This window comes from Chionomys nivalis, chromosome 1 (genome assembly GCF_950005125.1).
Source record: "Chionomys nivalis chromosome 1, mChiNiv1.1, whole genome shotgun sequence".
NCBI lineage: Eukaryota > Metazoa > Chordata > Mammalia > Rodentia > Cricetidae > Chionomys > Chionomys nivalis.
This window is the reverse complement of record NC_080086.1, coordinates 167,902,328-168,046,506: the sequence shown is the minus strand read 5'-3', so window position 1 is coordinate 168,046,506 and position 144,179 is coordinate 167,902,328. Positions and strand designations below refer to the sequence as shown.

The following is a 144,179-nucleotide window of genomic DNA, read 5'->3' as shown; positions in this document are numbered from 1 at the left end:
ACCAAGAACAGTTAGGAACATTGTGAATCCAGAGCCAAGTTACCTTGAGCACGCTTTAGTCCTCCTAGCAGCTATCAATGTATTTGAAAAATCTTGATTTTTTTTTCTACTTTCTTTGTTCTGTTAATATAAAAACCTCATCGGAGTGGTACCACATTGGAATGTGGAGTTTGATGCAGCCTAAATCTGTGTTCCTGGGCTGTGAAACACAGCCACTCATATCTGGCTCCAGGATAAACTATTTCTTATCACCTTTGAGGTGAGAGCTGTGTTTTGCACTGGCTACAGCAGCACCCACATGCCTTCTGTCTTAGATGTGCCTTTATAGAAAGAACCCAACTCAGGGGGAGCCCTGGCCACTTTGCCACTTGGATGCAAAATCCAGTTATATGTTATTATTTATTTATTGCATATTTATTTATTGTTTTATTTTTGGTTTTTTGAAACAGGGGTACTCTATGTAGCAACTCTGGCTGTCCTGGAACTAATTTTGTAGAGGCTAGTCTCGAACTCCCAAAGATCTGCCTGGCTCTGCCTCCTGAGTGCTAGGATTAAAGGCATGTACCACCACTGCCTGGCAGCCCATTTATATTTTTAATTTGTCTTTTATTTATATTTTGAGACTGAACTTGTATTGCCCAGGATAGTCTGACTCATTTTGTAGCCAAGACTGACCCTGAACCATGATCCTCTTGCCTCTACTTCCCAAATACTGGTGTTACAAGTATGCACCATCACACCCTAGTTTTGTAGTACTGGGGCTTGAACCCAGGGCTCCATGCATGTTAGGAAAGCACTTTTTCAGCTTAGCTACATCCCCAGCCTCCTAAGTCAGTCTAAATGTATCAGAACACCTTGTTCTGGACACTAAAACGTAAATAGCCTGCTGTTTAACACCATCACACAAACCCAGTAATTAGCTTAACCCTCGCTTCCAGACAAGTGACTTTGAGAAAAGCACAGCTAGAAAGCCAGCTGTGCCCACAAGAAATTAAAGCAGACAAGCAGAAAATTTAAAAAAAAAATGTTTTCAGGGGCTGGGGACATCTGGCTTAGCAGGTAAGAGTACTCACTGCTCTTCAAAGGGCATGCAGAGCTGAAGGAAGGTCATTGGCTAATAAAGAAACTGCTTTGGCCCATTTGATAGGCCAGCCTTTAGGTGGGTGGAATAAACAGAACAGAATGCTGGGAGGAAGAGGAAGTGAGCTCAGATGCAGGGCAGCTCCTCTCAGAGACAGACACGATGCAGCCAGCCGCCAGGTCAGACATGCTGAATCTTTCCCGGTAAGACTAGTGTTACACAGATTATTAGAAATGGGCTAAATTAATACGTGAGAATTAGCCAGTAGGGCTAGAGCTAGTGGGCCAAGCAGTGTTTAAAAGAATACAGTTTGTGTGTCATTATTTTGGGGCATAAGCTAGCCAGGAGGACCAGGAGCTGGGGCGGCAGGAACATAGCCCGCAGCTCCCCACTACAGAACTCAGTTCTCAGCACCCACATCAGGCAGCCACAACCACCTCAACTGCAGCTCCAGGGGTTCTGACGCCTACTGTGAGCACCAGCAGATACTCACAGACAGGTACACATAAATAAAAATAAGTCATTTTAAAAAGGTGTTGGACCCCTCCAAAAGCAATGGTGTGTGTTTCTGCGTGGCTCTTGTTGGGAGTGTGGGAATGAAGGATGGAGGGCAGCCGGAGGCTCCCAGAGAGGCCGTGTCCCCAAGTCCGCACAGAAGCGGCTTATTTTGCAACTCAGAAGCAGGTTCTGTCGCTGGCGGTGAGGCCTTGGGGCAGGTGTTCCCGGGTTTTTGGCCTCTCAATCCAAAGAACTGAAAATAAGAGTCACACAGATTCACGAAAGAAGCAGAATAACTTTATTCAGAGCAAACCGACAGCACAGATCACAGAAGGACACATCGTCAAGGCTGAAGGAGAGAGCACACTCGAGGTCCCTGATGGTTCAGGCACTCTTCCGTGGGGCTCAAGAGGAGGGGGAGCTTGGATGCTAAGGGATGTGAAACAGACAGTTCTCTAGTTTGATTGGTAGGTTGAGAACACATTTACTCTTCCCACTGTGTGTGTCCCTTCCCATAACGCATCTGACTGTATGATATGCACAGCAATTGTGCACAAACGGTAAGTGTGAGAGTCTTTTCTAGAGAACCACAAAATTCTCCTGGGGTGTACCTGACAGGATAACCATCATTGAGGCAAAGGTCTAGGTCACAGGAAGCTTGACTGTCTTCACTGTTTGTGAGGTCCCAGAACACTTCTGCGAGGACTAAGGTCATGGATATACTATACTTTCATATATCCATTCGGACGCTAACCCTGATTTATTGCTATTTTAAACTTCTGATTTGAAAGCATTTCTATATAAAAGCAATACTGTCTCCGTGTCAGCAATTTGGCAAGCTCAGTTCTAGTTTGCTCCCAGGAAGACAGTGCTGAGACGTCGAGTCCCCTGTGGGGAACTCACACCAACACACTGCGAGGCCTGGCTCCCAGAAGTCTGCCTCAATAATTCCTGAACCCTCCATGGACGGCTCCCCCAGAGCGCCAAGAGTCTCCTGCCACCATCCTGGCAGTATCGGTCTCTATCTTATGCATCACACGCTTGCATCAGGAGAAGATGCCATGGAGCAGCTTGGAGGCTGCTTGGTCTGGGCACAGTGAGCTCCCAGTCAGTGCTGAGCCTCTGGGTGCAGGGGCTCTGGAAAAGGCAGCGGAATTGAGCTCCACCCGGGCGCAGGGACTCAGGAGAAAGCAGGAGAACTGAGTTCCACCCGTGATTGATTCTCACACTCGACTGCTCAGAACCATCCCTCAGCGTGGGCATCAGCAGAAACAATATGGGAGCTGAGGTGTTTGGCTTGTAGGACACAGCGGCAGGCGGTGCGCTCTCTCAAGGTTCTCTCCCTTGCGCCTTACTGCTAAAGTTAAGAGGGCTTACTGCCTGCCCTGTGGCATGCCGAGACTATAACCTATGACTGCACTCTCTAGATTGAACCAAGTAATTCTTTCCCTGTTCTCAAGTTTGGAGTGATCAGCGGGCGGATGGAAACACAACTTTGGACCTATATAGCCTGTAAGCGCCTCATGGAATAGGGAACAGGGCCACAGTGCCACCCAGTGGAAAAATAAAAGCCAGCGTCCTTCCAGCTGGAGGCAGAATCCTGAACACACCCTACCTTTCAGAACTGGGGCTGGGCCCTGTCTGTGGTGCTGACGGTCTAGGACTGACGCTCTCTGGACTGAATGGGAAACCGAGTGGGAGGAAGGGAGGGAGGGAGGGAGGGAGGGAGGGAGGGAGGGAGGGAGGGAGGGAGGGAGGGAGGAACTGGCAAGGGACATTTGGTCTCAGCACTGCGTTCCTGAGCCAAGGCCTATGTCCTGGCCTTTATTAAAGGCTCTCCTCTTCAATCTACTGAGATGATAGGAGAGAAATGATATGGTCCTCCATCTACAAGGCCATATCAACTGGTTTAAAATGAGTCTCCCGGACTGAGGAGATGGCTCGGTGAGAAAAGCATTGCCATGCAGATGTGAAGGTCAGAATTTGGATCCCTAGCGCCTACAAAAATTCTGGGTGAACTTGGAAGCCTGTCTGTCATCCCAGAGCTTGGGATGGGGAAAGGGGATCCCTAGAGCGAGTTGGGTAGCTATACTAGCTAAAGCAGCAAGTTTAGGATCAAGTGTGAATAAAATGCAGAGTAGCTGAAGAAAGGAGACACGAACCTCTGACTCCGCAAGCATGCACACATACGCATGCACAGCCACACACAAGTGAATGCACACCACACACATGGAAAATACCTTATGATTATTCCTTCCTCTTTCTCTTCCTTCCCGCCACCCACCTGTCAACCGCACGACACATTTTACAACACTCAACCATGTATGGTGTGTTTCGAACATCATGCCAGGTAGACCAAAGTCAGCAAGATCAGACACACGCATCCCCGCCCTTACAGAAGCCAGCATCTGGTGGACGAGGAAGGCATTAATCCAGTAAATATAGGGACCGATGTATGACCTTGATGGGTGTTAGAGTTCACCTTCTTGAACTGGTTCGTGACCTAAAGTCGCACCCCTGAGGATGGGGATACAATAGGAAAAGGTCTCTAGACATTCAGTGACCAAAACTTAAGTCAAAATTAAAACCACAATGAGTCAGAGGCATTTCTGTCAGCTTTCACCTGTGACAGTGCATGGCTTCACTGCAGCCTTGATTCCAAGCACACAAGAGGTCACTCTGCCCTGCATCTGCCCTGCATCGCACCATGCGGTGCCAGGGGACACTGCCTGAAATGCCTGATGGAGATTCAAGACTATTTCGCAAGCAGAGCTTTTTTTTTTTTTCTGTGCACACAGAGTTCTCTGCTCTTACAGAAATATAATAGATTAATTATGGAAAGTAATTCAGTATTTTCCTACCGTTATTTCTCAGCATACAAGTATCAGATTTGTATTTTTTTGGATGGCACTGTGTTAGAATTTTGATTTTAAAAATTGCTATTTGATAGGGCTGGCAAGATGGCTCAGTGCATCAAGGCCCCTGTCCCCAAGTTTGGCAACCTGAGTTCAATACCCAGGCCCCATACTGTGGAAAGTGAGAACTGGCTCTTGCGAGTTGTCCTGCCCTCCACCTGTGGGCTTGTGGCACGTGTGTCCCCATGACTGCACACACATATACACCCACAGAAATAAAGTGTAATTTATAGTTTGTTTATTACTTGAGTTGCTGAGTTGAGTTTCACTTTTAAAATGTTAGCTGAAATTTGGCTTGGGATTAAGATAGAATTTCCAAAATTCTCTGAAATGTACTAAAACATACTTCTGCCATTTTTGTACCATCTCGCTAAGCAAGGAGCTGTTCTCATCGGCGACAGTTGCGGAATCAAAGCACCAAACAATTCCGGAAAATGCTGTAGACGCTGTGTTCTGCAGTAGCAGATACTCAGCCAAGATTTTGATCCTTTATCTAAAAAATAAACAGGCACCCATCCCACCAGTATCCAAGTTTGGTTTTGTGTTTAATAAACAGTGATTATACACGTGTGTGTTTGTGCATAAATATATATGAATTGTTTTAAATAAGTGTATAATTTGCTATCTGTAAACATTTGATTCCTATGCTTAGTTTACACACTTATGTTCCCAGGGTTACGTGAAAAGAGGGCTCCCGAGGGGCAATGATCCAAGCGACCGTGCTGCAGACACGAGCCGTGAGTGGTGCCGCCGGACTCCATCGTGGGAATTCAGAAAAGCTGGATTGACATATGTTGGCGAGACGAAAGTGTTTGGAGGAAGCAGCTAGTGCAGAGGCTCTGGGGCAGGGGAGAGAGGAACCGAGGACCTGAAAGAAGACTGAAGTGGAGGGAGCAGAGGGGGGCTGCAGACACGCGAGCTTGCTAGCCTTGTGAGAATCCGCCATTTCATCTGAGGAGCGAGGGGAGGTCGTCCATATGTTTGTATTGGTTGGGTAGAGAGTGTGTGAGAGAGTATATGGGACTTCTGGGATGCTGAATACGGTGCAAGATGTGGTGTTTTATGGGGTTAGGGCAAAATAGAAAGGGGGCAGGTTTGGTATGGGGGAGACACGAAGGCAATATTCAAGTGGATAGCGAGGTGTGTACACCTCCAGAGGACCTCCTTCTAGACAGCTGTACACGTCAGGCTTGAGACTCAACTTGGTATAAATGACACCTTCAGCCACCATGTGACATAATTTTATCACTTAGGATGTATTAGGCGTGTAGAAGCAGGAGGTTCAGAAGTTCAAGGCCATTCCTCAGCAAATTCCCTCAGTGAATTTCAGGTCTGTCTGGAATACGCGAATCTCTATCCACGGGCTGAGATTCAGTGTAGGGCGCAGCACAGTGGAGACTCATGGGGGCCCTGAGGTACCAGTCCGCTGTGCCAGCATGTGTGGCTCCCAGTCACCTCTCCTAGGATGCTGTCCTCTAGCAACCACCCTGGGTACAGCACCACACAGGAACCACTGAAGTGGGCTCCTCAACTGGGGGCTTATGCATGAGGATTCAGAGGACATGGAACCTCCTTCTGCACTGTGGAGCCCATCACCCTCTGAGTGGCAGCTGGGCTCTCCATGTAACAACTTCCAGATAATTAGTAGCCGAGTGTGGCAGGGCATGCCTGTCATCCCAACACTTGCAAGGCAGAGACAAGAGGATGGCAAGCTCAAGACACTGCCTCAAAAACAAACAAACAAACAGAAAACCAGTACAAAACACAAAAACCGCCGGGCGGTGGTGGCGCACGCCTTTAATCCCAGCACTTGGGAAGCGGAGGCAAGCGAATCTTTGGGAGTTCGAGACCAGCCTGGTCTACAAGAGCTAGTTCTAGGACAGACTCCAAAGCTACAGAGAAACCCTGTCTCGAAAAAAATCAAAAAAAAAAAAAAAAGCCACAAAACCCAGGAGCCTCTCCTGACACCCTCAGCCCCACAAGCAAGAACACGGGCTAAAGGGCAGTGCACATCATGTTATAGCCAAGTGACTGGCTGGATGGTGACTTCAAGTCTAAACAGCAGCAAGGTGGGGATGCTAGATTTGGGACAGTTTCTTCTACCCATTTTTGTTGGTGCCCTCCAGCCCTGCGTGGAGATCCGTTTTTGAGAGGCCATCCTCACATAGCCCCACAGAGGTGCCCTTGCTTCCTGGAGCATCATCCTTGTTTCCCAGAAGGGCTAGCAGGGGCTACATCTGGGCTTCTGCCATATCCTGTGAGGGTAGCCAAGGAGGCCTGGACCATCCCCTCTGGGGATGAGTAGGGTATGGCAGGAGGGGAGCTGTCACTCGCCCGCCCACCCACCCAGCCTGCATTCTCTAGCCTTCACAGAGCCCAATCCAAGTCTTTTCTAGTTTGAGAGAAAAAAAAAAAATACAGGCTTGGCCTCTGTCAACAGCCTTCGTTCTGGCATCAGAAAGATGTCTCTCCGTTGCCATATGCTGTGTCTTAAGGAAGCTGAACTCGCTAGGGGGATCTCAGAAAGAAGCTGGGTTCGCTCACTGAGAGCATGAATGAGGGCTCCGGATGACTCTTTCCCTGTGAGTCTTTGGAAGGAGACAGGCTGATTGCCACAGAACAGGAGCAATCGGCAACAATGCAGCGCCCAAGACCGCACACCCAGGGTATCTGCAGGGCCTGAGTCAAAAGCGCCCATGCAGGCTAGCCACGCCACACATAGACCTACTGAAGTTACAAATCAAGCTAGCAAACTGTGATCAGTATGCTATCACCCCGCCCGGACAAACACACCTTTAAAACAACCTGACAGCCAACTTCCACTTTGCCCTTGGAAGTCTGATTCCTTAAATTCTGTGTTCAAATGGGGGAACCCAGGGAGGACAAACCTTGGCCCGTAACCACCCTCACCTGGTTTCCTCACCTCTGTCCCTGCCCCAGAGGCCTGAGGTGCGTGCAAGCAGATGCTCTCATCCGAACATCTAAGAGCTGCCCACTCTCCACCTCCCTGGCAGGGGGTTGAGACGTAGATGTGGGAGATTGATCAGAACATATCCAGCACGGCCACTAAATAACGACCCATATAAAATTATTCATGGCGATTAATGAAAGGCAGGCGGCTACAACAGAGTTGGCATCATGATCAACAAAGCATAAGTCTTGATAGTAGTGTGTGTTCAATACTGCACCACTTGGTGGCTGGGAATAACGGGAAGGCAGCTCCCAAAGGGGGCAGAATCTCCCCAGTGATGCTAAGTTTAGCATTGACAATGAGATCAGAGCCCAAGTCCCCCGGAGCCCATAGTTTCCCTCATATCTAATCCTTTCCCTTTATTCAAACAATGAACAAAAACAATGAGCAAAATAGAAGACTGTTTCCTGCATTTTGTGTGAGAAGGGACTGTGGAAGCTGCTGGACATGCAAGCTTAACAAGTGGAAAAAGAAAAAAAAAATGCCCCCCATGATCCTCCTCTCTCAATATCAAACATGAGACAGGCTAACATTCCCTCTCATCAGGAGCTAGCTTAGGCACAGTTACTCACATGAAGACCAGAACCACACCCCAGTAAGGTACTTAGCACTGTCTTCTGTCCCCTCTTCTCTCTCCCTCCCTCTCTCCAAAAAAGATATAGTCCAGGCTGGTCTTGAACTCTTGATCCTTCTGAGCCTTGAGTATTAGGATTACAGGTAAGTAATCATGGCCAGCTCATCTTAGGTTTTTGTTTTGTTTTCTATTTTATTCCCTTTTCCACCCCACTTGCTCAGTCATCAGACTATTGTTCCACAAGCCATTTGATGTGGGGGAGCAGCAACAATATGTCATAACCCAGAGCTGGTAATTATTTTATCCCTTGGGCAGGAACTCAAACTAGGAACCTGAAAGCAGGAACTTGGAGCATAAACCATAGGGAAATGCTGCCTACCTGCCTGCAAAAAAGCCTGCGGGGGCATTTTCTTGATTGCTAATGAATGTAAGAGGGCCCAGCTCAACGTGGATGGTCCTATCCCTAGGCAGATGGACTGGATAGATAAGGTTAGTAGCTATGGTTGGAGAGATAGCTCAGTGGTTAAAAGCACGTACTACTCATTCAGAGGACCTGAGCCTGGTTCCCAGGACCCATATGAAGCAGTTCACAAACACCTGTAAGTCCAGCATCCTGGCCTCCTAGGGCACCTACATACATATGCATACACACACATGCGTATAATTAAAATTTAAAAGGTTAGTGGAGCATAGGCTGGGGAGCCAATCAGGGAGCAAGCTCTGCTCTCCGGAAGCCACTGTACTTTCTTCCGTTCATCTAAAGCTGGACAGCGCCCATCTAATGAGGGCCAGACTCCAAAGTAAGCATCATGACAGACACTGAAATAGACAAATTGAGAGAAAAATGAAAAGGAACTGTAGGGACTGGCCCAGAACTGGGTACTCAGATGGAAACCCTGCACAGCTTTCCCTTGAAATGTCATCTGATCTCAGAACATATGCACCAGAGACGTGGGCTTTTCCGGATCTCTGACACGAAGGAGCCAGCTCCAGGGAGCTGCTCTCTCAGTCTGTGGCTTCCTTCAGCAGGCTCCGCTCACCCTGACAGTGTTGATGGGAATGGGAAACATGCCAGCTTCTCGTCATTCCCCGCAGATTTCTTAATTAACTTGCTGAGCCTGTCGATGTTTTGAAGCGGAAACTTCCTCTGCTATTTTTAGGGGCTTGGACTAGGAACCCACCTGTCATTTAGCTAGCCCGTCTCCATGAGTGACACACATACGGCACTGCTACGAACTGAATGGGGAAGGGGCACTGGCGAGGCATCCAGAAGGGCATCACAGACTTAGGGCTCTGGCCCCGCATCCTCACCACCAGGGGTTTCAGAACAGCTCCTGGTCTTGAAGAGAACCCCAGGGAAGAGGACAAACCAACATTCTGTGCCAAAGAGGACCAAACTGCAGTGTGGACCGGCTAATTTCGCTGTCTTCCCAGGTCCTACACAGCATCCATGTCCCCGGCAAGTCAGTTGGCGAACGGATTCCGTTGTCACAAGATATCAGGATGGGAACGTATGAGAACAGGGAGGATTTCCGAAAACACTTATTCTGAAGTCACTTACTCCAGCACCTCATGTTAGAGGCACAGAAATACCAGCCAGAAGAACATGGAGACTTCTGACTTACGGTGTAGTCACACGATGGTGAGAGGCCAGAAGGCTAAGAGAGCAGGATCCAGGTTTACCAACGCCCACTGGGTCACATGTCAGCAAAGAAGTGGGGAGATGGGGAATCTCATATATTTGAGAAATGAGTCTCCACCAACTGTCTCTAATGTTGTCATTCGGTTCTTTTAAACTTTCAAGGATATTTGGTTACACTATTACTCGTGATGTCAAAGCTATACGAAACAAAGAGAACGCTTATTGTTGTAGCCAGTTATCATCAGGGTGCCACAGCCTAGAAAGAGGGAACCTCACCGAGGAACTGCCTTAATCAGACCCAACTGTGGCATGACTGTGTGGGACATTTAATTGTAGATTAATGTAGGAAGGTTCAGCCCACTGTGGGCAGAACTGCCCCTAGGTAGATGTAAGGAAGTTTGCAGAGCACTGTTCGGGGAGCCAGCCAAAGAGTAAACCAGTGTCCTCCATAGTTTCTGCCCTGATTCCTGCCTCGAGTTCCTGCCCTGGCTACTTTCAGTGGTGGACTGTGACTTGGAAGCCTAAGAGAAAACGAACCCTTTTCTCTCCTAAGTTGTTTTCTGTAAGAGTGTTTTACCCCAGCAGCAGAAGTAACTAAGGTATGCAAACACTATCGCAATAGGAGGAGGTGTTTTGTTCTTAATTATAAAGAAAGTAGCAAGAATATAAAAGCACTGGATAGCACAGTAGTAGTGTATATGCCCCTCATACTGAGGTCCTGCCTCAATCCCCAGGACTAAAAGAGGAAAACACTACCGTCCACTGATTCTTGATCCTAAAAATAGAGGTATTTCCCAGTAAATACGCTAACTATATTAACATGCTTTACTATACATGGGCTTATGATTATTACCCCAAATGAATTAATACATAAATATCCCAATAATAATTTTATTTAATGATAGTCATAGAAAATTATACATTGAATTAGGAAAAAAAATTTAGGCAGCCCAAGAGAAAAATGGCCAATAATCTAAACAATGTGATTACATAAGTTGTTAACGTTTACAGAAAGTTGGATGGGAATTCTCTGTACTATTTTCAAAAGTTTCTAGAACATGCCGGGCGGTGGTGGCGCATGCCTTTAATCCCAGCACTTGGGAGGCAGAGGCAGGCGGATCTCTGTGAGTTCGAGACCAGCCTGGTCTACAAGAGCTAGTTCCAGGACAGGCTCCAAAACCACAGAGAAACCCTGTCTCGAAAAACCAAAAAAAAAAAAAATTTCTAGAACATAAAAATTGTTAGTTTCAGATGGGTGTGGTGGCATATGTCTTTAATCACAGCACTTGGGAGGGAAAGGCAGGTAGATCTCTGTGAGTTCTCTGTGAGACTATGTTGGCATAGTCTCCAGAATGAATTCCTGTACAGTCAAAGCTGTTATACAGAGAAACCCTGCCTTGAAAAACAAAACAAAACAAAAAGTTATTAGGTCCATACTATCTTAGTTTCTTGTCCTGTTTTTTTGGCAGATAGGTCAAGTTAAAGTCCATTATGGTATGAGGGTCAAGGTAGGAGAGTCAGTCACATCACACCCAAGTTCAGGAACAGACAGAAGGAATATATTCTCTTGCTCAGCTCCTTTTCTTCCAGTCCAAGATCTCAGGCAGGGAAAGAGTGGTGGCAACCACAGGGAGGAGCTTCCCACCATGGTGGTTTGGATGGGAGTGGCCCCCATAGGCTCATATGATTAAATGCTTGCTCCCTGCTTAGTGAAACTCTTTGGGAAGGATTGGAGGTTTGCTCTTGTTGGAGGTGTGTCACAGGAAGTGGGCTTTGACATTTTAAAAGCACAGATCATTCCTAGATCTATCTCTCTTCTCCTCCCCCTTTCTGTTTGTGGATCAGGATGTGAGCTCTCAGCTGCTGCTGCTATAGCGCCCTGCCTGCTTGCCTGCTGCTATGCTTCCTACCATGGTAGTCATGAACTCTGAAACTGCAAGCCCCAAATAAACTCTTTCTTCTGTAACTTGCTTTAGTCATGGCATTTTGCCAACAGAGAAGCCACTAAGATGCCACCTCAATTAAAATAAGATAACTACCCATAGGCATGGACGTTCCTCTAGAGGATTCTAGATTTTGTTAGAAGTTTTGCTATAATTAGCACTATCCATAAAACTGTATAGCAGAAGAAAAGTAACCAAATCACATATATTAGTTACATTTTATCATTAGCATGTGGAAGCAATGGCTTCTTAGCATTTTAAAGGCTGTATATGTACACGCACACAAATATACATACATACACACGCACATATATATTTGCCTTCCATACGGCACAGTTCTGACATGAAGTGAACTGCATCGCCACCCAGGTGCCAGGCTTCACCTTTCACTCATAGAAACTTACTCCAGGAAAGAACTGCCTCCTCTTCAGGAAGATTTGGTCAAAGGTAATAATTGTTATGGCAGAACCATGATCATCCTTGAATGATTGAAAAGCTACCATCTGATATGATAAAGAGATATGAGATGCCTTGGACATTTTAATGGAGCCCACTTTACACACAGATGATATGTACATCAGCTTCATTCACACCCACTATTGCAGTCTCCAGGTCAAGCAATGAAACGTATACGACATTTCAGAAACCCAACCACACGACTTCCCCAACAATAACCTCTACCTTCTTCTAGAAGCGACGCTCCACTGCTTCAACATCTCTCCCACTTTGCGACAAGCACTTGCTTTAAGCCTGTCTTTAAGGCTAAATGTTTTTATGTATGAAACACGACTTGATGGATTCCTATAACCTGCTTCTTTGCAGCTGCAGCACCTCTGTTATGACATTAGTTTAATAATATGTAGTGACAGCTCATTTATTCTTGTTGCTTCATCATACTCTTTTTTTTTCCCTGTTGATGTTTCAGACAGGGTTTCTCTGTGTATCCCAGGCTGACCTGGAACTTGATCTGTAGACCAGGCTGGTCTTGAACTCGGAGATCCACCTGCCTCTGCCTCCTGAGTGCTGAAATTAAAGGTGTGTGCTACCGCCTTTGCCTGTGCTACTGCCTTACTACCTGGCCACATTCACTTTTAAAATTAAATGTTATTTCCTTTCAGTCAACAAACAATAATTTATCTATGAGGTTAGTGTAGCATTATGGTATTTGTACACACCATGAGATGATGAAAATCAAGCTAAGTAATATATCCACAATATAGATATTTATTGTTTCTCTTGTATGAGTGTGCATGTGTGTAAGAGTCAGAGGGAGTGGATGTCTGTATGAAACAGTATTTCCTGGACACAACCGTGGCAGTTCATGCCTGAATTCACAGCACCTAGGACTGCACGAACAAGGCATTAACAGGTTGCAGCCAGCCAAACTCCCAACATTCACTGAGGAAGGGCTTGTGAAGTCCTACCTCTATCTGAGGAGTTATTGGTAGATAATGGAGGCTGAAAGAGGAGTCAGTTGTGGGCCTTGAGAGGCTGCCCATGCTCTTAACATACGGGGGGCGGGGGGGACTAAAAGGGAGGTAAGGTAGCTTGAATGTCACAGATCATTTTCTGTTGTCTTCTGATGAAGATGTAGCCAGCACCATCTCTGCCTGCATGCCATCATGCTCCCCACCATGATGATAATGAACTGAACCTCTGAAACTGTAAGCTGACAGCGTGATTAAATGTTTTCCTTTATAAAAGTTGTAATAGTCATGGTGTCAGCAATAGAAACCCTAAGACAGGAGGGAATGGGGACTCGATTGGATCCAGAGACATTATAAAAACGTGTGAATAGTACACATTTAATTTAAAAATGAAGAGGTAAGAGCTGGATCATATACACCAGCCCTGGGTCCAGGGGACCAGAAAGGGCCTTGGTGGAATGCAAGCATCGCAGAAAAGTACCAGGAAGGGGCTTGCAACCTCACCTTCCTTGCTCCAGAACCACCCAGAACTGCAGAGACCAATAGCTCCCATCTTCCCCTCCTCACACAACACAGAGCGAAGCCTGCTAGAGCTGGAAAGATCTGAAAACTTCACTTTCCAACTCAGTGCAGCTGCATCACCAATTCATTCCAAAAGTAAGCTTTTTACTTTTAATTTTCTATTATTTAATCTCCACTCGTGCATATATGCCTCATGGTGGTTTGGTTGTCTGTATGTTGTACGGTTAGGTTTTAGGGTTACTGTGTTTGTTTCTTCACCCAGTCTATCACAAAGCATTTTCTATCCCTTTCACTCATATTTCATATACTTCTCTTCTTCCCTGTCTCGTCCTTTTACTTCTTAACTATAACATTTCATTTCTCTAACAAGCTGTAAAACTTAAGGATCCTAACAGTATCCCAGCTTTCTCCTCCAAGCTACACCTCAATTTCTCTTCTTTGCAAAGTTGATCTTACACCTCAATTTCTCTTCTTTGCAAAGTTGATCTTATACTTAGCTCTTCTCTAGCCTTGCCTACTTCCCTACCAATCCTAATCTTTTGTTTTGTTTTTGAGAAAGGGTCTCACTATGTGACCCTCGCTGTTCTGGAACTTACTGTATAGACCAGGCTGGCCTCAAACCCATAAAGACTGTCCTGCCTCTGCATGAATACTGGGATTGAAGGTGTGAGTCCCATCCCTGCCCTCCAATCTTCGCTTTTCTGAAGTCTGAGGCTGTTCCACACCACCCTTGGTGGCTTATCCTCCAATATTTATTGAAGCTGAAAGGGTGGCTGTTGTTATATCTGTATAGCAGCTGGGTTGTTCTCAGACAGTCCTGAGCAACAAAAGAACTCCAGATGTGTAAAGCATCCCAGTACAGCAACATTAAAACACACACACACACAAACCCAAAAATTCCTCAAAAAATATTAATCCTGTAGTAATTGCATCTAGTGAGAGTGAGTTAGATGGAATCCCAGACAGGGGACTCAAAAGAAATTACAGGAGAATAAGTTCCTAATTGAGAACACAAACAGTTGACTGAAATAAGTGAAGTGATGTAAGATATGAAAGAAGAACTCAACAAAGAGACAGAAATGCTGAAGGAAAGCCAATTTCCAATGCCGGGAATGAGAAACACAAAATCTGTGAAGGTCTCGCCAATAGATCAAGGATAGGACAGAAAGTCTGGGCCGGAAGGCGAGGCTTGGAAATGGAGACGATGAAATAGCAGCAAAGACAGTAAAAAGAGCCAGCAGAATGAAAGATATACACAGTATACAAAAGGCAAACCTATGGTGATGATATAGAAAGAGAAGGCTTTCACGTTTAAAGCATAGAAAACATTTTTAAAGGAATCATGAGGCTGGAGAGATGGCCCAGGGCGAGAGTGGGGATAGGGAGTGAGAACAATTACCACTGTTAGAGAGGGTCCAAGTTCAGTTTCCAAAATTCATGTCAAGAGGCTCACAAAGTCCAGGGGATCTGACACTCTCTTCTGACCTCTGTGGGCATCCACAGGTGTGCGCACGTGCATAAATAAGAATAAATTTTGTTAGAGAGGTCTCACTGTTAAGAGCAATGGCTGCTCTTGCAGAAGACCAGGACCCACACGTTGGCTCACAACCACCTGAAACTCCAGTTCCAGGATCTACACCCCCTTTCTGGCCACTTCCAATGCTGAATGTATGCGGTGCACAGACATATATGGAGACAAAACTCTCAAGTGCATAAAATAAAAGTAAATGAAAATTATTTTTAAAAATCCACAACATAAAAATTTTCAAAGTTAGGGAAAGAGATGCCTTTCCAATATCTGAGGCAGTTGAGACACCAAACAGACAAAACCAGAAAAGAATTCCCCCAGTCACATTATAATTTAAATACTAAATATATATACTAAATATACAGCAGAGAAAGTAGATGAAAAGCAGCAAGAGTGAACACCAAGTCACATATCCAGGCAGGCCCACCAGAATAACAGCAGATAATACAATTGAAATGCAAAGCCGGGAAGGCTCAAAACGATGTATTTTCTGTTCTGAAAGACAGCTGCCAACTGACAACTCCATACCCAGAGAAGCTAACTGCCACAATGGAAGGAAAAATAAAAAAAAACCTTCTGCAGCAGATCCATAGTAAAGAAATCTATGACCACTAGTTCAGCTTTGCAGAAGACACTTAAGGGCATAAAGAGAAATCAAAGTCACCTAGATCATCACAGGAAAGAACAAACCACAGCAGAACAATAGTTAAGAAGAGAGGAACATGAAAGACAAAGACTACAAAATCAACAAAATGATGGGTCTAACGCTGTTTTTGTGGTGGTTAGGTTTTGTCTTCTCGGGTATGGCCACTAGTAGGCTGTCTATGCTCAAGTAGGTAGCACTACTTGGATTCAGGGGGTATTAAAAAAGAAAAGAAGAGGACATGGAAGTGGGAGGAGGGTGGGTGGCCCAGGGGAAGGAAGATGGGAGAGTCAAGGGTAGATATGACCAAGATGCACCATATATATGTATGGAACTGTCAAAGAATAATATATATATATATATATTTTAAAATTTAAAGAAAATACTTGTGCCATTTTCCTGCTTGAGCCTATGATTTTTCTTAGTGATGAAAAACTCGGCTTTCCATTTAGCACCTTCTACACACTGAGCACTCGGTGAATGTATGTTCAGCAGATAAATACACATGAATTGTACTGGACTCAAAGTTAGCCTCCCTGGATATACAAGGGTGCGGTGGAAGGTCCCTAAAGGCCTTGGATTCCATAAAACAATCTGGCTCTCCTGCTACACACATGGAAAGAGGTGCACCATCGACCAAAATAAAGCAAAATAAAGAGCTTTCCTTCCTTCCGTCGTGTGTGTGTGTGTGTGAGAGAGAGAGAGAGAGAGAGAGAGAGAGAGAGAGAGAGAGATTATCGCATCATGTGGTTAAGATTAGCAACTCTTCAATGTCAACTATAATCAAGGTAATGACTCAAGCTGTCAACTTGATTGTCTGAGGCAATCATACCCCAACCATCAACATCCCCCAGGAGGGCTTTTGGGAAAAGTTCAAACCTGGGAGCCACTAAAAGAGAAGACCTTGCAGGGAGCTCGTGGGTCCCCCTCCCAGGCCTGAGGTTCAGAGAACAGTGTGGCTTGTAAGAGCTGCCCAGATGGGTTGGAGGGATGGCTCAGTGGTTAAGAGCATTGCCTGCTCTTCCAAAGGTCCTGAGTTCAATTCCCGACAACCACATGGTGGCTCACAACCATCTGTAAAGAGGTCTGGTGCCCTCTTCTTGCCTGCAGACATGCACACAGACAGAATATTGTATACATAATAAATAAATATTTTTTAAAAAAAAAGAGCTGCCCAGATGCTAATCCGTTAACACTAGAGAAATCCATTCTGTTCAAACCTCCACACAGCAGTATTTCCGAGAGGGAACCCACAAAAGCATTCTGCAGGAAGTTACCACAGCAGTAGATCTCTGCATTTGGGGGCTATTTTGGTTGGTTCTCGGGGTACATTCATTCGCAATACTTCTTTTACGCCTTGCTGCTACAGGAGCAGAGTGGTCACAGTATACAGATGAAGAAACAGAGGCCAAAAATAAGGTCGGTGCGTAAGTGGTGAAGCTTTCTGGGATACTGGCTGTGAATCAGGAGGTTGTTCAGAGCGTCACAGTAAGGCTCCTGCACAGGACTCGAATTCTAGATTAGAAAAGACTTTCCAGGTCATTTACAATTCCCTTTACCTTCTATTCTCATTTTGCTGGATGTCCCCAATGACTCTCGGTCCCCAGCAACACGAGATGTGGAGAGTCCTAGGCCACTGGAGGTGCGTCACTAAATGAGGGTCCAGGAGTCTAAAGGCTTCCCTTTTCTGTCTGGATTCTTGGCTCATGACATAGGCTGCTTGCTCACTGCACACTCCTGACCATCATATGTGGCCCTCCCCAGAGACTCAGCAAATGGAACGCCAGCCAAGGTCAAAAGAAAACTTTTTCTAAGTAAATTATCTCAAGTATTTTGCAAGCACAACACAAAGATGACTTACATACTAATCCTTGGCCTTGCTCCCTTCCTTAACTGGGTTTCTCTTGAATTTTTTCCGTCTTATTGGGACCTTCAAAAATCACCCAATTCCTCTTCTTCCAATAGCCCAGTTTCCTCAATCCACTGATCTTTCTTGTAGTAATGGGACATTTGTTTCTAATACTCACTGAGCAGGTAAAATGCTAAGTACTTGATACAGGTTCTTGTATTTAAGCCTCCCCACCTAACAGATTCTATACACCCTGTTTTACCTTGACAATATCACCACACTGGCAAACAGTGCCACTGGCACACCCAGGCAGCTTGAATCTGTGATTACCTAAAGCATCCACGGGGACTCCATCTGCTCCTTGTCTACCCTTCCTCCTGCCTCCAGTTCAACCACCACGATAACCTTCACTGAATGTAGACAGGATGTGGGCTGGTAACTCTAAGAGCCAAGTTAGCCCTCACCACTCTTTCACAGCGACCAAATCGTCTGGTGATTTGTATTATTGTCATTGTATACACTAGGCCCTCAGAGAACCGCAATTATTGTCCCACAAGCCACCACACTAAGCAGAATTGATTGTGGCTATTAAAGTCATGAACCATTGGGCTCATGGTCAGCCTACATCCCTCTTCTCATTCACTGAGTACCAAGAAAGAAGGGCTCCTCTCAGGTGTGTGTGCCCAGGTCCTTGTGGCAGGAGCTAACAGATTTACTATGAATGAACACTATGGCTGTTTTTAGTTTCTCCTTAAAAATGTTACAAAGCACACTTTAACGTCTACATGTATCAGAGGAGGAAGCATTGGGATAAAGTGAAGGATTCCCATTTTTTAATTGGCAAATCATCCTTCCTCAATGGTTGCACCAATTCATTACCTACAACCTTGCTGACGTTTTATGCTTCTTTAGCGCGAGAGCCAAACATTCTCAGTGACCCTAATCCATATGTTGTACCTGGACAAGTTTTATTGCTCTAGAAAAAAAGATTGGTTTACAGGCATTATTTATACGTTTGGAGTCTGTCTATGGTGGTCTGCAGATGTTTTCCTCCGAGCTATGACCTCATTTTAAGGTGTCTTGTTTAGGAAGAGTCTAGGTGTGGGCTGTGCTGGCCAGTATCTTGTTTAGGAAGAGTCTAGGTGTGGGCTGTGCTGGCCAGTATCTTTTTCTTTTCGGTGATGTGCATCTTTCACATGACATTGCATCCACCGAATTGCTTCATTGCCATCTCTATCACCTGCATATGCCCCGTTGGAGAGTCATGTCTGTCTTCTTGCCAAGTTTTCCTGTAGCATACCACAGGAAGGTAGAGCAAGGACCCTCTCCTTGCTCAATAAATGTTTATTGACTAAGGAGAATAGGTTGATGAGAATATTATGAAGAAAATACAGGCAATCTTGTAAGAAAATCAATATACTGAATTTGTGATCTTTTAATAAAAGAATGCACTGTATACATTTTGTTAAATTCTGAGCCTTTTTTTTTTTAAGTCTAGCTGCTACTAACTTCTGCAACAATTCCAAATTGCCAAAAAATAAACTTTAGGGTCACATACGGTGAACTTGCCTAGTGTGGTCTTCCGTGCATAGTAGGTTGCATTACTTCTGTGTAGCCAGACTGTGGGTATCAATCCCCATCCAAGAAGTAGCATTAAGAGCTTCTCTGTTGGGCTGGAGAAACGGCTCAGCCATTAAAGCAAGGCTCACAACCAAAAATATAAGGGCATCAGTGTGTTCTAGACAGGGTGCACACTGGGACACCCCCAACGGCTCAAGCCCAGCTTCCAGCCATTTCTCTTTGCCAGAAGCTCTATCCCATTTTGCCTTTCTTTTCTCCAAGGCTGAGTTTGTGGACAATGTCTCGTTTTTATGACTGGGCTTTCTTCAGCTCTCCTTGGACCTGGGTGCCTCTTACTATCTGCCTACTTATCAGTCCTCCTACCCTCCCCCTAAGTGTTGCACACTCTTATGCTCTCAAGCTTCTGACCCCATCTTCTACTTCTTCACTATACTGACTTGCTGGGATCTTAATGCTTCCTGCCTTTACCCCAGAACCGTTTATTTCCCTTGCTGCTATCCTGGAAGGAAAATCATCTGTCTTCCTAAGACTGAACCTACACACATGCTTCTGACTCCAATTCAGCCTTCCTGTTCAAATGACTTTGTCCCCTCTAGCTTCTAGCAGGGCTGTGGGCTCCTTGACTTGCACAGGCATTACCACTGTCAGGCAGTTCCCCACTGGAATTTCTTTTTATTATTATTATTTTTTTATTTTATTTATTTTTTATTTTTTTATTTTTTTTATTTTTTGGTTTTTCGAGACAGGGTTTCTCTGTAGCTACGGAGCCTGGCCTGGAACTAGCTCTTGTAGACCAGGCTGGCCTCAAACTCACAAAGATCCGCCTGTCTCTGCCTCCCGAGTGCTGGGATTAAAGGCGTGTGCCACCACCGCCCGGCCCCACTGGAATTTCTTTAACTCCTGGCTGTTCTTCACTCTGTCTCCCACATTTAGCTTCCAGCCCCTCCAACAGCTTAGAAGCAATCCTTCAGAGACCATCACACCACTGCCCACCACTCGGTCATTCAAAGGAGTATTAGGAACTGTGCCAAGCTGAGTATATTCAGCTGTCCCTTGAGACCGGCATTTGCATATTGAGTGTGGAGGTGACTGATACCAGGATCTTCTGGGAATATCAAAGTCTACGGAAATTCATCATGTCCTTTATATAAAATGGCTTACTGCTTGCACATAATTTATGTACATCCTCCCTGATACTTAAATCATTTCTGATTACTTACAACAAATATCTAGTGTTATTTAAATGCTGCAGAGTTGCATTGTATTGTTTAGGGAAGGGCACAAAAGTCTACATATTCAGTTCAGAGAAATGGTTTTTCTTTGCATCTCTGCAGCTGCATCTCCTGATGCAGAACCCACTGATACAGTGGACCAAATTGTAGACACGGAGAACCAAGTTACAGTATGATAAAGGCACATGAAAAGTATAAATGGAAATAGGACCACTAGATCAGTGGACTGTGAGGGCCACTCTCAAGCAGATGGCTAGGAGTGAGAACAGGAAGAGTGTATATACTCCGGGCTGAGAGAACAGATCTACTAGGAACACAGACACAGGTAACATGAAACAGACAATACTCTTTGGGGGAGGAGAACCAGAGTCCTGTACAGTCCCAGGCTCCAGGTTGGTGGATCTGCACTGTGAAGGTATTAGAGGTGAGAAAGTCCACGGGGAGTTTTGATGAGGAAATGGTGACCCAGTGCAGACATACTATAAGCACAGGCACTCGCTCGTCTGTCTCCAGTCAATCATTAGCGTCACTCCGTGATCTGCATCAGTTTTCAGATAGCATCCCAGGGATAGCACCCAGATGAGTCTAGAAGGCGAGTCGGGAGATGCCATCATTCTCCAGGTGGCAGTGGTCAGGCAGGTGGCTTCTGGCAAAGGAGGTAGGTGTCTTGGTAGCTTCTCCTAGAGTCCACCTGGGCATCCTCAACCCACGCTGCAGGAAGCTGAGGGCACTTTGCTGGCGGTTTTCTATATCCATTGCATTTCCAAAGCTGAAAGTCTTTTTTTTTTTTTTTTTTTTTTTTTGGTTTTTCGAGACAGGGTTTCTCTGTGGTTTTGGAGCCTGTCCTGGAACTAGCTCTGTAGACCAGGCTGGTCTCGAACTCACAGAGATCCGCCTGCCTCTGCCTCCCAAGTGCTGGGATTAAAGGCGTGCGCCACCACTGCCCGGCTGAAAGTCTTTCCCACTTGTTCCTTCTCTGGGTTCCTGGTAAAATTTGACACCAATGCAATTGTCAGTAACTCCTGTCCTGAAACCGTCCGCCTTCAGCTTGGTGGTCAGGTCTTTATTTGGAGAACATTCCACCAGCCTCCTGTGTCACCTCTCCCCTTATAGAGTGAACTTCAAAACCTTAATCTACATCAGCCTGTTGGAAACTTAAATCAACCATTCACCAAATAAGAACTGTGTTCTTTTGGAACCACAGTAATTCCTTTTCACAAGACATCATTTCTTTAAGTACAATATAGAAATTATTACAACAGCCTGGCTTCAGAGCCCAGCTATTGTTTATTTTATTATTCCCAAATCAGGGCAAACATTTTGGAAGTCTCCGTGCCAATAAAGTGTAACATTTTCGGGATGATACTGTGTAATGGGCTAGATGTGTTCTCGGCTCTCAGGGAACTGACAGGACCTCGAAGAAACCCCCAGGAGGGCAGTGAAATAGTTTGTCTTCCATCTTTTGTGGCTTAGTAACTTGCATAAGAACTTTAGCCCTTTTGAACTCTCCCGAATTCTTTGTCCTTCTTTCCATTCTCATCTCCGTTAGAGTCTTCACCTGGACTGGCTTTTTAATTGACCACAAGGACAGCTTTGTAACTTGACGCACACATGTAGATGTGCAGTTTCTGTTCCTATGGGCATAGGCAGATCATTAGCCAAACGCAGATTCCCTGGAGCTCTGTCACTGACCCAAAGAAACCCTCTTCCTTATTTGCCATTTCCACGGAGGGCTGTGCACTCAATCACAAAGCACAATCATACCATACTTTCCTCATGCTTAGAAACGTCCGGCAGCTCATCAACAGAAGCAGCACCCGCCTCCTCTCTAACCATTTTCTAATAAACCCCTTCACGAACTCAAGAGTGCTCTCCAAACCAAGACAAAACATCTCAGCATGCTTCAAACATCTCATCTTGTGTCTGCCGCTGTTCAGAGTCCTCTCTAGCTTCCCAACCGCCAAGTATCCCTTTACCCAAAGCTCTCTTCCTTGAAAGACCTTGACCTTTTGCCCTTCTGAAACTCAAGACCTTTTAGAGCTGACTATGCAAAAAATTTCAGTTTGAGAGAAGGGATCGTCTTACGCTGGTAACCTCCTAATTCCCCAGCCTAAAGTAGTGACACTTTAGACTAGATTAAACCCAAACCTCTTTTACACCTTGGTCACAGGGTGTTCTTCATTCTAATATTCTAATTCCAAAACTTAAACAATGATCACCTTTTCACTAATGGCAAATGAGCTCAAACTAAAGGAAAACAGCTATCTTGCTGCTACCCTTATCTTACCTTTTTTTTTTTTTTTTTTTTTTTTTTTTGGATTTTCGAGACAGGGTTTCTCTGTGTAGCTCTGGCTGTCCTGGAACTCGCACTATAGACCAGGCTGGCCTCGAACTCAGAGATCCTCCTGCCTCTGCCTCCCCAGTGCTGTGATTAAAGGCCTGCACTGCCACTGCTGGCCTCTTAGACATTTTTAAGCAAAAAACCCAAAATTGGCCATGTACTTGGTGTGAAGCCCCAAATGGAAGCAGGTGTACTCTGGCACTGCTCGAATCTGGGACCCCCACACAAGTGTTTGGCCTATTTGTCTGCATTTTGCACAATGGAATTCCTGCTACTGAGCTGGTATAAAATGTACTTCTGAAATGTAATAAATCGGCAGCGTTTTACTTTTAGAATGCTCAAGTTATCCAGACCACATACCAAAAGACCTGTTTGCACTATTAATTTCTACAATACTCGCCTGCTTCCTGCAACTGTGAGAAAGCTTAAGAGGCACAATTATCTCCCAACACAGTGTGTGCCCTTGACCAAAATTATTTTCAAAAATCATACACTTGTTTCCTCAGATCACTTTCTTATAAATATATCTTCAAAGGGAGTTCTTCCTGTTAGTAACTGCTGATCGAGTCCTTAACAGAGTTATGCCTTCTGTGACAAAATGAATTGTATTTTCCAAGTAGTTCATGCTAAAATGACTTCCATTTCATTTGAATAGATCCCTGACTTAGGCAGGCGTGATCCATCTCAAAATTGCTTTAAGTTCTGTGTGCTTTCATTTAAAGGCTTACATAGTGCAGGCCTTAACCCAAATGATATAAAAAGCTCACGCACAGTGCACCTATAATCTCTGAGTGCAGGCAAACTACTGAAGGGCACTCACAGAATTTAGATGGCTATTCTAGCAGAATCCCCATGGAAATACACAATCTGCAGCATTACCTGTTCTGAAGATACAATTCCCATACAGTTAGGAGCGGGCTATTTTTCCTCTGCCACAACTTTCAGAATTGCTCTAATTTAGTTAGGTCTAAATGACCCACATCCATCCGATTTGCAGCCCTCCTTAAAAGCACATAAAATGTGACTTTAACATCCATCTTAAAATTTAATAACGCTCTGCATGGTTACCTTTCATAAACTATTGATTGCACATCAAAAGAACTTTATCGGAAAAGGTGTTTAAAAAGGAAATAATTTTAAGTTCGAAAAGAAAAAGTGGCACAGAAGGTAGGCACTATTTAAACAAAGGACCATCAAGACAACTGCTCAATGGCCACTAACGGAAGACAGAGTTCCCTCTTAGCTCTGTACGATAAACTATGCCTACTGGTTTGTAAGATGAGAACACAAACGCTGAGATGACAGATCAAACCCACGGGTCTCATCGCATTTCTGCTCCCGGGGTGGGGCGGGCAGAAAGATCAGTGAAGTCTCACAGCTGATTTGAGAAAGTCCAGCCTTTAACAGCAGGCAGAGCTGTGAGACTCAATCCCACTTACACCATGAAGTCCTCCAAAGCACAGAACCAGGTAAAACCAGGCAGCTCAAGCCACGGAGAAAGAGTATGGGATGAGACTATGGTAAGGATTACCAAAGGGCTGTGATGGGAATTTAGCTATACAGTTATCCCTACTCAGTCCTCAACTCCACATCAGAAGGTAATAAATAACCTATGTTTAGTGAAAACAGAGAGACACCCCCACACACACCACGTAGCTCTGAAATGCTAGCTCTGAATGCTAAATGAAACCCTTCCCATCCCATAAGACTCTTCTCTCCAGATTCAAAGCCGCAAAGACAAGGAAGGGCTACAGACTGGCAACAGCGTAGAAAACGCCAGGCCTTCCACGAGTGAAGCAACCTACTCAGAGTTTCAAATACTTCAGTCACAATTTTTGGTCTTGTTCTTAAACAGACAACCAAGTATTAAAAACGTCTAAGAAGCTACTAACTTGGAAGAGAAGATCAAAGCAGACAGATGAAATCATCTTGGAGAAAGACAGACACAAAAAAGCAATAGAGTGAGACTTTCTAGAAAGCTGAGCACCAGGCAGGGACGGAAAAATAGCAAAAGACAAGCACAGGAAATGTCCCAAGTCCCCTATTTCAGTATTGAGATTTTTTTCTTTCAATAGAACTCAGAAAGTAAGTGCAAGAAAGTCATTAATGATGTAACACCATTTTCCAGAGCTGGCCATGACTGGCCAAATTCTAAATGGTCACTGTGTCCAGAACCAAGAGCTACACTGAAGACAAAGTTTTAGAACACAGCAGACGAGAGGGAGAAAGGCAGATTGCATTTTCGCTGGCTTTCCGACAGTAATGCAGAGAGCAAGATGACAGAGTGATGCCTTCAAACTCGTGAAGGGAAGAATTTCGGCTACTTAGAACCCTGTATTCTTCAGGCCACCCACCCAAACTGGAAAATATTAATTTCAGACATATACATTGTGAGAATGTTTTCTTCCTGTCTTTTCTCAAGAAATTACTAAAATATACCATTCCAGCAAAGTATGAAACTGGAGGAGAAAAGGTTGGAGAATAATAATCGGAACCTAAGAAAAAGAGGACCCAGGAAGAGAAAGGCCTTAGGAATACTCAGATATACCAGACCCACATGACTGAGATAGTCACAGTGAAGTTGCCCACACCACAGTTCCCACTGCCTCTGTAAGCGCAGGCTGCCTGCCACTTTGGTCCAGGTACTTCCTGTATTCCTTAGACTTTGTCCAAGCCGTCCATGCCTTAATCAGTCACACACACCCCACCCCTAAGTCCTGTGCTTTTAATTTACTCAAGGAGATGGCAGGGAAGCGAGTTTAAGCACAGAAACCAGTGAGCCCCACGCATCTAGGGCTGGCCTTACACAGCAGACAGACATATCAGGTACTATGACTGCTGAGTTTGCTCTCCAGAACTCACTGTGACCTGACCCACTCATTGTCTTCCCCAAGCAGGCTTTCAAAACTTACTGGAGAAGCTAACACTAAACTCTAGTTCATCTAGTTGAGCACTGCTCTCCAGCCACTGTTGGGCCTGCTGTTGTTCAGCTTTTAAGAACTAAACAGTTTGTTGTTTAGGGCTGTAACAGTTGGCAGAAGGGAAGAAAGGGAAGTCTGACTGACAGTGTCTGAGGGTTGTGACTAAAGGCCCAGCAGCAGGACAGACAGAGGTGCCCAAAGTGCTACAGTCTTGTAGGCTGATTTTAACCTGTGGGAGGCGCACAGGTCACGGCTATCTTTTCAGCAGTGGCTACCCCTTTATGGAGTAGGTGTGGTCCATTAAACACACAGCTACAGCAGGGAAGAATTTCCTTTCACAGAAAAAGCGCATTTTTACTGATTTACTGATTGCAGGATTCCCCCACTGGCTTCCTGGAAAGGCCTGTGCTTCCTCAGTGTTACACCAAGAAGGTTCTGGAAACCAAAGCAAAGGTCACAGGACAAAGCTCTTTCACATCACTACAACATTTTGGTTATTTTACAAAACGTGTTTTTCCTATTCTCTTTCAGCCTGTACTTGTGGTGATATTTGAGAATATACTGTTCACTATCTACAATACTGTTTTCATTTTACTTTATTTCTTTTGACAGGATATGGGTCTCACTCCATATCCCAGGCTGGCCTGGAACTCATGGCAATCCTGTCTCAGGCTCCTGACTTCTGAGATTATAGGTGTGAATGCATTAAACAAAACAAACCAAAAAACCTGCTTTCTTCAAATGAAGTAAAAGTGAAGATAAGTAGGTTAAGAAAAAACAAATCAGTCACAAAGCACATCATATACACCTTGTCTTCTAGAAGATTCCCTTTGGGCAACACGATTGTCAATCGGTGCAGTCTAAAAAAAGACAAACTGTTCAGATTCCCCGGGTTCTGGGAGGAAACACCGCATCCCATCTCCCCTCCTATAGTGGGTGTCTCTCTCTATCGCCAGGCACTCCTGACTGCCCACTCCAGGGCTTCTGTATCTCCTGTAATTGGTAAGAGGATGCCATTGACACCTGATGCTCCTGCCAGGTCTCCCTAGAGGTGATCCTATCCTCTCTTGGCAAGCAGCCTCTCAGCTGGGATGGTCTGCTCTGCATCTCTAGCAGCCTGGTAGAGGTCTCGGCTAATGACAGCCACTGGAAGAGGAACTGCTGCCAGTAAGAAGGCTGATGATCCTTAAAACTAGCAGTAATTGACAAAAAGAACTGTTATTTGTTTCCTACTTCCTTCAAAACCATCCTCGGTAGTTGAAGATGTAAAATCTAGTGGAAACTCAAAATGGTATTGCATCACAAAATATTTCAAATTCACAAGGAACGAACTGGAAAAACAAAACCAAGAATCACCCAGTAGTCACCATCAAGTTTTCTGTTTTATTTAAGATTTTAGTTTTAATTCTGAAGAAAGAGGTACATTTCCTTGTTTTTAGTTTTAGCATCAGGTTATAACCAGGTTTGTTTTCTTTTCTCCTGTCTTTTCAATACTGCACAAACGTCCAGAAACTACAGGGTTAAGTAAAAGCTGCAGGCAAAGAGGTCAGAGATTTGCTCCTGTTGGTGATCAGATGGCCCCAGAGTGCTGGCTCAGAGTGCCCTGCCAGGTGGACTTACGGTCAAAGAAAAAAAGATTCTGACAGAGGAGAAAGACTGAGGAAATCATTTATAATTCAGCTCTTATGTTATAGATAGATATTAAATCTGTGAATACTTTTTTCCTTTAAAACATCTGAATTTAAATCTAAACCCAAAAATTTTTTTTCTTTAAAAAATTTACTTCTCCCTCTTTATAAACTCTTTAGCAGTAGGTCAGATTCTACAGATAATTCATCTTGCCATCCACTACCAATAAACTTCCCTTTGCTTAATGACACAATTGAGTCCTCCCCATCAATTCAATAAGAATTTAAAATGAAAAGCATTTTTCCTGCAATAGTGAAAAGCTGAATACAAGATGGATTCCAGGACCACTGCTTTCCTCCATGCATTTAGCAATCTCATTCCAATCAGCCTGGTTTTCAGTCTGCAGTTGATAATGCATTTACTTGACCTTTCCTAGAGATTAATCGTCATTTCCTGCTAAGCAGACTATGTCATTATTATGAGCGACAGACACACAGTAATTTTCTAAGTATCGAGACTGCCTTTAGATTTTCTTTTTCCTCTGCTTAAAAAGGCATTTCCTCCCCAGAACCATTCAACAGTGTCACTCACTCAAATGCTGGATCAACTGAAACTTTTACAATCAAACAAAAGATGGTAAAGATGCTGTGAGCGCATCACATCTGGGGTAGGGAGAAAAAAATGACCAGGAACTGGATTCTTCAGAACGTAAGAGATGAGAAGGGAGCTGTGAGTGGGCCGAGAGGGAGAGACAGGGTGGACAGATCCTGCCCTTCTCAACTCCCTCTTTGCTTAGTGGCGGTCCAGTGTTGAACTCTGTAGCAGATCTGTAGGGGTTTTGCTGGGGGGTCTGAAGGCTGTCTGGAAGCCTGGGGGTGGGGAGTGGAAGCTGGAAGGATTTGAAGGAGGTGGGTAAGGATTCCAACTGGCTCTGTGCAGAGGGATCTGTGTGCTGAAGGGGGCGCTGTGGTGAGTCTGTGACGGGGCAGCGCTGGGGCCGTCCATCTCTGTGAGGGCCTGAAGGGATTTTAGCCAGTGTGGAGGATTGTCATCTTGAATAGAGTCTAAACTGTTTCCTGAAGATGCTGGAATACCTACAGAGGAAACAGGAGACAAAAAGAAAACGGTGAGTTTGTAAGGAAGAGCACCAAGGTACTCAGTTAAATTTTAAAGAGTGATTTATTTACCCGAGAAATAAAAGAATTACAATTTTAAATTTCCAACTGAAACTTTTAAAAAAAAAAGTTCTTTTGACCACCTTCCCCCTTTTCCAGCAATGACCAAGATTTACTGTTGCATAAACACTCCTCTTCAACTATGAATTTACTCCCTCACTTTCAGAGGCGGAACAGCGGAAAAACAAAACCAAAAATCCCCCAACAGCCTCCCCCCAAAGAAGCCCAGGATCCCCAGAAGCAAATGGCGTATTTCCCTATCGCACTTGCCTTCTCCAACAGGGATCTGAACAAGGACAGCCTTATATAGGGAGCTTTATAAAGAGTGGAGTATGTTTCTCTTAACATGGCTCAGTTAGACCCTTTTGTACTTTGAGGCCTACAAAATATACGCATGCTGCCAGACTAGTAACACCTTACACCAAAAGGAGCAACCGAGGCACACGACTAGGCTGACTGGTTCACCATGACCCTAAGAATGAATCAGGCTTTGTGAAAGGAACTCGTGACTTATGTCGGAAAGACCCCTGTTCTGATTTAATTTGTGCAAAACCAAAAAGCCCCCACTGACGGCTGTGGGTGGAGCTGAAGGGAGCGAGAAAGTTACCTGTGATGATGGCTGGGTCTGTCCAGCTGCCAGGGCTGTCCCAACTCACGCTGTCGGAGGTGGCAGTGTTGGACGTTGGTGCACTGTGGTTGGCGTTGGAGGGGGAAGAAGAATTGGGCAGTCCACCAAAGTTGATGTTAATGTTGGGTAGAAGTGCCCTTAGCCCGTCCTGCCATTCCTTCATATTTAAACTCTCTACAGAACTGTTGTTGTCTGGGAGATTTACCAACAAAAAAATGAAAGATAAAAAAAATAAAAAGCTGACGTTAGAAACATATGCTGTTCTTTGGTGGTTAAGCGGGAGAGGAATTACTCTTTCTTTACTGAGCGTTAATGGGTCGTCCTACAAACTGGGTTAGGGCTTTGATTGTGAGCTCAGGGCCTTCAAGTTAGGGACAGGAAGCTTTCTCAGGCTGATGGGAGGGGCCTCCTGACTACTACAAGTGTACAAATCAGTAATCCAGCTGCAGGACTCAATCTCCAGTGACAAGCCAGCACCAGCTACATGATAAAGTTTCATGATGTGAGGCTATTTAGCCAGCTCAGTTGATGTACACTATTAGAAAAAAATTTCTATCAGTTCACTTAGGAGCTCATTTCTGGGTCCATTAAAAGGAAGAAAGTCATTTTATGGAGAATAAACATAAGCCAAAAGTAAAAGAAAGCCAAGTTCTCCTGATTATAAACTTGGTATTGCACTGAAGGGGCATGATCAGATAATCAGATAATCAACAAACTTCTGAATCTGGAAAGGACATTTTCCCAAAAGAGCAGCAAGCAGGGGCTGGGCACCTCTTGGTGGAGCTGGTCTCCGGTGTCTCTCAGCTCTGCTCTACACTCCTCTCCAGCTCCTCAGAGTTTAAGCCTATGGTTTTCACTGTCTTTTATGGATATTGTCAAACAGAAGTCGCTACTGATTTAAAATGGGTTTGTATCAACTGTGGTTTAAACTGGGGTTTACTATTGTGCAGAACCCATATGTAATACTTGGGGCTGTGAAGGTAGAGTCTAACAACTCCTTAGAATAACTGTTTTATTGAAAATAAAAATGAATCAAATGACCAACTATAGCTTTTGAAAAGCAAAAACATCTCCATCTAAAGAACTGATCAGCAATCAACATAGAGGATAATATCAACAGTGACAATGATTGATCAGGCAGTCTATGCTCTTTGATAAATTCAGAATTTTCTCTTCAAATTTTGCTTCACCTCATCACTGACCTATGGTCAGATTTTACTAGGTTTCAGCAAATGTAGCATCTCACGGTACTATCATTTATGGAAGACAAACACAACTAAAGGCAATAAAGCTCATCTCTGAACCTGACTGAAATGAAGAACACTCCACACTAGGTAAACGAAACAATGGGGGCTGAGGCGGTATCCTCAAACTTAACTTTACTTCACAACTGGTATTATTTCCTAAGCCTTATCCTTCTTTACACCTGCATATTATTTTCTTTTGCATTGTGTCATACAACTTACAAGGCACTGTACATTTGATTGTCACAACTCTGTGAGGTAAATAGGTAAAAAACAGACAGGGACATTTTCTACTATTAGTCTTAGCAGTGCATGCTTGAATCCTAGCTAGTAATACCCAAGGTGAATGGGGCAGGGGAATCATGGTACATGGCCAGATTGCCCCAAAAGAGAAAAAAGTTGCCCTCATTCATAAAACTCATTTTTGGTAACCTGAGACCAGACAGAGGGATATATTTGAAAAAAAAATATTATTATCAAGATCTCTCTTGGTCTACTTTGTGTGGACTACTAATTGAATTTTTTTTAAGAGTCAAACATTTAAGGGTCCTAAGAGGTCCACAATTAAAAAGAAACAAAGAAAACAGGAGCATCACTAGCCTGTCTATCAGGGATGATGGGCAGGACACAGAAATAACACACCTCAAAGAACAGGCTGGACTTTGTAGCCAAGAGACCACCCCCACCCTGTGTTGTGTTACTGGAGGTTAAATTCAGAACTGTGAGCTAGGAAAGCACTCTGTCACTGAGCTACACCCCCAAGTCCAAAGAACCAGCCTCCCTCCTTGAGACAAGGTCTTAGGCATCTTAGGCTGGCCTTGAACTTCCTATATAAGTAAAGATGACTGATCCTCTTGCCTATGCCTCTGGAGTACTGAAAGTACAAGTGCATGATGCTGGGACCCACACCCAGGGCTTCCCGCATTCTAGGCAAGTGCTCTATCAACTATACTAAATACCCCCCTGAAAATATAATCATCAGTGTTTCCCTCTAGGTCCATAACTTGCACTACACATAAACAAGATTTCCCTGAAAAAACCTGAAATCATAGAATGTGTTCAGTTACAGGAAGGTTTGGTGGGTAAGACACAGTATGGCTTCTAAAGCAGTGAAACTCAGGGGAGAATAAACTTAGAAAGCTGTTCCATGGAGCAAAGCTGAACTCCGAGAAACAAAACCTTCAATGTCTTGGTAGGAAAAAGATGCTGAGTAATTATGGGAAGGACTACAGGACGGTAATTCCTCCTGGATGGTCTGGCTAGTCCGGGTCAACGACTGGCTTCTCTCTTCCTTACCTCACTCATAATATTTTCTTAACTGTTACTTTATATTTGCCAAAAGCAAAACAAAAGAACACTTACCTCCACTTACTGAGTACCACACTCAGGAAATCTTACTATGTATGAGGCTAGTAACAATACTGTCAAAGAGCCCTGCACCCTACATCTCAGCTTTGCCGCCAACCAATAACTATTTAAAAACAAACAAACAAAAACAAAAAAACCCCACTTTTTCTTTCTTTTTAATCAAAGGCTATTTGTTCCCCTGATTGCAAAATAATACAACTCTGCTATAGTGTTACCCAAAGGTAGTCATCTCTGGTACATGGCACACAAACAACGGGAAACTATAAACTCAGGATAGTTTGAATATAAGAGAGCTTGGGAAATAATCTTTACTGAAAAACATCAAACAACATTCCTTCCCCCCCCTCAAAACAAAGCAGGTGCCTAAACATTCTGGAAGCTTCAGAGCATACATAATGTGTGGCTGACAGTGAAGACGTGTAGGGGAGGGGCACTACACAAGACAAGACCCACAGCCTTAGCTTGTGGAATGGAAACATATTCTATAGAGCTTAGGAGAAAGGTTTACTTCAACACCTTCTCTACTGCTGAGTGTTTGTGCAAAGACAACCAACCTCATCAACACAGTTCCATATACCCTACCTCACAGCTTGACCTGGATTCCTTTTGACAGTAGACCTCTAGTAAGTCCATCCCTAGAAAAACAGCCACGTTTGTTTCTATAGTAAGTGCTGTCACTCAGCCCCACCCTGGCTTGGCAGCCATAGGCACTGCACTACAATCCTCGTGTGGCTAGCTGTCCTACACACTGTGGGATGCTTACCAGCACCACACCCTCCAGATGCTAGCTGTGGCAATCCAATGTGTCTGCAGATACTCTAAGTATCATGGGAGGGAGGTGGGGCAGAGTCTCCCATTAGGACCATGGACAAAGAAACGGGACTCCTTTGCTTTGAAGGTTACATTCCCTCTCCAAACAGTATCAGCACTTGGACCACACTGACTCTATGGGGTGTAATTTAATTTTAAGGATGCACACAAAACACGGGGCTGAAAACTGTCACTGGGCTGCAGAAAGCAGCTCTAGGGCTGCCTGTCAATATCACCTTGAACATGTGGCATACTTAGTCTCTTAGCTGAGCTCTACTGCCTTACCCCTATGCGGATAGAATAGAGAAGTCATCAGAAGCACATTCATTTTTAATAAATGACTAACAAGTGTTTCTCTATTGGTCACCAGTAAACTTCCCAATGAAGCAAGGCAGCAGATGTCTAACTTGCCGAAACTGGGCAAGTATACAGGTCTCTTAGGAACCTAGCCATAACAGTCACTGTGCTCACAGAGGTGCTGTGTGGCCAACCTGATTAGCATGTCTGCCCATGGCCAAAACATTGCAAAGGTGAGAAGAACATGGAAAGGAATCACACAAGCAGAACTTGAAAAGACCAAGCAAGGTACAAAGAAGATCAAGCCACTAAATATATTTTATGGTAAAAATGATACTGACTTTTAAAAAGTATGTAATTAGTGCTGGCAGGGCTATCTGTAAACACACAGGCCTTATCAACTAAGATAGTTTGACAAAATTAAATTCACAGATATGCCAAGTCCTCCAGCTCTTTTACACTTGGGTAGGATCAGCTGGTTCATAAAAATTTGAACCCTAATTCTTAGTTTTCATCTACCAGACTGCAGTACTGGGACTAGAGAACTCATATTTCAAGTTAAATTATTCTGAAAGAGTGGCCTGACACCCTGTGTGAGCCCCAGTTAGAAAGCAGTCCTAAAAGTCATCTTATATTTCAGCCTTCAAGTTCTTTCTCACAGTTACTCCAAAAAGCCCCCAAATATGTACACTTCTCTTTCCCTTTGCTCTCATCATGCACAATCAAAGGCTCCTACACGTGCACTTCCGTCAGGACACAGGATACGGCCCCATGCGTCTCCGCACTGCTGCTTTCGTCACACCGCCTCACTAGTCTGGGCTTGACGTCCATCCTCATCAGCATTTACTGTATGAAAGCCCAACTCCCTCAAACTTCAACAACCCATCTTCATGTGATTCAAATATAAATGAACTATGCTAAACCAAACTTTAAGGAACAAAAAGTTATCATATTAGAGGTTTTATATAAAAATATTCTTTAGAATTGCTGCAAAAATTACTGTAATTTATTAATATGGAGCTAAGCTGTCTTTCAGACATAAATACAATCAGTTTTTGAAAAATATTCCACTTAAATGATAGAGTTTATACTCAAATTTCTAGGACTATGTTTATTATAAAGCAAGACCCACCGAATGGCAGAGCCGAGTTGCTTGGGCACAGACAAAAGGGTTTCACCACAGTCCTGAAAGTAGATTTTGATTTAAAAAAAAAAATCTAAGAATGCAAATGACAAGAGTTCTAAAGAGAAAATGTCAGGTGCCTTAACAAAATATCTAGAAGTTAAATTTTGCTTACACCAATATAAGGAAGCAGAAATGACATAAGCGGAAAAACGTGGAGTCAGCTAGACAAGCCTTCTGCTCTGTAAACGGTAGTTCCTGTCAGTCTACTTCACTGGAATGCTTTCTGAATCTCTGAGTTAATTTTTACTCAGTCTCCCAAAAATCTGCCTTTTTTCTCTCTCACCCAAACCCTTCTAGATGACACGCACTGTGGGAACAATACTACTCTTGTCAAGGAGCTTGGTATCTTGCACTTTCCCCTTATTTCAAGATCAGACTTGAAGAACCTATACAAAATTCAATTTTTATGTGTGGAAGCCAGGTGGAGGTTTGGGTACCCAAAAAGCTTCCCTTAATGTAAACAAGAAAGAAACGAGTCACAAAGATGCCTTCAGTACTGTTCGGGTGCCAAAACACTTTAACATATATACATTAAAAAAAAAAATCCAGTACATCTGTATTGTTTAAATAGGAAACGCTACCCCCCGCCCCCTTTTTAGACATGGTCTCATCATGTACCCCTGACTGGTCTGGAATTCACTACGTAGATCAAGCTAGCCTCGTAGAAAGTTGGCCAGTTCTGCCTCCCAAGTGCTGCCACGAAAAGTGTACGTCACCACACATGGCCAGAAGTGCTGCTTTAAAAAAGCAAATATTCTGGTACTAATAAAGGACAGCAACCAAGATTTGTAAAACACAGTTTATCAGTTTTCTACTCCAGACACCTCTCTGTCACTCTGTTCTGGGTCACTATTTCAGGGCTAAGAGTTCAGTGAAGTTAAGTAGCAGCTTCATTTTACAAATGAGAAGCTGAATAGCCTCTAGTCCTTTAAAGAATTTATCCAAGGTTATATAACTAAAAAATGTCAACAACAGTAACCAAGAATCAGTGTAACATGACAGTATTCATTCCTGTGAAATTCACTATCAACCAGTGCTGGTCCTGGCAGCACCCATGAGATACAGTGCAGAGAGACAGGGTGCCTAACCAGAGCACAGAACAGTCAGTACTGTGGTAGAAACAAACAGGCACTATGAGGCAAAAGAAGGAAGCGACCAACCTGACACTCTGCAGATGGGACCCTTGGTGCCCAGGCAAGCATCAGAGGCAGGTGGAGGGAGCCTCTGGGAAGAACAGAGGCTGGTGGGCCACCACAAAGCACGGCATTTTAAAAGATATAAGCAGGTGTGCTTTACATTTTTCTGTTCTAGAACATGCCTGTCAAGAACTATAAGCCTATTTTGGAAGAAACTAAGATCATCTTGAGAATAAGGGATCCAGATGACTGATACATGAAGAATGTCCATGTATAAACCTGAATATAAACGAGGAAAACACTGATGGGGATCATGGGGCGCACTTATCATTTCAGGAGCAAAAGGGCACTACAAATTTGAGGCTGGCCTAGTCTGCAAAGTGAGTTTCAGGCCAGCCAGGGTATCTAGAAGTAACCAACTGGAAAAGGGGGGGGGGGGGCAAACTAGAAATTTAATTCCAAAGATTATTTCCTCTATATAGGAAATAATAACAGAAAGGATCAGAAGGAACCTGAACCAGGGGATATAAACATTAAGCTCAATAAAGGAGACAGAGAAGGGGAGGGAAGGAGAAAAAGAGAGGAACAGGGAGAGACAGACAGACATACAGACAGATCTGTCTAGGAAATCTACAGAGGCTGTAGACTACAAGAAGTCCACACATACATGCGTATACAAGAGCAAAATGTACACTCTTGAGCAGGCTAGGGTTAGGTTGAGTTAGGGAAAACCCTGGGTGAAAACACAAAGACCACATGACACACACCTAAGATGACATAGAGACCACCTGCCAGACTATGATTTCCCCAAAACAGATTACAAAATTCCAGGCACGGGGTCATGCTAGACCTTGAGAGTCAACCACTCTAGCATCTCGAGGTCCACATCTGCTCTAAGGTGAGTGGTGGTGGCACATCCCTTTAACTCCAGCACTTAGGAGGCAAAGGCAGATGATGGATCTCTGTGAATTCAGGGTCAGCCTGGCCTACCAGTTACAGGATAGCCAGGGCTACACAGCACAGAGAAACCCCATCTTGAAAAAACAGAAAAAGAGAAAAGAAACCTGATAAAGCATCTTCCTACATGTCTTTCCCAAAACAGTAAAGGAGGAAGAGAACTTCATTCTGCCCAACAATAGGACTAGTTACTCATTGTAAAATCCACCCCTCAGGATTTACATTTTAGTAAAGAATGATGAAACTCCATTCTTAGAAGGCAAGCATCCTGGCTATTTCAGCACTGCCACGGCGAGCTTCAACCATCCACTTACATTTATTCTTTCCTACCAGACTCTGAGCTCCTCCTTGGTTTGGCAAGTAGTATCAACCCTTACTAGGCAATGGAATGAAGGATGCTGAACAATACCTTTTCCAAAACAGGTCAGAAAAAGAATGGGTGAAGGTGGTCCCCATGTGGGAGCAATGATTCACTGACTACAGAAGTTGCTAAAATGTCATTCTAGCTATGCCCCATAAATATTAATAATAATAAGGAAGTGGAAATGAGATGGCATATAAAAAAGTCAGTTGCATAAATATCTGATAATATTTGAAAAGATCTACAAGATAAAATAGGCATATATGATCTATCTGTAATGCAAGATATTTTAATTCTTATAGATTAAAATTAGAATCCATAATGATCTAATGCATGCTAATGGCAAGGAAAAGCCAAGTGTAGAATCATGGAAAAAAGAGGAAAAGCCTCTGCTGAGTCTTAGGTCACTAACATTGAGCCACAGGAAAAGGCAGAGATCACATTTCAGTGGCCATTTCATTCCTGCCCACCCTCTTTGGAAAGAATAGGCTCCCCTAACCAAAAGGACAGACTAAGTAACATGACGAAGGGAGATATAGAGGCAGTTAAAAGGCTCTCTAGGTGCCAAGTGCACCCTAGGATGTCAGCCCTCACAGATGAGACTGCAGAGCCATTTTTGACAGACAAGTCACAGAGCAGCAAGAGGCCAACTGCAGACACTGCGCACTTCCATTCTTCAACAACTGATACTAACACCCGTTTGTTCTGCTTTTGTTTCAAGACATTTCTCTGGGAAATAAGCAAGATTTTGTCAAGAACTATAGTGCCCTTCCAACTAAAGTATTCAAGATGTTAAACTTATTTTGAAATTGAACAGGTAGTCATGAAGGTATCTTCTACTGACAACTATTTTTCAAACAGAAGTATTTCCTTCCTATATTCCGTGACTTACTTCCTCTTACATTGCCTGCTCACATCACGGGCCTTCCAGTTAGCTCTTTCTTCCCCTCTGACACACCAACCCCCAAACAGAGTAGAATACAGTGGCCAATAAAAGCCAAAAAGATTTACCATAATGAACCAATCAAATCAAAGTAATTCACTTGGAATAGGTTCCTTAGGTTGTTGGAGTATAGTATATCTTGAATTCAATAGTCCATGTTGTTTTGAATGATTACCCTTTGGAATAAAGATGGTTAAAAACAGCATGGCTACCAACAGTCCAGGTAAATTTATTCAGCACTTTAGATACTACGTTAGTCTCTGCCATACTGCTTGGATTGTTTAACTCTGCATTTTTCTATATATTTAACAAAATGTACAGAAGTTCAAAACATGGAAACAAAGAGGTAGTTGTACAAGTGACAAAATCAAGAGTGAAAACCATATCTTAAAATTACTACATTCTTTACACAAATTAAAATAGTCACTAACACATAGCTGTCATTTTATAATTCTATAGTCATTTCATAAGGCAAACTTCTAAGATGGGGACATAGAAACAAGAATTCACTCTAGAACAAATTCAATCACACAAATTTATCATGTACACATTCCTATTTTTTTTCTTTTTTAAATGCATCAGGAGAGTACAGGAGAGAAAAAAGAAAACCTAAGTACCCAGTAACGTGCACAGGAAAAGGCATAATGGGTTTACTTATCAGGCTTATGGTATCTGAATTTTTAAAAAAAAAAAAAAAAACTGGTACAGCTGGGTATGGTGGCGTACATCTTTAATCCCAGCACCCAGGAAGCAGAGGCAGGTGGATCTCTGTGAATTCCAGGCCACCCTGGTCTACAGAGCGAGTTCTAGGACAGTCAGGGTTACATGGAGAAACCTTGCCTCAAAAAACAAAAATCAACAAACCAAACTGGTACAGAGTGTCTAAACACCATATAAACAGATGTGCACATCTAAATCAGAAATAGTACAACCTTGATCGAACCACAAATGTTAATGTCTGAGCCTCACCTCCCCCTTTTTTAGATGCTTATATAAACACAAATGTAAGGACAAGTATTGTCAGTAAGAATGGTTTTCATGGCAAAGCAGGTCTGACCACCTGGAATTACTATCATCAGATGTAAGCTCACTCTGAGAAAGGCACTGTCAAGTAACATATCAACAGAGAGCTACAAAGAAAACTGGGTATCAAGTTACAAGTGAATGGCTGAACTGAGAATCGGATTGACATCCAAAAAACAGAAAACAAGCAGCAACCTCCTTTGTGGATTTGCAAAACAGCACTGAAACGGTATAAATGGGAAAAGATGGAAAGATTTTGAGTTAACTATGAGAAAAAAATTGCAATGACAAGTTGCCATAAAGAACTCCTAATTATTAAAACAAAGTTCTTTAACAGCTTACCAGCATAAAGAATTCTGAAAATTCCAATATTTTATAGCTTTTGGAATTGTGTCTAAGTTAAGAAAGACCAACACTATTTATCTACTTATATCTATATATACATATAGATAGTATATACAGAATTTTTTCCTGTGCACATCAAATAAGCAGTAAGATGGAAAGCAGTAACATTGTAAAAAGCTGTGTGGTGGTGGTGGTAGGGTGCTGGGAAAGGAATTAAAGGGTAACATGCAGTTGGAATTACAGGGGATATCTTAACAATGTAAGGAAGAGGTAGGTTACAATTCAAGTTCATTCAGACTACATGATTCTACAGCCAAACTCTCACACAGAGTATGTCCAAGCTTTGCAGGCTCCAGGAGCACATGGCCCCCAAACATGCAGTGAATGTCAACTGGGTCCACCCTGTTCCCACTCTCTTATAATAGCCACACTGTTCTGCTTGCTTCTCATGTCCCTGCTGAATGACAGAAGGGTGTCTATTCCCAATAAAGTCAGCAACAGCTTTTGATTGTTCAGTGTTGAAAAAACATTTTTTTATTGGGGTACAAGATTCTTTCCAGTTTTGCATTCAGATTAGATACTTGTGCTGACTTTACAGCAATTCCCAATAGTTTCTATTGAAATTTCTAAGATTTCTGATATTCATAATTTTTATAAATAAGAGATTTTCCAATCATCTAGAAGTTAAATCACTAAAGCTGTATCTACTGCATTTTGATTATACAGTTCACTTTTATTTTAACAGTGAGATCAGTCAGCCTCATCTGATTCTAATGGACACCTCTTACAAGCATAGAATTATCTTAAGGGCTTATGAACTCACAAAAATTGCAAATGAAACTAAAATTATTCATTTTTCCAAAATATTATTTTAACTGGCAAATTCATAACTTGGTTATGAGCTGCATGCTTAAGTATTTCTGGGCACCAGAATGGTTTACTTTGCTGTAATTTCATTTAAAAAAATTCAGAACCCGACACTCTTTTATATTAAGACAGAATATAATGAGTATAGTTACAGTATAACAGATGACTCATACACTTCCAGATGCAGCTCAGCTGACCATTCATACACCTTCACGAATTTCTTGATGCAAAACTTTTGCAAACCAAGAGGCATTTGTTAAGGTTTGAGATTGGCTGAGATACAAACACTCATTTTCTGAAACAAACACGTACATATTGAAATTTCACCTTTAATCCCAGCACTTGGGAGGCAGAGGCAGGTGGATCTCTGTGAGTTCGAGACCAGCCTGATCTACAGAGCTAGTTCCAGGACAGGCTCCAAAGCCACAGAGAAACCCTGTCTCGAAAAACCAAAAAAAAAAAAAAAAAAAAAAAAAAAAAAGAAATTTCAGTAATTATGTGTCGTGTGTGCTATACGGGGAAAAAACACTAGAAATGTAATATTAATAAGTGAAAAGAGACAAGCTGAAAAGGGTAATGTTATTCCAAAGAAGACAGAAATAGAACAGGGATAACTACAGGGAAAGTAAACAAACCAGTGGCTTAGTGGGAGTGGGTGCATGAACAGACAGAATAGAGAGGAATGTCAGGACAGTACAGTGATGGACATGTCATTTTCAGTTGTTTAATTCTGTACAATGTACAACAGCATGGTGAGTAGCCCTCTTACAAACTGTGGAATCTGGGTGATAGTGTTGTATCAATGTAGGCTCATCAACTGGAAGATGCAGGTGATGGAGGAAGCTACGCATTGTGGGGGAAAGGAGAGCAGGGGAAATTTAACTTCTAATTTTGCAGTGAACAAAAAGCAACTCTAAGCACATAGGTTTTCTGATGCTTTTAAAGGTTATTTTGATTTTCCTTCCTCTTATTTAAAATGAATAGGGTAAAATTAAACCTTTTCTGCTTCCAGTTTTCAAGTGATTATTTCAATATAAAGAACAGAGAAATTCAACAACACAATCACCTGGTATTGACTACTATGTTTGTGACACGTAATTTAATTATTAAACTTTTTATTGCACACACACACACACACGAGAGTCTGTCTTAATAAGACCGCATCCTCTCCAGTCCACGAGAGCCAGTCCTCCTGTGCAGGATAGCATTTCAAAAGACTCTGATGAATTCAAAGACTTTTATGCTTACCACCAGTCCACTAAAAAGACTTTATTTTAAAATCACTTAAGATTATGTATTTATGTAAGTGTTCATCCTTAGTTATGATTTATTATAGTTGAATTTGGAACAGATTGCCAGAGATGGTCTTGACAGAACCAATTCTCAGTCAATATTCAAGCTCACTGCAAAAGAAGGCAGGAAGGGAAGAGGGAAGGAAGATTAGATGAATACATTTTAAATATAAGTCAGAAACTGTAATTCTTATTTCAGATATTCTGGAGCTTCACAGTGAATTAGAACTAATGTTTTAGTGAAAGAAAATAATTAGAAGTATTACATGATTTTTAAAGAATCTTAAAAACTTGCCTGAACTGAATCTCAAAACCTTCCAATGTCAAAAATCTGTTGGTTCAACATTTAACAATGCAGTGGTTGCTCTTCAGTCAGTTCCCAAACCCAGACTATGCCTTCTGTTCAATGTGTTGTTTTAATTCAAAAGAGAAAGGAAGAAAAGACTATGGTCATTTAAAAGATCCAAATTCATTTTGGTAGTAAATGGACAGGGGAGTAGAGTGCCTCCAGTTAGCAGAATATACTAGCATTTCTGATAGACACCATTTTCTCTTCTGATAGAGAAAAATCTAGGACATTTGGGTCCAGTAGGAAAAGCACACAAATAGCAAACATTAAGGTCTAGTTATCAGATTGGGGATGTAGCTCAGCTGACAAGTGCCTGCCTAACTTATATAAGGCCCTGGGTTTGATTCCCAGCACTACATAAAAGCAGACATGTTAGCACATGCCTGTAACCCAACACTCAGAAGATGGTGAAGTTCAGGGTCATCTTGTTACAAAGTGAATTTAAAGCAAGCCTGGACTACATGAGACCCTGTTTCAAAATAAAATATAAATAAATTTAGAAGATCTAGTTGTGACTTCCCCACTAATTGTGGTAAATTACATGAATCAAGAATGATTCCTTGTCCAAAGAAAGAAAAAGGTAAAGATGTGAGCACAAACTGTCAGAATGGCACATAAGATGTTCAAAAATTAAAATCTGAAATTGTTGTAACATAACTTGTATATTTGAGGATTATTTAAACCCATATTTATTTTAGCAATATATTTAAGTAAATTTAAAAATACACTGAGAGATTGGGTGAGGTGGCTCATGCCTTTAGTCTCTGTACTTAGGAGGCAGAAGCAAGCAGATCTCTGTGAGTTCAGTGACAGTTTTGCCTACAAAACAAGCTCCAGGGGAGCCAGGATTAAAAAGTGTGAACCTGTCTCAAAACAAAACAGTAACAAAAGAACAAAGACCAATATACCAGGTTTTACGAGTTTATATCTAGCAGGACTGACTGGGACCATGTGAAGATCACAGTAAGGTTTACTAGCAAACAAATTTAGAAGGGGTAAGGAAATGAACCTGATAGACATTCTTTCCTTAATGGGCATTAAGAAGTAAACAGAGGGTTGGAGAGATGGCTCTTCCAGAGGTCCGGAGTTCAATTCCCAGCAGCCACATGGTGACTCACAAGCACCCATAATGAGATCTTGTGCCCTCTTCTGGCCTGCAGGCAGAATACTACATAATACATAAATAAATAAATAAATAAATAAATAAATAAATAAATAAATAAATAAATAAATAAATTCTTTTTAAAAAGTAGATAGAGCCTTAATTCATAATGATGGTAGGTTTTTCTTTGTGGGGGGGCAGGGAAGGGGAACTGGATATCAAACACAGGGCCTTACACAAGTGCTACAATTATGAATTTTAATAAAATGTATTATTTTAATAGCAAAAACATAGATGGAACAATAACATGCAACCTAACAGTTTTAGGTGAATGCAAAATGTTCCTACTTGGCTGATGACTTCATAACACAGGGCCTGGTTTACCTTCATTTAGTTGGGTTGTCAACTTATAGATGTAAAAGGAAAAAAAAAACCAACCACACAGCTTCAGGGAGTCAGACTTCTGGCAAAAGAACACATGTAATGTGCCAAGGTTTGAAGGAATCCCAGTGAAGCTCCAGACCATTTTGCTCAGCGTAAATATGGAGTTGAGTCACTGGAATTACATTTTGCCGTATCAGGAAATACACAGCAGCAGGCTGTAACAGTTGACTGGAGGGAACTTTCTTGACCTTCTCTTGGAGATGCTGATGTTACCATCTTTAAGTTCTTGTACAGTCTTTCCTGTTTCGGTATGCTAAAGCATAATGTCCTTGATTGAAAAAGCCAGCAAAGCAGCTAAGGGTCTAAAAAGTGTAGCACAGAGTACCTCTTCTTCAAACTTCAACTCGAGAGAGAACACACCTTTAGTGTTGTTGTAATACACCTTAGAGTCATCACTACACAGTTGTTGGATTATTTGTTTCATAGTATTAGAGATATCAGCAGTGTGTGTTGGTCCTAAGTGCATACATTAAATCTCACCACTTTTTAATCTTTTAATTCTGACATTGACAATAACATAATGAAGTCTACACGAAGAATACTTGAAAAGCCAAACTTCTCCCCTCTTCTTAAAGTTCCTCCTGGATTACTGGGCCACAGTTGACTTGACAGCTTATAGGCCATGTGATAACTGCAGGTCCATGGATATTTTGAAAGCCTTCATTTTCACTGATTCTGAGCAGAAAAACCCTTGAGAAAACCTCTAGAATAGTTAAACTGTAAGACACAACATTTAGCGAAGAAACACATCCAGAATCTTTAAGTTCATTGTTCCAGTGAGTTGTATGCATGAAAGAAAATTCAGAATCTTAACGTTCTTTTCACCAGTGAGTTGTGCGTATTAAAAAAAAAAAAAAAAAAAAACCAAAAAACCAGACAGGACGAAAAAGATCTAAATTTTTGTCTGAATGTGACAACCAAAACAAAACAGAAAAACAAAAACCAAAACAAAAAACACCTCACAATCCTTCTCAGATTGGATTATTATTTGATTCTTACAAGGAGAATTGCTAAAGACTGTGCTATCTACCAGTGCTCATTTGTACTATAAATCTTCAAAAATTATTTTTTCATAGATTTTTCTAAAGAGTAACATGGGATGGTCTTATTTAGTAGTAAAATTTTGCACTAAAGATTTTAATACAAAAGTTTATTTGGGAGAAACAAAATTAGTCAGAAAATATTTTAAAAAGACAGCATTAATCCCAAATATATGAGTGAGATGAAACACACCAAGATACGAGAAGTCACAGAAAACTAGCATGAGACTATTTTCTCTGTTATAATTATCAGGGGGAGGATTTACTTGAAAATAATATACAGCCTACAAGTGCAGACAGGCACTACACTCAAAGCCTCACCCACACACACAGAACAAATGTTATACTTCACACCTTGGCTAAGTAAAACCTTTCTTGCATGATGCTAATTAAGCCTCCTGAAGACAGCAAGGTGTTCCTAGAAGAAATCAAGGGTCCAAACTTTGGTTCCTTGTTCTTTTTGGGTTTGTTTTGTTGCAGAAGGGGGCTTGCAGGGTGGGAATGAAAACTGTCAAACAAAGCTTAAGTTGAAGCGGTGAAGAGATGTACTTTAAAGTTTGATATTTATTTACCTTTCAGCTTACTGGGTAAATGTGGATTTAGCCACTGTCACACTGCCCCAACAATAAAGGGCCAAAATTCTCACTAAAAACGAAATAATTAAAGGGCAGTACTAAGCCCGTGTCCTGCACATATTTAAATAGTTAATCCTACTTTACATGAACTTGACTCTATGACAAAGAAAGGCCTGGGTACTTTAAAGGTTTTATAGATTATATGATGGGAGGAGTTTCAGGAGTAATGCTTTTGGATTTACCAGTACAATGATGGGTGTGAGGACTAAAGCAGGTGTGGCAACACTGTTCTAAAGTCGACCGGTTTGGAGCTTCTGGGAATCCTTAGGATAATCCAAACAGTGTGAAATGGCTACAAGTGAAATCAACAACTTTCTAGGAATTGTGGGCAAGACGAAGCTAAGAAGAATGGACTGGCTTGTTAAGATCAACATTCTATGCTATTTTACAGAACCTCAGGGCACTTTAGCCAACTCTTCACATAGATTAAATTGTTTAGGCTTACCTCAATTCTGGGTAGAGAGTGGATCCCCACCCCAAGACTAGCAATGCAACATGGTGTAATGGTTAGTTTTATCAACTTGAGAAAATTTAGAATTGCTCAGGGAAGAGTGATTTTTTTCAGTGAAGGTATGTCTAGATCAGTTTGATCAATGGACACATCTATAGGGGAGTATTTAGATTACATTAACTGATGCAGGAAGACCCAGCCTAAAAGTGGGTAGCACCACTCCCTGAGTTTGTATGCTGAGGTGTGTAAAACTGGATAAAGATAGCTGGGCATAACATGCATGATTAATTCCTTCCCCTCTGCTTCCTGACTATGATGAAATATTGACAGCTGTCACAAGCATTGTAACTCCTCCAAATGATGGATGGGCTGTAACTTGGAACCATGAGCAAAAATAAACCTTTTTTTTTAAAAATATTTATTTATTTATTATTTATACAGTATTCTGTCTGCTTGTATGCCTGCAGGCCAGAAGAGGGCACCAGACCTCATTACAGATGGTTGTGAGCCACCATGTGGTTGCTGGGAATTGAACTCAGGATCTTTGGAAGAGCAGGCAGTGCTCTTAACCGCTGAGCCATCTCTCCAGCCCCTAAACCCTTTTTCCTAGGTTGTTTTTGTCAAGTTATTTTAACTAGGTAGTAGTAACATTAATTCTCCTAGAAGCAAATCACAGACTAGTCAAGAGGTCCAAGAACAGTGGCTTCTCAATCAGCTTGGTTTCACAGATGTAGTATTGCTTCACAGCTGACATCTCATCCTACATATATGGAAGCAAATCTAGTTAACTTAAAAAATACTCATGTGCCAGAAAACTAAGGCTGCTTCCAAATGAGACATTTGCTACTAATCAGATGAAGAAACATACACATGCACACCTTCATTCCTGCTCTATTATACTTCAATAACTTTTAGTAAGATTACCCAAATTTGTAGATTTTATTTGTTCATAAAATATCTCATTGGGGAAAATTAGCAAAATATTTTGTCCTTTATGGTGAGACTGATAAATTTTCTCTATTCCACTCCAATAAGCAGAATAACATAATCCAGTTGTGTGGAACATTTTGCCTTCTTAAGAGGAAAGCCTATGTTGGGACTTCCTATTTTTTTTCTTTTGGTTTAACAACGGTTCTTTAACAGACTTACCATATCCAGCATCGACCCACCCCAATTCTTTCTGATCCCAACATTACAATCAAGCCTTTGCACACACAGAGACTCCTCAAATCTGCCTGTCTCAACCTCGGCTTTTCTAGGCTCTCCTCACTACTCTCACGTTCTCCTACCATTCTTTCAGAGAAGTTTGCCTTTAGATAATTTCAAATTATAGGAAACCAGGCTTGAGATTCTGCAGGCAACACCAAGCTCTCTCCAGTTCAACTTCCTATTCTCCAAAAAGACAAGAAGAAAACAGGGTAGAGGCCATACAGGGGTAACAAAAGCTAGCTGTCCTTCCAATCTTACAATCCACCACTCTTTCTCTGCTTTTCATCCATTACTTAGCACTGAGGTCATCACACTGACCATAATCTCACTATTTGCCATCCATTGAACACTACCCTGTTCTTTGTCGTGAAATCCCCTTCCACATCACTCACACTACAGGTTGACAGGGAATGCTTTACTGGCCTCCTCTTGACTATAAGATTATGTAGTCCTGACTGTCCTGAAACTGACTATGGAGATCAGACTGGCCTTCTCTAAAGGAAACCTCATCTCACAAATTTTCTTCTTCAGCTTGGGGCACACCTGTAAACCCAACAATCCAGAGGCCAAGATAAAGAGAGGATGGTGAATTTGAGGCCAGCCTGGGATACATCATATAACCCTGTCTTTTAGAAAATGGAGATGGGGAGAGAAGTTGAAGATGTAGACCTCAGTTGGGAAAGCGTGAAACCTTAGGTATGGTGACACATGCCTATAATCCCAGGACTCAGAAATCAGAAGATGGAGGCAGAAGGATCAGAAATACCGAGTTATACTAAGTGACATAGTGACTTTAAGTACATCTGGAATAATAACAATAATCTTATAGTCAAGAGGAGGTTGGTATAGTATTTTCTCTTAGACTATGTTGTGAGTGATGTGGAAGGTGATTCAATAATTTTTAGATTTCACACCAAAAAACAGGATGGTATTCAGTGAATGACAACAACAACAAAAAAATCCTGTGTTTTTGGTTTGGTTTTATTTAAAATCTAGCTTGTCATAAGAAGAGACCCACACCCAAGCATTAGGTGGAGCTTGTGGAACTCCAAGAAAGGTAGAGGAGGAAGATTGTAGGAGCCAGAGCTGTCAAGGACACCAGGAGAACATGGCCCACAGAATCAACTAAGCAGGACCCATAGAGGCTCACAGAGACTGAAGTGGCAATAACAGAACCTGCGTGTTCTGCATACGTGCCATGGTTATTTGGCTTTGAGTGTTTGTGAAACTTCTAACGGTGGGAGTGGGGGTGTCTCTGATGACTCTTTTTGCCTGCTCTTGGGACCCTTTTCCTCTTACTGAGTTCCTCGTCCAGCCTTGATACGAGGGTATGTGCCTATTCTTACTGCATCTTGTTATGCCATGTCCAGATAATATTACTTGGAGGCCTGACTTTTCTGAAGGGAAATGGAGGAACAGTGGATCTGGGGAAGGGTGGTGTTCAGGAACTGAAGGGTAGGGAGGTTGCAGTTGGGATGTCATTGTATGAGAAAATAATTAAAAAAAAAATAGCTCCTATTTTGGACCATTTCATGCAATTTTGGTTTTAATAGGTCACTGAAGACCTAGCCAAACATAGTCTAGTCCAATTTGCACTGGCCAACAATGGCATCCTGAAACTGGATTCTAATTTGTCCTAACTTCAATTTAATCTTTTTAAAATGCTACATGTTGCTATGCCATGCCCAAACTCTACAGCACCCACCCCCACCATAATGAGTTAATTACACTTCTCTTCCCCATTTCCCAGGGTCTAGCTATTTGGATTTAAACCTCAGTCATGTCTATTTCCTGGTCCTTCTGGTCAGTGGCTCAGTCCTTCTCATTTACTGCACCAACTTTTCCTTTTCATTGAAATGTAAGTCCTCTTCAAAAGTAACAACATCCCACTTTTTATAAAACCTTCTTCATCAGCTCAAAAAGATGCTCATTTTCAAGCTCTTGTTGTTTTACTTTGAAATTTGGCACAGTGTTTGGCTTACTCACTAAACATGTTTATGGGAATATCTGCAAACACTACAGCTATTTACCCAATCCAAGGAGGCACAGAGTGAGTGTTCATTAAAAAAGGGAGATGGCATTAACAGCAGATGTACTGGCTTATCACCAGATATGTGACTTTGTCTATTTCAGAGAATATAGATTATTTCTTTTAATTTAAAAAAGGCAACTATATTTTCATCTTTTAAGAAAACTAAACAAAATTGGAAAATTTCATGATCAAAAAAAAAAACTATCCAAAAAAAACACAGAGAAACCCTGTCTCGAAAAAAAAAAAAAAATCTAAAATCTTACAAATCAACACAAGTAAAGTCCCCACCCCCATGTTTACATAAACATAGCAGTGCTCAACTTTGTGGGATTTCAAATGTTTCTACAATTCTTTCCTTTCTCTAGGCTTTTTGCAGAATTTGTGTCTGGCTGTACCTCCCTATGAACTTGTGACAGAGCAGAAGAAAGTTCTGTCAGTTTTGAAGGTACGTGGAATACCATACAAATAAACTATGTCAGTACAAGTATGCAAAGACAAAAATGCATTAAAGTTGCTTAATTCAAAGAAACATAAATACATTAAATTTTCAGGACACTGAAACACGAGTATATAAAATAGAACAATGAATATGTCTTTTCTATTTTTTTAAAATCCTTCCAAATCAATACACATTTTAGAACTTAGGTATCAGTATTAACACTCTGCCATTCTTAGAGCAGTGAATGGAATGAATCTAATAAACTAATAGAATGAGTCTGGAATGTTATGGCTGTTGTGATTAAGAGTATCAAAGGTCAACCTGATAAAAATTATGTGAAATAAATATTCCACTAGATTGGTGTCTGTATGTTTTATTCAACCTTGTATTCCTCAAGATCTAGCTCAGGTCACTTTATAGAACAAAAATAACGCTTTGCTGAAACATGAGGGAGAATGTACCAAAGTACCACCTGAAAAATACAAAATGTTGAATGAAAAGGAAATCATTATTAATCAAAATTTTTCTACTGGAATCTTTGAGAAAATAAAAGCGTACTTCTCATCCCAGAGCTAAAAGACAGCTAGAGCAGGACTCTATTTCCCTCAGGCATTTGAAGGCAGTCATTTCTTAGTATTTGAAACCATTTGGAGAGGGAGAATGTAACCAAACTCTATCAATCTAGTAACTATGGATCTTCTTTAGAAAAACAACAAACGTAAGTTCATGCACATAAACCCACCATTTCACATATACCTTCCAAGAGTTTGGGACTCCGGATTAAAAATCCCTGTGTTAAGGAAAAGACTAATTACTTTATAATGGTCAAAGAAGTGAAATTAATAGTATCCTATCTAGTGTAAAATTCATCACACAAGAATGTATTGACAAACCCAAAAGTCTTAGAACTCCTCATTCTTTCCACCATTTTGTTAAATTTGCTTACCATATTAAAATGGTACTTTTATGTACCACACAATTTCTTCCATGCTTTAGTATAAATCATGATATTAAAGACTTATAAAATACGTATTAAATAAAAATGTGAGGGTTTATAAGGTCTAGAAATTAAAAAAAAAACAGAAAACAACTTAAAGTAAGTTTTTAACATAAGCTATAATGCTGAATTTTAATTGCCCAGGAAGAATTTCCTGATTTCACAGCTATGTCGGAGGAAAATGGGGAGAGGGTAGGCAGGGAGGAGACAGTCTTGGACAGTTATCAGGGACTATGGGCAAGTCTGGGAAAACTTTGGACAAATTTTCTGTACAAATTTCAAATGAAAAAGAACAGAGAAAGCTAAGGAAAGCAGCTCTGCTCAGCAGCACCCCTCACAACACAAAGAAGTGAGTGAAGACAGCCAGTCACCCTCTGTGGCCTTGTAAGGAAACAGAGCCAATGGAAGGCTCACTTCAAAGCTGGAGAAAGCTAAGATCTAGTAAGCATCATTACCAGGAGCCAGATTTCCAACCCCACAGCATACATAGCAAAGTCATAATTGAATTAAGGTATATTTAAAAGCTGATGCTTAATAAGCATACAGTAATATACTGGTATTTTCTAAGACAGTAACTTTCTTATAATGTTGCTATAAATTTACTTTTAAATGCAAGCTAGAGATTAATATTTATGCTTAAAAACACAAATTAGATAAGTAGAGAATTGGTCAATTCTATGACCTCAACCAATTAAAAAAAAACCTAAAAATAAATTTTCACTTTACTCTACTATACCTCAGGATGAAGTAATTTATTTTGTTATATGTAACAGAAAGTCACCATATTTTATATTGAAAAGTAACCCAAAAACTGCCAATGCTATATAACATTAGCAACATCTTCAAATAAGATGTTTTATTATTATTATGTTAAATGTTTAGATTTAACATAATAGTTTGATTTATTTTTGGTATTCACAATACTTTTTCTTTTTAAAAACCAAATTAAGGCATACTTTTTAAACTTTTTCTTTTAACTCTCAAGAGGTTTGACTTTCTTTTTCTCCCCAGAGGCATTTATGGTGATTATTTTTTAAATTAGCTTTTGTCCACTGCACAGAACTAAGTTCAGTTTATTTTTTATTATCATTTTTGAGACTATTTCAAGAAGCTTTGCATTATCAAAAACATCACTTTACATTATGCCTTTATAAAGTACTCAGTCCATTGTTCTTTGATTATCTAAGGTCATCTATCACAACTTATATGGTCTCATTTTATAGGACACCCAACTTCTCTCCTCTACTGTAAGCTTTATTCTGGCCAGGTACTTTCATCACATGTCAGTTATTTAACAATGAAATTTCCAAACAGACCTAGAACTACTGTTTGCTCAATAAAAATGTTACACTGCTATGGCTACTACTTACATACAATGTTTACCCCATGTTCAAGTTTCTAATAAGTCAACTACAAGTTGAAAATCTGTTTTTGAGGCATTTCCTGGTATACTAGGCAGTGCATGAGAAAAGAGATTATATTGCATTTAGGCCATAATAATTACCTTTTAACCATCTATGCAGAATTAACAACCATCCAAAAAGAAAAGTGCAAATGTGCAAATGAAGAAGAACAAAACAGTTTGTATACATGTAATGCATAATATATGATATAAATCTAGGCAACTAAAAACAATGGCTGACAACATCTTTCTGAGCATTGTAGACACCACCAGATTTGCTTTATATGTATTCTTTCTTTTCAAAGACTCAAAGAATGCAATAAACATTATCTTAATGTTTCAAAAATTGCAGGAGTAGATTAGAATATTACCATTTTTTTTTTTCACAAACCAAAAAACAAAGAACTACCATTACTTTTGTATTATTTCCAATAATAGAACAAGAACAGGTCTAGCTAATCTCCTCTGGGATCTTAATTAGTACTGTAAGTTTATTTGTATGAGTTAAAAATAGTATCACTCGTGAGAAACAATGTCAAAATTATTATGCTATTAAATCATGTTAAAGGCCTAATGAAGAAATACTTTAGCAACTATGAGGTACACGCTAGTTGTAGGCATGAGGAACGTTTATATTGGCTCTTTTGGGTGTATACATTAAATGCAAAATCAGAAAGAAATCATGCAAAAATCCAGTTGCCCATGCAAGCACCCCAGAGTCTAATCCTCTCCTTTCAGTTCTGTTGTCAGGCCACAGTAGTGTGGAGACTTGTAGGCTGCTGTCCTTGTTGTAATGAATGGGAAGAGGCTGACAGTGGCATGGTCGAAACCTTCACCTCTTCTTCCCCTGTGGAAAAGTCAGTCATGGTCTAGTTACGGGTGACTAGATTTGTTAACAGTCCCTTTAAAAATGATTTCAATATTTGGAATATTGATACATATATAAAATACATGCTTATTGGTTGGAATCTGGGTGTGAAACAAGACATGAATTTTTAAATATTAACTTAAGTACCTAAAACAAACTAAACACACCCTTATTTTAAGGTAAAATTAAATGTAATATTTGGATTACAAATGCACCACAAAAAGTAAATAAATAAAAAGAAAGAAAAGATTAAAGACCAGGAAAGTCATTCTTTTCCAAGCCAATTGGACCCTTATATAGATATTCCTTATCAGTAAGTACTAGTTTGAAAAAAAAAAAATTAAGCCTTGACTTACAGGAGAAAAAAACTGATTTTAAAAGAAGAGAATTATAAATTCATGTTTCGAAGGCATAAGTCGTATATTAGGGAAAAAAGAAATAATAGATATAAACATTAATTGATAAAATTAACATATAGCATCTGAAATTTACTATGTACTTTTCAAGTAATTAGAAGATAGTAAAACATTAACAGTACAATGATCCAATTGACTGAAAAGTAAGATGACTACATCTAGTCAGAAAACTATACATGAATGAGACCAGTTCTCCTAATTGTAATTGGTAATTATTTCACTACAGGTAACTTACTTTATGCATGACACAAACTCAATAGTCACTGTGAAAATAGTTACTATAAAAAGGAATTTTAAAGAAAAATGCTTTCTGGTAAGTAGAATTTGAATTAACAAAAAACATGAAAAATCCAAAGCCTAAACAATTTCAAAAATTTTTGAGTAATACCGTGAAACAATACAGACTTACACTTACTAATGTTTACTTTTCAAAATAAGTTTCAGTATTATGTAATAAAACATTTTAGCAAAGAATTCTTTGAAAATAAATAAATTCTTTGAAAAATAAATCTGCAAAATTACACTTGGAAAGACAGCTTAACTGACAAACTGTAGAGTCTTTCAATCCATAAAACAGGTTATTTCAATTAGCAAACTCTTATATCCTCAAGTACATAACAGGAGGCTGTGCCAAAGCAAATTTAAAATCCATTTCTTGGTGAGAACATCAGTACTAATAAGGACCTAAGCAAGAGACTGAGTCTCAAGTTAATAAGCACCATTCTACTTTCTTTGTATTTGTTTTTTGTGGAACATACTCCTAACATGGGCCAATTGGTTTCATGAGGAAATACCACGGATTTAAAAAATAAAAAATAAAAAGGATCTGCGAGTATGTGAGAGCAAAAGTCAATTACGGGAGAAAGCCAGGTTGCAGCACATGCCAGTGGTCTTCAATTGTGAAGGAGAGCACCAGTGTTGCATCACAGAACCACTTCCATTACTGATTTTGAGATCTGGGCTGTGACCCTAGCTTGATACTAACTGAACATGCAACCTTAACTTATTTAAGTTTGTTGGAGTACAGTCTTGACAATCATAAAATGAAGGAACTGGACAAAGAGAATCACTTTTTAGAACAAACATACACAGTTTCAATAATAAAAAAATATCTAAATGAATCCCTTCTCCTTATTTACTAATCAAAACTGCTCAAGAGGAAAATTTCAATCATCTTCTGGACTTAGCAAACCAGATTCATATGCCCAGAAAATACTGCTAAAAACACTTAAGTACCAAAAGAAATAGCCAATTTAAAGCACAAAAATATTTTCAGTGAGACAAAGGAATGGAAACTGAGTTTCTGTCACCTCTGGCAGCTGCACTGCCCATGATAGGTTTCAGATATATCAGTGTCTTTATAATTAACTGAAACAAACAAAAATAAAAATTTAAATACAAACATATAGTAAACAGATAAGGCTTTTGCATGACATGGTGGCTGTCAACTCTGATTTGCTCCTACAGGTCAGGACCCTATTTTTTCCTCATAGTTGAAGAACAAGTATGTGTGTGTACCTTTCCTTCCTACAACTGAATTAGTTTAAAGACCATTTTAGGAGGCCCCATAAACAGTGTGTAGTCTCCACTAGTGAGGCACTAACAAACAGCTGGGCTGAAAAGGCCATCATGATAAAGACTAGAGGATGCAAAGTTGAGCTCCTGGCAATCATCCAATTCAAACACTTCTGGGAAGTGAGAAGCAGGTAATTCCTAGGTAAACTGTTTCAAATTAGATGCATTTCAGATGTTTTCTTTTGTCATTTATCATGTTACTGAAAGTCCTAAATCATCTAGTTAACAATTCTGTAACTATTCTAAGGCATCCATCCTGAGACATCTGTCAAATATTGACTAGCTCTAACAGGATTCTAGTATGACTCTTAACAATTTTAATTAATTTTTTATAAATTAAAACTGTTTCTCTAATCTTCAGTACTTTAAAAATAATCTTATAACAAGTTTAGTTATGTCACCATTTAAATACCAAACAAGAATGCATAGCCAAGTATTAAAACTCTGGAATAACTCTCCCTACCCCACAGTGAATACAATAATGAGTCAGAATTAAAGTTGGTGACTTCATTTTTAGCATCTCTGAAAAAAGTTTTCAATGTTCTGTGGTTGAGTTTAGGCAAAGGGAAGGGAAAAAAAAAACAAATGATAAGATTATAATTTAATGTTACATTTAAAAATTTAAAAATAAAGTTATGTATTTTAGGTGAAGATTCAAAAAAAAAAAAACTAAAACAAAAAGGCCTGCACTTAACAAATTAGAGATATCTCATTGCTGATATTCCAAAATATCTACTTGTTTGAAACATTTGGAAGTGTTCCTGGGTCCTAATGAACACTAACAACTCAGAAGTAAGAACAGACAGCCTACAAAAAATAGACATGTAGTAAGTCAAACAAGGGTACCAAGTCTGTACAGCTAAAAACAAAAGTCCAATATCATGTACACTGTTTCTCTACCAGAGTTCCTCATCTTGTCTATCTGATCCCTGCAATTTAAAAAACACCTCTTGTTACAGAAGACAGTTCTGCTTACTCTAGTGGCACACAGTATCTGTTCCTATGCCTTTATTTAGGAGGTTTCCATCAACATAAAAGACCTTTCTCTTTTGCTGCTTACCCAAATTCAAGAAACCATATTACAGATTAATTTCTCTTCTTCAAAAAATTCTCCAACAATGATGAGCTACACTGTTTCTCAGATTTCAGGACCACACTTACATGTTAGTCACTTTCCCACTTTTAACTCAAGTACATTATCAACTACCTGAAATAGCATCCGTTTTCTCTACTTTTGTATTCCCCACATAACCTAGTTGCACTGCTGGGCAAAAAGGACCTGAAATGTTAATCATAATTGGCTCGATGCTTTTAAATGTTTGGCATACTTAAGAGGACCTTAACTTTTAATGTTAAGATCAGCTAAAAGGCACATTACTAGAAATTAAAATGTCTTCTCTCTAAATTATTGAAACAAAGTAAACCCCCAAAAATTGCATTCTAGTATGCTATGTTGAATGGAAGAACAGGAAAAGGCATGTAGAAATTAAGAGTTAGTGGATATCACAAGGAAAGGACTGAAAAATGCTACTCTGGATTCCCTACAACCTAGTATAATTCAATGACCAAATACCACGAACCCCATCAAATGTACAAATCACAGCAGGTGTTCTCCAGTATGTTTAAATTAAGTTCACTGTTTCAACTGTTAAACCTTACTATATCCATAACAACAAAGACCTAGTTACTTGTTTAAAACATGAAATGCTGCTGGCTCTAAGGGAATGACTATTGATGGTTCTAAGTTCACCTGTCAACTTTCTGGAAACAAGAACATGAGTGCCTTACTAGTGAAAGTATACTTCTGTAATGACATTATGCCATGGCATACCTTAAAGGTCATGGCAAGGGACAAAAACAATTGTGTAAGTACACAACAGGGTGAGAAGTATTCTGTACTACTTGAAGAGAACCAGAGGGGAACAAACTTTATCACATCATCTCTAAGGCCCAATGAAAACAGTTACTCAGAATGACTCCTTTCCAAGATACTTCATTGAAAACTGTTATATAGGATCTTAAAGCCCCAAAATTCTGAAACCTTCAAGGGTAGCAATATAAAACCAGAAGTCCCCTGGCATCAAACTTGTATTACCTTATTCATCCAAATTTATTGTTCTCAAAAATAAAAACACAGTCAACTAATAAAATCTCTCCTAAACAATTTTCGACAAAAGTATGTCTGTGACATAATATGGTTATAAAGCATTGATAACTGAAGTTCTCAAATATTGTTAAATGCACATATGGCACAGTGATGTGTGCATGTATGTATCAGTCAAAACAAGCAATTGAAACAGCAGTTAGAGTGGCTTTATCCCTCATGCTCTCATTAATTTTGATTAAAAAAAATTTAACCACTTTACTTTTAGAATATAACACAAGATATTTTTACTATGGTGTTGGCCTTTATAACACCATAATTTCAGAGCCCAATTTTTCTTTTTCATTTTTGTGTTTACATATCATCTGAAGGTCTGGAAATTATCCTATTAAATACAATGCTTCCAAACAATAAGTAGGTATAATACTCCACCATCCTTATAAAGCTCCATATTACAAGGCATTCACTCAATCCAAAAAAAAAAAAGGTTAAAGATGTAATGTTTTTCATAGAAATTTCTAAGACTATTGTATACTCTTGTTACCCAGCAACCCTAACCACCCAGCAACCTGAAGATATTAATAACACACGTATTCTCAGAGGATTTAATTGAACCTACCTGCTATGGGGATCCCTCCCAGACCTGTGTTGTGCTGTGGCGGGAGATTCAAGTCCAAGAAATTACTATTTGAGGTGGGGTTTGCTGTGTGGTTCAAGTGCATGATGCTATTGCGTGGAAAGGCCATCCAAGGATAGCGGGCTGCCTGGCCTGGAAAACCAAACGAATTATAAACTGCTCGGTGCTGCTGAAATTGAGGGAACCTCTGTGGCAAGACTGAAAAGGTACTATTAAGAGAGTTGGCATTTGTAGGTGCAGCAGAATGCAGGAATCCAGAGCCTGGACCTTTGGCGGTTGTAGTGTGTGAGGAGGAGTTCTGAAGAGATGTGGGAGACAGGGAAGGTTGATCTTGGACAGACAGTTCCTTCTCAATTAGGTCTGCTAAGGCTTTTCGAGTGACATCAAAGGGATCAAACCCCAAGTCATCTTCTGGCTGTTTAGAAGAACCAAAGCCAAATGCTGCTTGCCAGTCTGTAGATGAGGATACTGGGATTGTTTCTGTTGAGAATAAAAATAGTGATGAACATAAAAAGTCTATCTTCACAGTATACATTAAACACCCTACATTACAGTCTACCAGTATAAGTTAAACATGCTACACTACAATAGAAAACAATCATACGTAAGATCACTAATTTCAGAGTACCTCATAAAATTATAGCAGTAATTCACTGTTAAATTATGAAGTTAAAAAGCTGAATGATCTAGACTGATAGTGCTGACCAGAAGGAAAAACGCCGCTACACAGATTGCATCCCATCATTCATAGTTAAAACTAGTCAGCATGTTATTAAAAGTACTATCATCTAAAAGCTTCTAACTAGTAAGACTTATATACTAGGACAAATTAAAACTCTAATTATATGTTTTAATTGTATACATCACAGGTGCTATTGTGGCTATTAATTTATGCCATCTTTCAGCCTACTAAAAAAATTTACGAGTAAAAAGAGAAATGGTGTGCTCTCTGCTTTCTAATCTCAAATGCTCTGCTTAGCCATTCACCACACACTAGGATTGTCTGATTCTTCAGTCTAGTTTCATCTGAATGTGATGTAGTAAAAGACATCAAAGTTTCTGCAGGTGAACATAATTTCAAAAGGATAAATGCATGACTCTCATACAAATATAAACCATGTCAAAAAAATTTAAAATAAAATAGCAGAAAGGGGCAAAATTTAGTTTTTACTACTAAATAAATTACTTGTGAATTAAGACAATTTGGTGAATATCCTAAATTGTATTACATAAGCATAAATCTGACTTAAAAAGTTGAATCCTAAGTTACTACCAAAGCAATATTTTTTTTAGCTTCTATTCCACCCCCTCCCCCTTTGGGTTTTGAGACAGGGTTTCTCTGTGTAGCCCTGACTGTCCTGGAACTCAAGAGATCCAGCCTGCCTCTCTGCAAGGATTAAAAGTGTGTGCCACCATGCTCAGCCACACAGTGAGTTTTTAAATTGAGAAAATAACGTAGCAAATGACTTCTAGACAAATCTGTTCTACAACACTGTAATTTCTAGGCAACACAATATCTAATACCATGTTGTGTGGGAGCTCCTTTATTTGCTAATTACTTTAGACTGGACATTTAGCCTATGTTCCTTGCTTGATGCTTTTTTTTTTATTAATTAATTTATTTAATTATTAAAGATTTCTGCCTTTTCCCCGCCACCACCTCCCATTCCCTCCCCCTCCCCCAATCAAGTCTTCCTTCCTCCTCAGCCCAAAGAGCATTGCTTGATGTTTTTCATGCTGGTTGTAGTTCTAGTTTTTATGCATGTTTTTTGCTTCACCTTTTCCCTGGACAATACTTGATATTTGTTCTTACTGTATATAGTTTTGTATTAGGCTTAGAACCCTTTATTTAGATAAAAGGGGGATGTACTATGGGAACTCGATCAGTCAACAGCCTTTTTGATACTGGCCCATTTGGGGGTGGTCTGAGGATCTATAAGAGCAAAGGAAAAAGCATGTGTGGTCCTAGAGCCCACAGAGGACCATGGATCTCTACCCTTATGGTGAGCTTTCCCAAAAAAATAAACCTTTGTTAGACTCTACTTCAGGCTATTGTGGACCTCTTAATATGCCTACACCATGTAGTTTAAATAATTTACATTTTTTAAAAAAGGAAAGTTGATAGAAAACAAGACAGAAGTATATCAACCAAAATGTATCCCAACTATTTGTCAGTTTCTATGAGTCTGATTACTAATTACATACCTGACGTGAAGAGGCTCTGTGGTTCTGGAGCTGTAGGCCAATCACTGGGTGTCTGTGGAGAGCTGGGAAAAGGAGGAAGCCCACTTGGTATAGGGTTGGGGTGGCGAAAATTGTCTGAGAATAATGACTGTGACTCTGTTACTGCCCCTTCAAAAGGAGATCGTGCACTGTGATTGGATGAACTGATGGGGATGACAGGATTAGATTTTGATAAACCAGGTGGTGGTGAAGGCGTATCACTGTTAGATATCTAAAAGAAAGAGGAAGAAGTCAAGGTAAGTTTGTATCTTAATAAACCACAATTTTAAACATCTGCAATAAATGGTTTCTAACAGGGGTCTTCAAGCCAGAACATCTGACTTTTGAATCAAAGTATGGAATTTGAGAAAAGCAAGCAATTCATTAATTTATACATATACTTAAAAAAAGAGTTCCTGAAAAGACTAAGCCAGTCTCATCTTCTTTTACACTTTTTCTTCTTGTACTTTCCAACTCCCCAAAACCCCTTCCAAATGAGTGATGTCTAGGATTTCATTATATAGCTCAAGAGCAATTGCTCAAGAGTAAACACCTTTAAAGAGTAATGATAAATGATCAGGAATGCTCAAACTGGTAATAAGAGAACGACTGGCTCCAACGACAATACGCAAAATCGTTCTTTTCCAAATTAGATGATTTTAAGTATTTTTGGTTTTTTAGAAAGATTTTATTTATTATTTATACAGTGTCTGGCTGCACATACGGCCTTCATGCCAAAAAAAGCCACCAGATCCCTTCATAGATGGCTGTGAGCCACCATGTGGTTGCTGAGAACTGAACTTATGACCTCTGGAAGAACAACCCTTGTTCTTCTGAGCCATCTCTCCAGCCCCGGTATTAGTTTTTAATCAATATAAAGGGAGATCTAACCAAGCTTTTTTCAAATAATCATTAAAAAATAATTCTGGAGTTAGGAGTGTAGCCATGGATAGGACCCTGTACTCAAACCTCAGCATCAAAAGCAAAAAGCAAAAATAACAACAACCAACTAATCAAGCAAACAAAAAGAAAAAGAAAACCCCATGCTTATTCCAAGATGAAATCCTAATTGACTCTGAGGTATTTAACTCCATGGTCTGAGGGACAGTAACATACCTCTCATTTTCTACCTGTGCACTATTTATACAGACTGTCTTGGGAAAATGAAAAAGATAACTAAGATTATTCAAATTTTTTAAAATATTACCAACGTTCATACATGAAAAAGTATTCTGAGATGACTCCAATATACTCTGTTTGATCAACTCAATACTAATAGAAAATCAACAGGGGAAAAAAGACTTTTAAATACTTCTTACAAAGTTGGGATTATATCATTGTACCTTTACCTAGTACAGGTAAGGCCTTACTGCCAGCACCACAAGGAAACAAAACGAGAAAATTTCTGTTATAGACAAACATTTCAGTTCAAATTTATAAGTTTATTTGTGGGGGTTTCTATGTGTATGACGAAGGTGTTGTGTTTTTTCTTTTGGTTTGTTTGTATGTATTTATATGATTATGTGTGCATGTGTGTAAATTCATACAAGAGCCAGAAATCTGTACTGGGTATCTTCCTATATGTGTTCTACTTGAGTTTTTGAGACAAGGTCTCTTAATGAACTTGAAGATCATCTAGGCAGCTGTGCTGAATCCTCCCGTCCCTGTCCTTCCAATGCTGGGTTTACAGATATATACTACAGTGCTCAGTTCTTATGTGAGTACCTAGGGTAGATTCAGGCCTTATGAGCCTTACATTTATCTATGAGAAGTATAAAGCATTAAGATACAAATGTGTGAAGGCAATAGAAAAAGGTATATTCCAAGAAGAAAAGAGAATGATGCAAAATTTCTAACTGTTGAAAGTATTTTCTAAAACAGAATTTTCTAAATCTAGTATCAAAACAAGGTGAACAAAATATGATGATGGATGATGAGTACAAAATCTTATGATTCTTAGATATATCTGAAAAATAATATAGTATTTTGGTTGAGAAAACTGTTAGGCATGTTATATATGTATGTAAGTCCAGCCCTTGGGAGGTTTAGGTAAAGAGAATCAGAAACTCAAGGCTAGTGTCAGCCTTATTTACAAAACCAGCTTGTAAGAGGACCCTGTCTTAAAATAGAGAAAGAAAAATGTCAAAACTGATTATATGCTAAAGATTAGATCTTGTAACTACTTTTAATTTCCCTTGTAACAAAAAAATTTTAAGGTTTATTTTATGTGTATGAACATGTATCTTGCATGGTATCCACAGAGGTCAAAAGAGGATACTGGATCCCCAGGAACTAGAGGTAGGATGGTCATGAGCCACCATATTGGTACTAGGAATCAAAAAAACTGAGTCCTCTGCAAAAGCATCCAGACCCAATTACTTTTAGCTCATTAAAAAAAAAATTATGTATGCTGGGCAGTGGTGGTACATACTTTTATTTATTTATTTATTTATTTTGGTTTTTCAAGACAGGGTTTCTCTGTAGCTTTGGTGCCCGTCCCAGAACTACATACTTTTAATCCCAGCACTTGGGAGGCAGGTGGATCTCTGTGAGTTCAAGGCCAGCCTGGTCTACAGAGTGAGTTCCAGAACAGCCAGAGCTGACACACCTGTCTCAAACCCCCACCTTCAAAAAAAAGTCAACTCAAAATATACAAAGGCTATTTTAAATAATTTGTAACTAAAAACTTTAAAAAAAATACTGCATTTTAGTTTTATCAGTTTTTTTTTACCTACATTGTGGGAAAATGGCCATTCTTTACACAAGAGATTAAAAATACAGTACTTTTACCAATATACAAAGATGTATGGAGAGCCAGAAAAATGACTCAGTAAAAGTACTTGTTCCACAAACATGAGAACCTGAATCTTCAGTGCTCACATAAAAAAGCCAGGTGTGGAGGCAAATGTCTATAACCCAGTGCTAGGAAGGCCAAGACATGTTGAACCCCAAGAGCACAGCTGGCTAGTTAGGCTAGCCATGGTTAAGCTCCAGGTTCAGTGAAAGACCCCACTATGAAAAACAAATCAAAAAATTAAGGTGAGCCGGGCGATGGTGGCGCACGCCTTTAATCCCAGCACTCGGGAGGCAGAGGTAGGCGGATCTCTGTGAGTTCGAGACCAGCCTGGTCTACAAGAGCTAGTTCCAGGACGGGCTCCAAAGCCACAGAGAAACCCTGTCTCGAAAAAAAAAAAAAAAAAATTAAGGTGAATGGGTCCAGAAAGATGCCCCAGTAGATAAATATGCCTGCCATCCTGAGTTTGATCCCCAGGATTCACATGGCAGGAGATGACACCTGACTCCCACAAGTTGTCACCCCAACTCCACTCAAGAGCTGTGAGTTGTGAATATACCCCCACATACTCTGTGTGTGTGTGTTTGTGTGCAAGCCAATGAGCTGTCCAACACTGTCTATTAAAATGAGTGAAGGCCTGGCTATGAGAGCAAACTTGGTGTTTTCTTATTTATTATTAAGCTCTGTGGGGGGCTATTTGCCAAGGCTCAAAGGGCTAAAAACTGGACTAAACCGGCTATCTGAGAATGCAGTATATCGCGTCCCCAAATTGAGTCAAGGGAGCTGCTAGCAACAGCTGCTGTGCCTGTGAGACAAGAGGACCTGAACCAGTCTCCAGCTGCCACGAGAGACCCTGATGTCATTGCTGCCGCTTCCCCTCCCTGAGGCGGGTGGAGGGTATGTAAGGCTTTCCCTTCCTAAAATAAATTGAGCTTGCTACACCCAGCTTGTCTTCTGGGAGTCTGGGCTGTTGACCCCCCCCCCACACACACACACCATGCCTACTTAACTCCTATCCCCAAGGAGAAGTTCAGTGGGACAAAGCAGCAGATCAAAGCAACAAAGCTAAGCAAAGTTTTACATTTTGTTCAAGTTTCTGTGTATCGATGTGTGTGTATGTGTGTGTGTGTGTGGTTGTTGTTATGGGAATATACAGTGAGCAAAAACTACACTTGCTAGCAAAGAAGAAAGGAACACTAACAGGGGAACAACTCCAAAGTAAAAATTCAGAAGGCAAGCTAGCTGAAACAGGATCAAAACAACCAGGAACTGAAGTCGATTTGAAGGATGCTGGTGCATTGTGATACTCTACAATTGTATGTGGTTATCAAAGTAATTTTGATTATTAAGAAGGTACTAACTTAATAAGACCAAAAATTATACAATGGAAAAAAAGCATTTTCAAAAATAGTGCTGGCATATCTGGATGTTGGCATGTAGAAGAACGGAAATAGGTCCACTATCAACCTACGCAAAACTCAAGTCCATCAAAGACCTCAACACAAATCAGTTACAATGAACCTGACAAAAGAGAAAGTGGGGAACAGCCTTGAATGCACTGTTACAGAAGACAACTTCCTGAGCAGAACACCAGTAACACAGACTCTAAAACTGACAATAAATGGGACCTCATGAAACTGAAAAACTTCTGTAAGGCAAAGGACACCATCAATAGAACAAAACTGCAGCCTACAGAATGGGAAACAATCTTCACCAACCCCACATCTGACAGAGTGATGATCTCCAAACTATATAAAGAACTCAAGAAATCAGACATCAAAAGCCAAATAACCCAATTTCAAAATGGAGTGCAGACCTAAACAGAATTCTCATCAGGCAGAGAAACACTTAAAGAAATGTCGTTCATCATCCTTAGCCACCAGGGAAATGTAAATCAAAATGACTCTGAGATTCCATCTTATACCTGTCAGAATGGCTAAGATCAAAAACACCAATGACAGCTTACGCTGGTGAAGATGCAGAGTAAGGGGAACACCCCTCCATTGCTGGTGGCAGTGTAAACTTGTACAGCCACTCTGGAAATTATTACGGCAGTTTCTCAGAAAACTGGGACCCAGCAATACACTCTTGGGCATGTACCCAAAGGATGTTCCATCATACCACAAGGAAACTTGCTCAGCTACATTCATAGCAGCTTTATTTGCAATAGCCAAAACCTGAAAACAACCTAAATGCCCCTTAATCAAAGAATGGATTAAATGTGGGCTGTTTAATCAATGGAGCATTCTCAGCTGTTAAAAACAATGACATCAGGAAATTTGAAGGCAAATGAATGGAAGTAGAAAAAAATCATCCTGAGTGAGGTAATGCAGACCCAGAAAGACATGGTATGTACTCACTCATAAGTGAATAGTAGCTGTAAACTAAAGATAACCATGCTATAATCCACAGACCCAGAGAGGCTAGTTAACAAGGCGGGATGGATACATGGATCTCCCTGGGAAAGGGAAATAAAAGAGATCTTCTGGATGGACTGGAGACTGCTGGGGATGGGAACTTGAGGGGTCAGGTTGCGGGGGGGGGGGGAATACTTAAAGAGTTGACAGGAAAGGGGGCGCTTTTCAGGGACAGGCAGAAACCTCATGCAAGAGAATCTTTCAAAAATCTGAAAGGAAAACCCTAGCTACAACTTCTAGCAATAGTAGGCATGTAGCCTGAATTGGCCATCTCCTGTGATCAGACCCCAATTGTCATTAGAGAACCTTCATTCAGTAGCTGATGGAAACAAATACAGAGACCCACAGCCAAATATAAGGCTGAGCTCTGGGAATCCTGCTAAAGAGAGGGAAGGATTCTAGGAGCCAGAGGTGTAAAGGACATCAGATGAAAACCCACAGAACAATAAACCTGGCCCAAAGGAGCTCACAAAGTCTGTACCAACAACTAGGAAACCTGCATGGGAATGACCTAGGCACTCTACGAATATGTGAGAGTTGTGTAACTTATTCTGTTTGTGGGACTTTAGGCAATAGGAACAGGGGCTGACCCTAATGCTTTGGTTGGCTCATGGGAACCTATTCCTCATTCTGAGTTGCCTTGTCCAGTCTAAATACAAGGGGAGATGCTTAGTCTTGTTACAATTTGATATGCCAAGCTCTGCTGATATCCATAGGAGGCCTTCCCCTTTCTGAACAGAAACAGAGGAGTGGATTGGGGGACAGGGTGGGAGGGTACGGGGAGGTAATGGCAGAAGAGGAGGGAGGGAAAATTGTGGTAGGGATGTAAAATAAAAAATGAATGATGAGAGAGAGAGAGAGAGAGAGAGAGAGAGAGAGAGAGAGAGAGAGAGAGAGGAGCGAGAGCCCTTAAAGAAACAATCATTGTCATTAGGGAAATATGAATCAAAACTATTCTGAGATTCCCTCTTACACTTACCTGTCAGAATGGCTATGATCAATGACACAAGTGACAACTAGCTAGAGAGGATGTGAAGCAAAAAAAGAAAGAAGAGACTAACATGCTCTATACATTCTATGAAGAAAAGATGCTATTATACATTTAACAAGGCAGTCCATCAAGGTATTTTTGAATTGTGTCAGTATTTAAAGTATTTTTCCAATCTGAAAAAAATTTACTTGCATACAACACTTTGCTTTTAGGTTATAGCAGATATATGAAAGAAATTTTATCTAAATCTTACCTGTTGGGAATTATCACCATTCCCTATACTGAGAGAATCTGAAGGTTTGTCAATGGGGCTGTAAAAAAAAAGCAAACTGAGTAAAAGGAGAGTAAATCATTCAAACAAAAATACACTCACAGACACACACGCACCAACGCACACAAGCACATGTGTGCACTTTCGCACATGTACACACAAACAAAATCGACAAAAAACTCCCCCAAAGTTAAGAATAAACACCTTGTCATCTTAACAATGTTTTTAAAACACTACAATGTGAGACCTTATGTAAGATAGTAAGGGTTCAGAACACATAAGGGAAAGTCTCAATCCTCTCTTCCCCCAGAGAAACTCACGTCCTAATTAGTCCTCAAAACTTAAAGCTGAAATAAACGGCTGATGGAAGAGATAGAAAATGACAAAAACAAACAGTGATTAACTTATTTTTCTGCATGTTTGACAGAGGACAAAAAGTATGGAAATGTTCTCTACAGGCACTTAGAAACCATAAATTTCTTTTAATACTTCTATCACTATTAATCTTATCTAAGGAGGAGAAGGCAAGTGTGTATATTATACATTCAAGCAAGATAAATGACACATACTTGGTGTGGGACAACTCTGTATTCTGTCAATTATGTTTTAAATAAACGCTGATTGGCTAGTAGCCAGGCAGGAAGTATAGGCTTTTACTTTTTTATTTTAAGGACTTTAACCTTTTTATTTTCTCAAAAAGCTAAGAAATGGAAAAAAATCTAGCCGTCAAAGCCACAGCTTTAATCCTCTCCATATTGCTTAGCAGATTAAGATTCATGTGGTCAGAAAAAGAAAGATATACAATAAAAGATTCAAAGTAAAAAAAAAAAACCTAAATGTTTTACAGTGAGTTAAAAATATATGGGCTAAAGGTTAAACTCTTGAGAGAGAGAGAGAGAGAGAGAGAGAGAGAGAGAGAGAGAGAGAGAGAGAGAGAAAGTAGTTGGGTGTGGTGGCACACACTTTTAATCCCAAAGTTTGGGAGGCAGAGGCAGACAGACCTCTGTGAATTCAAGGTATGGTAGTACACACCTTTAATCCCAGCACTTGGGAGGCAGAGGCAGGTGGATCTCTGTGAGTTCAAAGACAGCCTGGTCTACAGAGGGAGTTCCAGGACAGCCAAAGATATACAGAGAACCTGTCTCAAAAAGTAAAAATAATAAAAAAAAAGAGGTTAAAGTAAAGCCACATAAAGATAAAAAAAATACACAGAGAATCTTGATACTGTATGTTATGCTCTCTTTGAATTGTTTAAATACTGAGGAAGGAGTAACAGCTGCTAAAAGATACTTGTTTATAAATGTTGCTAAATTAATCCAAGATAGGTATTTTGAAAATACCTTGACTTCAAAACTGAAGTCAAAAGGTATGTTACTTTGGAGAAGAGATTTTGCTTTTATTTCCACAGAAAATGAGAGGCTGTGGATTCATTCTGAGTTTAAAAAAAATCAGGTTTGATCAAGGAAGACCACCTGAAAACTCTCCCAGAGGAACAGATGGCCCAGATGTCTGAGTTCTTTTTTTTTTTTTTTTTTGGTTTTTCAAGACAGGGTTTCTCTGTGGTTTTGGAGCCTGTCCTGGAACTAGCTCTTGTAGACCAGGCTGGTCTCGAACTCACAGAGATCCGCCTGCCTCTGCCTCCCAAGTGCTGGGATTAAAGGCGTGCGCCACCACCGCCCAGCCAGATGTCTAAGTTCTATATCCAGAACAGATTCAAGACTTCTCCCTGAGATGATCAAGCCTCACAGAATATTCCAGTCAGGACTTAATCATAATTCAAAATTTTCTTTATGTCCCCATAAGATTATCAGTGCCCCAAACCAGCAGAAAGTAGCCTGGAATACTACACTCACATTTCCCAAAAACTGGACTATGGATAGTTTCCTTTCTTAAAGAAAGGGGGAGGGGGTAATGGTGCGGGACAATTCTGTATTCTGTCAATTATGTTTTAAATAAACGCTGATTGGCAGGTAGCCAGGCTATTACCCAACCTGAATCCCAAGCATATCTTCTACAGAGATGCTGAGAGACACACCAGATAATCTGACAGATTGCACACATAGTTTTAAACTATGAAACTGTTTAAGTGATTTATACACTAAGAGGAGAAATGGAAAAGAAGAGCATTAAAGGTGGAAACAGCCTATGTCAAATGACTTCATATAATAGAAAATTATTAGTTCCAACAAAAAGATGGTATGAATTAACAGAGATAATGACAAAAAAAAAAGAGACATAGGCCAGAAGACAGAGAGTAACGGGAATAAGCAATTCTTAACAGCACCTTTTTTTTTGCATTTGTTTGTGTGTGTGCAAAAGTATATGTGCAAGCAGAACATGAAGGACAAAGGACAAACTGCTGGAGTCAGTTTTCTCTTTCTACCATTTGTATTCATATGCACAAACACATACACACAAATAAATACTATGTCCAGAAAAATATGTATAAACCCTATAGATAAAATTTATAAAGATTTTCATAAAAAAGCCTTGCTAACATTTTTAGCAAATACCATTCCAAGAGAAACTATTTTTAAATTAACCTGAACTCTTTGAAAGCTAAATATATATTTAAATTTACTTATATAAATTTTATATTTATATAAATGTTTATTTGAATAAATTTATTTATTCAATCAAATAAAATAGACAATATAAAGCTTAATTTCATTATCTCTAGAGATTCTGGCTCAGTCTAAGCTCAAACACCTTGCATGTTAGTCAGCTTTCTGTCAATTTGATCACAATCAGGGTTAGCTGGGGAACCTTAACTGCCAGCAAGAAGGTTATAGGTGCTTGAGACTTCAACTCTGGTCTTTATGCTTTTGTAGCAAGTACCTTACCTGCTGAGCCATTTGCCCAGGCTCTCACATCCTACCTCAACCATCCCTATCCTGACTCATAAATATAAAAGTGCTTCAAGTGACCTTGGAGTTTAGATAAGCAGGGAGTCCCCTATCCAAATAGTTAGTGCCTATTTGTCTAGGCCTTTTTAGCTATCTTTCATTCATGCTTAAAGTTTTGTTGGAGGAGATCTGTTTCATCTCAGGATGGAAAAGCACAGGCCATAGTATACTATATGACTAGGTATATGCATTGAAGGGAATGGGTAACAAAAAGTAGACAACATGAAGATTGTACCTCCTGCAGTACTCAGCAAATGGTGAAGAGGGGAAAGGACCCTCATTAGGAATATAAGAATGACTGTTTTGCACCTAATGGGAGTACTTAATCAGCCTGCCTGTCACTTTGTCTGAGTTGGTGCCCTATCTAGCAAGGTCATAAAGTACCTCACTATTGCCACTGAGTCTCGAGTACTAGTTACTATGAAATGGGGGACACATTATCTCCATCTAACTTTCTAAACAAATCCTTTAGATCAGTGGCTCTAATAACTTCTTAAACTATAGTCAACTTAAGTGGGGTAAGCATCCCCCAGGTGACTTAACAGCTACCCACTATGTATACACATGTGCAGTGACTACATATAAATCAGAATCAGACAGGGACTGAGAAGAAATAAAGACAGAATTCGTAACAGAAAACCAAACCAATTTTAATGTAAGAAATTAACCAATTTTAATGAAGTATCCTAGTTTAGCAGACTTTTACCCATTTAATTACTAATAAACAGCTCTGGGCTTACTCAAAAATAAAACTGGAGATTGTAAACCATTTGTCTACAATAAAGGAAAGTCTTTCTAGAGATCCACAAAATGAAGGTCACTTTTGTGGCTCCTGTCCATACTTTGAGAATCACTGTTCTCTACTATTCATAAATTCACCTCTAGCCTTCTCTAGCTAGCAGCATAGCAATGCCTCCATATATAAATGGGTACGTAGAATTTTGCAGAAAATTTCGGAGTTCATATATATTTTAATACCTACCAACCTATTAATGATTTGCCAAGTTCTCCTAGAGAGTATCTTGTACATTTTTGACAAACTATATTACAGTACAGCATCTCCCTCCCCATGCCCCCAAAACAGGGTTTCGCTGTGTAGCCCTGGCTGTCCTGAAACTCACTCTATAGACCAGGCTGGCCTCCAACTCAGAGATTCTCCTGCCTTTGCTTTTCATGCTGGGATTAAAGGCAGGAACCACCATCGCCTGGTACCTTTTATGATTTTTTAATTCCAAGGAATCCAGAGAAGAGGATTAATGCACTAATTCTTCACAATCTACGCAATTACTAAGGCATTTAGATGGCACCTGTCTGTCAGAGCACATTTAATTTTCAGTAAGAATATCAGTCAAGTTCTTTCAAAGGGGAGTAAGAGATGATAGTCAGCTGTAAACTGTTTGCATAGCACACACAAAAAGATGACAATAACAACGATGATGATGGAGATGGGGATGACAACAATGCACACTTCTTCATGAAGTAAAAACTGATAAATTCTTATAAGTCTTCCTTTTAATATCTTTACTAGACAGTATACTAGTGCCCTCTTTCTGTGGTTAAAGGAAGTTTAAAACACTATCAATTCTTTGAAAGAAAACTCTGGTATACCAGAGATGTTCAGTCAAAATGGTTTCACTTAAAACTAATATAATTGACATTAAATTATTTTCTAGCAATTTCTCCTTTAAAATTTTGGCATAGTTTTAAATGATGGCAAAGTAAGATAAGTCTAGTCTTTAAAGTGACAGAGATTTTGGTCAGAATCTGGTCTCTATAGCACATTTGTATAGAATACTTGTTAACACTTAGCTCTCTTTTAGTTTTCTTATCTGAAGTAATAATGACAATATCAGCCACACGGGACTATTAAGATTAAATTAGCACATCAAATTTTCATTTACATCTTCGTTTCACTTCAGTCTGAACTTAACATCTTCATTTTCCCACATGGACTTCATGAGCCACATCAAGTCATGACCACCTATACTGTGCAATGTGATTCTTACCACTAGGTCTACTCAGTGTCCATAGCACAGTAGCCCAACCAGGCACTATTCCTTTTATAATCTTCAGTTGTTGCACCATGTCTCAATCTACCTTTTATAGCACAAAGCTATAAAATACCCATCCTTTATGCATTACAGTTAATGGCTTCCTTGTTTCCTGCTTTTATTTCAGTACGTGTTATTTCATGCAGAAAAACTATTTTTAATAAGACCAATGATGTATATAAATGCTGAGCATATCAGAAATGTTTACTACAATAATGGTAGGTAATGAGCAATAGCACTTGGTTTGTCATCTAGAAAGGGTAGTACAAACAATCAAAGTAGAGGGTCAATTTGTTCAAATCAAAAGATATGGCTGAATTTAGGTTTTATTTCTAACTTTAACATTATTTAATATACAGTGATTATGTTTTGTGCTGACATCTATTTATACATCTATATACATATGCACACCCACTATGTGTAAGTGTATAAGAAATGAACACATTTAAATAGTCTTTAATATTTAAATAATCTTCAGCACCAAAGAGAATAGCAGCTTAAAAATTTTAAACACAATAATATGTTTGAAGAAAGACTCTGACAATAATCTGTATAAATTTTACTAATACATTTGAAAGCTGGTTATTTTACTAGACAAGGACTCTACTATTTAAAGCTAGACATTAACAAACATCACTTAAAGACGATTCAGATAGCAAACAGTGAAATCTCAAAGTTATTAGTTAACTGTATAATACTTGACAACTTACAGCAAAGAACAGTTTAAGACATAAAGATCACTAAATCATCATGAGACTTTGTATTAAATTTTACATATCTGTTTAAACATTCACCCAATTTCTACCACCCAAACCATGTAAGAGGTTGAAGACAGGAAGACTGCTTGTTCCCAAAGGTAAGACTCCAAATATGTGACACTCTGTCCTCATAGAATGCAACATCAGTGATCCCCTAGACTGAACAACCACTCACACTTATAAGACAAACACACACCACTTCGGGTGAAGACCCTTTTCTCTTTTAGAATATGTTTTCTCCATAGTATTATGAAAAAACCTTAAATTGAGTGGCAAGAGCTTTTCATTCCCATTGCAACACAGGATTCTTGTTTTTTAAAGACTGAGAAGGCCAAGAAATTCCTCTTTATCCCAGACAGTGACCTCAAACTTGTGACCCTCCCGCACCAGGGTCTAATGCTAGGATTAGAAATGTGAGCACTATACCTAGCTCTGTGATTCCCTTTCAGCATGAAAAGTTGTTCCTGTCTGTAAATAAGAACCAAGAGTGGAGGCCTCAAGAAGCTAAGTGTTATCAGGGAACAGTGAGCAACAGAAATTCAAATTTAGCCATGCCTTGTGACATATACCTTTAATCCCAGGACTCAAGAGGCAGAGGCAGAGGCAGAGGCAGGAGGATCTCTGTAAGTTCAATGTTAGCCTGGTCTACACAGTGAGTTCCAGACCAGTAAAGACTACTCTATAAGACTCTGTTTTTTAAGACAAAATAAAATAAATATCATACTTAGAAACTATGACCTGACAGTTCTATATAGCTGAGGATGGTGAATAAATGACAGGTCTTGTTATGAAGTTTGTCTAAAAAGACAAAGACATAAACAATGAAAAGAATGACAGACAGGAATGAAAGACATCTGACTAGGGTAGTATCAGCATTTAGTTAGTACTTACGTATCATACCTCTGCAATGGTGTCACTTTGTTCTTATTCTTATCAACTGAACCCGTAGATAGCTGAAGAAAATTGGGATTTAATTTATATAATTCTTGCAGTAGCTTCTGTTCATACTCTTGGTGTTTACCCGCCTAATAAAAAAAGAAATTAAAACTGCAGTGGGATTCAAAAAAATAAGTCTGGTATGAAATGCTTAGCTACTTTTAGTTATTAAAGGTACAGTAAAGAGGACATTAGTTTTCTCAGAGTCAGAATCTGAGGATGATGCTACCAAACTTTTAGACCAACAAGTCATTCCAGTCAAGCTACATACACTACAGATACTCCAGAGACCAAATCATTTCATCAGAACCATATGTAGAGAACAATTTCACTACATCAATGCACCAGGAGGGCACTGAGCTAGCTCAGTGGGTAAAGGCATTTGTTGGTAAGCATGACAACCTGAGTATGATTCCTGGAAAACACATACAGTAGGAGAGAATGAACCCCACAAGTTATCCTCTGACCTCTACATATGTGCTGTGGTATGTGTGCATGTGCACACATATATGCACATGTACACACACACACACATACATACAAATGAATAAATACAATAAAAAATTTAAACTACTTACAGTTTCTTTCATAAAACTAAGTCCTCTAATAGGTCACTACTTAGTTAGCTTTAACTGTCAGCTGAATGCAACTGAGAATCACCTAGAGGAATGCCAACTAAGGAATTGCCCAGATCAGTAGCCTGTGGGCATGTCTGCTGGGGATTATCTTGAAGGTTAATAGATGTAGGATAGCCTGGCCCAGCCCACTGTGGACACCATTCCTGGCCTATAAAAGAAAACTAGCTGTATATATAAACACATCAGTAGGAAAGTAAGCAGCATCTAAGTTCTTGCCCAGACTTCCCTCAAAGATCAACATGTGTGAGCTAAAATAATCCCCTTTTCTCCCATAAATTGCTTTTGGTTATGTTGTTTGAAGAAAAGAAAACCAGAACATTTGATGATTAAGCAAAATTTATCAGTAGATTTCTGCTTTTATTTAGAGATCAAAAGCACAATGAATTCACAGTTTTTCTACATTTTTCTTTATCTTAACACCAGGTAAAAATGTCATTAATTTGTTTTTATTTGCTACTTTCTCCCTACCCAAAACAAAATAAAAATTAATGTCTTAAACTTCTAAACCAGGAATAAACAGTTTGCAGACAGTTCCTTTTGTCAAAATGCTTTACTGGGACACAGTCTCACTACTCATTTATTTACGGTCTACATGCTGTCTTGCTACAAAGTCAGAGTGAAGTCGTACAACAGGGATAGTAGAGCACAGTGACAGATGCTTCACAGCCTAGGAATCCTAAAATACTTTACTAGACTGGTCTTTATGGAAGACCTTGCTGGTACCCACTGTATATTCAAGAAAACACTTCTTTCTTGTATTTTGGGATAGCTTTCTACCAGAAGGCAATGTCACTAATGGTACAGGAGAAAGCAGGCAAGGATCATTGTAGAAGCAAACCATAAACAAAAATAAATGGCAATGAAAAAACTTCTGAGCAGCATTTAACCACCTATATGTGTGTCTTGAATAAAAGGACATTTCACTTACCAATGGGAATACCAACTATTTTAAAACTGTGATTTAAGTATATACTGTGGCAAAATGAAAATGCAACAGAATACAATAAAATCAAAATATGAAGTGAGGGTGGTAACATCTAACTTAGTACAAACAGCTGTATCATGTACAGCACACACAGCACTGCTCCCTACTCTGACACACAAGCTGGTTACTCAATTTTGAGTTACATAGTAACAAAGATGGCTTTTGGGTTTTGTCATGATATCGCTTTCTCAAATTTTCTTTCCACACTGAGAAATATTTCAGAATAAAAACTATCAAATAATTTTAAAACCCAGGATGAGTGAGTTGTAAGATAAGAAAAATATAAGATAGACTTGGAAATCCTTAGACCAATTTTCACTGTAATAGCATGTGAGTGTTGGGTATACAGACACTACTTAAAATACAGTTTGAAATGTTTCTATCTAGTTTTCATCCAAGAAGGTTAATCCAGGAGCTCGGGCGATGACTCAATGGGCAGGGTGCTGCTGTACAAACACAAGGATGTGAGTAAGGGACCGTGTGTGCATGCTCGTGCCTGAACAAAAAGAGTGTATATGGAGAAGACAGTAGGATAACTGATTAGCCAGTCTCAGATCAACCAAATAGACCCTGACTCAAAGATTAAGGTGGAGAGCCATCCAAAAAAACATGTTATGTGCACCTTTGTTTTCCACACACCCATGCGCACACACTCAAAAGACAAAGTTTCATTTAAAGAAAATCACTCATAAACAATAAAACGAAAACTTTTAAAATACTAACTGAAAAAATATGTAATTTGTCTGATTGTTTAAATATCATTATTTTAAACACTGTTTTTTTTTTTAATTTCAAAAGACAATGCTGTAAAAAGTCACCAAGATGTTTAATATAATGGGACTTAATCTGCATTTACTCCAAGTCAGAAAGAGACAAAACTTCATGCTGTATACAATCTGCCTTTAAAGGAGCTCATATGTTTTCTAGTTTGACCTGGAATAAAAAGTAGCAATGAATGCCCCCCACCTTCTAAATGAGAAGTATTCCTGCAAAAGTCCACAGCAACAATCTGAAGTCCTCATATACAAAAGGGAACTGCAGCATTGTGCTTTGGTATAATCCTCATTTTAATAGGCCGTATGGTCAACATTTTTACTTGTAAAAGCATGTTTATACTACAAATTGAAAGGAGACAGGAGAAGAGGAAAGGTAAAAAAGAAGATAGGATATTAAGCCTTCAAGTCACACTGACTACTCTGTGGACACTTTTAAAGGAGAGTCACTGCTTAAAAATGGTATCACCATCATCAGACAGATTATTTTCTAGAATATTCTATAAAGAGCAGAGGTTGAACCAAAACAAACAAAAGCAACAATGACAAAACTCAACTAATAATTACTGTAACTCCTTGGCTTTCTTATTGCTGACACTCTCCTTAAGTGTTTCCTGCGGCCAGCTAGGTTCCCATTTCAATATATGCTAGCACATTAATTAAAACCTCTGGAACATATGCTGATATACTAATGTCGCTTTCTGACTTAGCTGACCACAGACTCATTTTTGTTGTAACCATGTCCGCATAAGAGACATTTTAAGAAATACTTTAGAAATGCTACTTTAAAGTAATACCACCTTTTAAAAAACTCAAATCTTAGTGTTCACCCATAATTTTAACTTTAAAAGCAATTCCTTTCATACTAAATTGGTAATTCACATGAGTTTTACTACCTGCATTTCCTCTTTTGTGAAGCTGGCTGCCTCATCTCCCAATTCATGCAGATACATGCAGTCAGGCTTTGGGCACTGCATATTCTTTAAGAAGTAACTGCAGTATTTTGTTGTCCCTAGAGATGCCTGTAGGAAGAAAAGCAGAGCAGGGGAAAGCACACTCAAAATTATGAACTGATACCACAATATCAATTTCCATCACTAATGTTATCATTTCACCTAAAATGAGACACAGACAGAACAAAACATGACTGAGAACACTATGGAGCTGAACTATTTATTACTGGTGGATTTCATGTAGACATCACTTAGATGACATAGAGAAAATCTAAATGAATGCTTTCCAGAATTGGCAAATTCAGATCTTCTTCTCTAGGAATCAGGGGCAGAGAAAAGTCTGTTCCGTGTTTATTAAGTAGCTTGGTACAGAAGAAGGGAAATTCCTCTTTCTAACGATGCCATCCTTTTTTTCATTTGCATTGGTGGGACTATTTGCCCAAACATAAACCAAAGATCAGATATTTAGTAACAACAAAGCACAACTATTACCTGTTTCTGAGGAGAACAGTTCTATTTTCATAAAATAAGAAAACATGAATCGAAATCTTAAAGTATTATCTCTAAATAATGTGTATTTCTACCCAGTAAATAAAACAGAGCACTGCTCAATACTAAATAATTTGTGTATAACAGGTTGGTACAGAAAGCAAAAAGACAATTTTTAAATTAAATGCCTTCAAAGTTACTGCTTAAATATCAGGTACTCCTCTACTTTTCACTATTACCCCTTCCTCGTAAAAGACAAAAACATATTACCTTAAGTGTTCTGCCGTCCACCACCACATTGTTGACACACTGGATTGCTCTGAGAGCATCCTCTGACCGGATATAGGTTACATAAGCGCTGGCACTCGGACCCTAAAGCAAAGCACATCCCATCCCACTGTCATTAGTTTCAAATTAATACTGAAAAATAAAATTCTTTTGCAGCCTGCCTAAGAATTCTAAAGGTTTTTATTTTACTACTGACACTATTAATAATAATGGCAATAATTAGATAGTTTTGATATAATGCTGTTCCTTTAATTAGGTTATTTAAAAGCACTCATACTTAAATTTTACCTGGCTATAAGTGGGTTATAACATACATAAATAAAATAGTATTTTTCCTCCCAACACCCCTCATTTTTTGAAAAGTAACTTGACAGGCTCATCAAAGTTACAAAAAAATTTAAAAGGTCAGATTTAAAGACACTGTATCAAAGTAAATGCTCTCAATAATAAACGCGATTTGTACAAGTTGTTAACTAATGCCAGTCTGACAAAGCTGCTCTATTAAGTTTTCAATATCTAAAATTAATATTGATTATAAATCATTATCTAATTATTAGGTCGCCTGGTAACCACCCCACCCCTTAATCCCTTCAATAAACTTTTGTTTTCTATTTCCTCCTTATTCCATCAAGCCATTCGCTCTAAGTCCTGAGGGATCAAATGAACATAAAATTTCCCCCAGCCCACCAACAGAAGTCACTGCACTGTATATATAACTCCTTTGACCCTCAAGCCTTCTGACTACAGAAAGCAAATTTTCCTTCTGACAGCCCAGGACAAGCCCAGACCATAGGGAGGAAAGGCAAAAATCCCTATAATGAGTTACCTGTGAGCCTGCATATGATGTGCTATTATTGATGACAACTTTATGTATTTTACCAAACTTCCCAAAATACTCTGGTCGTTTTAAAACCTATAAAAGAAGAAGAAATAAGGCATAAACTGTCCCCGTTTAATCATTTTTATCCTTATAATGGGGACATTCACCATCCCTTGTAAGTGAAAAGCACACTGGTAATTTTTAACTTTCTAATTAATGTAACTACCTCCTAAGTGCATTTATGCAGCTAACTCACAGTATATTTTAAGAGTCTAAGAGCTATTCTTTTTTTGAACTGAGACTTAAGAATTGTTTGGCATTCCTATGTTGTAATCAATTATCTATGGGATCTTACCTTCACATAATTCAACTGTATTATCACTAATAAATGATTTTCATGAAGCAGTAATAATCAAAACAATGATCAAAATTATATACAAGAACAGAGAGACAAAGAACAGACATAAGTAATGACATTTATGTCTCATAAACCTATTGTATATTATACTAAGGCATTGATTATAAATTCCAAATATATTAATAGCATCCCCTCAACCTTCTATGCTTTATGATTTATTATACAGTTTGTGTATAATTTCCTATGTTAGTAAACTCATTATTTTGTAATTGTCTCATGGATTACTCTGCCCTCAATCTCTGCTGCTAAGTTACATTGGGAAAATCCATTTACATTCTTCTTCCAGTGCCTTAGTCACTCCTTGTGTTTTCTTGTCCTTGCCTCTCTCTCACCTCTGTTACTCTGTCATTACTACAGTGCTCCTTTAGATTTTCTTACAAACTTCCATAACCCTGATTAATACAAAATCTCTCCCACGACTTGGAACTACCTCAACATTAAATTTTGTTCTTCTAGAAATTTACAGACAGTAACCTCTTTCCCAATGAACAGTCTATGTTGTGCCATTAATTCTTAACAGTTTTCAACTTAATACACACTAATCCCACCACATTTTGACTGTTTATAATAAAAGATTATCCACAGCCAGTTTTAATGGATTAAAAGGCGACTACAATGGTTTTCCACTTTTTTTTCCTACCCAGACTCCTTAACTGACAAAACAACAATGGTAGCTAATGAAACGAAATCTCGTGCCCAGAATGTTTCAGGGCTTAAAGATGGAGAAGGAAGTCATTTGAAAGGGGGTTTTCTTCTAGTCTGTAGAATTTGAAACGGCATTCAATAATATTCCGGCTGGAATTCAGCTACCAGGCTCCCAAGGCTGGCAGCACGCGGCTGCTGTCCAGCAGCAGCTCTGATCATAAGTGGGCCTATAGTAGCAGCTCAATGAAGGAAGCACTGGGGAGCACTTTAGAGATCAGCGGAAGTTTTAACTGGAGGGACACTCCAAGCATTCAAAGGAAGGAAACCAGGGATTCTTCCATGGTTCAAACTAGCCCTGCCCAACAGTGGTCCTCTAGACCTCTGAACGTCCTACAACATATGAATATAACTATGAGGACTGTTTATAGTTAAGGGAAGTTAGAATTTTCAAATTATATATAAAGTATTTTCTCAGTTATAACAAAAATTTAATTTGCAGATGATATGTAATTAAGGAAAGAGTATACATACTTTGAAATTTACTAGTTCTTTTGCAGAAATCACATTTCATGGCACAACATTGCCAATACATATACTACCTTGGTGCGGGAGAATTGTCTGTATTCTGTCAATCGTGTTTTAAATAAACGCTGATTGGCCAGGCAGGAAGTTTAGGTGGGAAAACCAGACAGGAAGTAGAAATGATGCAATGAGAACAGGAGAATTCTGGGAAGGAGGAAGTTGATTCCTCCCACTCCTGCCCAGACCACCAAAGCAGCAGGATGTGATCTGCCCCACTGAAAAAGGTACTGAGCCAAATGGCTAACATAGATCAGAATAATGGGTTAATATAAGCTATAAGAGCTAATAAGAAGCCTGACCTAATGGGCCAATCAGCTTTATAACTTATAGAGATCTTTGTGTGATTTCTTTGGGGCTTGCCAGCTGTGGGGTACCAGGCAGGACAGAAACCCAAGCAAGCCAGCCTTTATGTTACACTACCTGTAATAATCTACATCATTAACTGCTATATTTAGTGATTCTACAAATTAGATGAAAGGTTATTTTGTAGTATAAAAACACTATTCCAATAGAAACTGAATATTAATGCAAAACCATTTGAGAGACAAGTTAAAAAAGAAATTCATATCAGTAGGTTTAAGACAGACCTAAGACTTGAGATTGTAAAATCCAAAGTAATAATAATGCTTCTGGCTTAAAATGGCAAAGAACACAGTTAGGTAGGTCCTAGAGTAACTGTGCCCAAGCACTGACATGCAAAAAAGGTCTTTCATCACTGTTTTCCTTGATATATATTCTGAATTATACAGAGAGAGTTTATACCATCAAGAATTCATTTTTAATTGTATTAGTGATATTTGAAACACTGAATTGTTCCTGTTCATAAGTCTTTTCAAGGAAAGTGAAATGTCCTTTTGGGATTTTGTTCATACTTTTAGTTTTTCATCTAAGTATCCTATTCATATGTACACTTCATCCTTGTCTTTTGAAGGCATTACATATGACAGGTGTGATAGTGCCAGCACTTGAGAGGCAGAGGCAGGTAAATCTCAAGCCTGGTCTACAGAGTTAATAAAATAAACAAAAAAAGGTGTTATATGCTATGGAGGTTTTTTTCACTTCTGGGAAACCTATGCTTTCTCCTAGAAATTGGAATACAGGCATCCCACCTGATACAAGAGGATTTAGGGCACAGAAGAGAACAAGAGCTTAGACTAACTAACCCAACAGAAAAACAGTGGCATATATGGCCAGAGAGGTAGTTTGCAATAAGGTCATGTAGTATGCAGGCCCTATTAATAAAAGCTGAAGAATATTGTAAGAAAAATGAAGGATACAATCTGGCAATGGGAGAGAGTACAGGCTTATAGAAGTAAAGGCAAGGGCGAACTCAGGGAACCATTATTTAGAAAGTAATAGTGCCTGTGTGCTAAATGCTGTTGACTGGTCTGGTGAAAGTAAGCCATTAAGAAAAAGATAGGTAGCCAGGTAGTGGCAGCACATGCCTTTAATTCCAGCACTTAGGAGGCAGAGACAGGAAGATCTCTAGGAGTTTGAGGTTAGTCTGCAAAGCACGACAGGACTACACAGAGAAACCCTGTCTCGAAAAACAAACAAAAAGGAGGAGGAAAAGGGAGAGAGGGAGGGAAGGAGGGAGAGAGGAATAGATAATGTTTCATTTAAGAGTAGTGATTCTGGATTCTGGTTGTACATTGGAAGTAATTTGGGGGTTTTGGCAAATTATTGATACAGGTCTTTCCCCAAAATATTCTGATTCAAGTACTCTGTATCACACAAAAATTCATACTAAAATACAAATAAATGTGATCTAACAAAACAAAACAAAAAAGGAAGACACATTATATAATATTAGATTGTTAAAAGTAAGCAATGAACCACTTTTAGAGTTGAAGAGTTGAATATCTGATTTATGGAAATAGTTTCTGGTAAACATTTGGGCATTAACACCTTCATGACAAAATATACGATAAGTATAAAATTACAATTGACATGCCCATATGATAGCCAGAATGGTATTTCTAGAGCAGAGATCAAGCACACCATTCTATTCTTGAGAACACTCAACAGCTTTCTATTGCTTTTGGGATAAAATACAAACTCCTCAGAACGGTTGGCAAACCTTTCAAAATTATATGCCACTCAACTTGCCCCAACCACTTTTCTCACCATTGAATTCTAATCTTCCAAAAAAAGAAATCAGATTGCATGAAGAGGTTTCTCTTTAGAAACCCTTGGACATTCCCTGATTAGGAAAACACTTTAGCCCAAAGATAGCAAAGACAAGCATACCCTGCAACAGTCTGCTACTGTCCTAATGTGCAACACAGTGCTCCTCACACAAGACTGTTACCTCTGCAAATAAGCAGGTGCTGTTTTATATATTGTATATGTTCAGTGTGTTACACACAGCTGGCATGATTTAGGTATTCAATGGGTTTTAAATGAAAAAATGAATCGTGTTAGCATTAAGTGAAAAGAATTACATAAAAATCTAGGTGTGGTAGCTCATAACAGAAGCCTGAGGCAGAGGGATTTTCAGGACCTCAAGGCCAGTATGAGCAACAGGTCTCAAAATGAGAAGCAAAATTTGAATGTGTACATCAATAATACTGGTAGGCTTCTAAGTGTTAGTGAATAACCAATGGTTGATATAAAATAGGCTGTTATGGCAAAGGAAATTCAAACAATTTAAACATTACATATTAACATGAACACTATAGATTTTCGCCTAAACTACTGATAAACAGAGGCATTTTTTTTTTGAAACATAGTCAAGCATTCATGGACACCACTAAGAAAAACAAAAATGTGGCACTCAAAGGCTGCTTAGTGGATAATGAATGGACTAAAAAAGCAATCATCACCACAGAATACACCAGAATAGGAGAAGCTCTATCAACAAACAAGTCATTCAAATTGCTTTGCCTCAGTTTCTCATTTATAAAATGAAATAGTTGTGCTTTAGTAGCCACATCCCTCAATGCTCTCTGGAGCTACCACATACTCAGGACACGACCTAACCTTACTGCTGCACAGCTAATATTAATTCTCAAAGCAGAACTTTATCATTTTTTTCTTGGGGAGGTTTTTAAGTGCATATATACACACACTCACCATGTTCATGTAGTACCCTCAGAAGTCAGAAGAGAATGTTAGACTTGCTGGAACTGGAGTTAAAGGATGATTGCGAGCCACCTGTAGGTGCTCAGAACCAAACCCAGAACCTCTGGAAAAACATTAAGTGCTCTGAAATGCTGAACCATCTCTTCAGTCCCCTACTTCTCTTTTCATAAATGCTCAGGAATGTGTGAGCACTTCAATTCTGTCTTCTCTAACCTATAAACTTGCTAAGAGCAGTCTATGTCTGGCTTGCTACCTAATTTACCTTCAGTATCAAACACAACATTCACAAAATTCAAATTTTAATAAGAACGATTATCTCCACAAACCTGATAACTTTTAAGGTATAATTATCTCTTAATCAAATTACCATAGCTTCTGAAATTTTTTCCTTCTGACTAATAAAGGAATACACTTGATCTTGATATAAGTTTTTCTGACATACAAAAGTTATTTTAAAACTACATTTTTAGGACATTAATATATATAATACATATAATATACATATATAATACACACATAGATATATATAAAAAATTACCTCTTAATCATTATCAAATTACCATAGCTTCTAAGATTCTTTTCTACTTACTAATGAAAGAATACACTTGATAATCAATCCACTTCTAAATGTTGCTCCACATTGTGAGAGCTGGCTAAACTAAAGATCTATAAAACAAAAGATAAATTCACACCCAAAAGCTCTAAAATCAAGATCAAAGTCCCAGCAAGTTACTGAAATAGCAATTTCAGAAAGACAAAAGTAATCTCTAAGATTAGCAAAAAGTAACAAAAAGACAGAAGTAAGCCAGAGAGGTAAGCTCAGTAGGTTAAAGCTCTTGCTAACCCCAGAGCCCACATAAAATAAAGGTCAAAGAAAAGAACCAATTTGCTAAAGTTATCCTCTGACCTCTAGATCATGAGTGTGAGGGTACACACACACACACACACATACGGGGGGTGGGAGGTGGGAAGGAGGGAGGGAAAGAGGGAGAATAAAACGTTGTTTTAAAGGCAGAGCTGAAAGGGACAAAAACAGATTAGGGCAAAGGTTTAGTCCTGTTCAAGAGAAGTGGTCACAAAAGAGGTGGGAGTATGTCTGCCTCAGGAAAGCAAAAAATGAAAGCTTACAAACAAGATGGAAGAAACGACTGCTGAAGATGAGTTGTAGGTCTTAATATTTCTTCAATATTTCTTACTGAAGTCCTTTGTTTGCTTGAAATCTTTTCTTTGTTATTTTGTGACAGGACCTTCCTTCTGTAGCTCGGGATGGCCCAACACTCATTAAATAGCCAGGATGGTCACAAACTCATGGTCTTCTTGTTTTACCATCCTGAATGTTTAGACCACAGGTATGAATTCTTGCCAACACCTTTGCAAAGAAATAGGTCTCCAGAATGAGATGTAAACAGTATTGCCAAGGTCCCTGGACCTAGATTCCTAGTAATTTTTGTGTGTAGTGGCTGTAGTGGGCAGGATGGGGGAGTATACATGTACCATGGAACACATATGTTGAGGTCAGGAGACAGCTTTGTAGAGTTACTACTCTCCTTCTACCTAAATTACATGAGATCCAGGGACTGAACTCAGGTCACTGAGCCATCTTACTGGCCCAGATCTTAGTAATTCTTGAGTTGCATCAATTTTAATGCTCATGATAGGTTCTTCCTGAGATTCTCCTCTATTGATCTGAAGAAATGTTAAGGTCTTAATATAAACTCATCAATTGGTAAATATTTAGTCTTTACAAAAAAATCCAGCAGGTTCAGTTATGGTTAGATATAAAGTTAACCCCTACCTCCCTCCCCATCTCCTGCCAAAATGATCACATACTGAAGGCTTGGTCTGTAGCTAGTAGATATGAAAGCTTTGTCCTAATCAATGATCAATTTGCTAATGGATTCATACTTGAATGGACTACTGGGAGGTGGTAGAAACTCTAAAAAGTGGGGCCAATGCAGATGAAGTGGGTCACTGAGGTATGCTTTTGAAAGGTATCTTGTTCCCAGTTCTTATTCTGTCTGTCTTTCTGCCTTTCGCTGCATGAGATGAGCAGCATTTTCTTCCACATTCAGTTGCTAGCAGGATAATCTATCTCACCTTAGGCCCAAAGCAAGAGCCAGCTTCATGAAACCTCAGACAGAAACTATGCATCAAAATAAATCTTGTTTTACGTTTTTCCCCACCCACCAAGTATTTGCCACAGTTAGAAAAAGCTGTCGGCAACAGACAAGCGAGTGTTCCACTACAGAGCTATCTCCAGCACCATGAGGAACAGCACCTCCAACGGTTTTCAAGAACTTTTCTTGGAAGACTATCCAGAGTTAGCATTTTCCTACTGATGCAAACATTCTAGCTGATACTCAGCTTCAATTTTCCTTCCCAATAATCTTGCTGGCACCTCATGGTATAGTGGGGATTAAAAATTAGCAGATGTATATTCAAAGCCCGCAAGAATGTATGAGATCAGAGAAACTTTGAAAAGACTAATTGAAGGAGGAGAAAAGAGACATCAATTAGAGAATTAAACCACAAAAAACTTGGTCTTTAACTTTGTCAAATTCTCCTTTCCATAAAACTGGTTTAGAATGACAAAGTAAAGGAATGATGATAAACTACAACAGTTCTGAACAAACAAGAGCTACTACTTGGGGAGCACCAAGATGGCTCAGCGATGGTTCAGCTGGTAAAGACACTCACTGTTGGGGCTGAGGACCTGAGTTAGAGCCGCAGAACCTTGCAGAAGGCGAGAACAGAGCTTGCAAAGTCCTCTGACCGCTACGCATTCACTGTGGCAGACACATGACTACTTCGGTAGCTCATTAAGATTACTTAATAGGGCACTCGGGAGGCAGAGGCAGGCGGATCTCTGTGAGTTCGAGACCAGCCTGGTCTACAAGAGCTAGTTCCAGGACAGGCTCCAAAACCACAGAGAAACCCTGTCTTGAAAAACCAAAAAAAAAAAAAGATTACTTAATAGGTTCAAGTAACTGTGCCTCCAATTACTTGGTCCACACAGCTACAGAAAAAAAAGAAAAAAAGAAAAAAAGAAAACAGTACTCACAGCTCATGTTAACCCTAAGGACAACTGGAACATTATTTTCACAAGCACTAAAAGGTACTTTTAGTTCAAGCCCTTAGTTTCACAATAGAAACTGAAGCCCAGAAAGATGAAGGCATGCCTAAGATTACAATTTGCCACAGGTTCTTAACTATTATTAAAAATTATTATTATTATTCATACTTTCTCCCAAGACTTATTATTTTCAGAGGAATCTTCCAGTTTATCAGTATCAATTACTTTCAAATGAGACAGGCAAACACAAAAGACTGTCATGCTGACAATGAGAGCAGAAGAGGACTTACTTCTGGGTCTGCTAGGCGCTGTGACAGACCTACAACAAAGACGAGGTTTTTTTGTACCACACGTACACTAGCCAAATGTTTTCGATTTTCTGAAATTTTTTGTTTTCTCTCATTTTGTTTCTGTTTTTTCTCATTCTTTATCCTTTGCAATTCTTCCTGTGAGAGTGGTTTATAAACTGCTGGGTCTTCTGGATATGGCTATAAGAATAGTAAACAAGATAAAGTTAGCATTAAATAGAAAAACTGCAGAAATGACAAATATCCAATTCTGAGCAGCAGGTGTAAGACAGATAGTGTCTTCTGACGGCTTCAACTGCTTTCCAATATTTTTATTAAATAAAAGTTAAAAGTTATAAAACATTTTTTTAAAGCTTAGCAGAGATCACTTTTAGCACAAATGTCAAAATGACAAAAATCAACCCAATTAATCTTGGTATTATACCTTGCAAACAGTGCTTCTAAAACACTGTGTAAAAAGCAACGAAGATCCGGGCCCAGGTTGCTGCTGAAGGCCCTGGTGCTATAGCAGCCAGGGCTTGTGCTGATGTTCATAGCTCCTGTTGTCACAAGGGTCATGCGCATTTCTGGAATCTGAGCCACCACCTTGGGCCCTGTGGGTGTCTGAGAGCCACAATACTGCCAGGATCATGCCAATCTGAGTGGATCACACAGCCAACGAGGGCCATTGTTTGCCTGGGGAATAGTTGAGCTGGTGACTTCTGCACCCAGGCTGCTACCAGTGACCATGTCTAGGTCCATGGTCCTATTGCAGCCAGAATCTGTGCTTAAGTTCATATTGCCACAAAGCTCATGTGGATGCCCAGGGTCAGGTTAGCCACCAAAGATTACAGTGGTAGTTAACGGACATGCTTGGAGCCAGGGTCAAGCAGATCGAAGTGATATGTGCTGCTACCCAATGACAGGGTGACATTGGGGTAAAAGCTGCAGCTGGGGGCCATGTCTGGGTCATTGGCCCTACTGCAGTTAGGGTCTGTGTTAATGTCCAAGGTTTCTGTTACCATCAAAGACCATGTGAATGCCCAAGAATTGAGGTCAAGTTAATGTCACACTGGGGCTGTGTTGCTCTGAGTAGCCTGCACTGTCACCTGAGGTAATGGTGACATCCAGACCTGCTGCTCCTGAGGACCATGTCTAAGACCTTTTCTGGGTCTGTGGTCTCACTGCAGCCAAGTCTGTGTTGCCACCAAAGATTACACAAAAGCTGGAGGCTAGGGTCCTAACCTATTGCCTTGGTCATGTCTGAGGGCCATGCCGACACCAGAACCATCCTGAGGGCCTATACTCCCATCCGGAGCAAGGATGTTATCCAGGCTGGGTCTACGGTTCTGCTGCAGCTGGGGTTTGTGTTGATATCTGTTGCCCATGTAGTCTCAGGGGATAATGGGTACCATGTGTGATGGAATCATAGAGCCATGCTGAACCAGGCCTAGGATATTTGGCTCTGACCCTCACTGGACCCTACAGCAAGAGAACTGCCCTCTCCCACCACACACACACTTGAGAAAGATGGTCCTATCCCTCACCACAGGTAGGGGAGAGCTAAAACTGATTGCATGGGTATATAGGAAGGGCTGACTCTGCCCTTCAACTGAGGGGGGTAGCTTCAGCGGCCTAGACTGACCAGCTCAACTATTCCCCAGGCAAACAGCTGGCCCGTGAATTGGACCACCCTAACATCCACCACATCTTGGACCTTCTGGAGCTCATGAATGGACTGGTCCTGTGGAACAAAACCCGCAGGATCTCCAAAATGGGGTGGCCATGAGATATCTAAGAGGAGTTCCAAAGAGGATCCAGTGATGATGGTGTACCAGAAACCAGAGGCCTTAACCAGTGACTCCTGCAATGAGTATTTGCTAGTAAAGCTGATTGGACAAAAGGGTGTTCTGTGTGACACACCATGGCTCCCAGTGTTACCAGGATGAATGAAGAGGCGTTAGAGAGTCAGGAAAGATGGAAGAGCAGAGAGGGTTTTTGTTATTTTGGCTCTTTTGTTTGCTGCTTGTTTTGTTTTTGTTTGATTTGTTTTTTAATATCTGTTTGAGAGCTGTTGTTGGGGAGAGGGGAAGTTATGGAAGGACTGGGAGGTGAATGGAATTGGGATGTATGATGTGAAATTCCCGAAGATTCAATAAAGAAATTATGTTAAATACATTAAAAAAAAAATCAAAGAATTTCCTGGTAGTTCTATCAACAAAATATGGATTTTATATATTATAATAAACAAATATTTAAGGAAATCCTACTATGTGCTAAAATATTAAGTTTATATGCTTATTTGAGTGTATGTGCTGGTTTGGGTGTACATGTGCAAGTCTCTACCTCATTTATTTCAGACAGACTTTCTCACTGAATCTGAGGTCCACAGATGGCTACGTTAGCAGGCCAGCAAGCTCTAGGGATCCTTCCCTATTCCACAGGTGCTGGGGTCATAGAAACATGCCTGACTTTACATGGATGCTCAGGATCAAACTCTAGTCTTCAGGAATGCCCAGTAAGTACTTGACCTACTGAGCCACATCCTTAGACCACATCTTTTTTGACTGATCGTCTTAAATACATTCCTAGTCTAAGAGGAAGAAAGATGAGCATGAATATTTAGACTTTGGATCAAGAGTTCAAATTTAGTTTTAACATTATCTAGTCATGTGCCCGTAAACAAACGGGTCTCTAAGCCTCAGTATTCTTATGTATGAAGTACAAAAAAATCCTAAAATATGATGAAAAGATTTATCATTGTGTCCTCAAAAAACACCAGCAATCTCTCTGTTTTGTGTCTTTTTCTTTTCCTTCTCAGGATTATAGTATCTTCACTCCAACAGCTAACATCAGGGTCACTGGTAGACCAAAAATATGGAATCAGAGGGCCAGGCTTTGAATTCTAGCCAAGCTGCTCCAAAACCATATGACCATTAGCCCCAGCCTTCTCAACTGTAAAATGAGAAGCACATTTAACTATAAGTTCTGTGGGAGTTAAGACAGTTAAAAGTGATTAAAATATGACCTGCACAAATAAGTACTAAAGACTCAGTTATCAGTATTACTAATAATAACAAATGGATGGCAGTTACTTAAAACTGAGTATAAAGATCCCAGAAAGATGTGATGATTAATTTTCATTGTCAATCTGACTGAATTTAAAGTCATCTAGACACATACACACACCTCTGAGCATGTCTCAAAGGGGCTCTATCCAGATAGGACTAGTGGAGGGGGAAATACCCCACACTAATGTGACTGGCATCATTCCATGGACTGGGGTGTACAACTGAATGAAAAGGTAAAAGGTAGGCTGAGTGTCAGAATGCCCCTCTGCTTTCTAACTCTGGTGAACTACTTTCCTATTTAGTACTAGAAAACTAGTGTGAATCACCCCACATATTAATACAGAACATGTTTTTCAAGTTCCATATTATCATATCCAAACTCAGTGGTTCTTTATGGATCTTCTTAATAAGAAAGCACCAAGACTGTGCCCGTTTCCTTGGCTAGAGAAATTATATGACTTTACAGAAGCAACACTGCTAGTTAACACAACAAAGGCAACACTTGACCATGACTCCCAGTCCAGTGTAATCTCTCTACTTCATTACACCTTAAAAATCACACAATGTTTGTGCTGGGTAGAAGACTTGTTTGTTTGGGGGGGGGGGCTGTTAACTATCCTTTGGGGGTGGTCTTGAACATCTCTGAGGAGGGGTCATCGTTTGGTGGGCTTTCTCGAACGGTGGAGTCTGAACTGAGGCAACTTCCAGGGGAAGGGGCTTGAAATGGAACTTACACCTGAATAGTTTGTTTTAAAGCCAATCACTCACAGCTATGGGGAAATAACTATACAGTTAAAATCCAGATAGTAAAATAGAATTGTTTAGAAGCACTTACCTTTCTACACGCAGGGCAAAGCCCATTCTCATCAGTGCGAATTCGATGCCAACAAAATCGGCATATCTGGTAGCCACAGGTGCAAGGGAAAAAGTTAATATCGTCTATCTCTAAGGGCTCCATACAAAGAGGGCATTCCACAGGGTCTTCCTTTGCATCAGGACTGCGAGACATCTTCACGCTTGTTAGACAGCAGCAAAGTTTATAATAATTTAAGGGAGAAGGAAATTCAGCACTGAGAGCTAAAATGTAGAACTCTGAAGACCTGCATGAGAAAAAAAATCAAAAACATACCATTTACTACAGGAAAAATACTAACTTTTGCTATAATCACAGGACAGATTTCAGAAATTTTCCTCATATGAAGAAAAAAACTGGCATTATATTAGGTTTCAAATGCAATAGAAACTAAAAGAATTCCCATTTTTTTCCAGCTAAGACATTTAATACTGATCTGAACATTGTTTATAATACATTTTAGAAAAATATAAAATAAAGACCTTCAGTTATAAAATAACCTGAAACCAATGAAATGGCTCAGTGGGTGAACACATTTGCTACACAAGCCTACTGACCTGAGCTCAATCACTAGAGTTCACATGGGAGAGAACCAAGTCCATAAAGTTTTCCTTTGACTTCTACGCACACACCATGACATACTCATTCTCTGTCATAATATCATCCTCTTTCATAATAATAACAACAATAATAATGCTAAAAAGTTCAAAGCTATGCACACTTGACTATGCATCTTCCACTTAAAAGCTAATAAGGGACATAACAATTATGATAAGCAAAATGTACCACAATTAACAAAAGGAACTGATAAAAATCAATTTAATCCCCTGGGCTGGAGAGATGGCTCAGAGGTTAAGAGCTCTGACTGATCTTCCAGAGGTCCTGAGTTCAATTCCCAGCAACCACATGGCAGCTCATAGTCATCTATGAGAGCTGATGCCAACACTATATACCTAACAATAGATAACTCTTAAAAAACCACAGTAGAATGATAATTTTAAAAAAATTAATCACTTATAGTTACATATATAATTATATTACTGAAAAATTTTTGCCAGAGAAAATACAGCTTAAAACCAAGCAAGCATGCCATAACTGCTTACAAGTATGTAATATGATGCCAGTAAAAACTGCTGAACAAATAGATGTATTTATAAAATATTTCTATAGTAAGTACTACAAAAAGCCTGTTTAAAAAAAAATCAGAGAACAAATAGACCTTTCTAACCCAATCATGCTTTGTGAAATGTGAATTCTTTTTAAGTTACAGAGAGTTGAAAACCACAGTTAACAATTTCATGCTGAAGGGTGAGTTGCAATCACTACATGCAGCTGAAAATGGAAAAGCTGCAAACAAGTCTACCTCTGGATGCAGTCCTAGAGCACAAAGGTTTAGAAACAACACAAAATTGAACAAAATGATTTTAAAGGTCACACTGAAGAGCAGAGAGAACAACTGACTCATCTAAGGGCTAAATGTGACAATTAGCCCTATCAGTACTCAACTGTCTGCTATGAAGCTGAACTTCTTACTTCACAAAAGCAGAGAAAATATCAAAGAAACTAAAAAAAAGAAGAAGAAGAAATAGAAATAAACAATAATATTTTAATTTTTAACAGAAATCATATTACAAATCAATACAGATGAAATGGGCGCCCTCTCTCCATTTTTGTTTTTTGACACAAGGTCTCTCTGTAACATAACAGCCCTGGTTGTCCTGAAACTCACTTTGTAGACCAGACTGACCTTGAATGCACAGAGATTCACCTTGTCTCTGTCTCTTGAGTGCTAGGATTAAAGGAAGTGCCACCATCCTATAAGCAGTAAAAAGCATTGGTACAGAAAGTGTCCCAAGTAGGGGCAAATCATTTTATAAATAATAACACTGGTACATATCTAATTTATACTATTAATAAAATAACACCTGGGGGGGTTGCAGAGGACTTTATTCTCAGCACTTGGGTTTCTGAGTTAAGGCTAGGCTAGTCTCCACAGAGAGTTTCAGGACATCCAGGGCTACACAGAGAAACCATGCCTCCAAAAATCAATATAAATAAATAAATAAATAGCACCCAAAGGTAACTGGAAATTTATTTGGTATAATAAACTGCTGAAGTGTTGGAAAAATAAACAGGTGAGGCTTTCTTCGCCCACTTAAGCCGTGTTCACCCAAAATGAGAGGCATAAAAAGATATTGTTGACTAATACAAAAAGAAAACAAAATTAAAAGCAAGTATCCTAGGTTCAGTTCACATTACCCACATGATGACTCTTAAACATCTATAGCTCCAGTTCTAGAAAATTCAACACCCTCTTCTGGCCTTTAAGGGCATATATGAAATCTTCAAAAAAAAATAGACAGACAGACAGCCAAAGGCAGACAGATAGGTAGATAGATAATGAAGAAATAAATAAAAGCCTGTGTCTTTTATTCAATATACTTCCTGTATAAGAAGTTCTTCTACATACACACACCCATATAACAAATATTATATTATGTTAGCAATCATTATATCAAAGAGCAAAATATTGCCAACATAGCATCCAGAAATAGGTAAATCATTAATAGTTAAGATACAGAAATAAAGCTGTGAATGCTTATAATCCCAGCATGAGTGAAGTGGAGACAGGAAGATACAAGAATGCTGTGCGTCTATGCTACATAGCCAGATGTAGGCCATCTAAGGCTACAGTGTGAAACCCTGGTGAGAGAGAGAAAGAGAAATAGCAATTTAATAAATTTTTGTAAGCTGACACAGAAAGAGATCTATTCATTATTTAAACTTTAAAAAGAAGAACAAGCTGAAGAATTACTCTTACTTTATATAACAAGACCTGTATATATAAACTTAATTTCACTAAGAAAATAAGACAAGGATGTTGACATAGCCAAAAAAATAAAAAAATAGAAGTAGTCATCTTCTGTTAGAAAAATCTGTTACTATCTGAGTTGATATAAAAACGTTACTTTTTAAATTAAAGTGTCCAAAACCACTAGGTGGGTTGTTTTCATTTTCTTGAGAAAATGCTTGACTTTGATGACTAGATGGGGGATGCTGTTTTCTATCATACAATATGAGGGAAGCCAAGCTGTACACTCCTATTTTTTACATAAAGAAAACTGACCGGAAATTCAGAGGAACTACATGTGATATGATATGTTCCTGAAATGTCTTCCTACAAGTCTGCAATTTTATTTAAAATTTAAAGTTTAAAAAAAGAAATGGATATGTATTTATAAACAATCCAATATTCCTAGCTTGTAAATCTGGATTAGCCATTTTTTCTATATTAAAACCAGGAATGTGGAATAGAATTCTGCTGAGTACCGTGAGCATTTAAAACTAGAAAATAGTCTCCTACACAGCGTCCACCAATAGGAAACTAACCTGAAATTAAGAACTGCTATGTATACCTCTAATATCTGTGGCTTTAAGATGTTTCTTTCCTCTTCTTTTCTGTCCTTATTTTTTGGGGGGTGGGGGGGGTGGGGTGGGGGAGATACAGGGGAAGGAAAGGGCCTCTCAATGCAGCCCTGGCTGTCCTGGAACTCACTATGTAAACCAGACTATCCTCAAAGTCATTTCATTCGCCTGTCTCTGCTTCCTGAGTGCTGGAATTAAAGACATGCACCACCATGCCCAACTGAAAGACTTTTTCTTAACTACTATCATTTGCATATTAGTGAAGTAATTTACTGAATGTTGAGAAGGAAACAATATATTGGGGCTTAGAAATACCAAATCTTTCTAGAAAGTGTACCTCTACAAATAAAAAAATAAATAAATAACACTTTCAAGGTTTCTTTAAAATTATTTTTAATTTTTAAAGGTTTTTAAACTGTATATTTCACATTGAGAAAGGAAGGAAAGACAAAGTAGCATGAGATAGTATAATAGATAATACAAAAGCAACTTCATCTGAATACTTTTGGTATAATGGACAGATTCCACAGAAGTGGGTTACCAAATGTTATCCAAAAATCGTAAAATATATGTGGATAATCTGACATTTGAAGAAAAAGAGCTCATTTCCACCTCACCTTTTCCACTACTACATATATGATCTTGGGTAACACAGTCCAAAATTCTAGGATTTGACTTACCTCAAAAAACTGCAAACAGGGACAGTGAGATAGCTCAGAGAATACAGGTGCTTGCCACCAAGCCTAAAGATCTGACTTTGATCCCTTGAAGTCATCTGGTAGAAAAGATGAACCAACTTCTGCATATTGTCCCTTGATAACATAGAGTTTGTGGTGCATACAAGCAAGCAAACACACACATAGTAAAACTACACATAGAAATTTAAATTTTAAAAAATTATTGTAAAAAGTATTTCTGCCAAAAGAGGGCAATATCTCAGAAAGATAGTCAAAAATTAAAAAAGGGACAATGAGAAAAGAACCTGATAAAAGTAAAAATAAAAAGAATAACATATAAAGTATTGGCAGCTAACTTGCAAGTCTTAAGAATGATAATAATAAAAAAACTAGTAAATAACAACATATAGGTAGGAGAAAAGCAAAATAAACTAATACACCCTCAAGTCCAACTGTAAAGATGTTAAAGTTTAAAGTGCAAACACGTAACACTCTACAATTACTAATTCCATATCCTTATAGCTACATTAGAGAAATGGGTGACCATTTGTGATGTGCCCAAATTCCCTAAATAAATGTTTATAAACATTTGTTTACAATTAAAGGGAGATATGCTATAGAGATGAATACTTTGCATTGGTATGGATATTGGTTTACTGATACAAATTTTAGGTCAATTTTGTTATGTGTATATTTCTGTTCCTGATTAACGTATTTTGTTTCTATGGCTCATTTAAAAATGTAATGTATAATTAAGAAATACAGGTTAATAATCATCTATAATAGTCAAGCCTGTAGTCATGTTAGTTAGGTTTTCTAATGTACAGAGACATATTTCAGAGGGACAGGTATTCTACAAACCTTTCAAAGACTAACAGAATATGGCATTTAAAATGTCTTAAAAACTTAGGATTTTTCATGACAATGAGACTTATCTGCTCCTGGCAGCCCCAATTTACTTCAGGAGGATGATGAACATCAAAGAGGTTCCTTACAGAGTTTGTTGGATATTTGGGCAAGAAACTTCTCTTGCCTGGACTGCTTGATAGCATGCTGTATAAATTGGACATGCAGGAACCCACAAAAAAAAAAAAAAAAAAATGACTGCTTAAGTTACCTTAAAAAGGTGAGACTATCCTTCAGGGTTCTGTTTTATGAAAGAGTCTGCCAGACATTCTACAGGATACAAAAAAAAAAAAAAAGTGACAAACTGCCAAAAGAGGTGAAACAGTCTTTTGAATTTCCGATATCATGAAAGAGTCTACTGGATACTATGGACCTGTAGAGGGGCATATAGAAACTATATATGTAGAGGGGCTAAAGATGGATGTCCCAATGTTACAGCTTTGGGTGACTCTCCAGGCAGCAAGCTGTCTCTGCTAATTCTAAAGTTTTAAAAGTTGCTTTAAATGCACTTTCTGTTAACTTAGATAATATTATATCCTTCTAAGGTCTTTAATGGTGCTAAAAAATATAGTTATAACTATAGCTTTCCTTAGTTATAATAAAAGTTAAATAGAAATAAATATTGCAACTGTAATTCTTGCCTGTTTTGTTATATATAATTTTACTATGCTAAAGTTAAAACCTTCCTTTTTATTTAGACAAAAAAGGGGAGGTGATATGGCATCCCCTATGAATGCTGTGAATATGCTTTATTACCATGGTTAACAAAGAAGGTGCTTTGGGCCTATTGCAGTGCAGAATAGAGCAAGGCAGGATTTCCAAGAAGAGATAGAAGAGAAAAGAAGGTAGAGTCAGAGAGACGCCCAAAGGAGAGAGATGCTAAGACCTTCCCTGGTAAGCCACAGTCAGGTGGCAATACACAGATTAATAGGAATGGGTTAATTTAAGATATGAGTTATCCAAAAATATGCTTAGATAGGCCAAGCAATGTTTTAATTAATACAGTTTCTATGTGACTATTTCGGGTCTGGCCAGCCGGGAAACAAGCAGCCTGTGCCTACAAATTTGTATGAGGAGACAGGTATGAGGAGCACTGTTTTGCTATAGTAATGGGCTAAATGTCCATTAATGAGAAATGGTAGGTTTGTTAATTAAAATATAGTTTTAAGGACCAAGATGGCACTCGGGAGGTGGAACAGGAGGATTGTTACAAGTTCCAAGACAGCCTGAGCAGGAAGTGGAAAGTAGGTAAATACATTTTCTCTCATATGTAGATCCTAACTAATTTACATAAGCATGTATTTATGTGGAAGTGAATGCGAACACACGTAGGAAACTAGAAAGAGGCTCATGGGGGGTGCTTTAAGGAAGATGGGTGAAAAGGATTAACAGAACATATGAGATATGAAAGAAGGAGGAGCACGTGGGGCACAAGAGCACAAGAAAGGGAACACAGGCAAGGAGATAGGTAAGGGGGAGGAACAGGCAGATGATCAGCTAAAGCTAAGAGTATGTAAAAACAACAGAAGGAAACCTAATGCTAATTAATGCTAACAATGCCAATCAAAGGTTCATAAAATTTTTAATAAAGTTTGTACCTGAACAAGAGTGACATAATAAAGATGAATCTACATATATCAAAAAATGAATGAAACGGCTACTGGAAGTACTGAATAACAAGTTTTGTATTTAAAATGTTTTCTAAATAGCTGGGTGTGCTGGTTCAGAGGAAGGTGGATCTTTGACCTTCTGGATAGCCTAGTCTACATAGTGAGTGCCAGGATAGTCAAGGAGATAGAAACCCTATCTCAAAATAAATAAAACAAAAATAATTAATTATATAATGAACTCATAGGGGTAAATGACATAAATACTAGCGGTGAGAACATGAAAGAAACAGGAAGCCTAGAAACTAGAAACTTGAACCTTATCTGTGCTTCTTTGGGGCGAGGGTCCTAGGAATTGACCTTGCTTCTTCTGGAAGAGCAGCCAGTGCTCTCAATCACTAAGCCATCTTGTCAGTCCCAATCTATGTTCTTTCTTGTGCAAACTATCCATGTTTTTCTTCTCTAACAGCAATTTTTTAAAACTCTTCCACAACTGAGATCTTACTAGTTGAGGAGTAGAGTGCATAGACATTTCTCTTTTTTTCTTCTTTTCTTTTTTTTTTTTTCTTTTGGTTTTTTGAGACAGGGCTTCTCTGTGTAACAGTCCTGGCTGTCCTGGAACTCACTCTGTAGACCAGGGCGGCCTGAAACTCACTGATATCCACCTGCCTCTGCATCCCAGTACTGGGATTAAAGGTATGCACTACCACTGCCAGGGTGACATTTCAATTCTTAAAACATGCACCCAAACTCTGAAGAGTCATACATTCTGTTCATGTACCCAAAAGAGCCATGTGTTATTTCTCTCTGAACTTATTCCAGTAATATTCCAGTCCCAAACTTGGCAGGTTTTACATAAAAATCAAATGTTCATAATCCTTAATTTTATTGATTTACAATATTATACCACATACAGAACATACTCAAAATTTCCATCTTTCACAACATATTATCACAACTGTTAGGAAAATTGACTGCCATGACCAATAACTACAGTTCTGAAAAGGCAAAAACAGGGAGTGGGTTTTTTGGCAAGCAGTTCTACTAGAAACACAAGACCAGATATAACTGAAAATATTCCTGACACAAATGCACGACTGAGATTCCAAAATTACCTTTCAGCATGCTCTGTGCTGTAGGATATAAAACTAGCTTCCTCTTCAGGATGTTAGGGTGACCCCTGAGACAAGTCACAACTTCTCCTGATTCAGTACCCAAATTGTTTTTTAAAGATAACTTTTTAAAGAACATTAAACTTTCAACCTTTTGAATTTAAGGAATGTGTCTATTTTGTTCTATATTGTACCACAGACACAGACTGCAGACTATAGCTTCCCAGAACTGTATATGAAGGGATGAGAATCCTCAAAGAGTGACTCAGGAGAAATGCATACAACTAGTATTTGTCATTTAATCACAGGGCCAGAGATAATCTGCTTCCATTTAAATGTTCCTTTATTTTTGAACTTTTAGACATGAATACTTGCTTTCTAACAAAAAAAAACATTAAATCTTAAGCACAGCTAACAAACAAGAATAAAATGATTGATGAGACCCAAACAAACAAACAAAACAAAACAAAAAAACAGCACCAACATGCTCCCTATTAATATTCTCTCAGAAAGCAGCTAGGAGTTTTCTTTAAAAAGGGGGGGGGGGCATAGCCTGGTGAAGGTATCATTAATAAGATAAAAGCAAATCTGCATAGAATCAAAGTAAGATGAATAGAGTGTGGCATTTACTATTCCCTACCACAATTGTGCAAACTAAGAGAAAAGAGTTCCTTCTGTCAGTTATTTTCAATTCTGAAAAAAATAATAGGTGGATTCCAGGGAAACAACTTGACAGAAGGGCATACCTATTTAAAAGTCTAAGGATGAACCCAGCCCTGTACTTCAAACAAATTTATCCAGGTATCACAAGCTTTTCCCTTAGTCCAGACTTAGGAAATTGTCCTTATAGCATTATTTCTTATCAATTTACAATGTATCAGTAGTGATGGACACAATAGCTTTAATTTTAGAAGAAATACTAAATATGGCAAATGACTGTAGTCACAAACACTTGAGATCTGAAGCCTGGAGGATTTTTTTTGAGACCAATGAGAAGGCAGGCAACTAATGAGTCATGTGGAGGTGGTGAGGGTTGTCAGGAAGGAAGGGAAGAACCCAGACCTATATATAAGCTTATAGGCACACATCTATAAGCTTTCCAGAGGCTAAAACATGACTGCTGTGAGTTCCAGGTTAGATAAAGCTAAGTACTGGATCAAACTAGCCCAGGGCATTGTGTATTCTTAGGCAAACCCTGAACTGCTGTGCAATAGCCTTAGTGTTTGGTTTTTGAGGTTGCTTTGCTATGTATAGACCTGTCAGACCTCTGACTCTCAGGTGCTGGCATTACAGGAGTGTACACAACTCCTGGCTGTTATTTTTTGGGAAAATTTTTCTTTTGGTATTAAGACTCTATTATACAGCAGCTCAGGCAGGCATCAATCTTTCAACAATTCTTCTGCCGTCACCTCTGGAGTACTTTGAGCATAGATATGTGCTTCTGTACCTAGATATTATTTTAAAAATTCTGATTTTGTATATGAATATTGGTTTGATAAACATTTTTTCTTTTTTTCTTTTTCTCCCCCCCCCCCTTTGGTTTTTCAAGACAGGGTCTCTCTGAGTACCCTTGGCTGTCCTGGAACTCACTCTGTAGACCAGGCTGGCCTTGAATTAAGAGAGGTCCACCTGCTTCTGCCTCCCAACTACTGGTCTTAAAGGTGTGCACCACCACTGCCTGGCATGGTGAAAATCTTTTACAACAATGAATTAGTTGTGCATAGCACAGAATATTTTTGGTAGTACTATTTTAAGTTAAGTGCTGTTAAACTGTTAACATTCTAGAATTTACTGAGTCACAACAAAAAGAGTAGGAAATTAAAAAGCAGGATTTTCCTTATTCTAAAAGGATTAATAGCTTCTCTGTGTTTTAAGCCCCTTAAATGTCTTAGTATTTAATTTTATCCTGAATGTCTGGGAAACAAAATATCAGGAAAATAAAGGTCTGGAAAACAAGTTTTAACAAGAAAAAAATAGTTAAACATAGTAGTGAGTTTGAAATAATGAAGGAAAATACTAGGCTTTAACTAAAAAGGAAATGAAATGGTTTGTATGAAAATAGTAGAAAGAAATGAGAAGAATGAAGAACAAACACCTAATGTGAACAATTAAAATTAAGCTGATATTTAGTTACTTAGTTACAAGTTTTGTTTGGATTTTTTGAGACAGGGTCTCTGTGTAGCTCTGGCTGTCCTGGAACTCGCTCTGTAGATCAGGCTGACCTCAAACTCACAGAGATCTGCCTTTCTCTGCCTCCTGAAAGCTGGGATTAAAGGTGTGCACCACCAATATCCAGCCAGTTACAAGTATTTCTAATACCACTTTTTATAATGTAATTAGTCTTCCTATGTTAAAAAAAGTAATACAACTAACATATTCCATTACATTATTATAAAAACTACAGAGTACTAATGGAGAAAATTAAAGAGTGAAACCATGCTATAAACAGTTATAATAAAAAGCTGTATCTGAAAACTATACTATCACACTTAAAAAAATAATAAATAACCTAAACTTTCATAGTGACCAGAACATCAGTACTTTATTATCTCACCAATGATCCAAGACTAGGCAAATTATGAAAATTATTGGTAACACTTGCAATACTTCTAAAAGCATTAAAAAACAAAATGGGGGGGGTAATTGCAGAGAGATAATGAGTAGTTAAGAGTACATAATGCTCTTGCAAAAAACCCACATTTCTTTCCCAGAATGGAAGTGGGTAGCTCACAACCACCTGTAACTCCAGCTCAAGGATAATGTCCTCTTCTGGACTCAGTGGGTACTGCACTCACATTAACAAAGACCACGACACAGACCCGCCATTAAAAAAGAAAACGAAATCTTTAAAAATGTCCTGTTTCCCAGCGTGGTCTATAAAGTAAGATACAGGACAGCCAGGGCTACACAGAGAAACCCTGTTTTGAAAAGAAAAGAAAAAAACATCCCATTTCAACAGAATAGAGATATATTAACTAAGCAGAGATCCATATCCATGAGAAACACAAAATTTGCATGATGTCTCTAATAACCCAGATGACAACCCTTCAAGAAAGTTTGCTTTAGTTATAAAGTTAGATTTATAAGATTATGTTCCCTTAAAAAGGCTAAAATGTTATTGTATTAAGCAAACATAAGCACACAGTTCTTTGTACTTGTAGTTAAAATGACAGAAGTGGATGAGGAACAATAGGGAAGTAGAGATAAACAAAGCTAGAGGAAACTAGACAATAAATCTAATACTAAAATCCTAATAAGTAAACTTAATAGATTTAAACTATTCTAAACACAATACTAGCAAAATCAAATAAATCACATTATAGAGTTCCTAGAAGTTCAAGTATTCTGTTAAGTCAAAATTATGAATGACCTCAATAAATCAGAACAAAACAGTATCCATCTCAAGAAATTAAAAAGTAAGTTGAAAGACAAGACTAAAATCCCTTAATACTAAAGGCAGACATAGCTCTCAACCTGTAACCTCATCAATGGTAGACACAGACAGACAGGTTACAGGCGCTCCTTAGCTAGTGTAGTGAAATAGAGGAACTGAGATTCGGTTCCGAGTACCTGCCTCAAAAGAATAAGATGGAGAACAATTAAGAAATATACCTAATAACCTCCCCTGCCTCACAGGCCATATATGGGTAGATGTGCCCACTCACACACAAACACAACACAAAACAAACTAATGATAAAAAGATAACCCTTTCACATGGTAATGGACATATACACTAATACATTCTAAATTCAGGTCAAATATAAATTCTATCACTACAATATTTCAGAAACTATAACCAATGAAAGGGAGAAACAGACATTATTATAGATAACAAATTTAAAAAGCATCAATAAATACTAAAGAAACTGTGTGTTAGTAAATTTAATATATAAAAGGAAATGCCTAGATACCAAGAAAATAATCTTTTAAAATGGACAGGGAAAGCCAGGAGGTGGTGACACACACCTTTAATCGTAACACTCAGTAGGCAGAGGCAGGCAGTTAGAGGCCACCCTGGTCTACAACATAATGAGTTCTACGACAGCCAGGGTCACACAGAAAAATCTTGCCTCATAAAACAAACAAACAAACAAGACAAGATGCTTAATCACATTAGATTAAGTTTAAGCAAAAGGATGTAACTGAAAATATATGTATAACATCCAGATCATCTTAAGTGCATAGATAGTTTCTTGCCTATTGAGGGGAAAGGGACAAGCTAACAGTGAAATCCCAAAGAGAACGGCAGAGCTAACTTAGTAATAACCTAGGGATTCCTAGAGGCTCTTGCTGAGAACAAACCAATCTTGTTAATCCTCTCCAATGGACTTTTAGGTAAAAGAAAAAGAAACTAACTTCTTTACACCACTATGTTCTGGAGTCCCTTGTAACAGCAACTTGATCTAATATGTACCCTTTCTAAATTTTTCATATAATTTTTTTTTTCAGTGCCAGGGATCAAACCCAGGATCTCCCATACACTAGGCAGGTGCTCTACTACTAAACTAACACTCCTGATACCTTATATAATTATATAAAACAATAAACTGTGGACTTTAAAAAGAAATAGAACAAGCGGGGGGGGGGGGGGATTTCCCATTCTACCATCAAATCACCACTGCCATTTTTTAAAAATGAAATTATATAACTTTTTATAATGAAAATACATGGCATCTATGTCAGGAGTATACATGTATACATATTTTACAACAAGAGCAAATGCACAGAGCATACAGGATACTTTGAAAAGAACAGTGTCTCTAAATGTATTCAGTCTCATTAAATTGCTTAAATTTAAACAAAACACTAAATTTTACAAGCATGTATCATTCCCATATGCATTTCACTTATGCTAAAGAAAGATAAGGAACTTATAAAATGTATAAACATTTTCTTTTTTTGTTTTTCGAGACAGGGTTTCTCTGTGGTTTTGGATCCTGTCCTGGAACTAGCTCTTGTAGACCAGGCTGGTCTCGAACTCACAGAGATCCGCCTGCCTCTGCCTCCCAAGTGCTGGGATTAAAGGCGTGCGCCACCACCGCCCGGCGGATGTATAAACATTTTCAACCTTCCCTATATTCAATGACAGAAGGAAGGGGTATGGAGATTTAAGATCTATTGTAAAAATCTATGTAATTTACATGCTACTCCATAATACAAATGAGTTTGTTACTATGCTTTAAGTATTAAGAAATGCAATGTTTCAGAGGGTGTATTTTCCCCAGGTGTTGTTTAACAGCCATTCACCTTTTTTTTCAGACAGGGTCTCTGAATGGTCTAGTACTCAAAAACAGGCCGGATTGGCTGGTTAAGTGAAATCCAGGGATCCAGCTTCTTCATCTCCTCAGTGCTGGAATTAAAAGTGTGCAATACTATGCTAGGTTTTTTCACTTGGTGCTGGGAATCAAACTCAGGTTCTAACAAGTAATTTACAAATGGGGCCATCACCTAAGCATCTACTTGTACTTTTCCTCATCTACAAATTTTTAGAGAACTGAAGTTCATTTTTAAAGTAGCTAAGTGCAAGCTAGACGTGACGGCATATGCCTATAATCCCAGCACTCAGAAGCAGAAGATAAGAAATTTAAGGCTAACCTTGGCTACACAATGAGTTCAAAGTCAGACTGGAATAAAAAAGACCTTATCTCAAAACACCTTAAAGTAAAATAAAAATAGATAAAACAGCTAATCTATAGCTGTTCACTATACCAGATATAGTGCCAGACATTTATAACAATGTTGGTGATGCTTGAGGAGAATTAACTGTATCCTCAATGGCCTTCATTATAGTTACACAGGCAAACTTCAGGTACTTTGAGATTTAAACCCTTAGCAGCCATAATCTAAACATAGTGAAGCAAACTACTGTGGAACTCTATCTGCTCCATGCTGCCATTAGTTTCCCATCACACTGAGTCAACTTCCATTAGTCAACAGACTATAATGTAAATATGTAAACTCTTCAAAAAAATCTAACCATCACAAGTAAATACAAAATAGGATTTTTGAGAATGCAGGGAACAACAAAATATTGATGCTTTATATAAATTATACAGTACTTTTTTCTACTTTGTCAAAATTTAAAGTCACCTGTTAGCTTAGCAAAATAAAATACAAATCTGAAAAGATGCCTCAGCAGTTAAGAAAGCTTGTTGCTCTTTCAGAGGACTGAGTTCAGTTCTCAGAACCCAAGTGGGCACTCAAAGCTGCCTGTAGCTTCAGCTCCAGAGGATCCAATGGCACCCTCTCTGGTCTCTGATGCCAAATGCACTCACATGTTCACACACACACACACACACACACACACACACACACACACACACACAATCAAAAAATAAATCCCAGACAGACAGACAGATTACTGTGGTGGTTTGAATGAGAATGGCCCTCATAGGCACATCGTTTGAATGCTATATTCCTAGTTCGTGGGACTGTTTTAGAAGAATTAGGAGCTGTGGCCTTGGAGAAAGTCTCACATGGAATGGGCTTTAAGGTTTCAAAAGCCTACACCAGGCACAGTCTAATTCTCTCTTCCTCCAACCTGGGGACCAGATGTGAATTTTCAACTACCGCTCCATCACCACACCTGCCTGCCTGACTACCACCATGCTCCCTACAAATTAGTCATCAACTCACCCTCTGAAACTATAAGCAAGACCCCAATTAAATGTTTTTTGCTGTTGTTTTGTTTTTCGAGACAAGGTTTTTCTGTGCAACAGCCCTGGCAGTTCTGGTCTGTAGACCAGGCTGGCCTTGAATTCACAGAGGTCAGTCTGCCTCTGCCTCCTAAGTGCTGGGATTAAAATGCTTCCTCTTAGAAGTTGCCTAGATCATGGAGTCGTCACAGCAATAGAATAGTAACTAAGACAATTAGTTATGCTTGATACATTTCTTCACATTTGGAAGCAATCTGTAGACTCTGAACAAACAAATAAACATTTTCTTAGTATAAAACCATGAAGAGCATGACTAGAAATTTGCCTTAATTTTCAGATATCTATTTCTCCCTTGACTTTAGCTTATTTAAAAAAAATAGTAGACATTTTCTAATTATTCTCATAGTAAATCAGAATGGAGTTATTGCATTATTGCAATAATGTCACCTTAAAATTCCATGCCTAGGGCTGGAGAGACAGCTCAGTGGTTAAGAGCACTGCCTGCTCTTCCAGAGGTCCTGAGTTCAATTCCCAGCAACCACATGGTGATTCACAACCATCTGTAATGATATCTGATGCTCTCTTCTGGCCTGCATGCAGGCAGAGCACTGTATACATAATAAATAAATAAATTTATAAATAAATAAATAAATAAATAAATCTATCTTTAAAAAAAATCCATGCCTAGGCTAAGAGTATAGATTAATAACATTTGTCTAACATTGTTGAGACCCTGGGTTTGAATCATAGCACAGGAAAGGCAAGACCTTCTCAATATCAGCATCTCTGATTTCTAAACCTAGACAGGTTAAGGTAAAAAAAAGGTTAAAAAACCATAGATGAAGTAATTCCAAACTTTCAGTGACTGCAATGGAAAAGAAAACATAAATTTGTAAATGATACTCAAAAGACATAGATGAAATTAGCATATTGTGCCAGTAGAGACAGAAAAGAAAAAGTCCTCCAGCAAACAGACCACATGATGGAGAAAGGAAGAACAGCAACAACGAGTTATGTTCTGGGTTTCCACTTATACAGGGATATCTTCAACTCACCTAAATGAACACACACAGAGTTAAGAAGAGACCTAAGAGCTGATAAAGTATTAATATGAGCCACACATATATAGTATTTTAAAGCTTTAAGAATGAATGACACTGTCCAGACTTTCTGATTTATGTAATTCTCTGCAAATTAAATTCTGTCTAAATTAGTTTAGACCGTGTCTTCTTCATTTAGAGTCCTAGGTGACACACTGGATCTTTAATATATTCTTTAAGAATAAGAGTAAAGCCAGGCGGTGGTGGCGCATGCCTTTAATCCCAGCACTTGGGAGGCAGAGGCAGGCGGATCTCTGGGAGTTCGAGGCCAGCCTGGTCTAGAAGAGCTAGTTCGCTACAGAGAAACCCTGTCTCGAAAAACCAAAAAAAAAAAAAAAAAAAAAAAGAATAAGAGTAAAAATATGATTTTGATGATTTTATTTTGCTATCTTAAATTTTTCCATGAATTTAATTTGTACTTGGAATAAAATTGTTTATGTAGCACTTATAAAAAAACAGCCTTTTTAAAAATGAGTGATGCATGCATGCACACGTGCATGCGTATGTGTGTACCTGTGCATATGTAGGCATATGATCCATGCACAGAGACCAGAGGAGAAGATTAGGTGTCCTGATTTTGGCTCTCTGCCTTATTCACTTAAGACAAGTCTCCCACTGAACCTGGAGCCCAAACCCCAGTGATCCTCCTGTCTCTGAACTGCAAAATGGCTGAGGTTAGAGATGCACACAGGGTCATATTCAGATTTTTATGTAGGTGCTGAGGATTTGAACTCAGGTCCACAAGCTTGTACAACAAGTACTCTTATCAAATAATCCACCTTCTGAGCCTATCACAGTCTTTTGATTCATGTTCACACACCTCTATCACTATGGCCCCACACAACAGTTTTGTGAAAAGTTTCAAAACATACTTTTAACACATGACCTACAATACTAATCCTAGATATTAGCCCAAGGAAAATGAAAACATGATTCACAAAGGGCTTGTATACAAATGTCCATAGACATCTTTTTCATGGTAACAAAAAACAACAAATATCCATCATACAAATGAATAAACAAATCTTTCAATAGAATACAACAAACCGCTCAGGGAAAAAAAAACATAATAAACACAGAATTAATAAATAGTGACATGAATTATGTTCAGTAAGTACAAGAAAACAGTCACAAATTTAACCCTTTTACAGGCAAAACTAAGCTCTGGTGATAGAAGCAAACAATCTGGGTGATAAGTACTGAGTGGGAAGCAGGATGAGGAACATCCTAGGTGATAGGAATGTTGTCAATCTTGACAGAGGTGTGGACTATGCAATTGTATATATACACCAAAACAAATTTAACACAAAACTTGCTTCACTGTAAGTAAGACCACAAATTTAAACAAAACTAAGCTATAAAATCTCTACAGACTTTAGCCTATTCAGTTAGAATTTGGATCAATTAGTACTAAAACCTCTATTCAGCCACAGAAATGAAACTAAAGCACTGAGGAGGAGGACAGTCTTCTGGACATACCCTACATCTATAGGTCAAACATTTACAAACAGTCTCCTATGCACCATTCTTCAGTAAAAGTAGGAAAGATGTGGAAACACAGAAAGGATTCTGGTCGACTAAAAAAACGGTTAGCAGGGATAAAAAATGGCTTAGGAGACAAGATGCATTCTGCCAAGATAATGGTGAAAGTTTGATCTCTGTGGACTCACATGGCAGGAGAACCCACTTCCACAAATTGTCTTTTAGTCTCCACATGAACACCCTGGCACATACACACTTGCATATATATAAATAAATGTAATAAAAATGCTTTTAAAAGTTGGTATACTTGGCCAAAAAATTCAGAGACCCTCCCCTTCAAACTACTGGAAATAAATTGCTTTTAAGACACTATTTTAAAAAAAAAAATCAAATTTGAGAGTGTGCAAATATTGTTAAATAGAACCACTTGGCTAATTATTTTCATAAAAATGTGACATGTCTAAAATTAGCACTTTCACAACTAGAACTAAAATTGGAAATAAGTATCAGAAAAGAAATCATGACAGTAGAATAGTGTGAAAAAGAGATCATAGGGCATTCAACTGATGTGCTGTGTATGTGTGTTGTTTGGGTTGGGGGAGGTAATGCTGAGAGCTGAATCCTGGCTCTTGTGATTGCTAAGGACAGGCACTCACCTACTTGGCAGCCTAGATAAAAATGATGGTTGATATGCAAAACTACCAAGAGATAAAGAACCAAAGAGATAAGCCTTCAAATAGCCTTAAAAATTGCTAGCCAATATTTCCTTCATTTCTCTGAACTCTATACGTCCCTGAGTACACAATTAACTGCATTTCTTCAAAACTGTCTAATGTCACTCACTAACCTACACACTAGTGCCTTGCAGAGAGTGTTCCTACACCTAGCTAAAGGAGACTATGTCTATGTAAAACACCTCCAGTGACCCTCAGTACAAAAGGTCATATTTGCAGAAAGTATTGCATAGCACTGAACCCTTTCAAACTAACGCTATTAATATATAATTGGTCCTATAAGAAATTACATATAGAAAGAAAAACTTAAATATACAATTGATGAATTATAAAAAAAATTAAAAAGTTAAAATAAGTATTCTAAAAGAAATAAATGCAATTTTTTTTTATTTTTTATTTTTTTTTTTTTTAGACAGGGTCTCTCTGTGTAGCACTGACTGTCCTAGATCTTGCTCTGTAGACCAGGTCAGTCTCGAACTCAATAGAGATCTGTGGGTCTCTGGGATTAAAGAAGTGTGAGGCTACCACCACCCAGCATAATTTTTCTTTCACACAGGGTCCCACTATGAGGTTCTTATGGTCTTGAACTCACTAGGTAGATCAGACAGTGCCTCAGTGCTTGAATTAAATAGACACACACTATCATGCCTGGTACAATTTTCTTTTGGACCCACACACACACAAAAGAGATAACTAGCCTTCTATAGAATCAAGTTGGTTTTTTTTGTTTTGTTTTGTTTTTAAAGATTTATTTATTATGTATACAACATTCTGCCTCAATGTACGCCCACACGCCAGAGGAGGGCGCCAGATCTCAGTACAGATGGTTGTGAGCCACCATGTGGTTGCTGGGAATTGAACTCAGGACCTCTGGAAGAGCAGCCAGTGCTCTTAACCTCTGAGCCATCTCTCCAGCCCCCTAGAATCAAGTTTTAATAAAGTGATTGGCTTGGAAGTTTGAAAATAAGTCCTAAAGGTGTCATAAATGGGAAAGTAAAAATTAATTAGCCTCAAATGGATGGAGCTAGAAAACATCACTGAGTGAGGGAACCCAGCCCCAAGAAAGACAATTATCACATGTATTCACTCATAAGTGATTTTAAGCAAAAAAAAACAAACAAACAAACCAAAAACCAGCCTACACAATCCCAGAGAACCCTAGACAACAATGAGGACCGTAACAGAGACATACATGGATCTAATCTACATGAGAAGTAGAAAAAGACAAGATCTCCTGAGTAAATTGGGAGCATAGGGACCTTGGGAGAGGGTTGAAGGGGAGGGGAAAGTGAGAGAAAGGAACAGAGAAAAATGTAGAGCTCAATAAAAAAAAAAAAATCAATAAAATTTTAAAAAACATAAAAATATCTTTGTTATCAAAATTAGCTTTGTCGAAACGGCCACAAAAAAAAATATCAAAAGTGGACAGCCCCTACCAAAAAAAAAAAAAAAAAATTAATCAGCCTCTTCTTTAGGTGCTTCTTCTGATAAATGAGCTAGTGATATGCTTCACTTAATAATAAACAGATAAAGGGTATTGTTAAGCTCTCACAGTCAAAAGCCATATTAAAAAATAAGGAGGGGCAGAAAGATAGCTTGACTTCTAAGTCTGGCAGCCTGAGTCCAATCCTCAAAATCTACATTAAGATGGAAAGAGAAAATCAACTCCACAAAGCTGTCCTCATGACCTGCATACATGAGCGAGTTATATAACACATGCAGCTGCACACATATTACACACACACACAACAGAGAACACCAACACTAATAACAATGAGAAAGTACAAAGATGCTCAGTGATGAAAAGCACGCATATTCTTGCAGGATCTGAGTTCGGTTCCCAGCACCCACACTGGGTGGCTGAGAACCTCCTATAAGTCCAGCTCCAGAAGACATGATACTTGGTTTTGAACTCCAGGGGCACCTGCACTCATGTGCATATACTCATACATAGATGCACACACACACATATACAAATAATTAAAAATAAGAATAAAATCTTAAGATAACAATAATTACAGGGTAGAGCTCTATTAATGTTCTTGGCTAAAAACTAATTAAGCAGAACAAAAATACCTTTTTACTTCCCAGTAAAATATATTATTAACTTGGCAAAGGATAAAAAACAATTGTTTTTAAACTGTTCTCAATCAAAGACAGATTTAAGTAGTGTGTGAAATTGCACATAAAAACAGCCTATCATTCTATTCAGATTATAGAAGGGCATAAGACAAAAGAACAATGTCTTCTGTTCTAAGAGTAGGACAGTAATACTCTTCAGGCTTTCCTTCCAAGAACACACTATCTCATTATGCTAATCATAATTTTTTAAACTGGTTCTGACTCAACACATTAATACATAGCAAAGGAGGCTGCATTATTAATAAATGCTCTGATTAAGTAAGTGTCAACTTGTCTCAACCCAGGAGCTACAGCTCAGTGTTAAAGCACCTGCCTAATATGACCAAGAACCTGGGTTCTATCCCCAAAACCACAAGAGGGAAAAAGCCAACATATATGTAACTTACTTCTGAACTCTTATTCCTATTAAATTCCTAAAATATAATAAAGCATAATTATAAGCAACTTTCATTTCAAAATTTCTAAGAAACTGCTGCTCTATGTAAAGCATCTTAAAACTGCTATATAATTCTAAAGAAAGCTCTAAAATTGAAGTGAATATACATACCCAAAGACATTTTAAGTATCTGAAAATCAACACAATGCAAAAATCCACATCAGTAACAATATCCTCCAATCAAATAACTTTACATCTGGATATTTAGTCTAAGATAATAGTTTAACTAAAAGAAATGCTGGCTGCTTCAATTTTACCTAGCAGTTTAAAGTGCAGTTACTGCATTCTCACAGTCAATCTAAAGGAGTTAAAATCTGGGTTAAGACAGTACAAAGATCTCAATTTAGAGCATCCAAACTGACTTGTATTTCCCAGATGTTTTCTGGGTGATTTAAAGAAGAAAAAGAAAATCAATGGAATATATAAAATTAAGTTGATAAATTGGCCTTTATTAAAGCCAAAGGAAAGTCAATAGCAAACAATTTCATGTTTTAAATTCTTATCACTGGATAATGGAGAGTCCCTATCTCAAATACAAACACACAAAAATCTCATCACTGGTAAGTTTCAAAACAAAGACACCAACATCTCCAGTACTTTCAGAGAAGAGACATCAAAATGTAAATGGATGGAAAGAACTCTGGAGTTCACTGATTCCGAAGTCCTACAACAGCAGAGAGAAATGTCTATCAATTTGCATACAGAATACCTAAGCAATAAAGCTTCAGACTTTCATAATTCACAAAGATTACAAGTAGGAAATTAAACAAAATTAAAATGACAAAAACTACACAGGGCAAAAAATATGGCTGTCTAAAATGCAAGAATCAAACTCTTGATAAAATTTTGGTGTGTAATATTTGAGGTAGAGAAAAAAATTTCATAGAAGTTCAAAACCAACATACTAATGTCAAACACATGGTACATGCCTGTGATTCCAACTATATCTCTCTTTATAAAGGAAAAGTAGCACACAAGTCAGTTACAGTGATACAGGCCTGTGATCCCAGAACTAGGGAGAGAGAGGCAGGAAGGTTTGAGACCAGCCTGCTCTACATAGCAAGTAGGCTATTTAGTGAATGTCTATCTGCAAAAAAATAAGTAAAATAAGGCTCAAGATGAGAAGCTTCAGTTTGTAGAGGGGATGCTTACTAGAGACACGTAATTGGTCAGAGTTCTGAGGACAAATAACGGACTGCTGAAGTGTTCAACCATAATGGAACATTTGTATCACCTACCACCCTCCTCTTCCAAAGCTCAAGAACACTGCTGAAGAAGAAATGGAAAAACAAAAATATCAGAGCCAAAGGATGGTAAGGAGTATTGTGAAATGTTGTTCTCAGGGCATAATATGGCTGCTGCATCCACGGATTCACAGTATCAGTGGTTACCTGCATTAGACTTGCACAAGACTTTCAGAAGACTGAGCCCAGCAATAGTCCATCAAGAACAGCCAGCTTGCTGGGCAGTGGTGGCGCACGCCTTTAAAATCCCAGTACTCAGGAGGAAGAGGCAGGCAGAACTCTGTGAGTTCGAGACCAGCCTGATCTACAAGAACTAGTTCCAGGACAGGCTCCAAAGCCACAGAGAAACCCTGTCTCAAAAAACCAGAGGAAAAAAAAAAGAACAACCAGCTCATCCTTCCCAAAAGAGGGGTAGGTAGGTAGATAATTAAATCCCCTACCCATCTTCATGCAAGCAGCCCTAATTAAATCCTATGGAGTGGGCACAAGCATACATATACACAAGAGGGTGCACATAAAAGTCTAAGGAAGACCTAGGAAGAAAATGCTCTGTGGGAGGAGGGGATAGGAAAGGAATGTGGGGGTGGTGGGTAGAGGGTTTGATCAAACTATGTTTTATATGTAGGAAATTGGGAAAGAGTAAAAGATACTTAAAAACTGAATGAACAAATTAAACATCCATTTTATAGTATAAAACAAAAATAATCCCAACAAAACTGGTTAATAAGAACAGGGAAGGCCACGCAGTGTTGGCATACACCTTTAATCCCAGCACTCATGAGGAAGAGATAGGCGGATCTCTGAGTTTGAGGCCAGCCTGGTCTATAGACTGAGTTCTAGGATAGCCAAAGCTACAGAGGAAACCTGTCTCCAAAAAACATAAACAAAAACAAACAAAAAAGAATGGGGAAGAGGAACTGGAGATATGACTAAGCAGTTAAGAGCATCTGCTACTCTTGCCCACAACAAAGGTTCTTTTCCCACGCACCCTGGGCAACTACAACCACCAGATGATGCCCTTTTCTGACATTGCATGAATGGAGTACACATACATACATTGAGCCACACATATATACACATAAAATAAAGCAAATCTATAAAAAATGAGGGGAGGCTAGAAGAGAGGGCTCAAAGATGAAGAGTACTTGTTCTTGCAGAGGACCTAGGTTCAACTCCCAGAACCCACATGGGAACTCATGTCCACCTCTAAGTCTAGTTTCTCAGTTTCAAGTCCTTTTCTGCCCTCTGTGGGCAGCGGGTATGGTGCACATACATACATACATGCAAGGCAAAACACTCATGCACATAAAATAAAAATAAATCTAAAAATAAAAATGGGAGAAAGCTTAATGTTGCTATATTTGCCAATAAATTAGTTTAACTTACACATAAGATAATCTGTTCATAAAGTCTGTTGGAGGTCAGAGAGGTAGGAAAGAGAAAAATGCATTTTAAAATTTCTCAATGCAAGACGTCTAAAAACAAAGCAAAGTTTAGTAAAGGAAGGTTTTTTTACACAGTAGGCTGTCATCAACCTCTATAGTTACAAAAATCTGAAAGAGTTAAACAACTATGAGGAGGGAAGAGGTCACCAGGAAACCCACAGATCAGCCATGAGACCAGGCAACAAACATGGTAATATATACAACTACATTGCCTCCCCATCACAATTATAAAGGGTATTAAGTAACTTCTAAAAATGCTGCTTGTAGGTTTATCTTATATCCTTCATTTTTCAAAGTATGTGATATACATACACACACACACAGATATATATATATATATATACATATACATACAAGTAGAAAATACTAATGCTATGGTAACTTTAAAACGCTACTGCTTTAAAATGAAGCCAGGAGTGGTGGGCTACATCTATAGTCTGAGGGGGGTTAAGGCCAGTCAGAGCTACATATTCAAAGCATGCCTCAAACAATATAAACAATTACAAGCAAAGGGGAAAAAAAGAAAATTGACAGAAAACAACAAAATGAACTTTTAACAAAAAATGTTAAGGATGGGGACTGGAGAGATGGCTCAGTGGTTAAGAGCATTGCCTGCTCTTCCAAAGATCCTGAGTTCAATTCCCAGCAACCACATGGTGGCTCACAACCATCTGTAATGGGGTCTGGTGCCCTGTTCTGTCCTGCAGGCATTCACACAGACAGAATATTGCATACATAATAAATGAATAAATAAATAAACAAACAAATAAATATTAAAAATGTTAAGGACTGTTCTCAACTTGTACTTTTATACTTAACATACACTGGAAATCCTTCTATCTTGAGAGATACTCCTATTTCATTTTTCTTGTTAGCATAACATATTTCATTGCATGGTCACACAGAATTTAAAAGATTTCTTACTACTGATCCTTCTGTTTTCAATTCTGTGGTCCATACCCTTTAACACACACATTCTAAGCCCCTAAGACTTATTTTGCTTAACAATAAAATCACTGATATTACCAAACTGACATGTTTACCTAAAGCAGAGAAAAAAGTCTAATATTTTACATGAGTATGCTATTCTGACATACTAAAATCACATTTATATAATTTCAGATGTTTATATTAACATGTGTGAATATTTTTATTAATAGATGTGATATAAACGTTCCCTATAGACATGTTTGCATTTACTAATATACTAAAAAACCTATTTGTCAATATTTTCTCTAGTCATTATAATTTTTTTTATTTGAGACAGGGTCTAACCATGTAGCTTATATCAGCCTAGAACTTACTTTGGAACAGAGGCCAACTTCAACCTCCAAACCCTCCAGCCTATAGCTGCTAGGTACTAGAGTACAACTATGACTTAACACATTTGGCTAATATTTTTTAACTATAGTTTTTTAATTACTTTATTTATGGGAAGACTCATGGTTGGTCAATCTCTACTTGCACCATGTAGGCTCCAGCAATTAAACTAAGGTTGGAAAGCTTGGTGGCAAGCACCTTTACCTGCTGAGCAGTCTACCAGCCCTTAACATTTATTTTTCACAGTTCTTTGTTTTTGTCTTGTTTTATTTTTTAACTTATTTATATGGAGCTGGAAAGATGGCATGGCAGCTAACAGCACTTACTACTCTTGCGGAGGACCCAGGGTCCAGTTTCTAGCACATGGTGGCTCGCAAACACCCCTAACTGAAATTTCAGGTTTCCACCATCACACCCAGCTTTTTGGATATATATGTGCTGATGATCCAAACTCCCAATCTCACATTTTGCATGGCAAGCATCTTATGCACAGAGGCATCCCCCAGTCCCTGTAAAATGTTTTACTGAAAATTATATGTATTAATAAACTTAAATAAGCCATGGTCCTGAGTTTACAAGCAAGCATTCTTTAAAAGAATGTTAGGATGAATTGACAACTAAATCTTTTTGATACTCTTCAATAACTAATAAAAGCATCCCATCAGATATAAAAGGCTAAATTTCAGTCAAAAAGCAAAATTAGTACAATATATGTACTTTATTTTGGTTTAATTAATTTTATTTTTATGTGTATGTTCCTGAGTGTATGTCTGTGCACCACACACAAGCAGGGGCCCTCAGAGGTGAGAAGAGGTCACTGATTTACCAGGAACTAGAGTTAGACAACTGTAAGTTGCCATATAGGTTCTGAAGGCTGAATTTGCAAGAGCACCCAGTGTTATTAACCACTGAGTCACCTTTCCAGGCCCTACGTTTTTTAAAAATTTTTAAATAGCTTTTGTTTATGTGTCTGTTTGCAACTGCCACAGTACATGCATACAGGTCAGAGGGGAACTTTCAGAGTAAATTTTCTCCTACCATGTAAGTCCCTGGATTCAACTCAGATAGCTAGGTGTGTGACAGCTAGAGCCTTTACTCAGAGTTATTTCACCAACCTATTAAACACTCTGAAACTGACCTAAGAATCCTAATAATAAAAATACTGGGAATAAAATATAAAGTAACCTTTTAAAGAATTAGAAAGAAAACAAACTGAAAATGATGAAACTTTAGCTATACTTACTAGAAAAAATATTTTCTTAAAAATACCAATACAATTGGCAAATCTGACCGATTGTCTGTGTATTAATTGACACAAAGCTAGAATACCTACAGAATCAATTCCTAGGAATAAAACTCTTTCATCAAGAATATGCAAATATGTAAAAACTTTTTTTAGTTTGGGCAGTACCAGAGTATTAAACAAAATTACAGCAATCTACATTCTCAGTAAAGTCAAAAATTTAATCTAACAAAGTCAAACAATCTAACATGTAAGCATTGTAATAATCTTAAATGTTTGAATATTTTAACTTGAGATTAATAGATTTTATAATGGGAAAATTTCTTTCAAAATAAATTATGAAGAAATATGAAAGATAGTTATATAATAAATGTCCAAAGTATAAGAACTATCTTTAAACTACTAAGAGTTATCTAAAAACAAGTTGACATTTTTTTTAAAAAAAATCAAGATTATTTTAGGGTTTTTGAATTATAAGAATTCCTTTTTCATTTCTTTTTGAGATTTTCTCCAGAATTGTTGCTATGCTAGGAGTTTAAGAATAAAGAATCTTGGCTCTTTATATCACCCAGGCTTGATTTTCTGTCAATGGCCCACCCACTTTTCTGTTGTCTGGTGTCAAAATTTGATCATAATCTTTGCTTCAGCATTCACCACCACTCTCTACATCGGGTCATTACATCCTACTGACTTCATTTCTTCAGGAAATCTGTTTTGCTCTCCATTTGAACTGGATTACTAACAGAGGACCGAAAGCAATCTGCATTGACTCTCATGATTTCTCTGCTCTAGAATTCATGTATTGTACATTTGTCTAATTTTCTTCAAATGAAAGCTTATCAAACACATATGTAATATCATACATATTAATTGCTTAAATATTTTGTCAAAAAATGCTGATTCTAATTCACTATGACTATAGAATTTTGTATTACTAATAAATCCTTAGGTGGTGCCAACGCTTTAAACTACATTCAAGTCACTGTTAGATTAAGAACCTTTGCAGGGCAGTGGTGGCGCACACCTTTAATCCCAGCAGAGGCAGATGGATCTCTGTGAGTTTGACACAAGCCTGGCCTACAGAGTGAATTCCAGGACAGACTGTTACACAGAAAAACCTCGTTTTAAAATACAAAAAACAAACAAAACAACAACAACAAAACCCCTTTAAACCCCAGTCCTAGGACACACAGATAATGCACAGACATACATGCAGGCAAAACACTCACACACATAAAATAATAAATGTGGCGGGGACCTTTAAACTAGCACTTAATTCTGCTCAAATTTCAATTCTTTCTTGCAGTTTCAGGAAAGTATTCTTCTTATACTGCCTAATTCTATTGGCTCAAAAGACATCCTCACTCTCATTGCTGGCCATACATGTTCACTTTGCCTCTGTAGTCCTCCTGTGTAGATGTGTGCCTTGGGTTCGTTTAAACTTTCTTTACCACTCATTCAAGTAGTATCTTTCACAACTCTAAACGAATTAATCCTGCTCACATTCTTTGACTTCCCGGTTTTCTGAATTTCAACAATACTCCCCATTGTGGCTATCGTGTCTGTTGTTTTACACTATGAGAATTACTGCGCAAAGCATTCCTCTTAAGGACACAGATTTTTCTCATTTATTTCCCAACAATATGCTTAATATGTGGTTCATGCCAGGTGTGGAAGTGCATTCCTTTAATCCCAGTACCCAGGAGACAGAGGCAGGTGGATCTCTATGAGTTTGAAACCAGCCTGGTCTACACAGCAAGTTTCAGGCCAGTCAAGGTTATATAGTGGGACCCTGTCTCCCCCAACACCAAATGAATGAATGAATCAATGAATGAATGAATGGATAAACAAACAAACAAACAAATGAGGAAAGGCAATTATCTAGGTCTGGGCATATAAATTAGTAATGCAGCCAAAGACCCTGGGCTCGACCAGTGGTGGTAGCAGACGCGCACACCTTTAATCCCAGCACTCAGAGGGCAGGGGCAGGAGAATCTCTGTGAGTTTAAGACCAGCCTGACTATGGAGTGAGTTCCAGGACGGTCAGAACTGTTACACAGAGAAACCCTGTTGTATCTATGATGGTGTTCCCAGGAAGAAAGACCAATCCTGCATGTGAGCAGCACCATCCATGGGTTAAGACCTCCAACTTAATAAAAAAAAAAAAAAAAAAAAAAAGAAGAAGAAGAGGAAGAAAAGCAAACTGAGTGCCAGCATTCATCACTTTGTTTTCTAACTGAACACAATATAACCAGCCACATCATGCTCCTGCTACCATGCCATCTCTGTATCTTCAACTATATCCCCTCAAGTTGTAAGCTAAAACTACCTTTCCTTCCTAAAGTCACAAATTTGGTCAAAGCAACAGACAACCAGCCTGCAGTCCTAGCTACTTGGGAAGGCTGAGAAACTTGATCACAAATTCAAGGCCAGTCTGCACATCCTATCAGAGCCTATGAAAGAAAGAGAGAGAGAGAGAGAGAGAGAGAGAGAGAGAGAGAGAGAGAGAGAGAAAAGCTTTCAGATTTGGCTCAATGGTAGAGTGCATGCCCAGTACCTGTGAGGTCCTAGCTATAAACTTATGCTGATAAAAGAAGTAAAAGATTTAAGTAATTCAAGAGTGTTACCATGCTTACTGATTGGAAGACCTAACACAGTAAAGAAACCCAATCACCCCCAAACTCTACTACAGGAATAATACAATTCCTAGAAGAAAATGAAAACAAAAACAAAAAGGCTTTTGCAGATACAAATGGGCTTACAAAATTTATATAGGAAGGGGAAAGTCCTAGGATACCTATGGCAGTTTTGTAAAAATAGTCCAATGGGAAGACTTACTCTTCCCAATGTTAACATTTATTAACACATTGCAGTACTGGGGAAAGAGATGTACAGACTGATGGAAGAGTAGAAACCCCAGAAAAAAAAAAAGTTTGCTCAAATATGCTTACCTGATTTTTACACAATTTTACACAAGCATTCAATGGAGGAAAGAAAGTGTCCCCTGCCCCACTTTTCTTTTCGAGACAGGGTCTCTCTGTAGCTTTGGAAGGTGTCCTGAAACCAGCTCTTGTAGACCAGGCTGGCCTCGAACTCACAGAGATCCTCCTGCCTCTGCCTCCCAAGTGCTGTGATTAAAGGTGTGCGCCACCACCGCCTGGCTGGAAAGAAAGTCTTTATAACAAATGATGCCGCAACAATGATGATGGGATGTGAATGCTTACTACGAGCAAATTAAATCAACTTGAAATGGACACACAATTAAATATAAAGTATGGTGATGAAGGCTCCAAAGCCACAGAGAAACCTGGTCTCAACCCCCCCCCCCAAAAAAAGGGTGGTGATATATGCCTATAATACTTAATAAGCTGAAGCAGAAAGACTGGAAGTCCAAGGCCAAAAGGTGCTACATAGTGAGACTGTCTCAAAACACCATCACCCTTCCTACTACTACACAAAAATAAATAAATCTCCCTTACCCCCTTTATCTTAAAATTTTTTCAGAACTCAGCATTAGACAAAGGGTACTTGGAGAACACAAAAGTCTTATCTACAAAAGGGCCTCAACAAAACTTTTGCTGGGTGTGATAGCTCACAATTTCAATTCCAGCACTCGGGAGGCAGAGACAGGGGGAGCTCAAGGACAGCCCTGCCTATTCTATGTAGTGAGTTACAGAACATCCAGGCCTACATGGTGAGACCCTGCCTCAAAATAAATACACATGTGCTCTGTAAAAACACTAAAGAGAATGAAAAGGTATTGGAAACTGGGGCAAAACATTTGTAAACTACTTTTTTGTGTGTGATACAGAGTCTCTCACTCTGTAGCCTAGGTGATTTGGAACTCACTTAAAGCCCAGGCTGGCCTCAAACTTGCAACTATCTTTTTACCTCAGTCTCCTGAGTACAAAGAATACAGGTGTGAATCACACTCAGCTTGCAAACTAAATTTTTAAGAAACTTATATCTACAGTAGACAAAGAATGCTCAAAACTCAACAAGAAAAAAAATCAATCCAATTGGAAAAGGGCAAAAGACAAATAGGCAAAAGGCCAGTAAGTATACAGGAAACTGTCTCCTTGGTTTGTAGAACATGCCTGTGATTCTAGCACTTTGGAGGTAGAAAGGATTATGAATTCAAGGTTAGACTGAGGGAGAAGCCAGACTTCCAAACTAAACAAAATAAGATATTTCAGTATCTTTAGCTATGAGGGATTGCAAATTTACATGCCTATCAGAATGACTCCAGTTAGAACAGTGGTGCAATGTCTCACTGTCTTTTCCTGTTGCTGTGATAGAACGCCCTGACCAAAGTAACTAAGGGAGAAAGGGTTTGCTTAAACTCACAGTTTAATGTACAGACCCTTATGGTAGGGTAGTCAAGACTGCAAAAGCTTGAAAGAGCAGGTCACACTTTCGTCTGCTCCTGGTTAGAAGAGGAATGTATACAAGCTACTCAGCTCCCCAGTTCTAGTTACACAGTCCAGGATCCTAGTCGGGGAATGGCATCACCCAAACAAAAATTTTTTTCTGAAATATATCTGAAGCTGGGCGGTGGTGGCGCATGTCTTTAATCCCAGCACTTGGGAGGCAGAGGCAGGCGGATCTCTGTGAGTTCGAGGCCAGCCTGGGCTACAAGAGCTAGTTCCAGGGCTGGAGAGATGGCTCAGAGGTTAAGAGCATTGCCTGCTCTTCCAAAGGTCCTGAGTTCAATTCCCAGCAACCACACGGTGGCTCACAACCATCTGTAATGGGGTCTGGTGCCCTCTTCTGGCCTGCATACACAGACAGAATATTGTATACATAATAAATAAATAAATATTTAAAAATAAAAACGCAGATATATATATAAAAGAGCTAGTTCCAGGACAGGCTCCAAAGCTACAGAAAAACCCTGTCTCGGAAAAAAAATAAAATATGTCTGAGCTCAGAAGTCAGCATCCTTGGTTTTAGTATTAAGATGGGAAAAGAATAAACTCTGGAACTTTTAGTTTTAAATATCTTCATCAAAATTCTTCTGGGTAGGGCTAGAGAGATGGCTCAGCTCTTAAGAGTGCATACCGCTCTTGCAAAGCACCCAAGTTCAGTTCTCAGCACCTACACTGGGCAGCTCATGACCACTTATATGTAACTTCAGCTCCAGAAGATCCAACCCCTCTCATGGCCTCCATAGGAACCTTCACACACATAAAAATAAAAAAAATAAATAAATATGCTAAGGTTTTTTTTTTTTTTTTTTTAGTAAAACTGGGCAGTTGGCACACACCTTTAATTCAAGAACTCATGAGGCAGAGACAGGTGGATCTCTGTGTTCACGGCCTGGTCAACAGAGAAACAGTAAGGGCTACAGGAAAACCATGTCTTGGGGGAAAAAAGGAAGAAAGAAAGGAAGGAAAGACAGACGGACTGAAAGCGTCTTCCAGGTATAGACAACAGCCCAAAACCAGGCTCTAGGCCTTATCTCTAATTCTTCATTGTCTTAACGTCCTCAACAGTACATGATAACAATAGCTACTAACTAAATGTGTATCACACACCACACAGTGTTTTAAATATTTTTAAAAAAAAAATTTTTTTTTTTAAGCCAGGCAGTGGTAGCTCATGCCTTTAATACCAGTATTCGGAAGGCAGAGAAGGTGGATCTTTGTGAAGTCGAGGCCAGTGTGGCCTACAAAGTGAGTTCCAGGACAGTTATGGCTACACAAAGAAACCCTGTCTTAAAAAACCAAGCCAAAAGAAAAAAATGGTTTTTTTAGATTTGACTTTTTTTTTATGCTATGAATATTTTGCCTGCATATGTGTATGTGTATCTGGTACACAAGAAGGTTAAAAAAAAAAACTGAACTGGAGTTACAGACAGTTGTGAACCACCCACATAGATGCTAAGAACCAAACCCAGGTCCTCTGTAAGAGCAACAAGTACTCTTAACCACATCTCTGCAGCTCCTAGGTGCTTCTTCTTAAAAAAATATACGTTTATTTATTTGTAGGATGGATGGATGTATGACATGGTGCACATGTGGAGACCAGAGTTCAACTTGCAAAGATTGATTCTTTCCTTTCACCACATGGATTCCACGTAGGTTCCAAGGATCAAGCTTAGCAGCAGCAAGTGACTTTACCCATCGACGGCCCATCTCCCTTTGTAAAAATGGAAAAACAAGACACAAAGAGATTAAGCAAATTTCCCCCAAGAACACATAATTAACAAGGAGCAGGGCACTGGACCAGCATGTGTACTATGAAACCACCTTTTGTACTAAGAAACCTAAGGACATTCAGTACAAACTGCTTTATGTTTCTCTTCTCCAATGAACAGAAATTCTTCAGGTACATAGAAAATAAGTGAGGTTGGGCGGTGGTGGCGCACACTTTTAATCCCAGCACTCGGGAGGTAGAGGCAGGTGGATCTCTGTGAGTTCGAGGCCAGCCTGGTCTACAAGAGCTAGTTCCAGGACAGGAACCAAAAGCTACGGAGAAACCCTGTCTCAAAAATCCAAAAAAGAAAAGAAAAAAGAAAGAAAATAAATATACTATTCTACTTTGCTTTCTTACCATTTTTATGGCTGAATATCGTTACAACAGTCTCCATTACTACCTCCTTAACTTCCTGACAATCTGTATTTCCATTCCCAGTCTACTCCTTAAACTGTATTGGACTATGCCAAAGTTCTTTCTTGAAACTTTACTGGTTCTCTACAGTAACAGTATTCTGGATCTTCCTATTCACATGTCTGATTTCTCTCATGGGAGTAACCCATGGAACATTAATCTCTTCCTTTTCTACCCAAGACTTCAACCTCTCCATCTTCCTTCTACCTGCTCAACATTTTTTACCAATACCTCGGAAAGACCTTAAAATTGCACCTCTTTATCTCATTTTCTTTTCTTTTTTTTTTTTTTTTTTTTTTGAGTTAGAATTCTCACTACATAGGCCAGGTTGGCCAGGAACTTGCTACATAGCTAGACCGGCCTTGAAGTCCCTAGCTTCCTTGCCTTAACCTCCTTATATAACAAGCCTGACGACCTCACCAGCCCTCAGTGTCTCTTAAGGTTTATTTATCTGATAGAAATTGAGCGCTTACTATCAGATTCTATTTAGATCTCTTGGTATATCAGTGAACAAAGGAAAAAATAACCTCTGTCCATACAAAGTCAAGTAATTCCGCGCCACAAGGACATTAAAATGGACGTGTAGGGTTGGGGTGGTGGTTCAGTGGTAGAATACTTGTCTAGCATGGTTCAATCTTCAGAATTGAACAAAGAAAACAAACTAAACCTTTCCACTGAATATTATTATATACACCCATGACTTAAAAACTCCATCAACAAAAAGAATGATTTCTTCTATCAGCTCCAACTATATATCACTGCCTTAGTTCAAAACACTTGATAATCACTTTCTATTTTGTCTATTCAGTTTTTTTGTTTTCTATTACTCCCTGATTCTGAAGAATCCTAGCAAGCCAGTCCTGTGATTATTCTTCAAACACATTGCCTAAATTTCCATTTTGTCAAATAACTACTGAGAACAAATGTCCAGCTCCTAGACAAAAAAAAGTGTACTGAATACATAGACAACTTCAAAACTGAAAGTTTCTTGATTCAAATGTATTCTAACAACAAACCTTTATATAGAGCTTACTATATACTAAACACCATTTTAATAAATTAACTCATTTACTGTACAAAATAACCCTAGGTCTTTTTTTTTTTTTTTTTTTTTTTTTTTTTTTGGTTTTTCGAGACAGGGTTTCTCTGTGGTTTGGGAGCCTATCCTGGAACTAGCTCTTGTAGAACAGGCTGGTCTAGAACTCACAGAGATCCGCCTGCCTCTGCCTCCCAAGTGCTGGGATTAAAGGTGTGCGCCACCACCGCCCGGCCTCTAGGTCTTTTTATGAATGATAAAACTGAGACTCTGTAAAGTAACTGTCCTAGGTCGGGAAGTGACTTTAAGTGGTAGAGCAAAGATTCACACTGTCTGATTCCATCCAATACAGCATGTACCTGCAAAAACAATGAATAAAAGCAAAGAGTTCAAAGGACTCACATTGAAAACTACAGACTAGCTGAATATAATATTCAACTATTAAATAATTTTCTCAGAACTAGAAAAGGCTCAGCAGTTAAGAACACTAGTTGTTCTTCCAGAAGACACAGGTTCAATTCTCAGTACCCACAGGGCAGCTCATAACTACCTGTAACTCCAGTCTCCAGGAATCTGGTACCTCTTCTAACCTCTGCAGGCACCAGCATACACATAGTATATAAAAATGTACTGATAGGCAAACAACCATACAACATCTAAGACTGGGCATGGTGGTACACACCTATTTCCAGCACTGGGGAGGCAGAGGCAGGTGGATCTCTGCGAGTTCAAGACCCTAAACTACATAGTAAATTCCAAGCTAGCCAGAGCTAGATAATAATAACCTTGCTTCAAAACAAAACAAAAAAAATTCAACTAAGTTAGTCCTTATCTCAAAAACTTAAAAACAGTATTTTCCTTAGTATCATGACAAAGTTTTCAATTTTTTTTAACATTTTGTTTTTACTTATTTATAAACTTTGCTTATATTTATAATGTGTGTGTGTGTGTGTGTGTGTGTGTGTGTGTGTGTGTTTGGGGAGGGGGTATCGAGAAGTTACAGGCGGTTGTAACCCATCTGATGCAGGTGCTAAGAACCTAGTAGCTCCTCTGGAAGAGCAGAAAATGTTTTTATCCACTGAGCCATCTCTCCAGATCTGCATTCCAAGTTTAAATAATTCTTTTTTTTTTTTTTAAGCAAGGACTCACTCTATAGGCTTGAAACTCAGATCAGGCTGGCCTCAAGTTTGAGACATTCCTCCTGCCTCTATCTCCTGATGGCTGGATTACAACAAGCATGACCTACCACTCTGAGCTCTAGACTCAGTAATATAAAAAGAAAAGAATAGGGTTGGGGATGTAGCTCACTGGTAGTACACTTCAGTCAATGTAAGGAATGCCCGGTATCAAAAAGAAAAAAAAAAAAAAAAAACACAATAATAATCCTCTTGCTGTCTTAAAACTACAAATAAGAAAAAATAATGATGTCTGAGTCTTCATTGCTAATGTGAGACAATTCTTTTTTAAGAGACAAAGGTTTCCCCTAAAATAACCTATGCTGCAAAATGCCTGTGTGTAGCAATGTTCTCTATATGCTTGAAATTAATAGCTAAGTCATGAAGTTGGAGGCATGGGTAAGTGGCTAAGAGTACTTCTTAGTCTCAGAGTACCCAAGTTTGACTCCCAACACATGTCAAGTATCTCACAACCACCTAGAACTCCAGCTCTAAGCCATCCAATGTCCTCTTTGGCCTGTGCAGACACTCACACATGTGGCATACATTCACACATACAAACACAGACACACAAAGGTTCTCCTGCACAAATTAAATCTTAAAATGTAACATTAACACATTAAAAAGAAAACATGCTTTAAAAAAAAAATCCCCAAAGAGAAGGCAAACGATGTTTTGTGTTTAACAACTATAACTAGATAAATAAATTTTAAAAAGTCAAAATAGCTCTGCCAGCTAGACATAGTAGCACATGCCTATAATTCCAGCACCACAGAGACTGAAGCAGCATGTTTGACGTCAGCCTGGGCTATATAGCAAGACCCTGTAGTAAAAAGCAAAACTGAAAACAATGACAAGATAGCTAGCTCTGACACACTACAAAAATGAAGGTGCTCTAAGGATAGAGGTATGTCAAGCAGATTATAGGCTGCATATCCCTGAAATGCTTGAAGGAGTGTTTTAGAGTTAAGACTGAGGGAGATTCTAGAGTATGTGTGTGTATAAAATGAGACAGGTACAAAATTAAGATCAGTACATGAAAGTCATTTTATTTCATATATACCTTAAACTTAAAGACTCGATATCCTAAGAAAAACTTTTAGTCTCAGTATATCTTATCTGCCATTTGACTGTGATTTCTCATGTGAGGGAGGTATAGAACTTCCCACTATGGTTATCAGGTTAATGTTCCAGTTTCAGTTGGGAGCATTTTGGAATTTGAAGTTAGGGGTAATCAACTTATATTTTTCAATAATGTACTACATTACATCTTAGTTTTTATTATTAATATTACACAAATGCCACAACATCCATAGCATTAGGTAGATCTTTTATAAGCAAGGAAAAAAATGACAGGTAAAAATGTAAATTTAAAATTCTAGGCACTTTGGGCTTCAGAGAGTTTTAGCCTTGATTGTGTGAAACTTTGAGATTTGTGAGTAAAATACAACATAAGAATATTTCAGATATTGAAAGAATCAAAAAGTAAATACATTTATTATTCATCTACCATTTACAAAGCTAAAAGAATCCCATATATATATACACTTTAAAACACAAAGTAAAGCTGGAGAGATGGCTTGGCAGTTAAGAGTACTGTCTGCTCATGTAGAGGACTGGGGTTCGATTCTCAATTACACAGTGGACTACAGTCACCTGTAACTTCTGTTCCAGGGCATCTGATACCCTATTCTGACCTCCACAGGGACCAGGTACACACTTAGTGAACAGACATATATGTAAGGCAAAACATTGATGGAGGAAGGTCATTGGTTAACTAATAAAGAAACTGCCTTGGCCCATTTGATTGGCCAACCCTTAGGTGGGTGGAGTAGACAGAAGAGAATGCTGGGAGAAAGAAGCCGAGTCAGGAGTCGCCATGATTCTCCCATTCCAGACAGACGCAGGTTAAGATCTTCCCTGGTAAGCCAGCTCGTGGTACTACACAGAATATTAGAAATGGGTTAGATCAATATGTAAGAGCTAGCCAATAAGAGGCTGGAACTAATGGGCCAGGCAGTGATTAAAAGAATACAGTTTCCGTGTAATTATTTCAGGTAAAGCTAGCCATGTGGGCAGCCGGGTGGTGGGGACGCAGCCCCGCCGCTCGTATTACAACAAAACATTAATACAATAAAAGTAAGTAAAGACATAAAACTTAAAAAACATAAAATGAGCTGGGCATAGTGACACACACCTTAATCCCAATACTTGAGAGGAGGCAGGAAGATTAGAAGTTCAAGGGTTATCCTCTGCTACAAGTAGCTTTCCAGGGGCTGGCAAGAAGGTTCAGTAGGTTTGCTACCAAACCTGATGCAATAAGTTTGACCTCTAGAATTCAAATTGTAGAGGGAAAGAATTCCTAATAGCTCTAAACTCCAAATGCACCCCATGGAATGCACATGCTCACACAAGTACACAATAAATAAATAAAGGACTTTTAAAAAAAATTCAATGTGGGCCAGGGGCACACACCTTTAATCCCAGCACTTGGGAAGCAAAAGCAGGCGAATCCCTGTGAGTTCGAGGCCAGCCTAGTCTACAAGAGCTAGTTCCAGGACAGCTAGGACTGTTACACAGGGAAACCCTGCTTCGAAAACAAAAACAAAGTGACTTTCAGGCTAGCTTAAGCTACATAAGCTTCTGTCTCCAGAAAGGAAGGGGAAAAAGACACAAAGAACAGGGCTATAACTCAATAGTATAGTCCTTGCTAGCACGAGCATGGCAAGACAGAGAGAGGAGGGGAGGGGAAAGAACTTTAAAATGTGAAAATTGCCTTGACAAAATGGAGCATGCTGTCTAGAAATATACAACAGTTGAAGAAAGTTGATTTAATGAAGGTCAACAAACTAAATAAAATATTTTCAAGGGTCTCAGAACAGCAACAACACATACACATAAACACACACACGCACACACACCAAAACAAAGATGGTTGATGTTTAACCAGTTTTAAAATCCGTATGCAGCACTGGCCTGTGTTCATGTATACGTGCACATGTTTGAGCATGTACATACGGAAGTCATAGATGGACACTGGCATCTTCTTCAGTCACTCTCTGACTTACCCACTGAGACACAGTTTATCATTGAATGTAAAGCTCAGGGACTCAGTGAATTCTTTTCTCTGCCTAAGCTGGAATTACATGGGCCCAACATACTCAGCTGTTTAGGTTGGTTGTTTTTTTGTTTTTTCAAGTAGGTGCTAGAGATCCAAACTAAGGTCCTAATGCTTATATGGCAAGCATTTTATCAACCAGGCCATCGCTTCAACCTCCAAGAGTACTTTTGTAAAACCAAGCATACCAAAGTAAATCAAAGAATAAATTTTCATTTCACAATGTCCTTATACTTCGTCACGCTGACCTTAAAATCCTATTCATCCCAGCCAGGTGATGGTAGCACACACCTTTAATCCCAGGACTGGGGAGGCAGAAGCAGATGAATCTCTGTGAGTTCAAGGCCAGCCTGATCTACAAGTTAGTTCCAAAAGAGGTGGCACCAAAGCTACACAGAGAAACCTTGTCTCAAAAAGAAAAAAAAAATCCTATTCATCCTTAAGAGAAGCTCAAGTTTTCAATATTTAATGTCCTTATTCATCAGAATTTTCTGCCATTCTTTCTGCCTCATCAAGCCATCATTAAACTTTAAATATACCTAATAATATTTCCTAAGTATAATTATTCAATATAAGCTGTCTCATAACTTATCTATACTAACAAACACACAGAAGCAGATAAAATAAAATTCACTGTAAAAGTGGGCAGACACTGAGGTACACATTTGTAGCCCCAACAACATAGGAGACACGGGCAGAAGGATCATTTTAAATTCAGCACACTTTGTAGCTCTACAAAGCAAGACTGTCAAAAAAAAAAAAAGAAAAAAAAAGAAAGATGCTTTACTTTTTACTATCTTAATATTTCATGTTTTCCTCACTATTACCCAGTGAATAAATACCAAAAATTGTTTTAAAAAGCTGAATTTCTTTTTTAGGTTATTTGTGTAATCATGTATCACTTCCTTACCGAAAAACTGCTTCTATATTAGCCATCATAATGTTGGCCTATAGTCCCAGCTACTCAGAAAGGTGAGACAAAAAGATGACTTGAGGGTGTTGCAGCTCAGCAGTTAAGAGCACTGCTCTTCCAAAGGTCTTGAGTTCAATTCCCAGATGAGACCTAGTGTGTTCTCTTCTGGCCTGCAGGCTTACATGTAGGCAGAACACTGTATACAAAATAAATAATTTTTTTTTTTTTGGTTTTTTGAAACAGTGCTTCTCTGTAGCTTTGGAGCCTGTTCTGGAACTAGCCCTTGTAAGCCAGGCTGACCTCAAACTCACAAAGATCCATCTGCCTCTGTCTCCCCAGTGGTGGGATTAAAGGCGAGTGCCACTACCACCTGGCAAATAAATTTAAAAAAAAAAAAAAAAAAGGTGACTTGGGCTGCACCCCAGCCTAAATAAAAGACTCTACTAGCAGCAGATAAGAGAATGACCTTGCAAAAAAAAACAAAATTCCAACTCCCTTTTCTGGGTACCCATACACACTTAAAATATACACATAGACATACACATATACGCATAAAGATAAATCTTTTTTTAAAAAAGGCAATTCCACCTCCATTCTTTAATGTTTCTCAGAACAGCTTCCCCACTGGTCTTTAATACTTCAAACAAAATGAAGCCATTAACCCCAAATTATTCTCCTAAAAAATACCACCATGTAACTCCTGACCCTTACTTTTGGGAGTGGGAGGTCCCTAACCTCTCTGTAGACTGAATTCAACCGATTCTAATCATATACTTCATAAACCAACTCTACTTTACTTACACAAAATAATCTGCTACAATCCAAATTAACACTCTCTTCCAGAAAGATCAGACTTCTTACATCCCCCTCACCAAGTGTTTGCTGATGCTTTCATCCCCCACATGGAATGTATGGAATGTTCTTCTGGAGATGCTCTGAAGATACAATGAGTTCATAATCTTTATTTAAGTCCCACTTTCTTCATGAAGCCTCACTCCCACAACTCTCATGTGAAGACAATGGACTCAACTTTATGTATTATATACATTGCTTGAACACTGCTCGGACGGTGCTGGTTATACTATTATATTCTTGTCAAGATAAATACAGACTGTCACTATCCAGCATGTGGGTCTATAATATGCACTCAACTATTTAAAAAGCTGACTGACTGCATGATTTGATTAAAATTCAAAGTATTTGATTATGTCAAAAGAGTTCTAGTACAAAAGAAATAATGTGGTGATTAGGATTTTCCTCCAAGTGGTGCAGTGTCAAGAGTATTAGGAGAAAAGGTAAAGTGAGTGGAGCAGAGATGAAACCAAACTGACTATGGTGCTGCTCATCTTTGAGGCTCAGTGACAGCTACATCACAGTTCATAATTACTTCCTATTTGATCAATTTTTTTTCACGAAGTTTTTTGTTTTTGGTTTTTGTTTTCTCTTGGTTTTTCAAGACCGGGTTTCTCTATTTAACCCTGGCTGTCCTGGAACTCGCTATATAGATCAGGATGGCCTTGAACTCAGAGATCCACCTGTCTCTGCCTCCCGAGTGCTAGGATTAAGCACAGCATGGCTTCATTTTTTTTTTTTTTTTTTTTTTTTTTTAGAGGATTTGATCTGGTTAGAATGCTTTCCTACACTAACCCCACATCAAACAGAGGTCTGATCTCCAAAATATACAAAGAACTCAAGAAATTGGACACCAAAAGATCACATAACCCAATAAAAAAATGGAGTACATACCTAAACAGAGAACTCTCAACAGAGGAATCTAAAATGACTGAAAGACACTTAAGGAAATGTTCAACATCCTTAGTCATCAGAGAAATGAAAATCAAAACAACTCTGAGATTCCATCTTACACCTGTAAGAATGGCCAAGATCAAAAACACTGATGACAACTTATGCTGGAGAGGTTGTGGGGAAAAGGGAACACTCCTGCATTGCTGGTGGGAATGCAAGCTGATACAGCCCCTTTGGATGTCAGTGTGGAGATTTCTCAGAAAATTAGGAAACAACGTTCCTCAAGACCCCATAATACCACTTTTGGGTATATATCCAAAGGATGCTCAATCATGCCACAAGGACACGTGCTCAACTATGTTCATAGCAGCTTTGTTTGTCATAGCCAGAACCTAGAAACAATGCCCCTCGATCGAAGAATGGATAAGAAAAATGTGGTATATTTACACAATGAAGTACTACACAGCAGAAAAAAATAACAGCTTGAATTTTGCAGGAAAATGGATGGAACTAGAAAACATTATTTTGAGTGAAGTAACCCAGATACAGAAAGACAATTATCACATGTACTCACTCATAGGTGGTTTTTAAGCATAAAGCAAAGAAAGCCAGCCTACAAACCACAATCCCAGAGAATTTAGACAACAATGCGGACACTAAGAGAGACTTACATAGATATAATTTACATGGGAAGTAGAAAGTAGAAAAAGGCAAGATCTCCTAAGTAAACTGGGGACCTGAGAGAGGATTGAATGGGGGAGGGGAGAGGCAGGGATGGGAACAGAGAAAAATGTAGAGCTCAATAAATATAAAAAAAAAGAGCCGGGTGGTGGCGGCGCACGCTTTTAATCCCAGCACTCGGGAGGCAGAGGCAGGCGGATCTCTGTGAGTTCGAGACCAACCTGGTCTATAAGAGCTAGTTCCAGGACAGGCTCCAAAACCACAGAGAAACCCTGTCTCCAAAAAAAAAAAAAAAAAAAAAAAAAAAAAAAAAAAAAAAAAAAAAAAAAAAAAAAAATGCTTTCCTAGCACGTGTAAGCTCTTAGATCCCCACCTTCCATTAAATAATAATAATAATAAAATATTATCTTAATTTCACTTTAAATAATACCCACAAAATACATTATAATACCTTTTTTCCAGGGGGTTACTAATGTTATGGATCACTGGCACCTCAAAATGTGTCTGAAGCAAACAAAAGGTTTGCTTTGGTTTTTTGAAACAGGGTCTCACTATGGAAGCCCAAGTCAGTCTCTAAGTATTGACATTACAGGTCTATACTAGCAGCGCAGGTGCACGCCTTGAATTCATGATGATGGTGTCTCACCTGCACTACCAGGCCTAGATTGTAATTAACTTATTTATCCAACAAATATCTAGAACTCCATTGACAATAAAAGAAAGGTTTCTAGAAAGATCCAATCTGACAGGGAGTTTGCAGCATCTATATTCTTTTCTTCAAGTTATTAAAAGTAAACTGGAGGAATATATATCATCAAAATATAAGAAATCTCCATGAAAAGTAAAATTAATCTTACCACCAAAGCAATACTGTCTATATTAGACACTCTTATTCAATTTTGGCATCTACAAATGGTACAAACAATTGCTGAAAATTTAAAAAAAAAACAGAAAAAAAGTCAAGTAAAATATGGAAAGCAGCAAACTAATTTTAGTTTTTTAAAATAGAGGAAAAACCTGCTACAACCAAGGTTCAATAACCTAAGTCAGCCAATGTCAAGTCAGTAAGTTCACAATCTAAAGACATCTGATGCCCAAACAGGGAATGAATTAAATAGGTTCCTTAATTATATGAAAATAACATCTTATTGAGAGACAGAAAAACATGCTTAAGAATTTCCAAATACTTGGCTTAATAACAAGGTATCTGTTACTGTTAAGGAAATAGTCTACCCCTTGGCTATGTCATTAGATAGCTACCATTCAGATTCAGCCACTGCTTTTTCTACATCATTTGCTAATCCCTTCTACAAGCAGTAATATAAAAAACTACTATTTTTAAGTAATGGTATTTTTTTTCCCAATTACGTTGGGTTTTAAGTTTGGTTTTGGGGTTTTTCCCCACCTATACCCTTTGTTGTTATTTTGTTCTGTTTGTTTTGAGACAGGGTGTCAACTGTGTAGCTCCGGCTGTCCTGGAACTCACTGTGTAAACCAGACTGGCCTCAAACTCAGCTCTGCCTGCCTCTGTTTCCCAAATGCTGGGACAAAAGGTATGCACCACTACACCTGGTATTTGACCTTTGTTTTTACACACTGTTTTTGCAAACATTCAATTTGATCATTTAGATTTTTATTTCTAGACCATTAACTGCTTAACTTCTTAAGAGATGAGGTGTTTTTAGTAACCATACCACACAGTAAGTTTCTGAAGTGATATCTAACACGCATGCTATTCAAATAGCAAGGCTTACCCTAGTAACAATACATCATCTACCTATCATTTAATGCAAGTAAAGCTTAAAAGAGGAGAATTTTTCTATATAAACAGCTTAATAATAAAGAAGCCATCTTCACAAATATACTGAGATAAAGAATCATTTCAGATTGCCTTAAACTCATACATCTTTATTTTAGGCTTTCCTCTTCTGACAACAGAAAACCATGCAAATAAATTACAACAAAGATGTAGCTAAGTAGTGATATAATTGCTTCACATAGACAAGGCCAGAAATGTGTTCCTTAGCATGGAAAAACTAAACAAAACAAAAATGTCAGGTGCCAAAAAACGTTGAAATCACCCATAAACAACTTTGGGCACAGGAGGTGGGGAGTGTCAGGACATCAAACCAAACCAACCAAACAAACAAACAAAAACCCACAAAACTTAAAGAACCAGGGTGGGAGAGGATAGCTTACATGGCTTTTGTTCTACAAGTTTGAGGATCTGAGTTCTATCCTCAAAACTCACTGGGCATGGAATGCACTTGAAATGCCAGCCTGGCTAGACAAAGACTGGGGAACCCTATGCTTTCAAGGAGAGCCCATCTAGACTAATCGGTGCATTTCAAGTCAATGAGAAACTCTGTCCCCATTCCTAAAGTTGCCACCTGAAGTTGTTCTCTGTGCACACACAGAGAGACAGCCATTTTTTAATTATGAAAGAATAACATAGGAGAACTCACTACATTACTACATTTGAAAAAGTTGGTATTTTACTACACAGTCTTTCAACTAAAGAACTCTACAAAATTAGCTGGGCATGGTGGCAAAAGCCTTTAATCCCAGCACTCAGGAGGATCACTGTGCATTCCAGGCCAGCCTGGTCTAGAGTTCCAGGACAGTCAGAGTTGTCACACAGAGAAATCCTGCCTTAAAAAAAAAAATTCAAATCTATAAAATGAGATTAAAAATTTTGAAATAAAATGTGTAAATACCCATAACTTGATCAAAGAAGTATATTATGCTATCATAATTCATGTAGTCTCAACTTTTGAGAAAAAAATACATTAAATCTTTAAGTTACCAGGATTATCATAACTTTCTTTTCAAGAATGGGTATTTGTAGATGTTCCCAATAACTCTAAGGGAATATACAATTTATAAAACGTTAGAATGTGTTACGAAGTTTTATCTGATACATCCTATTCCTGTGGGATGAAAACCATTTACAAGTTTCATTTAGATTAAGAAATCCTTTGGGAAATGTATGTAGTACATTCTAGTTATTCTGTTTCTAGAACAGCAAAAACCTCTATAACCTATTTCCCTACTGTTTTTGTTTCAAAACCAACTTAGTTCACTATAACTTCCTTGCCAAAAAGTCAAGGAAATATTAGAGGTAGTGACAGAACTATTTAAATTTTCAGCAGAGATTGAGGCTTTCGCAAATTTAACCTATCTCACACATTCTACAAAAACACTATTACTTGCAGTCATATTTTTAAAATAATCATTAAAATGAAGAGTGTATCTTCATTTTAAAACAAGGAGTAAGGAGGGAAAAAAGAAAAGCTTCTAAAACCAAACTGCTTTTTCATTCTCTTAAGACAAAATCCTTTTTACAATAAAACTCCCTAAAAACTACTGTCTAACATTCAGGAGCCTCCATGTTCTAGCCTAGTACCACAAAAATATATGTAAAACTCCCCTAATGCTAACTCATCCTTCGGCAACACCTTCTATCTTTTTACTGAGTTATCCAGGACTAGTTATATGGTAGCTCACACCTGTAATTCCAGCCTAAAGAAGCTGGAGCAGGAGTGGTCCTGTGTTTCAAGGCAGCTTATGCTACACAGTCCAGGATAGTCTGAGCTACAGAATTAAGACCTTGTTTCAGAACAAAACCAAAGTAATGAGTTGCAAGTTATCTCTAGCATTTCCATTTAAATGAAGTTGACAATGTCACAAAACAATTTTATTTTATACTTTGCTGTTTGACTGTGTCTCTCATCATAATCAAATTAAAGGTTTGTCTATGTAACTTTCTGGGAAATTATATGGTAAGTCAACTTCAAGTAACTCATGTTAAAAATCGTACACAAACAATTCACTTGCAGACTTCAATTATTTAACTTGGCAGAAAGAATTCCAAATTATCAAAGGAAATCATTAAGTATGAAGCTGCCATGTTGAAAATGTTACAAATCTACACAAAAACATTTATAAAAGTCGGTTTACTTCCTATCAATGTGCCAAAGAACTTTTACAACTTCTCTAGACATTCTAAAGATTCCAATAAATTCACTTTTATTTCAAAAGTCTAGAAGAATTTAATGACCCCAGAGGAGAAAAAAACAACAAGATATTTAGTGAGCCAAATACTTTTACAAAAGAGAAGATGTATTAAAAACTCAATCACCCCTTCTATCAGACAAAGAGTCCTCTCCTTAGAACATACTGCTTACATTCAGCCAAGTATGATTGCCAAGAGTAGACAAGATTGTTCAAAGTGGCAAGCTTTCTACTAGCATCTATTTTTTACTTGGAGTTGAAGACAAGGTATTGATAAACTAAATGAAAAGTTATTTCTTTAAAAAAAAAAAAGAAAAAAAAACCTTCAAGGAAAGACAAGTTCTGCAATATAAATTGCTTCCAAGTCTCAGAAAAATAGAGATTTATTCAGTGTTGCCAAATAAGGGCTTAGGTAGCTAAAAGGGGAAAAAAGGAGCATTAGCCAGACTTGGGAGGGCACACCTAGCACTCAGAAGGCAAAGATAGGCAGATCTCTACAAGTTCAAGGCCAGCCTGATCTACAGTGCTTGTTCCAGGCCAGTCAGAGCTACATAAAAACCCTGATTCAAGAAAAAAAAGAAAAAGAAGCCAGGCAGTGATGGCACTAGCCTTTAATCCCGGCACTCGCATGCAATCCCAGCACTCGCCTGTAATCTCAGCACTCAGGAGGTAGAGGCCTATCTCTGTGAGTTCGAGGCCAGCATGGTCTACAAGAGCTAGTGCCAAGACAGGTTCCAAAGCTACACAGAGAAACCCTGTCTCGGAAAAAAAAGAAAAAGAAAAGAAAGGGAAAACGAAAAACAGAAAGAAGCAAAGCAAGCTTTATGAGCAGCTTTTCTAACCATTGTTTACATTTTTTAAAGACTTTTTCACAGTAACAGAATGTAACACCAAATACAAGAATACTCAAAATTTTATAGGTAAAATATGTAAAACTTACAAAAACCCAGAAATATGCAAACATGTCTAGAGGAACCGCATTTGTATTGCATGTAAAGCATTACTGGTTTTTCCAATAAGAGACAAACTGCATGAGATTGTTACTGTGACTTTACTTTCACATACTATGTGTGTGTATACATACAAAACAAAATAAAACAAAGCAAAACATATATACTGCAAAACAAACATTGTCTTTCATGACAGGGTTTCTCTGTGTAGCCCAGTCCTGGAACTTGCTCTGTAGACCAAGCTGGTCTTGAACTCATCGAGATTCCCCCATCTCTGCCTCCCAGGTGTGGGATTAAAGGTGTGTGCCACCACCACCTAGCTACATATATAGTAAGAACACAATATGTTATGTTCAAACATGACATGTGTGTATCTGACCTACATAATCCTATTTGTCTTTCTGGTAATTCTTCTTTCACTGTGATGTATTATAGCAAAGGCTCTGGCTTCTCTTTATATAAACTAAACATCTCAATTCTGCGTTCACTAAACTATGGACTATAAGTCACCCTCGCTCCTGAAGTTCTTGCTCTTATTATAGGAAATAACAGCTAAGTGCTACTGGATGTGCACAGCTTTATGACTTCTCTTCTATGGAGAAAAAATAAAGGAATTTAAGTTTACCCTCCAAAATACCAACTTCTTGCTTGCATACAAACTCAATGTATTTTTTCCATACAACTTAAGACAGAACGCATATCCTAGAAATGTCAAAAGAGGGAACTTCCCAGATCAAGAGAAAAAAAACTCAATTTACACTTAGCCAGAAAGGAAATCTCCACCCAAATCACAAATAGATGTTATCAATTAACCTAAACATCAATATAACGTAGGTAATAACCTAGTCTCAAAAGGAATCCGCTACCCGCAAATAATCAAAATACCATTTGTATTTGCATGCAGTGTTCGGAGGAATTCTCTGTGTGTGTGCCAGACTCATCTTGTTTTGAAACACTAAGCTGTTCTTTACGGGTATAATCAGCGTCCACATCAAGTGTCCCGAGGAAAGGCAATTCAGGAGAAGGCTGGGTGGCATGGAGAAGGCCGAAAATGAAAAGAAGGGTAAAAAACCATGGGCTAACAGAGCGAAGGAGCAGCAGAAAGATCGCACAATGCAAAACATTTCTCTGAGTAGCCTGCAGAAAGATCTTCTCTCTTAAGCCTAACAGTATCCTACCTCACGTCATTCACTTCCCAACTTCCTTTACTTTTCAAGGAACAACAAGGGGCATCTCCCCTCTTCTGGAAGTGTGTGTGGAAAGGCTCTCTGTACAGGAGAGAGGGAAGGAATCGACTCTTCGCAAGAAGGATGAGAAACAGGTGGGTTACACGGAGCAACGGAGCGGCAACATAATTTCGATACTCACGGGGTGGCTTTATATGACAGATGTGACTACAAGGAGACAGCACGTCGGAATCAGCTCGGGTCTGGCAGACAGACTGGGGGCTGACTGCACGCACTAGAGGGGGGGCAGAGGCTAGATCCAGGGCGACATCAGTGGAGAGAGGGAAAAAAGAAAAAAAGAAAAAGAAAAAACCCAAGCACCAAGCAGGACGTGTGGGCAATAAGCAGAAGCACCGGTCAGAGTAGAAGGATGGTTCTGGCTTGAGAGATCAGGGCCAGTTGGAAAGGACGTCAGAGGGGAAAGGGGGCTGGGGAACCAAGGAGGACCGAGACCTAAGGACACTGTTGCCAGAAAAATGCGGGAATAGCTGGCGATGAGAAGCCCTCTCGGCTCCTCAATTGAAGAAATTCTCGAAGGAGAGCCGGCGCCCGCCGCCGCGCTGCCTCCAGCCCGGCTGCCTTTTCCTGGTGGTAACTGCTGTGGCGTAGAGGGGAGAGGGAGGAAGAGGAGGAGGAGGAGGCAGCCAGAACAGGAGGAGGGTGAAGGCGAGGCGGGGGGTGGGGAGAAAGGGGGGTGCGGCCTGCACAGTCTCAGCGAAGCCTCCGCTCTCTCGTAGCCGGTCAGCCCCGGGTTTCCCCTAAGCCCAGCCCCGCAGACACTCACCCGCCTGTCTTGCCTCGCTTTTCCCTCAGCCGACTCCACGCGCTGCCGCGTCCTCACAGGAGACCAGTGAACCAGAGTCGGCGAAAAAAACTCTTCAGAACCGGGCCTGACTGCTTCAGTGAGTCCGACCTTTACGGCTAAGAGAGAGAGAGAGAGACTCTCAGCTTTCGGTGGGTTCCACAGCTAGACGGGCCACCATCTTACATTAGGGTAAGACTCCTCCGGTCTCCGGTGCGCAGGCGCATACCGATCCGGCTGGGAGGGGCGGGGGAGGGGCGGGACTAGCGGCAGGCGACCGAGTGGGAGGTTGCGGAGGACTGCTCCGCTGCACCCTGGGAGTTGTAGTCCTCGGAGAGCAAGCGCCCCGGGGCAGGCCGGGAATTGAAGTCATCCGTGGAGCGGGCGCTCGGGAGCTCGTACCTCACGTGGCTCCTGGAGCGCCGGCTTTCTTCTTGTTTTGCTTCCTCCTCTGCCGGCGTGTGTGGCTAGTGTGTCATGTGGTCGGCGGTTTTCATTAATGTTTGCTGAAATGTAGGAAACCAAAGCTCTACGAAACTGATTTGGAGGGAGCAGGGACGTGTCTTATCTGCCCCGCCCTCCATAGTTAGGTATCCTACGGGGGCGTCGTGGAGGTAGAATCAGGTTGAGGTTTGCAAGAGCGCGGGATTTGATCCTAGAGTGAGGACTTGGTACTGTTTGGAAAAGTGAGCGTTCGTTTCCCGGTCTTTGCGCCTCCTGCTACCAGCAGGGTTGATCTCATCCTCACGGCAAAATCGCCGGTGAAGAAATATCCTGAATTGCCAGATGCCTTTTTCCTAAGAGAATTCGTGCCGTCTGAGCAGCGTGTGTTGCTGATGCGGAACAGTATGCGGACTTTACTGCACACTCCTGTGGGCTGCGAGTCCAGCCTGCACAGCTGTGTGCGTCAGGTTCGCAAACTGCACAAATAAACACGTCCCAAAGAATGTAAACCAACCGCAGCCGGTTCCAGCACCAAGAAATCCTAAATAGCAAAATCGATCAATGTTCAGCGCTTACCTGGTTACCTCCTAGAATTCCGTTGTAGGTGGCGCTCCCGGGGCGGTCGATTCTGTTTATTGCCTGTATATTCTTCACCCATTCGTACAAATTCTGAGCTCCTCCTTGGTACCTAGCCCTGTGCCATATGCCTGGAACATACAACAGTGAGCAAAGCACAGATCTCCAGTTCCCATTCCAGCGTGTGTGCACGTGCTGGGGTTTAGAGAAGCGAAAGGAAACGAATTCTCAAATCCAGGATTGAAATATATAGGATACGACTGTGAATATACCACAGTGGTAGCACAGGGTCTGGCACACTTGAGGCCTGAAAGCAAAAGGAGGGAGGGAGGATTTAAAACAGAAAAGAGCAGAGTAAGGAAAGAAATTGAAGTTTTAAAATCGGAAACCTTTAATGAGAAGCCCTCATTTCATTTTTTAAAATAATTTTTCTATGGTTCCATTTTCACTTAAGCTAGAGTTAATAGTTTTTGTGGGTTGATTTTTGTTGTTGTTGTTGTTTAGTTTTTGTTTTGTTTTGGTTTGGTTTTTGGTTTTTCGAGACAAGGTTTCTCTGTGCAACAGTTCCAGCTGTCCTAGAATTCATTATGTAGACCAGGCTGACCTCGAACTCACAGAGATTCGCCTGCCGATGCCTCCTAAGTGCTGGGATTAAAGGCATGCGCCACTACCGCCCAGTTAGGGTCAAAAATTTTAGTGAAGAATTAGTAACAAACTCATACTTAACTGAATTTGAAGTTACAAAATCATATAAAATGATTACCTGAAAAGCTTGGAAAACCATTTGCATTCATCTTCAGGTACTTAAATGTCTAAATATTCCATACAGGTGGCACATATATTTTTAAAATCTGATCATTTGTGTATAGATATTGTATATTATATATATATATATCATAATTCTACACTGGATAAACAAAATAGTGAAACGAACAAATAAGGATTTTTTTTAAATTTTATACAGTGGCTTCTTATGTAACTCAGGGTGGTCTTGAACTTGTAGTTCACACCTTTAATCCCTGAACTCAGGAAGTAGACGCAGATGAATTTCTGTGCGTTCTAAGAATTCAAAGCCAGCCTGGTCTTACAGCATATTCAAAGCCAGCAAGGATTACATAGTGAGAGATATCTTTTCTCAAAAATAATTACCCAAAAAAAGGGGAACCAGACAGGGTTTCAGTTAGTGTAGGGGAGAGATGAAAGAGGTTAATTGGGGGAGGTGATGAAAATGACCCAAACCTATGTATACGCATATGAAATTGCCAGGAAAAAAAAAAAGAATTTAAAAAATTAAAAAGAATCACACATTTGGACATGGTGCTATGAGACCTTGTCTCAAAGTAAAAAAAATCATAATTAAAGCCTGGGGACGTAGCTGAGTGGTAAAGTACCTGCCTGGTGTAAAAGCCCTGAGCTCAATCTTCACAGCTAAAAATAGAAAAGTTACAAACTAATATATAGTAAAATTACCAATGTTTCCATAAGCACAATTGCTCTAAACATATAACAAATTCATCATTTGCTAGCATTTAGAACAAAATCTCCCACGTATATGAAAGCTGTGTGTGTGTTTTTGTTCTCTGGTGTACAACACCAATCTATCCTTAGTTGCACCATGATAGTTTCCTAATATACTCGTTATTTGTTGGAACTAAAACCACAAACAACTCTGTGTTCATTTGTTTTTGTGTTTATTTGGTTTTTTGTTGTTGTTGTTGCTGTTGTTTTTTCTTCGAGACAGGGTTTCTCTGTAGCTTTGGAGCCTATCCTGGAGCTAGCTCTTGTAGACCAGGCTGGCCTCGATCCTCGAACTCACAGAGATCCTCCTGCCTCTGCCTCCCGAGTGCTGGGATTAAAGGCATATGCCACCACTGCCTGGCAACTCTGTGTTCATTTATAAAAACAAGATAGACCTTAGATAATTGGATGTAAGTTGCATTCAGATACTCATAAACAGGACTTTCACCTATGATGGGACATTTAAAAGTCATCAGGGACATAAAGTGGCTATTCACATAAAATTATGAGGAACAGTTTCCCTATTTTTGTAGGAAAACTAGTATGTGCCCTTAACTACTGAGCCAACTCTTCAACCCCAGGAATGTGTTTCTATAAAATCACAGAAAAAAAAAATCACAGAATTCATGCACATTATCACTGTGAAGAGGCACCATGACCACAGCAACTGTTATAAAGAAAAACATGTAATTGAGGTGTGCTTGCAGTTCAGAGGCTCAGTCCATATCATCATGGTGGGGAACATGGTGGTATGCAGGCAGTCATGGGGCAGGCTACATTTTGATCAGAAGGTAATAGGAAGGTGACTGAAACACTATGCCTATCATGAGCATAGGAAACCAAAAATCCACCCCCACAGTGACACACTTCCTCTAACTAGGCCATACCCACTCCAACAAAGCCACGCCTCCTAACAATGCCACTCCCTATGTGTTGGGTGGGAGGGCAATTACATTCAAATAGCCACCCACATCCAATATGTAATGTGTAGTTAGAGTCTTGAGAGAATTATGACTGGAAGGGAAAGGAGAAGAAACTTAACTTTCTTCAGAAATTGTTACATTGATTTATGGTTATTTATATTAATCAGTTTTATACATTTTCAAAAATAGATCACTGCTATGTTGAGAATGAATTGGAGAAAGACAAGAATTAAATTGGAGCAACTAATTAAGAGAATATTTCAGTCATCCATATGGTTACTCTGATTGTGGTGACAAAAAAAAGACATAAAAAGGTAATAAATTCAAGATACATTTTTTGGAGATTGAAATAACAAAATTGATAAACTGGAAATGAAGGAGTGGTCATGAATGAGTTAGATTTTTCTGGACTAAATGACCTTGTCAATAGGACTCCTTGGATAGGAAGGAAGGAAGGAAGGAAGGAAGGAAGGAAGGAAGGAAGGAAGGAAGGAAGGAAGAAGAAAATGATGATAATTGAAATAGCATGTGTGGAATGTAGGAAGACAAGTTCATGTGAAAAGAAAGCTACAGGACTTCAGAAGAATAGGAATTGCCCACGTGAACCTGGTAAGCTTATTTCTAAATTTTTATTTATTGTGTACATGTGTGCATGTTTGTGAGTGGTGGTGTGCACTTTTGTAAATTATTCACATATGGTTATTTAAAATAAATCAGTGTTTCAATCATATTCTTGGAATGTGGTTTCAGTTATGAACCTTACTACATGCAAAGAAATGACTGTTGGTCGCTCATCACTCACAAGGTGCTGGATTTGGTCACTAGTGCTGAATGAAAATCGGATTGCTTCGATATTAACAAATACTAATGTCACATTGTTTGTGGATTTTTATTTCCCCCAGACCCTTCTGTGAGTTTTATTGATATTTGCTAATTTTAGTCTCAATCATTTAGTGAGTGTGTGAGTTGAGTATAGGTTTAGGTATGTAAGCTTATTTTAGGATTTGAAAGCAAAAAGACAGACAACAAATAAACTAACTAGAAATTGTTAACTTATTGTCAAAGTTTAGAAATGGAGGTGGTGGTACATACCTTTAATCCCAGCACTAGGGGGGTGGAAACAGGAACATAAGGTGGGTGGCCACAGGATCTGGCCCCCATTCAGTCTAAGGCTTCATAGATACAGGATCTCCCCCTTTCAGTCTGAGGTTTTAGTAGAGGTAAGAACTCTCTAGTGGTTGGCTGCTCTGCTTCTCTGATCTTTCAGCTTTCACCCTTGATATCTGACTCTGGGTGTTTATTGTTTTTGGTTTTGGTTTTTGGTTTTTCGAGACAGAGTTTCTCTGTGGCTTTCGAGCCTGTCCTGGAACTAGCTCTTGTAGACCAGGCTGGTCTCAAACTCACAGAGATCTGCCTGCCTCAGCCTCCCGAGTGTTGGGATTAAAGGCCTGTGCCACCACTGCCCGGCAGGGTGTTTATTGTTAAGACTAATTAGGATCACGCTTCATACAACTTCAGTGTCGAGAATGAATTTCAAAGTTAGCAGGGCCATGTTGGTGCATGCCTTTAATCCTAGCACTCGGGGGAGGCAGAGGCAGGCAGATCTCTGTGAGATCGAGGTCAGCCTGGTCTACAAGAGCTAGTTCCAGGACAGCTAGGACTGTTACACAGGGAAACCCTGTCGAAAAGAAAGTACAACTTCTACCCTGGGCTACATGAGATTGAATCGATCTAAAAAGAGAACTCACATAAAGGTGCTCCCAGCCCTTAGGGGTCACATGCCTTTAATCCAACACTAGGGAGGTGGAGACAGGAGTGAGAAGGCTGGGCAGAGAGAGGCAAGAGCTCATTGCAGTCTGAGGTTTAGTGGAGAACCTTGCAGTCTGTAGTCATGATGAGGACAGGATTGCCCCTTTCTTTGAGCCTTGGTAGAGGTAAAAGCTCTCCAGTGGCTTGGCTGCTTTGCTCTTCTGATCTTCAGCTTGCACCCCAATATCCATCTCTGAGTTTTTATTATTTATGCTATACCACGGAGTCTCACACTCCTGCTCGCTCACTGAACGGCTTTAACTACATGTAGGGAATGGGAAGTAGCAAGTACCTAGGGAATTATAAAATGACAAGGACATTCTGGTTAAAGAAATGACCCTCAGAAAAGAGAAGCTGCTGAGACTCATATGCTGAGCCTAGCCTTTTAAATTTTTTTCTGTTGAGCCAGCTTCTTGGGAGGCTATGTGTGTGGATAGCCACAAAAATGTTGGGTCACAAAATATTGAATCCTGTGTATTGGCTTACAGCAATAGTCATTTTTTCTCTACCACACAACTGTTGGTCTGCAGGGCCGGGAATCAATGGATCGAAGCTGAGTCTGTCTGGGTGATTTGCTTCAAGCTGCTGTAACCACCCTGGAAGGTCCGAGAATACTCTTTTTTAACAGGAATGGGTATTTTGCCTACATGTATGTCTGTGTACCACTGTGTACAGGTCCTCTGGAAGTCTTCTTAACCACTCAGCTATCTCTACAACTCCAAGAATGAAGCTTTTCCAAAGATACTCCCTGTGCTTCCCTTTAACTACCAGACTGTTGGAACAGTGGACCCTAAGAAATTAGGATTTTCTAGGAGCCTGGTACTTAGAGAAAGAAAAGCCCTGGTGTCAGCACAGAAAGGAACTTATTTCCAGGAAAGAGATTTCACACCAACAACTCTTAAGACCAATTTACAAGAGAACCAGGAGCCAGAATAATGGCAATTGGCAGGACTTGACTTGGACTGCTTAGCTATTTATATCATTTGTCTTCTATTTAAACCCAGATTTCATGTTAGGACTTGCAAGATGGACTGGACCTCTCTGTTTTTCCCAATGTGGCCACACTGAAGACATCTTCTTTTTCTGCTTTTCACTGTTTCTTTTTTTTTGAGAGGGGGGAGGGGCTTGGTTTGGTTTTATTTGTTTGTTTGTTTGTTTATTTTGTTGCTCTTTTGCTCTGTATCTTGAGACAGGGTCTCTCTATTACGTAGCTCTGTTTGTCCTGGAACTCACTATGTTGACCAGACTGGCCTGGAAGTCACAGAGATCTTTTTGCCCACCGTCACCACACATGGCCCGCTGCTGTGTTTTTGATTAGCCTGTTGAGGAAGGTTGTCCAAACCCAGGTTGTCGGGATTATCCGGTCCCACACGTTGATAGCACTGATAACTTGGCTGGGCTTAGTCATCCAACATCTCTTTGTGTGTGTGAGGAGGCTGCATGTTCCTGAGGGAGGTTTTTCTGATGGCAGAGGCAGAAGTACAGGCAAGCAAGCCCAGATATGCAAGCGTGTGCCAAGCCTCTCCTTCTGTCACATTTAGCCGTAATTCAACAGTCAAAGCATGTCACACGGGCGAGTTCTACACCAGAATTTCTGGGGAACGGAGTCTTCTCATGGAAGCTGGATGAGTGACTAGTTGATGAAGAATTACTTATCAAATAATGGGGGAAAAGAGTAAATATCAAGAGCCACACACATTTGTCTCTGTCTGCTCCACTTTCTCTTCCTTGGAGGCTCAAAAAGGATTTTCTTTTATCCTTCCACTACAAATAGCTAAAAAGAAGTTGGACGAATACTAGAAACATTTACTAAAAATCATAAAAGACAAAACTATAGTAATAGTAAGCTTTGAGTTGAGGAGTTGGAGTTTAAAGGGTGGCTTGAATCCATTTCTCTCCGGGGGGGGCATTTGATCTCACATAAAAGAAAATCCGAAAGGCAGCCTGTCTTGAGACAGAGGCCAAAGGTGAAGAGTCCTGACTACCAACGACCGGGCGCCCTTCTTACTTCTTTTGCTAGTGGGGGATCAGTTGCTAATCTAAGGGGAATAGCTGAAAAGTGGAGTGACTTCAAAGACACCCAAGCCTAAGGGAGTAGACACCGATTCAACACCTGCTGGAGATGGCGAGTTTCTCACCTCCACTAGGAAATTTAAATGTGCCACTTTTG

General features: G+C 39.2%; 1 protein-coding gene across 7 annotated transcripts; it reads right to left on the bottom strand.

Annotated features, from left to right (window-relative positions):
• Positions 1-27,031: 27,031 nt before the first annotated feature.
• Cnot4 (CCR4-NOT transcription complex subunit 4) lies at positions 27,032-136,937 on the bottom strand. 7 transcript variants are annotated; one of them, XM_057765166.1, is made up of 12 exons: positions 136,722-136,937; positions 88,918-89,182; positions 85,015-85,212; positions 76,929-77,015; positions 76,085-76,186; positions 75,269-75,394; positions 71,932-72,065; positions 65,308-65,365; positions 58,835-59,084; positions 56,612-57,109; positions 29,080-29,292; positions 27,032-28,391 (listed from the first exon to the last, which is right to left on the bottom strand). In XM_057765166.1, exons 2-12 carry the CDS (start codon positions 89,089-89,091, stop codon positions 28,090-28,092), a joined length of 2,142 nt encoding a protein of 713 aa, XP_057621149.1. In that variant the 5' UTR covers positions 89,092-89,182; positions 136,722-136,937; the 3' UTR covers positions 27,032-28,089. The 7 variants fall into 7 exon arrangements, with proteins under 7 accessions (XP_057621149.1, XP_057621158.1, XP_057621175.1 ...); XM_057765175.1 differs by having other exon boundaries at positions 71,941-72,065; XM_057765192.1 differs by lacking the exon at positions 29,080-29,292.
• Between the last annotated feature and the right edge of the window lie 7,242 nt (positions 136,938-144,179).

Coding starts and splice junctions, on each gene's coding strand:
- Cnot4 (XM_057765166.1), bottom strand. CDS start 89,091: ATGTCTCGCAGTCCTGATGCAAAGGAAGACCCTGTGGAATGCCCTCTT. Junction 59,085..65,307: donor ATGGTGATAATTCCCAACAG/GTAAGATTTAGA, acceptor TCTTTCTTTTAG/ATATCTAACAGTGATACGCC. Junction 57,110..58,834: donor ACAGAGCCTCTTCACGTCAG/GTATGTAATTAG, acceptor TATTCTCAACAG/AAACAATCCCAGTATCCTCA.